The sequence below is a fragment of the Myxine glutinosa genome, chromosome 1, assembly GCF_964187855.1.
Source record: "Myxine glutinosa chromosome 1, kmMyxGlut1.1, whole genome shotgun sequence".
In the NCBI taxonomy this organism is placed as follows: domain Eukaryota; kingdom Metazoa; phylum Chordata; class Myxini; order Myxiniformes; family Myxinidae; genus Myxine; species Myxine glutinosa.
Genome location: NC_136261.1, coordinates 396,587,282 through 396,731,460, shown reverse-complemented (window position 1 = coordinate 396,731,460; position 144,179 = coordinate 396,587,282). Strand labels below are relative to the sequence as shown.

Here is a 144,179-nt window from a genome sequence, read left to right as displayed (position 1 = left end):
GCTGTTCAAAAATTACGTAACAATATTTTTTTACAACTCATTTGCCTAACGTAGTGCTGGATTATGCAACGTAACGCTTGATTACGTAAAGTAATGTAACAATTGATTACGTAACATAATGCTTCATTAGCGTTATGTAACGTTCTGACGTGATAATTGGGAAATGCACATTTAAAGCACTCTTAAAAGATGAACAGCACGATTGGGAAACACACTTTTAATGTGCTATCAAAAGATGAAAAGCAGATTAGGAAACACACATTTAATGCACTCTTAAAAGATGAACAGCAGATATGGAAACACATTTAATGCACTCTTAAAAGATGAACAGCAGATTGGGAAACATACATATATTGCACGATTAAATGATGAGCAGCGGATTGGGAAACACACATTTAAAGCACTCTTAAAAGATGAGCAACAGATTGGGAAACACACATTTAAAGCACTCTTAAAAGATGAACAGCAGATTGGGAAACACACATTTGAAGCACTCTTAAAAGATGAACAGCAGATTGGGAAACACACATTTAACGCACTCTGAAAAGATGACCAGCAGATTGAGAAACACACATATAATGCACGATTAAAAGATGAACAGTGGATTGGGAAACACAGTTAAAGCACTCTTAAAAGATGAGCAACAGATTGGGAAACACACATTTAAAGCACTCTTAACAGATTAATAGCAGATTGGGAAACACACATTTAAAGCACTCTTAAAAGATGAACAGCAGATTGGGAAACACACATTTAATGCGCTATCAAAAGATGAACAGCAGATTGGGAAACACATTTAATGCGCTATCAAAAGATGAACAGCAGATTAGGAAGCACATTTTATGCACTCTTAAAAGATGAACAGCAGATTGGGAAACACATTTAATGCACTCTTAAAAGATGAACAGCTGATTGGGAAACACACTTTTAATGTGCTATCAAAAGATGAACAGCAGATTGGGAAACACTTTTAATGCACTCTTCAAAGATGACAGCAGATTAGGAAACACATATTTAATGCACTCTTAAATGATGACAGCAGATTGGTAAACCCATTTAATGCACTCTTAAAAGATGAACAGCAGGTTGGGAAACACACATTTAATGCGTTATTAAAAAAATAATTTGATACCTCTCACAATGTCAGCCTCCATCATGGTTGCATCAGAATGAGCTCATTCGTCACACGGTCATGGTTTGTTTAATCACAACAGGGAGCTGTTCAAAAATTACATAACAATATTTTTTTACAACTCATTTGCATAACGTAGTGCTGGATTATGCAACGTAACGTTTGATTACGTAAAGTAATGTAACACTTGATTACATAACATAATGCTTCATTAGCGTTATGTAACGTTCTGACGTGATAATTGGGAAATGCACATTTAAAGCACTCTTAAAAGATGAACAGCACGATTGGGAAACACATTTAATGCGTTATTAAAAAACTAACTCGCCACCTCTCACCACGTGTGTATCCTGTAAACACACACACAATTGACTCATACATGAAGAGAAAGTTGAATAGTTTGCACCACTCTATAGCTGCCCCTGGACTTCATCCAATCACAGCATATAACTTATCATGGAAAATCCAATGTGGGGGTCGGGGGGCTACTTCACACGTGTGCACACATGGCTACTTCACACGTGTGCACACCCACTAAACGCCTCTCCTCCCGGGTCCGCCTTTGTCTCGTCAATGACTAGAAGGATGTAGCGTGGCAGGCTGCCCATGTCTGTATTCCGATCCGGGTGTTTGTTTTTAAGCGGGACCTGAACACTTATGTGCAGTGTCCTCGGCCTTCGTCCAAGGCAAACAAAACAGTCCAGCATGTTCTTTCGGGCCGATGAAAAGACAGAACATATTTGTGTTCTATGGGCTCAGTCCTCAAATGGAGGGGGGGGGCTGGAGGATAGCCAATATCACCAAGACTATCATGTGGCAAGCACGACCCAGGGGAGTCCAATGTAAATGATATAGGATGGATCGTGCTCATATATGGGGAATGGCCCTGTCCTGCCTCCAGAGGTATAGGTCGTACTAAACACCGCGTGGAGACGCCGGATACACATTTTTAGCAATTGAACACTTATTTTGCAGTAGGAACTGCTGTTAAGCTCAATTTTGCAGTTTAAATTTTGAAATTCAGTCCAGGTTAAGAGTTTGTAGAACGTATCGCATTTTAGTTGCTCACGGTGTGTGGAAATTAAATAAAGACTTGAACACCACCATGTTGGGGATCTCTATGTATGGGGACCCACACCCTCTTAACTCCCGCCCCCCTCTCCATCTCCTCCCTCTACTCTCATACATCTCTGCGGACGTTCATTTTACACAATGAAAGTACCTATCCTGGGTTCATATTGGTACCTTGGTTCGTTTTACACGTTGGGTCTCCCCAGCTACATTTGGAATTTCCTGACAGCACGTGCGATAACCAATCTCCATAGCAGTACAGGCAATCCTGGCTCAAAGCTGGTCGCCATGATTGTAATCTCCCTGCTTACTTTTTTCTCAGATTTTCAGGCATGGAAGTATCTATGGCATCGTTGGCAGCCTGTATGGTTTCGGCTACTTCACACATATCACAATTTGGCTACTTCACACGATGTAGCTTGGTGTTGGCTTAGCGGTTAGGGTGACAGCTTGGGATCCTGGGATCCTGGGATCCTGGGTTTGAATCCCGGTCGATTGCTGAATTAACGCCAGGGGGGTTGATTCAGCCTGTCATCCTTCCGAGGTCGTAGAAATTGAGTACCAGTTCACTGGTAATTCCCTGTGTGTCACAAAAGGTGACCAACAGGGTTGGTGGCAGGAAGGGAATCTGGCCATAAAACATTGCTTCAAAAAGGGGACCATGGTGCCTGAAAAAGGCCAACCCCCGCTCTGCAGGGAAAAATGGCCTCCAAAGGTGGCTTCATTTCACATGTATCACAATGCTGAGGATTCACCAGGCCAGGAATTTTTGGAGGATTCATAGATTTTATGACATCTTGTTTGGCTATGGTGCAGAAGTGACATTGTGTGAACATTTGATGTTTCGATGAGAATGATTTTTGGTGAAACTTGGTAGGGGAAGGCGGGGCAAGTTGAGCATAGGGGTAAGTTGAGCCACCACCTCCCAGCCAGTTATGAATGAGTCAGACTTGGTGGTGGCGCCATCTTTAGATGCCCCATTGCATAACTCCAAATTCTGCCATATTGTTTTCTAAATTGAAACAGAAACCAGTGTTGCAGAGGGAAAAATCCAATTTTCAGCCATAAAAGTAAAAAGGTGTAAAACAGGTAAGTTCACGTTTCTTCCATATGCAGCATAGATATAATATGGATATCAGATGACAATTGTTAGTCCAGGTATGTGTCTCCATTCTTGTCATAGACTTTAATACGATGGATGCATAGAATATGTGTGTATGTGGAGACATCTCAGAAAGTTCAGACTGGGGTAAGTTGAGCCAGACCCTACGGGGGCAAATCGAGCCATGGCTCAACTTGTCCTGTAGGGTCTGGCTCAACTTGCCAACTCATGTTGGTGGAGATAATAATAATTAGCATTTATAATGCGCTTTTCCCCAAAGGCTCAAAGTGCTTACAGAATACCATATTATTACCCCGGTCATTGGATACATTGCGAGCCTGCACCACACTGGGTGTACCATCTCCACTCTCCGGGGAGCATTCCTTGCCGTGCTGCCATTTCAAGCACTCCGAGCAAAGCTCGAGCAAATGTGCTGGCAAATCAAGTTTTGTGCATTACATTGCTCGGGTTGATGTACTGAATGGAGAGGAATTTCAGTTTGAAGGTGTCTTCCTGCAGAAGGTTGCTGGAAAAGTTTGGATCTGACAACCCAGTGTTTGTTCCAAACCCAAAGGATGAAGCAGGATTTGAACTGGAAGACATCGTGCGTAAGCTGCCACAGCCTAAGTGCGTTGGCAGTTCTGCCCGTTGTTCTGGACAGCTTGTGTTCAATTGTGACTTGTCAGTTTGGCAGCTTAATTGACTTGATTTCTGACATGTTATAGTTTTAGTTCCAGATCCAAATGATGAAGCTGGCATTGATGAGCAAGATATTGTGCCTTAATTGCCACAGTCTGGCTGTCGGCCTTTCTGGGTGTATTTGGGACACTTTTGTTTTATTGTGACTTAAAACTGTGGCAGCTGTTTTCAACTCAATCCAGCTGCCACGTTGAATTATAACCATGAACACAAGGCACATGTAAATATTTCGTTGTGTTGTAACAAGTACATTAAATATTTTTCAGGCAGACAAATTTTTGTACTTCAGTTATCTTTATTTGGGGCAATGATCAACTATATGGGATACTTTTTGTTTAATTGTGACTTGAAACTGTGACAGCTGGATTGAGTTGACTTTTCTTACCACAGTTGACAATCTTGTTTTTCTATGAGAGTGACTCAATTTGTTCGTAACTGATTACTATAACCATGAACACAAGGTAATCATTTCGTTCAGTGTTGTAGAACTTTACAACATTAAATATTTTTCTGGCAAAACAATGGTTTTCTACTTTAGTTATCTTTATTTTGGGCAATGATCAAGTTACCCCTATGTGGTACAACTTACCCCAGAGGTTGGATCAACTTACCCCTCAGGCGGGCAAGTTGAGCTATTTGGCCTCCGTTTTTTCAAAGGTCACAGTTACTTTCAGTGTGGGGATAGAAAGTAAGAACTAGCTACAAAATGTTTCCCAAGGATTAAATTAGAAGGCAAGATACTCATTTGTGCAAGATCATCAGTAAGTTCAGTCCTAACATTCCAAGAACAAAAACTGGCTCAACTTGCCCCGCCTTCCCCTACACTTTTATTGCTAACCACCATTTACTCAGATTTTGACAAGCGATTTCATGTTGCGGTTTTGCACACAGCAAGTGTATTGTTTTATCTCAACAGATTAACATCAACAGTGGTGCCATCTTCATTTACATTTTCCAAGAAATAGAATTTCAGCTAAAATGGTTTGAAAGTAAAACCATGAAAGGTGATTCGCATGAATATTACAGTATGTGCATAAATAAACCACAGTATGTGCAGAACAAAAGATGTATGTTGATGTAAAAAGGCGACCTCATTCAACTTTTCCCACCAATCCAGATCCACCTATGTCTCTCCACCCCAACACCACGCATTGGAAAACGCCTTCCTTTCACACTAACAAATGTCTTTGCCTCTGACATCATCATTTGGTCTGGTAGGACAATACAATGCACCAGCAAAGGTCGAAAACGGGAGCGGAAAGACAAGCTTGAATCTTCCGGACTTTTAGTTGGACTTCCGCTTCCGGTCCCTTGAGCAAGGAAGCGACTTCTGCTTCTGCACGGCATCAAAGTTTAAGTATTTTCCCATTCATGTCTTTGTCAAATTTCCGCTTGCTATTTTATTGTGTATGTGTTACCGTGTGTTTCGAGTTAGTCTTGGTTTGCAATTCGTGCAAAGTGTGTATAATTAAATCGTTTTCTATTTGCACGGCGTGTTTTGCCTGGTACCAAAAAAAAAAAAAAAATTTTTTTTCCTTCTCTCCTCGTCTGCGCCCGCCCCCTTATCTCCTTTTCTTCCACCTCTTCCTTCCATACCTCTCCCACCCCCCCTTCCCGTGCCTCCTCCCCCCAAGCCCTCTCCCTCCCACAGATCTCCCGATGTCCCCGCTCTCAAATGTTGTACTTGTGTGCCTCCGTCTCTCTCCCCATCTTGTCTCCCGCTCCCTTTATTATATGTTTTATGTGTTAATTTGTCTTTTTGTGATTAATGTTAGCTCTTACATGAGCCTCGATCTTGTATCCCCCCCCCCCCCCCAAAAAAAAGCCTTATGCGCATGTCCAAGCTTTCCGTGATACAGTCAAAAGAATAAGACTCTCGTAATACCCCTCTTGATTGTGGATTCTCAATTTGGCAATAGGGTTGAAAACTTCATTGAGGTGATATGTTAGAAAAGGCAAGTGGGAATGAACAAGTCCCAAAAAACTCAGAAAACCGGTGGTCGAAAGAGCAAGTCCGAATTTATTAAAACAAGACTGAAACATAAATAATCATAAACATATAAACTAAACAGAAAGCAACTGAAAACTATGAATAAACATCAAAAATCAACATTCAATTTGATGAAAAAAAATAATCAGGTGGGAATTATTCATAAGCACAAATAAACACAAACCCAATAACCCTCAGTTCAATGTTCAGATTTTCTCAGTACAAAATGTGTAAGAAATGTTTACATAATTTTACAATGTCATATGTTGTACCGTCAAACAAAATGATTGACCTTTGATGGGATTGATGATATGGCTCAAAGCAACAGGCCCGAATACCTGATGTGTGGCAGCGTTCCCCATATTCATTTCTTTCAATCAATCAATCAATTCGGTTTTATTAGAATAAAAGAAAAAAAAATGTACATGACTGTAGTCCAAGGACTAATAATGTCAAATTTACAATATAAATAATTTCACATAGTAACAAATACATTATACAGACAGAAAAATAAAACTATTATCTATTTGCATTGGTGAATCAATCAAAACAGAAGAAATTCATTTAAAAGGTTGAAATGCTTCGGTCAATATATGAATGTCAATAATTACATTCAAAATATCTAGATATTTGTATTAAATAACCTACACTGACTGAAAAATAGTATAATATATAACATTACAATAAATATTCAATCAATTAATCAAAGTATTTTCACATTATGGGTCTTATTTCAATTATGCAGGAAAAATGTATTTACTTTGTGTCAATTAGCGCATGTTGTTAATAAAAATTAAAATCTTTCGAGATTATTACAGAAATTCGGAAAATGAACACAACAAAACAAAATAAATTAATTTAAAAAGTTAAAATACATTAATCATGCTCCTGAAATTATGCATTTTATATTTCAATAATACAGGATAAATATATTTACTTTGTATTAAATTACACATGCTGGTAATAAAAGTTGAAATCTTTTGAGATTATTACAGAAATTCGGAAAATGAACACAACAAAACAAAATAAATTAATTTAAAAAGTTAAAATACATTAATCATGCTCCTGAAATTATGCATTTTATATTTCAATAATACAGGAAAAATATATTTACTTTGTATTAAATTACACATGCTGGTAATAAAAGTTGAAATCTTTTGAGATTATTACAGAAATTCGGAAAATCAACACAACAAAACAAAATAAATAAATTTAAAAAGTTAAAATACATTGATCATGCTCCCCAAATTATGCATTTTATTTCAATAATACAGGATAAATATATTTACTTTGTATTAAATTACACAAGCTGGTAATAAAAGTTGAAATCTTTCTAAATTATTGGAAAAAAAATGCAGCAAATCCCCCAAAAAAAAAAATCATCAAAAAAATTAAAATACTGATGAATTTGTGTAGAGTGACATATAGAGCCAGGTAGATCTGAATAGGTATCATGTTTTGACTGTCGCGATAGGGAATCTACATGTAATAAGTTCTGTGTTTAGCCCGGTTTGTCGGTATAAGCTGCATTGGTGTCCCCGCCATGAGGGGGCGGGGCATGCTAATTAGTACAGGGATTATGGATAAGATTCCTTCGTTAGTCGTTCCCTCTGTCGCCAAACCTGTGTCCTTTATGGCAACACACTCATTTAAACACTTAGATAGGTCCTTAGTGCACACATTAAATAGTTCCCTCCCCTTACACTGACTGACTGGAAAGACAAGCAGGCAGCGGCCGCGTACAACACCGGCGTGGGTGTCAGACATTGTGTGAGACAGGTTATCGCCACGCCCAGGAGGACTGTTGATTGGTCAATAGGAGGGACAGAGGACTGCCCCATGACTGGGGAGAAAAAGAAGGACGTGTGGTTGGCCACGAGGATGGCATGACATGGAGGGCGGGAAGCACTCGGCCAATGGGAGGACACCAGCATGGTGAGAATGTTCTGGAAGACTAAGATATGAGGCTCTGTTTGGGGCAGAGAAAGAATTGATGTCACACGCGAGGTGACAAAAGGACTCACTGGATGACATTTTCTCTCTCTCCCTTCGTGCTTCTCACCTCTTCGTGCTGTACCCCTTCGTGTTGGAGATCGCCATTCGCCCTCTTTTTGCCTCTATGCTGGACCCGTCGTGCTTCGCTCTCTTTTTGCCTGGGTTTATTCACGCTCCTCCCTGCGTTCTTGACTGGTGGTCGTTGGTTCGTCATCTTCGTGGTGCTTGCAGCGGTGCTCGGTGCTTTCGGTGTTTGGAGCTTGGAGCGGTGCTCGGCCCTTCGCGGTGCTTTTGGTGCTGGGAGCGAGGCTCGGTGCTGTGAGCAGGCGGGACCTCGTGTGCGGTCGACGAGGAGCTTGGAGCAGGGCGAGTCGCTCGGGGCCTGGAGGAGCGCGCGAGCAAGGCGGACTGTGGGGGCCGCGTTGGACGACGGACACCCACGGCGGACAGATAAGCTCGCACCACATTTCACAAGTACACGACGGACAGTTATTTTATTAATTAATTCCTGTGTCTCGTATTTGAGGTCTGTGTGCGGGATCCCGATCTTGGATCATTATTTATCTTCCGTCGCGTTCCATTGTATCGGGGTCGTAATAAATCATCATTTTTGTACATTTTACGTTCCGTGTTTGTTGAGTTACTTTCCCCTGCAGGATCGGAGCTGCCATCGGTTCGCTATAGGTAAGCGCTTCCGCTTCTTCTTCTTCTTCTTCATTCTTCCTCCCGTGCTCTTGTAGCCGAATCCGTATTTGATCGTCGCCTCCATTAAAGCCCGTTTGGTCATCCGTGAGCCCTGGTGTTAACCGAAGGGATCGCGCGACAATACATTAATCATGTTTCAACTGGACGTTTAACAGTTTCACTAGAGCAGGGACACTAGATTGTTCATATCGCTGAGTTCTTGATTGAGGAATGTGTATGTGGTGAGAATTTCTGAGTCTAGTTTGAGAGAGGCTTTGCCATTCAGTTGGAAGCAGATCACGATGTCGCAAGAAAGCCAGGATCGTTTTCACGAAGTTGGTGAGGATCTCATTTCTTCGCGTAGCCAGGGAAGGTATGCCGAAGCTGCTTCGGAGTTCCTCGTAATGATGTTGATCAGGGTACACGACCATCCTAAGAGTTCTTCGCTGCACTCTCTCTGTGCTATCAGACTGCTGTGCTGTCAGGCCATGACTCCAAACCGGTGCACAGAATTGCATCTCCAAACCGATGCACAGAGTGTTAATTTTCTTGGTTTCACTTGCTGGTAATATTTCATTTCATTCATTCATATTCATTCGTTCATTGTCACCGCAAGGCTAACCCCCACTCTCGCAGGGAAAATGGCCTTAAAATGCCTGTTGTTGTTTGTGTATATCATGTTTGACACATTTATTGCAATTCTACAAAGTAGTTTCTGATTGGGTAGATGAGGGAAGTGCAGTGGATGTCATCTGTCTTGACTTTCAGAAGGCTATATAGGATTTTGTTAACTACGGTGAGGTACCACATATGAGGTAGTTAGTTAAGGTGAGGACATGTGGAGTGTCCGGAGAGTAGCTAACTGGATTAGTGATAGGAAAGAAAGAGTGGCTGTGAGTGAGAGGATGTAATACTGCAATATGGTTGCTCAGGCAGCCTGTATGGTTTTGGCTACTTCACACGTATCACATTGGTGAGAGTTTGCAAGGCCAGGAGTATTCAGATGATTCATTGATTTTATGCCTCCCTTTCACACCACCAAATGTCTTTGCCCCTTACACCATCATATGGCCTGGTAGGCCAACAAAACGCACCAGTAAATGTCAATCGGTAGCAGAAAGAGACAAGTGCAATGCACCAGCTTTCCATGATACAATCAAAAGAATAAGACTGCAGCAATACCCCTCTTGATTGTGGATTCTCAATTTGGCAATGGGTTGAAAACTTCATTGAGGCGATATGCTATAAAACACAATTGGGAATGAACAAGTCCAAAAAAAAACCTAGGAAAACTGGTGAACCAAAAGATCAAGTCTGGATTTATTAAACAAGGCCAAAACATCAAAATCCTAAACATATAAACTAAACATATAGCAAACTGAAAACCATAAATAAATAAATAAAAATCAGCTTTCAATTCGAGGAAAAAATAATCACGTGGGAATTATTCAATTCAAGCACTTTCATCCACAGTTTGATGGAATACTGCTCTCTCCACTGGGTTGGTGCTCCTGCCTTACTCCTCGCTCAGCTTCATGCTGTAGAAACCAAGGCGTTACGGATCATTGGAATCTCCCACGATGAAGCTGATTGTCTCACCGCGAGCAGGTTGGTTCATAAGCAGGATCTTCTACTGACTACTCTCCGGCCTTGCACCCCGTGCTCTGTCCCCCAAATATTCCTGCATGACTCAAGGTCTGCCAGTAACCCTCTCCAGCATGGGGGAAGGCTCCGTTGGGCGCAGCATGGATGAGGAGACAGCTTGGTCCATGAGTCGTGGCTCCTTGCTGTGGTGAATATCGATGCTCCAGTACCGGGGAGGGCTCCGTTGGGCGCAGCACGGATGAGGAGACAGCTTGGTCCATGAGTGGTGGCTCCTTGCTGTGATGAATATGGATACTCCATTACCAGGGAAAGCTCCATTGGGCGCAACACGGACTCACTCTTTCATTCTTCTTTTTTCCCGCCTCTGGAACAAACTCCCGCACTCTCTTCACTACTCCCACTCCTCGCTCCAGGTCTTCAACAGCTGTTCACCACCATCTTATTTCTTCCCCTATCCAAAACCATGAGCTTTTCTACCCCCGTTAATCCACCCCCTTCAAATTCCCTGTTTTCTTCCCCGGGGGGAAGAGGTTGACCCCAAAATAGGTATTTGGTCTCTTTTCCAAAACTTATTTTGGGGGTTGTCTTATGTTGTTGAGTCGGCCGGTACTCAGCTCTGGTCCAGCATACGTTGAGGGGCTTATTGGTGGGTTTGACCCCCCAAAATAAGGAAGTGTCTGCTCTCTTCTCCAAAACTACACACAATTTCAATGAAAGTTGACCACAACCTTCACCACCCATTATATACCAAAGTTTGTTCACAGTATTAAAAAAAAAAACAGGGTCTGAGGGGGTCTGTGGGGGGTTTGAATGACTGTTGCTCCTGCTCCAGGTGAGCTTTAGGACCTCCCGGACAGGCTGAAACATCCTATTCCTTTGGTCTGCCTGCTATGAATGCATCAATCTTTGAGGCTGATAAGCCTGATGACTGAATAATGGCATTTCTGCACATAGAGCACATGTCAACTGAATGAATTATTTGATGGACACGTGAAGTTGATGATTGAACAAACACCTGTTGCAGCCAGAAAACTTGTGAAGACAGAATAAGGGTAATTCTTCCCCACATGTATTATTTGATGTTCATATAAAGTTGAAGAATGAATGAAGGCCTTGCGACACAAAGAACAACTGAAGGGCCTCTCTCGTAGTTTGTAACATATCTCCTCTCCAGTTGGTCAGGTTCAGTCTCTCGTTGGTTGTTATCTCCACATGCAGGTTTTATGAGGTGGGAGGAAGTTCTCCCAGAATTTTTGTTGAAGGATCATTCTGCCTGAACCAGGTTGTGAAACTTCATTCTCATAGCTTCGTTCCAAGGGCTGCGGTGTGTATTTTAAAATGTTTAGACAAATTTACTGAAAGCACAAACGCCTTGCTGCACACAGAACACTTGTAGGGCTTCAATCCGGCATGCATTTTGTTATGTTGAGCCAAATGTACTGAATGAGCAAATACCTTGCCACACACCGAACACTGGTAGGGCTTCTCCCCGTTGTGTATTTTATTATGTTTTGACAAATTTACTGCATGAGCAAATGCCTTGCTGCACACAGAACACTTATACAGCTTCTTTCTATTGTGCGCTTTCATATGGTGAGACAAACTTGTTGAACGAGACAATACCCTACTGCACACAGAACACTTGTAAGGTTCTTTTCCCAAGTTCCTTGTGTGACATCTTGCATGCCGTTTCAAAGTTGATGGAGATGAGAGTACTTTCGCACAAACTCCGCAAGTGTACGGGTTTTCTCCACTATGAATACGGTTGTGAGTTTTCAATGCCGTTGAAGTAGTGTATGCCTTTCCACAAGATTTGCAAGTGTATGGACGCTCTCCAGTGTGACTCTGTTTGTGAACTTTCAACTTTGACAAGGCATTGAATCCCTTCCCACATACACTGCAGGTCTGTGACTTTTTTCTTGTCTTGTCGATACCTGGTCCATTCCTAATGTGGATACGAGCATGCCTTTTTAAACCTGAAGAAAAGGGGAACATTTCCCCACAAACCTGGCAACTGTGTGGGAACTCTCCTTTGTGGGTACATGCATGCATTTGCAAGCTGTTTGAAAAAGCGTACGCCCTTTCACAAAATTTGCAAGTGTTCGACATTGGGCACTCTCCAGAGTGAATCCGCATGTGAATCTTCAACTGCCAAAAGTTGCTCAATCTCTTTCCACACAAAGTGCAGGTAATAGTGCAGGTACATGGCTCCTCAGGGTGGATATAAAGAAAATGTCTTTTCAAACGTGACGAGGAGCAGTACATTTTTCCACAAACCTTGCAAGAGTACGGGCGCTCCCCCGTGTGAATCCGTATGTGAATATTCAAATCCCCTGACTTCCTCATTCCCTTACTACACACACTGCAGGTATATGGTCTCTCTTTTGTGTGTGTCACCAGAATTTTTTTGTGGTTCACTGAAGTGCTCTTACAACTGGTACGAGAAGAATAATCGGTGCATTTTTTCGTTTTGTCATTGGAAACTGGTCGGTGTCTCTTCCTGTGCCTCATCAATACAGCCTTTGTTTTGAAGGAGCGAGAGAAAGAGGTGCAGGAAAGCTTTGTGATGATCTTCTGTTTACCTGAGCAGAACATTCGCAAAAAAAGAAAGAAAGTCGATTCTCAGAAACTAGGCTTTTGAGAAGAATCTCAATGTACAGCTTTGTTTTTGTGTACCAAGTGAAATGATCTGCTATATTTGTTTGATATAAATTATCATTAAATAATCTGTCACCTTTATGTGTGAATATTCTCAACACGGGGCGTCATGTGTCTTGCAACCATCCAAGCGGTGTTCAAGAGACGTCTCGATGTATTAAGTAGGGAAACTGGAGCTTCAGGTTGTTTATATGTCTTCACATGGGAGGTGGAGTGGTGTTATCTAGAAAGGGGTTAGGTTAGTTTTCCCCCAGTTGGTGATTGCCTCCTGTGGCTTTTCCCTACATTCTTACAATTACAACAAGGCCGGCCATAAAACCATAAAACCCACGCCCGTCACAACAACAACAATAACAACAACCGTCCATTAACCAACCATGACCAATACCATGCTGGCAGTAGCTGAAAGTTCTCGATCGACAATTAAACCCCGCCCACCAAACAAGTAAGGAAAAAGGCTACGCACCGAAGTTCGTCATTGGTCAAGCAAGACCGTGGGGCGATTCGACGGAGCTCAGCAATTGGACAGAGTGACGTGAGAGCGAGAGGGTTCGGAAAAAAAGAAAAAGAATCGCTCTCTCTCGGTCTGGCTTTTGTCTTGGGCGGTCACTTTGTCTCGGGTGCACTCGTGAAGAGAACTTGTCGGAGCTCTGTGAACCTTTGCAACGTCGGTCGAGGGGTGTTGTTGGATGGTGGTGCTTTTCGGAGGAGCTGGAGCCATGTCGCGCTGGGCGATGGAAGCGAGGAAGGGCCGTTTGTCTTTTTGCTTCGCGCCTGGGCGTTTTCGACACGGGGTTTCGGCGCCATTGTCGGAGCGCTTCCCGCGCGAGTGGCTATACCGGCGGCAACGACCAACAAGCCCCTCAACGTATGTTGGACCAGAGCTGAGTAACGGCCGACTCAACAAAATAATTTATTTTCTTCTATCATTCGCCTGTTGTGTATTTGTGTCTGAGCTGCTCGGCCTCACCGGACATCTCGCCCGCCCCTGCCTCTTCACGCTGCAGTGGCAAGTCGCGCTGGTACGCCCGTCGCTTGCACAGAGAACCCAACTCTTCATGCTCGCTCAACTGTCTCTCCATCAAAGTCCGAAGGCAAGAGAATATAGAGGAACTCTAGGGAAGTTGATGACAAGCAGAAGGTCCATCGCAAGAGGGATCCAGAACGAGAAGGGAAAAACGCCGGCCAGCCAGTTCTTTTATTGGCCGTCTCGTGACTTCAGCTGTCCTCTCCACCAATGGCCGCGTCACTTCTGTCTCATGCCATCGGTCGGTGGCCAATCAGTTCGTCGCTTCTTCCTACCAATCAGTGGGTCGCTCTTTGCTCTGCCTCAACCAATCACGAGTCCCTCTGGGCATGTCTATTGCCTGCTTGCTCGATGTTTTATCGCCATGTTTGCGCAATGCGTGGGCGCTTCCTGCTTGTTCTTCCGGTAAGTTTTATTGTGGGGGGTGGGGGGGGGAATTTATTTAGTATGTGTGTGTGTTTCTAATGGGCCTGTCTAGTGTCTATTGCGCCTTTAATATTTAAATATTGCGCCTTTAAATAAATATTTAAAGCGCCTTTTGGCTTCTGGAAAAGCGCTATACAAAATAAATGAATTATTATTATTATTATTATTATTATTATTGGTGTAGTGCCATACGGGACAAAGGATAGATCACAGAGGTTTGACCAACAAGGTAGTGGTTAACATAATCCTGATAACTATTTAACATGCCCCATTCCTCGTAATGGGGACGAAGATACACCTTAATCCGACATTCGGGCTAAACAGGTCCCTGCTTATGTACATCGAGATGTTTCTTCTTCTTCACAACAGTCGGAGCATGATACCTACACAGATCTACCTGATCTATATATCACTCTACCCCAAAATTCATAATAATATGCTTGTGATACATGCTTGTGAATATATACTTGTGATACATGCTTGTGTGAATATATACTTGTGATACGTGCTTGTGTGAATAAATACTTGTGATACGTGCTTGTGTGAATATATACTTGTGATACGTGCTTGTGAATATCTGCTTTTGATACCTGCTTGTGTGAATATATACTTGTAATACGTGCTTGTAAATACAATAAATACATGCCTTGTCCTTATTGCTCTTGTTGATACGTGCTTGTTTGAGGTAAACTGTGTTTCAAACCTGTCTGGTTGTCTTTTCCATCACTGGTTCGTCATAGTGCGGACATAATAAATCGACGGAATGTTATACCCCAGTGATTCGCTCCACTTGTGATGCAATAGGCAACGTCCGCCTAACGGTTTCACTTGGCCGTATGGAATAAGTGGACCACGAGGTGGGCGTTTAAAGCATGGTTCCCCAGTTGAGATAGCTAGCTCACCATGTACAAGTATATATTCACGCACCATGTAAGGTCAGGTGATGCTGGGTATGAGAAATCTGCCAGAACTTGTTATGCCAACCAACATCTGTGATTGCTTAGCAACCCGTTGGGTCATTGAGTTATCTGTGGTTTGCGACTTCAAGGCCGGAGGTTGAGCGGCCGGAGGTTGACCGGAGGTCAAAGATACCCTTGTAGGAGCTGTGCTCCAGCGTAAATCGGAAGAATGGACGTGACAAAAAGCTGGAATTCGTCCGAGTTTCTTTATTGTGTCAAATCAACTCGGGTACTCTGAAAAGCCCGTTTATCGGGCAGCAATATATATACACATTATCCCAGAGCGTTTGCCCAGGAAAGGCGAGAGGGGGCGTGCCCGGGCGTCCTGGACGAGGCCTGGCAAGTCGAGAGCGGGCATGCCCGGGCGTGTCTGGGAATGCCTGGGCGTGTCTGGGCATGCCCGGGCGTCCCGGACGAGGCCTGGCAAGTCGAGAGCGGGCATGACCGGGCGTCCTGGACGAGCCCGGCATGGTGATCGCTCCGCGTCCTCAGTAGGTGCAAGGCGATTGTGTATACCCAGCGGTAGCCGCTACACACGTCCCCCCAGAATCGACTTGCACCGGCAGGGTCAATTTCAGGGGGGTCCTGATGACCCGGCCGAAGCGACCCCTGGCGGGTCGTGGGGGGGGGGGGGTCCGGTGTGGTGGTGGGCGGTCGAGTGGGGGGCACCGTGGATGGGGGGGGGGCTTCGCCACGGCGGAAGGGCCAACCGTGGCAGTTGGTCGATGTCCACATGCGCCGGCTTGAGGCGGTCCACCGCAATCCGGTCCGACCTGCCGCCGATGTCGATGACGAACGACTTGTCATCCCGTTGCAGGACCCGGAAGGGCCCGTCGTACGGCGGCCGGAGTGGCCCCCGATGTGCGTCATGATGCACAAAAACGTACTCCGCTGTGCGAAGCGCTAGGGGGACGTAGGACTGGGGGTCACCGTGGTGGGACATTGGCATGGGGGCAAACCTTCGGGCGGTCTCCTGGAGGTCCGAGCGCTGGTGAGCTGCGGACCAGGGACTGGTAGCGTCGGGCACGAATTCGCCCTGGATGCGTAGCACCTGGCCATAGACAAGCTCGGTGGTGGATGCCCGGAGGTCCTCCTTGGGGCCGTGCGGAGGCCCAAAAGGACCCACGGCAGCCGGTCGGCCCAACCGCCATCCTGAAGGCCGGCCATGAGCGCGGCCTTCATAGAGCGGTGGAATCGCTCGCACAACCCGTTGGCTTGGGGGTGGTAGGCCGTAGTATGGTGGAGCTTGACCCCCAGGTTGCGGGCGACCGCGCCCCACAGCTTGGAGGTGAACTGCGGTCCGCGGTCCGACGAGATGTCCGCTGGTGCGCCGAAGCGGGCGACCCAGGTGGCGATGAAAGCCTGCGCCACGTCTGCGGTGGTGGTGGAGACGAGGGGAACGGCCTCCGGCCACCTGGTGGTCCTGTCCACCATGGTGAGCAGGTGTGTGAAACCCCGTGATGGGGGGAGGGGGCCCACCAGGTCCACGTTGATGTGGTCGAAACGTCGTTCGGGCACGGTGAAAGGTGCCAGTGGGGCCTGGGTGTGTCGGTGGACCTTGGCCTGTTGGCAGGCTGTGCAGTTGGTGGTCCAATCGTGGACGTCCCGTCGAAGGCCGTGCCAGACGAATCGCGCCGACACCAGCTTCTGGGAAGCTTTCCGGCCCGGGTGGGAAAGGCCGTGGAGGGAGGCGAAGATGCGGCGTTGCCAGGTAACGGGCACGATGGGGCGAGGCTGGCTTTGGGAGACGTCGCAGGGCAGGACAGTGTCCGCGAAGGGGATGTCGGCCAGGCGGAGGCCCGTGTCCGCCGCCCGGAGGGCTGGCACCGTGGTGTCGGTGGTTTGGTCCGCCGCCATAAGCGCGAAGTCCACGCCGAGGTGGACCGCGTTCGCGCTGGCCCGAGAAAGACAGTCGGCCACGGCATTGTCTTTGCCGGCGACGTGCCGGATGTCCGTGGTAAACTCTGACACGGCGGAGAGGTGGCGCTGTTGGCGGGCCGACCACGGCTCCGTGACCTTGGCCATTGCGTAAACCAATGGCTGGTGGTCGACGAACGCCGTGAAGGGTCGGCCCTCCAGGAGGTGGAGGAAATGGCGAACGGCCAGGTGTAGACCGAGGAGCTCACGGTCAAACATGCTATATTTGAGCTCGTTCGGCCGGAGTTGCCGGCTGAAAAAAGCGAGTGGCTGCCAAACCCCGTTCACCCATTGCTCATGTACGGCACCCACCGCGTAGTCAGAGGCATCCGTGGTGAGGGTGATGGGAGCGTTGAGCACCGGGTGAGCGAGCAGTGTTGCGTCAGCGAGGGCCCGCTTTGAGCTTTTAAAGGCCGCGTCCATTGCTGCGGACCAGATGACGTCGTGCTTGGCTGGCTTGCCCCGGAGGGCTTCGTAGAGGGGCCGCATGAGTTGAGCAGCGCGGGGCACGAAGCGGTGATAGAAATTCACAATTCCCAGGAATTCCTGCACGGCCTTTATGGAGCGGGGACGCGGAAACGTGGTGATGGCCTCGACCTTGGTTGGCAGCGGCACGGCCCCGTTCTTGGTGATGTGGTGGCCCAAAAAATCAACGGCCGTCGTGCCGAAGTGGCATTTGCCCGGGTTGACGATGAGGCCGTGCTCGCTGAGGCGCCCGAACAGTGTTCGGAGGTGGAGGAGGTGCTCGGCCCGGGACGTGCTGGCGACGAGGATGTCGTCCAGGTAAACGAAGAGGAACGGCAGGTCGCGCAGCACGCCGTCCATCAAGCGTTGGAACGCCTGAGCCGCGTTCTTGAGGCCAAACGGCATTCGCAGGAATTCGAATAAGCCGAACGGCGTGATGACGGCCGTTTTTGGGACGTCGGCCGCCCTGACAGGTACCTGGTGGTATCCCCGTATTAAATCGATCTTTGAAAAAATGACCCGTCCTGCCAAACGGGCGGAGACGTCTTGTATGTGCGGGATCGGATACCTGTCGGGGGTGGTAGCGTCGTTAAGGCGGTGGTAGTCGCCACATGGGTGCCAGCCACCCCCTGGTTTTGGGACGATGTGTAGTGGCGAAGCCCACGCGCTATCGGAGCGCCGCATGATGCCGAGGTGTTCCAAAGCGTCGAACTCGGCTTTGGCCATGGCGAGCTTGGCTGGGTCGAGGCGGCGGGCTCTGGCGTAGACCGGCGGGCCCGTGGTTGGTATGTGGTGCTCGATCCCATGTCGTACTGCGACGGCCGAAAACGTCGGCCGCGTGAGGGCCGGGAACTCCGTGAGCAGGCGAGCAAACTCGTTCGCCGCCGGGAGGGCGCATGCCAGCTCAGTCGGAGCGGAGCTGCTCAATGTGCATGCCAGGGAGCTGAAGGTCTCAGCGTTGATGAGGCGATGCCGTTGGACGTCCACCAGCAGTCCGTGTGCGCAGAGGAAGTCGGCGCCTAGCAGAGTCATGGGCACGCTTGCGGTTACAAAAGTCCAATTAAAGCGTTGGCGGCCGAAGCAGAGGGTGACGTTGCACGGGCCGAAGGTGCGGATGGCCGATCCGTTGGCCGCAACCAAGGAGGGGCCGCAAACCGCGGACTGCCTGTCCTGATCGGAGGCGGGTATGATGCTCAGTTGGGCGCCGGTGTCACACAGGAAGCGCTGTCCAGACACTTTGTCCCTGAAGAAAAGTAAGTTGCCTGTGTGGCCGGCGCTCATGGCTGGTAATGAATGCCGGCCCGGCCGTTTCCCGACTTGCCGAAAATGCACGGGGGTCGGCATGTCCGAGCCTTGTGTCCGAACCTGGCGCTGATAATAACACCACACCTGGTCAGGTGGAGGCCCCGGTCGTCGTGCTGGAGGTGGTCGGCGCGGCGTAGCAGCCGCCAATTGTGTCGGCAGTTCGGTCGTCGACCGTGCCGGGTGCTCGGGCGCCATGGGCGTTGCTTCGGACGGCGGTGGGCTCCAGGTCGCTGCTCCAATGCGTTGGCCTGCCGTGGAGATCTTGTCGGCTTCCCTGGCGAGGGCGCGGGGATCCGTGATCATCGTGCTTGCCAGGGCGAGGCGTACCTGGCTGGGCAGCTGACGGAGGAAAAGCTCCCGGAACAGGAATGCCGGAGAGTGCTCGCCGAGCAGCGAAAGCATGTCGTCCATTCGCTCGGACGGGCGCATGTCGCCGAGCTCGGGCAGGTCGAGCAGGCGCCGTGCGCGTTCCGCTGATGAGAGGGTGAAAGCGTCGAGGAGGAGCTTTTTAATCGCGTCGTATTTGTCAGCGGCTGGCGGGCTCGCGAGGAGGCTCAGGGCGTGGGCCGCGGTGGCGGAGCCGAGTGCTGCTACCACATGGTGGAAGCGGGTGTCGTCGGCCGTGATGCCTCGCAGGGCGAACAGGGAGTCCGCCTGGGCGAACCAAACCGACACGTGAGCCTCCCAGAAGGTAGGCAGTTTGAGGGTAACTGCCGTGTCCATGTCGGGTCACCAATGTACGAGCTGTGCTCCAATGTAAATCGGAAGAATGGACGTGACAAAAAGCTGGAATTCGTCCGAGTTTCTTTATTGTGTCAAATCAACTCGGGTACTCTGAAAGCCCGTTTATCGGGCAGCAATATATATACACATTATCCCGGAGCGTTTGCCCGGGAAAGGCGAGAGGGGGCGTGCCCGGGCATCCTGGATGAGGCCTGGCAAGTCGAGAGCAGGCATGCCCGGGCGTGTCTGGGCATGCACAGACGTCCCGGACGAGGCCTGGCAAGTCGAGAGCGGGCATGCCTGGGCGTCCTGGATGAGCCCGGCATGGTGATCGCTCCGCGTCCTCGGTAGGTGCAAGGCGATTGTGTATACCCAGCGGTAGCCGCTACACCCTCTTGTGCACCCGGCCCACTCACTCCGAAACAATGTCGTTTTTTGGTCCCAACTTTGAAATTTGAATATACTGGTACACCGAAAACAAAATTGGTATGGGAAAAAAAATAATCGGTATATCCACAAAAATATCGGTATATCACCAGCAAATCAAACAAATGTGTTTTCAATCCTTAAATACATGATTTATAAAGCTCTGATGTCCTCACTTGCCGACACCTGGAAAAGTGGAAGACGCGCCAATAAGGTCCAGTAGGTTAACTTTTAACCCTCAGTAGGTTTAACCCTCGTAGGAGTGATCATGTTTACCTCTGCCACCAAAAGTGGATGAAGGTTATGTTTTCACCCCTGTCTGTCTGCTTGTCCGTTTGTCTGTCTGTCCGTTTGTCTGTCTGTCCGTTTCTGAACAAAATATCTCAAAAATTTGCGGACAGATTCGGACGAAATTTGGCAGAGATGTAGCGTATGTGACAAGGACGAAATGATTCGATTTTGGTGAGGATCCTCATTCGGATCCGGCTACGAGAATTTTTTAAAGTGATTCTTCACCATTGGTAGATGGTACCAAAAACGATACACAGCAGGACATCTCAAAAAGTAATGGACGGATTTGGACGAAACTTGGTGGACCGGTTGGGTGTCTGACAAAGACGATTTGATCAGATTTTGGTGAAGATCTGGATATGGATTCGGATGTGAGAATTATTTTTTTTTAATGTGATTCTTCACCATTGGGAGATAGGGCCAAAACGATACACAGCAGGATATCGAAAATAGTTATGGATGGATTTTGAAGAAACTTGTTGGACAGGTTGTGTGTGTGACAAGGAAGAATCGATTCTATTTCGGTGAAGATCCGGATCCGGATCCAGCTAGTAGAATTTTAAAAGTGATTCTTCACCATTGACTGATATGGCTAACCAGGCGGAGGTTTGCTCTTTACTGAGTACCGTTCCAGTTTCCTTTGTCCTCGCAGCTGTTTTTAAAACAATTGGTTATTTTATATGAATAGGGTGTGCTTTAGAAAGCCTGTGGCGATACCCAGCATTGATATCGGCCCAACACTATGCGTGTATGCATTGTCTGATCTCGCTTTAAAACAAAATCGTTTTCATGACAAGGTGAAGTTCTAAATAAAATAACCGTTCTCATCATGGGAGGAAAAACGCCCCATAAGGGAATACTTTAAAAAGAATGTGGTTGGTGGTAATGGCCGCCCAACCTCCACTTCTTCGTCGGTCAATTATTAATATCTATGGTGTGCATGTCATCATCGGGTGTGCCAATATCGGGCACTGAGCGAGCTAGCCGAGCACTCGCCTGCTACCGACAATTAATGGTCATCGAATTTTGTCTTTACAAAAACTATCCTGCAAGAATAAACGAAGCAATAGACAAAACGGAACCCATTTTTACTCTTCATCAACCAATTTCTAAAAAAATTATGTCTCGCAGAAATATCCTACGAGTGAACATTATCGTACAAATATCCGACGAGTGGACATTATCGCACAAATATCCTACGAGTGGACATTATCGTAAAAAATATCCTATGAGTGGACATTATCGTAAAAAATATCATATGAGTGGACATTATCGTACAAATATCCGACAAGTGGACATTATCGTACAAATATCCTACGAGTGGACATTATCGCACAAATATCCTACGAGTGGACATTATCGTAAAAAATATCCTATGAGTGGACATTATCGTACAAAATATCCTACGAGTGGACATTAGAATAATAATAATAATAATAATAATATACACAAAGAATTAAGTTAAGCACCCCCCCCCCGTTTTTTTACAACCTCGCACATTACAAGTTTGTTGTCGTCAAAACAGTGTAATATACCCATGATATTGCTATATTTTCTGGAGAAGTGATATTATGGTCACATAAAAACATAATGTTATGAATTTGGTAATGCAACATCTAGAGCTAGGTAGATCTGAATAGGTAGGTATTCGGCTGTCGTGACAGGGACTCTACATGTAATAAGTTATTGATGTCTAGGCGTTTGTCGGGGTAAGATGTATGGTTGTGGACCTACCTGGAGGTTCGAGTGTTAAATAGTGAGGGATTAAAGGTAACGCCCCTGTGAGTCTCACCTAGTAGTCAAACCTTTGTCCATTATGGCACTGCAAACCACATAAACATTAGTTAGGTCCTTAGCGCAACATTAAATAATCCCCTTTCCCTGACAAGGACTTCGTATTAAATTGGCAGGAAACCAGGTCAAAAACACCGCCATAATTGGCCGCCACCGTGTACACCTCAAAAAGGCCTACAAACCTGGCCGGCACGTGTTACACCAGGACCGCGGGGTCACGGACGGGAGATGTCAGGAGTCGCATGCCGCAGAGGGCGTGACCTGGGCGAGTTGGGAGGCTATGATTGGCTGAGGAGCGCGCCAATGTGACGTCATCGGCCACCAATATAGGCGACGGTCGGACGCCATTTCGGCAGTTCGAGTGGAGTCCAGAGTTGAGAGAGTTGAGTCGCAGAGTTCGTTGTTACAGTTCCGTACCAGAGTTCGTGGCAGTTGGCACAGGACACGGTTCGTTGCACAGTTCGTCGGAGTTGGCACAGGACACGGTTCGTTGAACATTCGTGACCACAGCTCGTTGCAGTTGGCAGTTGGCACTTGGTTTTGGTTGCTTCGTGCAGCCCTGCGGTGGACCGTTGGAGCAAAGGAGCTCGTGGTGTGTGTGGGCCGTTGGACCGACGAGGCCTGGTGGCGCTTGGAGGCGGACGCAGAGGGCCGTGGAACTTGGAGCGAGGTGTGCGATCGGGCCGAAAGGAGCGGTGTTGGACGGCAGCCACAAAGACGACGAAAGACCAGATAAGCCCGAATCCGCGTACATTTTGAACGACGTGACGTGTTCTTTTCGTAATTAATCTCCCTCGTTTTGTGTTTGATATCAGTCGTGTGGGGACGTCCCGATTTAGTTATTAGTATTACCGGCGCGTGTTTTTTTCACTGTTATTACTTTTCAATAATAAATCCTTATATTATTTTCTGTACATATTTGAACGCAGTTTCCTGGGTGTTTCATTTTAATAGATAAGGCTGTGGAGCTCGTTGCGTCTGGCCTCCCGCGCGTTTAACTTTGTGTTGAGCTTGAATCCGCCATTGAGTTTTCGCCTCGGGAGTGTAAAGTCTCGCAATCGGTCATCCGTAACTGTGGTGTTAATCACGGTTACGCGACAAGTGGTGTCAGGAGTGGGATTTGAACCCGTCGGACAAATTTTTTTGTCCGCGGCGAGACATCGACACGGTCGGACAAATTTTTTTGTCCGCGGGGCGACATCGACACGGTCGGGCGTACATTGCGCCCGACGTTCGAACGCAAAATTGTTATAGGCGAGGCGGAGAAATTTAGTAATCAATTGGGCAAACGGAGCGCGATATCGCGTCTTCGTCAAATTTAAATTGTGTTTCAGGAATTATTAAAATAAATACGCGCGCGGGGTATGACCTTCCGGAAAGCGGATGTCGGAGGTCGACGAAATGGAGGTGCATAGTGAGGCCTCCGTCAGCGTCGGGAGTGAGCCGGAAATGGGGGATAAGGAGGATAGCGTTGGAACTTTCCCCGCCGCTGGGACGGCCCCGATAGATCTCCAGACCATAGTAAATTTAATAAAAGACATGAGGGCTCAGGGTGAGCGATTGGAGGAACAAATGGGAGAAATGAAAAGTGGGATGGAAAATAAAATGGAGTCCCAGGGGAAGGAATGTAGGGAAGGAATGAAGGGAATGAGTGATCGATTGGAGGAACAAATGGGAGAAATGAAAAGTGGGTTGGAAAATAAAATTGAAGGGATGGAAAATAAAATGGAGTCCCAGGGGAAGGAATGGAGGAATGAAATAAAGGAAAGGAATGAACAATTGGAAGGAAAAATTGGGGAAATGGCACAGCAGCTGGGGGAACGAATTGATGGCATAGAAGGGAGAGTGCAAAACCAAATTACGGACAGACTGGGGAAATTTGAGGGTAAAGTAGAAACTCAAATGGGGGCACAGGAGAAGCCAAAGGTGGCAAAAATTGAATCGGAACGGGGGGAAGCTAGATTGGGAACAGGAGAGAGTACGGCCCATGCAGATGTGCATGTTGCTCACGAGCAGGGAATTGCACCGGGAATGGCAAAATTGGGAATTGCACAGGGAATGGCAATTGAAGTAAATGGGGAGACTGCAGGTGCAGAGGTGGACGGGGAATGTCCACAGGTGGATGGGGAATGTGTACAGGTAGATGGGGAAGGCCTGCAGGTAAACGTGGAGTGTCCACAGGTGAGCGGGGAAGGAAATTTGGAATGTGAGAGTTGTAATGGGGAATGTTTCCCACATTCTGGCCTGGTTGTTTATCGGGACCGTGTGGATGTCACAACACCCCGACCGGGGGATGAATTTGGAATTGTGCAGCACCAGGGCGGTGGTGCGGAGCAAGAGGGGGTAGAGTTTTTGGGGGTCCGTGCAATGGAGCCGGACCAGGTATTTATTGGGGATATCGATCAAAGCCTGGCGGGGCCAGGAATGATTTGTGGAAATGATGATGATGAGGATGATTTGATCCAGCGGCTGGAGACCTGTGACAGTCCCATGGAGGTAGAGCTTGTTCAGGCCCAAAGGAGTCTGGGGGAAGAGGTGAGTTGGTCCGAGGAGGTGGTTGGAATGACCGAGGGGACGCTCACTGTACACTGCTATTTGGAAACAGAGGCTCCAAAATTGGACAACCAGTTGGGGGAGTGTGTTGGCTCCGGGCTGGATTTGGATCTTGGAGGATCGGGAGATAGAGCTTCTGGAGATTTGGTCCCTGTAGGGAATTTGGATCAACTGCAGGGAGGGGCAGAACAACCGGTGGTAGAGGTTGTTCCCTGCAGCTGCGGTTTGGCGGTGGGAATGAAAATTTGTAAAATAAAATTTAAAATAAAATTACAATGGGAACTTGATTTGGAGCAGCCATGGTTGGGATTGGTCCCCGGGCTGCGGGATTTGGACATGGAGAGGTCATGGGTGATGGCCTCGGGCAAAAGTTGCCCCTTTCAAAATTTGGGTATGCCGGCCAGCTGGGGGGCTGTGATGGCGAGATTTGGACGTGGGGTCCAGCCTTGGGTGTCGAGGTACGACCTGGGTCCCACGGGGGGTCTGGTGGAGTGTGGCGTCCCTTGTCCGTCGGGGCGCCGTCCGAGCTGGTGGCTCGGGCCGGCAGGGTCACCGGACCCTGGTGGGGGTTAAGACCTCCAGAGGGGTCCGAGGTGGTTTCTCAAGTCTGGGTTGGCATTTATTGAGGACCACTAGGGGGAGGTGTTGTGGGTCGCGCTTTGGTGGTGGCACTGCGGATGGCCAGCTTGGGCCTGATGTAGTGACCACCCGGGCATGCGACCTGACCCCCTCTCCCTGAGACTTTGGGACAACCAGCATGTGGTGACCTGGCATGGTGGTTGGTCTATGGACGCGGGTCAAACCGAATGGACAGGGATGGAGATAGCCTGCCGGACAACCATTGGGGCATCTGTGGAACGTGATGGTGTGAGCGACCTTCCACAGATGCTCCGTTGTGATTTATGGACTCTCGGGTTGGGAAGAGAGCCATGGGGATGTGAATCGGGAGATGTGTAACGACGAGCCGAGCATATGGGCCATGCTCGGCTGGCATGTGTATGGCAAAGCATCCTTCTTTGGTGAGGTGAGTGAAATGTGACAAATGGTTGGCATGGGTAATCTGTGGGTTAGATGCAAATTTAAGGGTGGATTGTGAAATGCCATGGTGGACACTGTATAGTGACGCCATTATTGATCCAGGTGTGTAGACCAAAGTGTTGGAGGCTGTGATTAAATTAATAGGGTAGCAAGACACAGCTTTCAACTGGTTGCGGGGGCAACTGTGCTGATATTTGGGACGCGGGATGATGGGGATGTAGTTGTGTAGCCTGAGGGTCAACGTGGTGCCGTGCGTGTCCGAGGTGTGTGGACCATGTCTTCTGGGTGGGTCTCCTGGTGGAGCATGGCTGTTGACTGGACCTTGGTGTGGTCAAGTGTGGGTGAGCACTGGGGGGCTGCAGTTCTGTAGTCGGACTGGGGGATGATGGGGAGGTGCAGGGGACGTGGCTGTAGGGATGCCACGCACTGCGACCGTGCCCCCCAGGGCCGAGGTTGTGTGTGCGGTAGTGTGTGTTGTGGCAGCAAGTGCTCACCACATTGGCCAGCTGGGGCTGCTGCAGCTGTGTTCCTCGCAGGGGGGCCGAAGGATGGATGGTGGGTCGCACCCTTATGGACACTCATGGGCCATGTTGGCGTTTTGACTGCTCACCTTGTCCCGGTGACCCTTGCACGGTAGAGGTGCAGAGCTGTCGTGGCCACAGGTAGTTGTGTAGTGATGATCACCGTTGGATGCGGATCCACATACCTGCCAGTGTAGTGGGGACAAAAGAGAAATTTGGAAGTATTTGGTAGGCCCAATGTGAAATTTTGGGATTGTGAAGGGTGGATGACACTCTTGAACCTGACCAACCTGCAACTACCTGCACTTGAGGTGAGTGTTTTGAGGAGTACTGTCCCAGGCTTCAGGATTTGCTTTGGGAAATTGGGGACATGTAATTTGGAGTTGGGAGGCGGGTGAGAGTGATGACATGGCCGGTGAGGGGATGGAATGGGAGCCACAGTGTCTTGTGGGTGGCGTATGTTTTTGTATTGTGGTTATGTGTTTTGATGTGGTCGTGAGAGTGGAACCTGGAGAGTGTGTGATGATTATTGGAGATAATGAGGGATGATAATTGTGCTTTTGGAAATGTACTTTTGGGAAGATGTGATGGTTTAAATGTGAACTGGGGGGATTTCACATGTAGCAGGCCATGGCAAGCCTTGTAACACCTTTTACACCATCTATGGAATTGTACTGAATTGTGCTGAGTTGTGTGGAGAATTGAATGGCAGTGGGGGAGGAAGTGTGTTTTGGGGTCTTGTGGGTGGGGAAGGTGTGTGTGTCCGCAGGTACAGAGCAAGCTCTGAGGAGCGATGCCTGCGGGCCCCCCTCTGCGGCAATTACCCCTGGCAGCCGGTGGTAACTGGAAATTGGAGCTCGTCGGTGGAGGGTCTGGTTGGGCGCCGCGGGGTGAGGAAGTCCCCCGGTGACCCGTGTTGCTGCGTGAAAGCAGGAGGCAAAGGAGCCTGGTGTGTGTGGAGACCCTCACCGGCGAGGTAACGGCGGAAAGGGGCTGTTGGGCTGTCACGGGGCCAAGAGGTAAAGGGGGGGGGGCAATGAATTTGTAAGTCGGTTGACTTGTTTTTGGGACTGCGGGCACCACAGCCTGATGCGCCCCCACCATCTTTTTGTGCGGTACCTCCCCGCTGCCTAGTTGAGGAATGCACACACACGTGAATGACATCAATGCCATGGTCCTGCAGGGGGTGTATTGGGAATAAGTGCTTTGTTGATTTTTGCAATGCCTTGATGACCTATGGAATGAGAATGAGTGGTTAAGGGGTCTGTGTAGCATGAATGTGGGCGAAATCCACCGAGCCGTGTCACTCACCTGTAACATCTGGACAGGGCCCGAGGAAATTTAGGGGGATGCATTGGGGATGGCCCCGCAGGTAAGGTTGAGTCTTGTGGCATCCACCGGGGGACGCGGTCTGTAGACCGGGGTATGTACAAAGGTTAGAGTTTTGAGTTTTGGAAAGATGGTTAAGTTTTGTGGTTAAGTTAGTGTTGTGTGTTGTTGTTTCCTCCCTCCACAGGAACAACGAAGAAGATGTACATACTTGCATGATGGTTAAGGGGTTCAGCATGTTAAGGAAGTGTAGGTAGGTAGTCCGACTCACTTCCCACAGCCCTTCCTGATTTATTTCATAGGTTAATTAAGTGTGTGACAGTAAGTGTTAAGGCTGGAATGGTAGCGCCTGCGGTGAACCTTGCAGGAGCTACGGTTCCAGGGGGGGGGCTGTGTTATGAATTTGGTAATGCAACATCTAGAGCTAGGTAGATCTGAATAGGTAGGTATTCGGCTGTCGTGACAGGGACTCTACATGTAATAAGTTATTGATGTCTAGGCGTTTGTCGGGGTAAGATGTATGGTTGTGGACCTACCTGGAGGTTCGAGTGTTAAATAGTGAGGGATTAAAGGTAACGCCCCTGTGAGTCTCACCTAGTAGTCAAACCTTTGTCCATTATGGCACTGCAAACCACATAAACATTAGTTAGGTCCTTAGCGCAACATTAAATAATCCCCTTTCCCTGACAAGGACTTCGTATTAAATTGGCAGGAAACCAGGTCAAAAACACCGCCATAATTGGCCGCCACCGTGTACACCTCAAAAAGGCCTACAAACCTGGCCGGCACGTGTTACACCAGGACCGCGGGGTCACGGACGGGAGATGTCAGGAGTCGCATGCCGCAGAGGGCGTGACCTGGGCGAGTTGGGAGGCTATGATTGGCTGAGGAGCGCGCCAATGTGACGTCATCGGCCACCAATATAGGCGACGGTCGGACGCCATTTCGGCAGTTCGAGTGGAGTCCAGAGTTGAGAGAGTTGAGTCGCAGAGTTCGTTGTTACAGTTCCGTACCAGAGTTCGTGGCAGTTGGCACAGGACACGGTTCGTTGCACAGTTCGTCGGAGTTGGCACAGGACACGGTTCGTTGAACATTCGTGACCACAGCTCGTTGCAGTTGGCAGTTGGCACTTGGTTTTGGTTGCTTCGTGCAGCCCTGCGGTGGACCGTTGGAGCAAAGGAGCTCGTGGTGTGTGTGGGCCGTTGGACCGACGAGGCCTGGTGGCGCTTGGAGGCGGACGCAGAGGGCCGTGGAACTTGGAGCGAGGTGTGCGATCGGGCCGAAAGGAGCGGTGTTGGACGGCAGCCACAAAGACGACGAAAGACCAGATAAGCCCGAATCCGCGTACATTTTGAACGACGTGACGTGTTCTTTTCGTAATTAATCTCCCTCGTTTTGTGTTTGATATCAGTCGTGTGGGGACGTCCCGATTTAGTTATTAGTATTACCGGCGCGTGTTTTTTTCACTGTTATTACTTTTCAATAATAAATCCTTATATTATTTTCTGTACATATTTGAACGCAGTTTCCTGGGTGTTTCATTTTAATAGATAAGGCTGTGGAGCTCGTTGCGTCTGGCCTCCCGCGCGTTTAACTTTGTGTTGAGCTTGAATCCGCCATTGAGTTTTCGCCTCGGGAGTGTAAAGTCTCGCAATCGGTCATCCGTAACTGTGGTGTTAATCACGGTTACGCGACAATAACAATCATGCCGTTTTCAATATTTTATTCTGAATAATTTAAGGTGAAATTTTTTGGGAATTTTAGGCATATTTGCACCTCAATTTAAGTATGGAGCTATAGGTCCATCACGGACAGTGTGGATGACGTTTATGTTTTCTAACGTACAGTCATTGTTCTGAGAAGACCTCTAGCGATCTTTGCGTCAATAACGTGTGTAGGACCCACGTGATCGGATCACTGACTCAACCCTACGTCTCATAGACCCTGTGTATCTGCATTTCATCAATGGATAATTGCTAATGTCATACCAATCATTATTTGATCTCACATACCTTAGAATATATGCCAATGTATACATATACACAAAGAATATATATTAGGGGGTGCTTACCTTAATTCGTTGTGTAGGGGTGCTTAACTTAATTCTTTGTGTATACATAAATTTTGTATAGCGCTTTTCAAGAAGCCCAAAGACGCTTTGACAGAGTACAAAAAACAAGTGCAAAAAGACAAAAATCAATCGGTAAATAATCAAAGCAAAAGGAAGGAGAAGGAGAAGAGATAGTCAGGGGTTAAATGCTGTGGGTTAAATGCTGAATGCAGTGTTGAACAGGTGGGTCTTGAGTGATGTTTTGAATGTGGTGAGTGAGGAGGAGTCTCTGATGGTGTGAGGTAGTGAGTTCCAGAGGGTGGGAGCAGCGATGGAGAAGGCCCTGTCCCCCCAGGATCTGAATTTGGTCCAGATGGGGGGTGGGGGTGTCAGGAGGTTGGTACCAGCAGAGCGGAGGTTGTGGGTGGGAGTGTGTCTGGAGAGGAGGTCAGCCAAGTAGGATGGGGCCAGGTTATGGAGGGCTTTGAAGGTCAAGAGGAGGATTTTGTACTGGATTCTCTGGGGGATGGGGAGCCAGTGAAGCTTGTAAAGGACGGGGGTGATGTGGTCACGGGTCCGGGAATGGGTGAGTAGACGGGCAGCGGAGTTCTGAATGTATTGGAGTTTATTGGTGATTATTGACGGTGAACCATAGAGGAGGCTGTTGCAGTAGTCCAGACGGGAGGTGATGAAGGCGTGGATGAGGGTTTCTGCAGCCGTGGAGGAGAGGGATGGACGGAGACGGGCGATGTTTTTCAGGTGAAAGAAGGCTGTCTTTGTGATGTGTTTAGTGTATTTGTCGAAGGAGAGGGTTTGGTCAAGGATGATGCCAATATTCCGGATGTGAGGGGAGGTGGATACTGGGAAACCGTCGATGTTGAGGGCAAAGTTATGGGTGGAGTTGGTGAGCGTTTTTGGGCCAATGATGATTATTTCAGATTTATCATAGTTAAGTTTGAGGAAGTTGATTTGAAGCCAGGATTTTATTTCAGTGATGCAGTTTGTCAGGATAGAGTGGGTGGCGGTGGAGATGGACTTGGTGGAGATGAAAAGCTGGATGTCATCGGCGAAGCAGTGGAATTGGAGACCGTGACGGCGGATTAAGTGACCAAGGGGGGACAGGTACAGGATGAAGAGGAGGGGGCCAAGAACTGAACCTTGGGGGACACCTTGGGGGAGGGGAGCAGTGGGGGATTTGCAGTTATTGATGGAGATGAACTGGCATCTGTCAGAGAGGTATGATTTGATCCAAGAGAGGGCAGTGCCGGTAATGTTATCGGTGGTTTCAAGTCGGGTGAGGAGGATGGTGTCAAAGGCGGCGCTGAGGTCGAGGAGGATGAGAATGTTGAGGTTGCCAGCGTCAGAGGAGAGGAGAAGGTCGTTGGTGATTTTGAGGAGAGCGTTTCAGTACTGTGGTTGGAGTGGAAACCGGAATGGAATGTTTCATACAGGTTATTGGGAGAGAGGTGATGTTCGAGTTGAGTGGCTACAGCGCGTTCCAAAACTTTTGACAGAAAGGGTAGGTTGGAGATGGGTCTGAAGTTATTTAGGGTGTCAGGGTTGAGTCCAGGTTTTTTCAGAATGGGGGTAACAGCAGCAATTTTGAGGGATGGTGGGACGATGCCTGTAGACAGGGAGGAGTTTATTGTTGGAGTGATAAGTGGAGAGAGAGCAGGAAGGGAGGCCTTGACAAAGCTGGAGGGGATGGGGTCAAGAGTGCAGGTGGCAGTTTTCATTCCTATGAGGAGTTCAGAGAGGTCAGTAGGGGAGACTGGGGAGAATTGAGACAGGGGTTGGCAGGATAAGGGGGGGCAGGTGGTTTGAGGGGGAGTGGGTGCGGTGGTGGTTAAGCTGTTGTAGATGTTGTCAATTTTGCATTGGAAGAATGAAAGGGAGGAGATGCAGTTGTCTACTGTGAATGACTGGGTGGTGGTGTTCAGGGGGCTGAGGAGTTTGTTTATTGTAGAGAAGAGTGCTTTTGCATTTCCGGAGCCAGAGTGGATAATTTGAGAGTAGTAGGCAGAGCGGGTGCGGGTGAGGGCATCTTTGTAGTGTTTTAGGTGGTCCTTGTAGGCTTGGGAGTGAATTGTGAGACCTGTTTTATTGTGGAGTCTTTCAAGTTGGCGAGCACGAGTTTTCATCAGGCGGAGTTCAGGGGTAAACCAGGGAGCAGAATGGGTGAAAGAAACTGTTTTGGTTTTTATAGGCGCAAGCTGGTCAAGGCAGGAGGAGAGAGTGTGGTTGTCGTAGTCAGTGAGGTCAGAAGGGGTGTGGAGGTCAACGAAGGGAGAAGTGGACATTTTTTCAGAGAGGGTGGATGAGAATGAGGTAGGTGAAAGAGCGTTTAGCTTACGGAAGTTGATAGTGCGATAATGCCTTGGTGCTGGGGTGGGGATGTTGATGGTCATAGTGATGGCTAAGTGGTCAGAGAGGGTGAGGTCGGAGCCAGAGAGATGGTGCAAAATTAATCCAGTAGAGCAGACAAGGTCCAGAATGTGACCATGGTTATGGGTAGGAAAGTTGACATGTTGAGTGAGGTTAAAGCAGGTGAGTAAATCAGTGAAGTCAGTGGTTATTGTGGAGTCAGTGGAGTCCATGTGGATATTGAAATCACCGAGGAGGAGGATTGACGGGGAGAGGGAACAGACCTGGGTCAGAAAGTAGGAGAAGTCAGACAGGAATGATGGGTGTGGTTTGGGAGGGCGGTAGACGACAGCCATGACTGACTGTGTGTGACCAGAGAGTTTAAAAGCCAGGTGTTCAAATGATGGAGCAGATGAGATGGCGATGAGGCTGGTCTTGATGTCTTGTCGGTGTATTACGGCAATTCCACCACCTCGGCCCTCCGAGCGTGGTTTATTGATGTAAGAATATCCATTGGGGTGTAGTGAGGTTGAGTGAGAAGTAGTCCAGTAGTCCATTATCGCACAAATATCCTATGAGTGGACATTATCGTAAAAAATATCCTATGAGTGGACATTATCGTAAAAAATATCCTATGAGTGGACATTATCATACAAATATCCTACGAGTGGACATTATCGTACAAATATTCGATGAGTGGACATTATCGAATAAATATCCTATGAGTGGTGTTACGGATTCGGCCCTTCCGTGGTTGTGGCTTTCATCCACTTGTAACATGGCTGGTTAATTATTATTATTATTATCAGGGTTGAAAGGAAACGGCAATTTATTGTTGTTTAAAGGAAATGGTTATTGTGATTAAAAGGTTAAAAGCGCTCATGGTAAAAATGTAACAGGAAATCGGATCGTGCACCGAAAGACATGGAGCGAAGAAGAAGAGGTCATGAGGAAAAGGTCGGGGAAAAGCGTGTTGAAGCTCCGTACCTAGCGTGGTCGAGCACATCGCGAGTGAACTTTGAGTCCTTGAAAGGAATATTGTGCAATAGGTGTTATCGCCGGAATAATGAAAAGCCTGCGAAGTCAGGTACAGGTGTGAGGTTCTGGAGAATCCTTCCCTAGAGGCTCCAGCTCGAGTGAGAGCCGTCCGCCATTCTGCCCCGCATGCTGCGTCCACCAAAGAAGGTTTTGGTACGGGGCAACTTTTCTCATCTTCTGGCCGTCTGCCGGGGATGCGTGTGCGGAAGCGGCGTTTGAAGGTTACACGGCGGTTTGCTGATTGAACGGTGAACGTGTACGTCGGCGCGCGTCTTTGGGGATTTTCCATTCTACCTCGAGTTTGCTGGGTGTTGGACCACTTGACTTCTGTGCCGCTTTGACCGCCTCCGCCTCGATTGAGCTTGATCGAGTGGACATTGGGTGTGGTTGAGGGGTAACCTGCCGACAAGACATTGTTCCAACGATCGCTGGAGTGAATCAACTTCGCCTTGGAGAGTTATAGAGACATTGAGGATTGCTCGGTTCCATTCCCTGGGAGTGCCGTGAGTTTGAGATAAGTACTAGATAAGATGGTACCATCTTAAGATTTTGATTGTCTGGATTTGCTGTCGTTATTTGTGATGTTATTCCTGTGTGATGTTTAATATATTATTGGTTTGTTTATAACCAATGGTGTGGTGTCCTTATTGATTTTGACACGGAATAATATATATTTTTCTGCCGTGGCTCCTCCCGGGGTTCGGAGGCATACCGAGACCAGGAGGTCGGGGAGGAGCACGTAACAGAAATTGGGGGCTCGTCCAATTGACTCGTGGGCTTGTAATTGGGTCTGCGTCCGGGATCTAAAATTCCCTAAATTTAGTCTGGGAAAGAATTCCCTAACATTCCCAGAATTCCCAAATTTGGAACTTTTTCCAACATTCCCCAATTTTCCCGGAAAAAAAAATTACATTTCTTGTGTGAAGGTTAACATGTGTTAACAATAGTCACCACGGAGTTTGACGCAGAGAAGTTTGCAGTGACCCCCAGTGAGGCACAGTTCAGAGCATTATTAAAATCGGACATCTTGGTATTGGCCAGACATTTTAGCTTGGAGGTTCGAACAAATATGAGGAAAGCAGAGATGCAGAGATTGGTGATAGAATCTCTGGTGGAACAAGGAACATGGGAAGAGGGAGCCTTGGATCGGTTACCCAAGGAACAAGAAATGTGGAGCTCCGGAAACTGGAGATGCAATTGCAGAGCCAGGAAAGGTTGGAAGAGAAAAAAGCACAAGAAAGAGCAGAGGAAAGGAAAGCAGAAAAGGAAAAAGCAGCACAGGAACTCGAACTAGAGGAAAGAAGAGCAGCACAGGAACGACAACTCCAGGAAAGGTTAGAAGAGAGAAAAGCAGAGGAAAGGAGAGCTGCAAGGGAACTCGAAGCAGAGGGGAGAAGAGCCGAAAGGGAGTTAAAGGACCATGAAATGGCGCTTCAGCAGGAAATTAGACTCAAGGAGCTGGATGTAATGAAAGAACGGGGAGAGGTACCATCCATGCTGACGGGTTCGACACCTAGTCAGAACACCTGGGATGTTGGCAGACATGTGAGGCTGGTTCCACCCTTCAATGAAAAGGAGGTAGCCAAATTCTTTTCACACTTTGAGAAAGTGGCTCAACTGCTAAAATGGCCTGAGGAGGCCTGGACCATATTAGTGCAAAGTGTTCTGGTGGGTAAAGCTCAAGATATTTATTCGCCTTTACTGATTGACCAATGTGCAGATTATGAGATAGTGAAGAAAAACATTCTCAAAGCCTATGAATTGGTCCCGGAAGCTTCCCGGCAAAAATTCCGGAATGCCAGGAAGAGGGAGAGTGAGACCCATGTGGAGTTTGCCAGAATGAAAGAAACTATGTTTGACAGGTGGTGTGATTCCAAAGGGGTTGGGGAAGACTTCGAACTATTGCGACAATTGATCCTGGTGGAGGAATTCCAACAGTGTGTCCACGAGGACATTAAAGTTCATCTGGAGGAAAGGAAAGTACCAAAGCTGTATGAGGCAGCAGCCATGGCTGATGACTATGCCTTAACCCACAGGATGGGGTTCCACAAACCTAACCTCTCGCCTAGACATAGCCAAGGGAGCTATGGTACATCAGGGGCAGAGAACGAAACTTCATGGGGGCGACCTCGAGATGACTATGAGGACCACTCAGATACCACGACTTCTAGAAATCTGAAGACACCAGTTCCAAGGCAGACTTCTCCTCCAGGGGGCTCGAGACAAACCACGAGGTTCTGTTCCAGGCCTACTTGCGTTTTTTGCCATAAATATGGACACTTGATGTCCCACTGTTATGCTCTGGGAAAGGAAAATCAGGAGTGGAGTTCGACTCGTACAACTCCGAATGCGATGGCAAATGTGAGAAATCGCCCTCAAAAGGGTTACCAACCATTTATTTCAGAGGGGTTGGTGTCACTGGGTGGAGACGTGACTAACCGGAGACCTGTTAGGGTGTTGAGGGACACAGGAGCACATCAATCTTTAATGCTTGAAGGCATCTTGCCATTGTCAGAGGAGACGGCAACTGGTGATAGTGTTCGTTTACAGGGGATTGGTGGCTGTGTTAGAGCTCCACTTCATGCCATCCATTTGGAGTCCGATTTGGTGTCAGGACCGGTCACCGTAGGTTTACAAGCCACTCTTCCTGTAGAGGGAGTATCTGTTGTTATCGGGAATGATTTGGCCGGTGGTCAAGTTTATGGTAACCCGATGGTTGTTAAAAAGCCCAGTAGGGAAAATAAAACCACACCAGTTAGGGATGGCGACAAATGTAGCAAGTTCTTTGTAGGTGGACTGAACTTCAAAACAAAGGAAGAAGTTCTGTCCTCTGTCTTCAGAAAATATGGACCGCTTTTGGAAGTGCGGTTGGTAAAAGACAGGGAAATTGCAAAAGTCAAGAGGGTTTGGCTTTGTCACGTTTGAAAGCACAAAGGACGCCAAAGAGGCAGAGAAGAATTGGAATGGTAAAGATTTGGAGGGTCGGACTATAGGTGTAGAGAGGGCAGGCCGTAGGTGGTGAGGGGGCTACCGAGGAGGACAACGGAGTAGTAGTTTTGGTGGTGGCCGCAATCGATATTATTATGGAGGCTCCCCGAGTTACGGCAGCTCCCGAAGGAAGGATTATCAGGGTAGGGGCTGAGAAGGAGACCGCTATTCCTGGGACTACAGTGACAAGCGGTCCAACCGTGATGATTACGAAAGTTAGAAAGAGTTGAAGCACTGAATGCTGCGGAGCAGCCGAGCAAACTTTCCTACACGGATTAAACGTGAACTCCATGTTCCTAAAGGCGTCCATGTCGTGAATACTTCCAGGCCTCACCACCCAACCACCATGGAACCTGGCTTTCAGCTCGGCCTCCCGGGAAAAGTGCTGTAGATTTGCTTGACTTTGGGTTTTTGATTACTACCCATTAACCTTCACTCAAAAGAAACGAAAAGTAAAATCAGAGGGTGATGAGATGGAGTTTGGCTTTGCAGGAGTCCAACTGGGAAATTTAACATGTAAAGGGCAGGGGCAATGTCGTGGCTGACGCTTTGTCCTGAGTCAATTAACTTTGGAAATCTCTGTGGGTTGTTCGAAGTTTGTTGCTTTATTTTTGGGAAATATTGATTATTGTGGTTCATGGGAATTGATGATTTGGGTTGTGAGTTTACTTCGTTTGTTCACAGAGTTTGCCTACAAAGAAGTTTTCGATGTGTTCAAACTTTCTTTCTTGAGGGGGGGAAGTGTTATGGATTCGGCCCTGCCGTGGTTGCGGCTTTCATCCACTTGTAACATGGCTGCTTAATTATTATTATTCTTATCAGGGTTGAAAGGAAAGGGCGATTATTGTTGTTTAAACGAAATGGTTATTGTGATTAAAAGGTTAAAAGCGCTCATGGTAAAAATGTCATAGAAAATCGGATCGTGCACTGGAAGACATGGAACGAAGAAGAAGCGGTCGTGAGGAAAGGTTCAGGGAAAAGCGTGTCGAAGCTCCATACCTAGCGTGGTCAAGCGTACATCGCAAGTGAACTTTGAGTCCTTGAAAGGAATATCGTGCGATAGGTGTTATCGCCGGAATATTGAAAAGCCTGCGAAGTCAGGTACAGGCGTGAGGTTCCGGAGAATCCTTGCCTAGAGGCTCCGGCTCGAGTGAGAGCCGTCTGCCATTCTGCCCCGCATGCTGCGTCCACCGAAGAAGGTTTTGGTATGCGGCAACTTTTCTCATCCTCCGGCCGTCTGCTGGGGATGCGTGTGTGCGAAAGCGGCGTTTGAAGGTTACACGGCGGTTCGCTGATTGAACGGCGAATGTGTACGTCGGCACGCGTCTTTGGGGATTTTCCATTCTACCGCGAGTTTGCTGGGTGTTGGGCCACGTGACTTCTGTGCCGCTTCGACCACCTACGCCTCGATTGAGCTTGATTGGACATTGTTCCAACGATCGCTGGAGCGAATCAACTTCGCCTTGGAGAGTTATAGAGACATTGAGGAGTGCTCGGTTCCATTTCCTGGGAGTGCCGTGTTTTTTTTTTTGTTTTTTTTTTGTATACAGAGTGGAGCCTCGTGAAAGAGCTAACATTTATCAAACAAACAAATCAAACAAACAAGCAAACAAAGTATATAAAAAGGGGAGCGGTCGACAAGATGGGGAGAGAAGGGGAGGAAGCACACAAACACAACATTTGAGAGCAGGGACATCGGGAGATGTTTTTGGAGGGAGGGGGCCTGGGGGGAGGCAGGATAGGTATAAAACGCAAGGACACCAAGGACTTCCAGGAAAGAAGTCAAAAGTCACCTCAAAAAAGTGGATTTGGGGTGAAATTAGCGGGGGTAGAAAAGATCAAGGTTTTGGATTGGGGAAGATAAGAGATGGTGGTGAACAGCCGTTTTAAAGACCTGGAGGGAGGAGTGGGATTGAAGAGAGTGAGGGAGTTTGTTCCAGAGGCGGGAGAAAAGAGGAATGAAGGAGTAAAGGTGAGCAGGGAGTCTTGATTTTGGCAGTTTAACCATAAGAGGGTTGCAGGCAGATCTTGTGCGACCTGCAGGAATATTTGGGGGACAGAGCCCAGAGAGAGCTGGGGGAGCAAGGCCGGAGAGGAGGCGGTAGAAGACAGAAAGACCACCAACCTGCCTGCGGTGAGTAAGTGAAAGGCCCTCGGAGATAGCGTCATCGCGGGAGATTCCAATGATTCTGAATGCTTTGGTTTCAACAGCGTGAAGACGAGCTAGGTGTGAGGCAGGAGCACCAGCCCATGAGTTTGAGATAAGTACTAGATAAGATGGTACCATCTTAAGATTTTGATTGTCTGGATTTGCTATCGTTATTGGTGATGTTATTCCTGTGTGATGTTTAATATATTATTGGTTTGTTTATAACCATTGGTGTGGTGTCCTTATTGATTTCGACACGGAATAATATATATTTTTCTGCCGGGGCTCCTCCCGGGGTTCGGAGGCATACCGAGACCAGGAGCTCGGGGAGGAGCACGTAACGGTGGACATTATCGTACAAATATCCTATGAGTGGACATTATCGCACAAATATCCGACAAGTGGACATTATCGCACACATATCCTACAAGTGGACATTATCGCACAAATATCGTACGGGTGGACATTATCGTAAAAAAATATCCTACGAGTGGACATTTTTGTACAAATATCCTACGAGTGGACATTATCGTACAAATATCCGAAGGACGGAAGCCTCTCCTCTGTGAAAGACACATGAAAGCCCGCTTGGAGTTTGCAAAAAAGCACCTAAAGGACTCTCAGACTGCGAGAAACAAGATTCTGTGGTCTGATGAAACCAAGATTGAACTGTTTGGCTTCTGTCTGGGCACTCTGCCATAAAGCCCAGATCAGTGGAGTGTTGCAGTGATAGTTGTCCTTCTGGAAGTTTCTCCCATCTCCACACACGATCTCTGGAGCTCAGCCAGAGTGACCATCGGGTTCTTGGTCACCTCTCTTACCAAGGCCCTTTTCCCCCGATTGCTCAGTTTGCCTGGGCGGCCATCTCGAGGAAGAGTCCTGGTTGTTCCAAACTTCTTCCATTAAAGAATTATCGAGGCCACTGTGCTCTTGGGAACCTTCAATGCAGCAGATTTTTTTTTTGTCGGCTTCCCCAGATCTGTGCCTCGACACAATCCTGTCTCTGAGCTCTGCAGGCAGTTCCTTCGACCTCATCGCTTGGTTTTTGCTCTGATATCCATTGTCATCTGTGAGACCTTATATACACAGGTGTTTGCCTTTCCAAATCATGTCCAATCAATTGAATTTACCACAGGTGACCTCAAATCAAGGTGTAGAAACATCTCAAAGATGATCAAGAGAAATGGGAGGGAACCTGAGCTAAATTTCCAGTGTCATAGCAAAGGGTCTGAATACTCATGTCAATGTGATATTTCGGTTTTTTCTTTTTAATAAATTTGCAAAACTGTCTAAAATCTTGTTTTCTCGTTGTCATTATGGGGTATTGAGTGTCGATTGATGAGGGAAAAAATGAATTTAGACGATTTCAGCATAAGGCTGCAACATAACAAAATGTGAAAAAAGTGAAGGGGTCTGAATACTTTCTGAATGCACTGTATATTGCATACAAACATATATATTACAAACAAACATACATATTACATACAAACATACATATTACAAACATATTTATTACAAATATATATATTACAAATGTATATATTACATACAAACATACAGTCACGTGAAAAAGTAAGTCCACCCCATATAAAGTTTTGAATTTTTCAACATATTTCAACATACAGCTATTTGATCTTCATTTCAACAATATTGACAGATAAAGGTGATATAATAAAACAAATATCATGAAACATTTACATTTTGTAGTCCATTGTATAATTTAAATAAACATAAATGCAAATTTTGCATGTGGAAAAAATAAGAACACCCTTGGCTCTAATATGTGGTATTGGCCCCTTTGGCAGAAACAACCTCAAGTAGGCGTTTCATATAAATGTCCACTAGTCTCTGACATCGACTGGGAGAAATTTTTGCCCACTCGTCCATGCAGAATTCTTTCAGCTGTGCGATGTTTGAGGGGTTTCTTGCATGCACAGCTCGTTTCAAATCCCACCACAACATCTCGATGGGATTTAGATCCGGGCTTTGACTTGGTCATTCCAGAACCCTCCATTTCTTTCTTTTCAGCCATTCCTTGGTGGATTTACTGGTATGTTTAGGGTCATTGACATGTTGCAAGGTCCACCTTCGGTTGAGCTTCAACTTTCCGACAGATGGCCTCACATTATCCTCAAGCACACTCTGGTACAATGAAGAATTCATAGTGGATTCTATGATGGTGAGCTGCCCAGGCCCTGATGCAGCAAAGCTGCCCCAAACCATAATATTTCCACCACCATGCTTTACAGTTGGTATCAGGTTCTTGTGGTCAAATGCTGTCTTTGGTTTTTGCCAAACATGTCTTCTGGTACTGTGGCCAAATAGCTCTACCTTTGACTCATCTGTCCAGAGCACATTGTTCCAGAGGTGCTGGGCTTTGCCGAGGTGTTCATTGGCAAACTTTAGTCTTGCCCTGATGTTCTTTCTGGACAGCAAAGGTTTCCTCCTGGCACACCTCCCATGCAGACCAAATTTGTGCAGCCTCTTTCTAATGGTAGACTCGTGCACTTTGACATCAACAGTGGCAATAGCTACCTGTGGGTCCCGTGATGACATTCTAGGGTTCTAAGAGACTTCTTTCAGCATCTTGCGGTCTGCTCTCGGGCTGAAATTGCTGGGGTGACCTGGCCTGAACAAGTTGGCAGTTGTTTGGAATCTTCTCCACTTGTAGATGATCTTCCAGACAGTCGAATGATTGATTTCAAATTGTTTGGAGATCTTTTGAAATCCTTTCCCAGACTCGTAGGCATCTCTAAACTTCTTTCTGAAGGCCTCAGAGAGCTCTTTTGATCTCGGCATGGTGACGCCGCACACTTCAACAACAAAGAGCAAACCAAACTAAATGGCTGAGGTTAAAATAAGACAGGTTCCTCCAAGATCCTCTCCAACGATGTTATAATCATTTGCACCTGAGCTGGTGCACCTGATTCTAATTTTAGGTATTTGAAGTAGTGACAAATGTAGGGGTGTACTTACTTTTTCCACATGCGAAATTTGCATTTATGTTTATTTAAATTATACAATGGACTACAAAATGTAAATGTTTCATGATATTTGTTATATTATATCACCTTTACCCATCAATATTGTTGAAATGAAGATCAAATAGCTGTATGAAATATGTTGAAAAAGTCAAAACTTTACATGGGGTGTACTTACTTTTTCACGTGACTGTATATATTACATACAGACATATATATTACATACAAACATACATATTACAAACATATATATTACAAACATAAACATTACATACAAACATATATTACATACAAACATATACATTACATACAAACATATATATTACATACATACAAATTGCATACAAACATATTGTTGCGGTTCTGAAAATGTACATATTGATTAATAAAGGTTAAAGGTTTTGCCCCCATAGTTAGTCCAACTGCAACACGTAGGTCACCTTAGAACGTTAGTTATTTCATAGTATATGGGAGATAAGGCCATTTCCAATTGTGATGCCTGCGTTGTGTAAAAGAATTTTTTTTTTTTTTTTTTTTGTATACGGAATCGAGGCTCATGAAAGAGCTAACATTTATTTCACAAACAAACAAACAAATCAAACCAGACAAACAAAATATACAAAAAGAGGGAGCGGAAGACAAGATGGGGAGAGAAGGGGAAGCACACAACCACAACATTTGAGAGCAGGGAGAAGGGTGGGAGGGAGAGGGCTTGGGGGCAGGAGGCGTGGGAGGGGGAGGGGGGGAGGGGAGAGGTATAAAACACAAGGGGGCCGAAATTAGCGGGGGTAGAAAAGATCAAGGTTTTGGATGGGGGAGGATAAGAGATGGTGGTGAACAGCTGTTTTAAAGACCTGGAGGGTGGAGTGGGATTGAAGAGAGTGAGGGAGTTTGTTCCAGAGGCGGGAGAAAAGAGTAATGAAGGAGTGAAGGTGAGCAGAAAGTCTTGATTTTGGCAGTTTAACCATAAGAGCGTTTGCAGGCAGATCTTGTGCGACCTGTAGGAATATTTGGGGGACAGAGCCCAGAGAGGGCTGGGGGGGGCAAGGCCAGAGAGGAGACGGTAGAAGACGGAAAGACCACCAACCTGCCTGCGGTGAGTGAGTGAAAGGCCCTTGGAGTTAGCTTCATCGCGGGAGATTCCAATGATTCTGAACGCTTTGGTTTCAACAGCGTGAAGACGGGCTAGGTGTGAGGCAGGAGCACCAGACCAGAGGGGAGAGCAGTATTCCATAGAGCTGCGGATGAAAGCCTTGTATGTGGTGAGGAGCTCAGATGTGCCAAGGAAGGACTTCGCACGACGGAGGATGCCCAGTTGGCGACTGGCTTTGGAGGCCAGATTTGAAATGTGGTTTTCCCAGGAAAGATCATGGCAAATAGTGAGACCCAAAAGCTTGAGTGACAGAACGTCTTGGAGAGGATTATTCAGAAAGTGGATGGGAGGGTTTTCCAGTCGGTCTTTTCGGAGAGACATCGTAAGAGTGTGAGTTTTATCAGGATTGAAAGACATGTTCCATTTGTTTGCCCAGTCTGTGATTTTGTCCAGGTCTGCAGAGAGTGAGGAGGCTGCAGACTGCCGATCTGAGGGATGAGGAATGGAGCGACAGAGAGTAGAGTCGTCAGCAAAGAGATAGAGAGGATTTTCAAGAGAGTCAGAGAGATCATTGATGAAGACCAGAAAAAGCACAGGGCCCAGAACACTACCTTGGGGAACTCCAGCCTGAACAGGAAGAGGAGATCAGAGAAACCCATTCAGGGCCACACGTTGACTACGACCAGAGAGGAAGTCCGCCAGCCATGCATGGAGATTTCCATGGATACGAAAGGAGGAGAGTTTGGTGAGCAGAGCAGGGTGCCAGACCGTATCGAAGGCACGTGAAATGTCAAGGGAGACAGCTCTAATTTCCTGTTTGGCGTTGAGGACCCCCGTTCATTTTGCGGCCCACCCTCCAAATCATCCTCATTGCACACCATCCAGTCTGCGCCCTATTGCCCCTCGCATTAGGAGGCTCAAGCCATCTGAATGCCACGAGGTAAGGCCTGGAAAAGGGGCGGAGCGCGAGGTCGGGGGTGTGGCCACGTCAAGCAGACATCAAGGGCGGAGCTATGAAGACCCCAACAACCAACCAGGGCTCAGTGGGCATGGCCTAAGGGGCGTGGTAAGTGCACGTCTGGCACATTTGAGAGGGTTCGCTGGGCGGCGCTATATAACCGCGAGGACAAAGCCCTTCCACAGGACTTACAGAGGACTCGCGTGATAAGGACTGTGAAGGACTATTGGGAGAGGCGCTTTTGCTGTAAAGGACTGGCTGGCGTTACAAATTGTACAAGGACTTATTGGGAGCGCATTGCGTTGCGAGGAGGACTCACACGATTGGCACATGACAGAGGCACTGTTATCCTGATTGATTGCCAGGACTCGTCGAGGATTTGGCTGTGGGCTTGCGGGGAGCACACAAAAAGCGCCGGTATTTCTATTACGTACACGGCCGTGAGCCGAAGTAACCGCTTGCCCAGCCTACCCCCCCATATAATTGTCCGATTCGTGCCACCGACACGGGGCGATCTTGCCTGCCGTCTACCATCACCATTTGCTTCGTGGTACGAGTCAGGGACCAGAGCGAGCTGTGGACGCGATCCTTTGGACCATCGCCTGACCATCTACCAACCCCGTGTGAGTCTGAGTCTGAGTGCGAGCAGGCCCGTGTCCAGGGATAAGTTAAGACCGTATAAGGCTGCCTTGTGTATCTGCTTCTTCTTCTTCACTATACATTGCTTCTTCCTCTTCATTGTACAAAGTGTAATAAATTCCTTGTTATTCCTGTTTCCTCTTAATTCGACCATTTTAGTGATTTCTCCTTTGGGTAAACGTGGCACAATTACAAACCGCTCCAATCGGGTTAGTTCCTGCTAACAGCCCGAATCGTGGCTCGCTATCGCTCGGCATGTCCACTAAAACCGTGGTTCGGGTGGGGTTATTTCATTGCTTTATGGCCGGCGTTAGTAATTAGGTAATAATAATTCGGCTTACGGCTAACAGGAATTCAGGAACTAACCCGATTGGAGCGGTTCCTGATCGTGCCACGCTTACCCAATGGAGAAATCACTAAGACGGTTGAATGAAGAGGAAACAGGAAGAACAAGTAATTTATTACACACACTTTGTACAAAGAAGAGGAAGAAGAAGCAGAAATATACAGTGCAGAGGAAGAAGCAGATACATAGGGCAGCCTTATAAAGTCTTATACTTATCCCCTGGACACGGGCCCGTTCACACTCAGACTCACTCACACGGGGTTTGTAGATGGTCAGGTGATGGTCCCAAGGATCTCGTTCACAGCTCGCTCCGGTCCCCGACTCGTACCACGAAGCAAATGGTGATGGTAGACGGCAGGCAAGATCGCCCCGTGTCGATGGCACGGATCGGACAATTATACTGGTGTGGATCGGTAAGCTGGCGATCATACTGGCATACGTAATAGTTGTACCGGCGCCTTATATGCGCTCCCGGTATAGTTCGGTACAATGGGCCACTTCCCCAAGTCCTCTGCAATGCGCCGCTCCGGCAATGCTTACACAATGATGTCACCAAAGCGCCTTTCCCAATCAACCTTGCACAACAATGCAATGCGCTCCAACCAAGTCCAAGTCCTTTGCCACTGCCGTATGCACACGGGTCCTCTTCGCGCAGTCCTCTCATATATCGAGTGCCATTCAGTCCTTGGACAGTCCTTCAGAGGGCTTTGCACTCGCGGTTATATAGCGCCGCTTTGCGAACCCTCTCAAACCTCTAGCCACACCCTTACTACGCCCTATCAGGCTATCTCACCTGAGCCCTGGTTGGTTGTTGGGGTCTTACCGGCTCCACCCTTAATGTCTGCTTGAGGTGGCGACACTCCCGACCTCGCGCTCCGCCACCTTTTCGGGCCTTACCTCGTGGCATTTGGGCTGGTTCGAGTGAAAGCCCAAGGGCAGCGAATGCTACTCGCAAGCAAGGTGCAACAAACTGCGAGCATCCTAATGCGAGGGCCAATGGGGTGCAGACTGGATGCTGTGCAATGGAGTCGATTGGAGGGAGGGCTGCAGAATGAACGGGGCCTACTCTTATTTGTTTCACACAACGCAGATGATAACTATTGGAAATGGCCTTATCTCACATATACGAAGAAATAACGAATGTTCTAAGGTGACCTACGTGTTGCATGTGGCCTAACTATGGGGTGCAACCATTAACCTTTAATGATGTTGCCTGTGTGGGTTCTCAAAACCACAACACTGCACCCCTCCTTTGCCAGGCTCGTCCCCGAGCCGAACCATATACCAGTGAGGACGGCCGGCTTCAAGCAAGGAACAGGATTACTTTTTAACAATTAGTGTGACACTTAGGTGTGTTTACCCTCTACATTTAACCTAACACCCTGGGTGCGACAGTTTTAAACACTAGATATGTCCCACCTACTGCGTTGTGTATGAACTAACTGTCTCACACCCACAATTAACCGAATTACGGAATTATTTTCAAACTACACATAAAGCCGGTGGGGAGCATGCTGTTTACAAGACTACTAATTATTTACAAAACTACAACCTAGGACCTGTCTTTTGTGGGAAAGAGAAAAGGAATTTTTAGAAGAGGAAACACAAATGCCATGCATTGCACCAACACACCATACACCCGTATGCACACAAATAAAAAAAAATGCACAAAACGCACCAAAATGCACAAAAACATTTCAACATTAATCAATGATGCCTTGTGCTTGACTTGACTGCTGGGCTGCGACATCTTCCTGCTTCATGTTCTTCGGTGTGCCATTATAAAACTTACAGTCTTCTTGTCCTGACACACCGGAGGAATTTAATAAAAAGGCACAAACCTTGTCCGCTTTTCATTTTGGCCAGCAGGGCCAGCGTAGGTGGTCCGACTGCATGGCATTGATGCCACTTAAACACACAGTGGTCCGCAGGGCAAGATAACGTTTGCCGCAATTGCCTGCCCAATCAAAGGTGCCAGGCCACAGAACGTGTGGTCCATATGGTGTATCAGTGCAGGCAACAGGCAGCAGGGTGCAGCGCAAAGGTGCGGCCGCACCGCTCAGGGCACCTGCACACTCCCCTCAACAAAAGGTAATGGGTCCATGGGTGGGGAGGAAAGACAAGCAGAGGTTAGCGAGGGAAAGGGCGCAAGGGTACACATCAATACAAGGTAATGCGACATGAGGGGCGCGGGCGAGCGAGCGGAGAAAGCTCATCCCTAGCTGTACGTGACCCCCCATGTCAATCTACTCTACCCTTGCCCCTCCCCGTATTTACAAATTCAATCTCTACCATCTAGTCCTTTCTATCCCCCTAAACCAAATTCGTCCCCAATCCCTCCCAAGAAGGAAGGGATGGAATCACACACAATGTCTCACCCACGTCATGATGCGTCTTTCCATCCAAACATTTGCAAAAACCTGGTGTGGAGTCCTGTCTCCTCGGTGAGTGGATGTGGATGGTGCGAATAGATTTTCCTCCTAACTATACTCTAATGACATTAACTCTTAAACTACCCGGGGTGTTGCCCTGCCAATTGGCAACTTTAAACTATGCGGTTCTAAAAACCTGTTTCCATTGACCATCCTATGGTGCCTCCCAAATTTGGGGTCTCACTCCCCCATTTTTTTCTATCTGTGCCCTCGCACAATTTCGGGGCTGGGTCGTGTGGCTCTACCAGCAGGTCTACCTACCTGTGCACCTCCGCCACTGACGTCGCCACCCGAGCTTGCCTAGCTCCTCAACTACCCTAACCTGGGGAAGGCCCTCCTGGCTCTCTCACCCCACTAATGCCCTCTCTGGCATTGGGCTACCCGGGTCCTCTCCTCGGATCCTCGGGCCCCACTGAACACTACACAACTGGCTCCCAGAGCCTACCTGCGGCCTCACCTGGCCGACAGACTACCAGTGGCAGAGTGCCCCAATAACCATACTCACTAACAGGCTCACACGCCCAGCCATCTCCACAGACTTATGCACCCCTCAAAGCAACAACTTGCTACTGCCTGCACCGCAGATGTCAATATCCATACAATTTACCTACTCCCTCTACCTAACTTTAAACTACCCTCCCAGGGTACTTGTGAAGGGGTCCATCTTCCCCCCATTCACTCCTTCGCACCATGCACTCCACACCACTCATTCCACACTCCATTTACTCCACACCATTTATTCACTTGCACCCCATGCAAGTCAATCACTCAATACACTTACGTTTGTCCACAATACTCCATTTATACACTTTTTCACACACACACACACACACACACACACACACACACACACACACACACACACATACACACACATACACACACACACACTTCTCGACCAATGCCTCATTTGCTCACTCTCACCACAAAGATCCCCGTTCTCAATTCCTCATTTGCGCCTAAAGCGCGTCCTCATACTCACACACACAGCATCATCTAGCTAACTACCTCCCTCTAATACTCGTGCTTTCCCTGTCTTCCCTTTACACTAAGCACATCCCTCGTCATTATCATCCATCTAATCCGACTACGGCCCCACTACTCGTACAATGTCTCCACTTAATTCTCAAGTCTCCTAAAGTCATTTTTTCTAAATCCCTAACAATTATCCTAGGCCGCCCTGGCTAGTTCATACTGCCAAACCCCATAAACTACTGCTCCTTTGCCCCAGGAGGAATGGTGACGCTACCATTCCTGCACGCAGAGTACCATTTCCCAACACTACTCTCATCCGTCCACTATACTGGAGCCTCTCGGTGCGGTAATGCATCTTCACAGCTCGGCTACGAAAAGCTGAGCAATGCATGCGGATGGTCAGTCTCCTGTTGGTTGGGTCCGTCCGGCATTTTCGATTCTGGGGAGGAGGCATACTCGGACCGAGGTTCCAGGCGCCATCCCGGTGCGGAGCTTTGCTGTCTCCGGCCCGATGACCCAACCTCCCCCGGCCGGAGCACCACGCCCGCCAGGGGGCGAAGGTCCGACTTGGCCTTCCTCCCCCGGAATCGTGCCGATCTCCTTGCCCGCGAAGACACGGCACCGACCATACAGGGCGGGGCCTGGGACGAATCGTGCATGGCGCTCCTTGCGAGAGTGCCGCATCAACAATCCCCACCGGCTCCCGCAGCACACAAAGAACACCATGCCCTGAGAGCTCGCGTCGGCTGTCCGTCGGCCTAAACGCTGCCCCGGTCTGTGTCAATGATCGAGTCGCATTCTCACACCACGTGACCCTTCCCATACGCACACATCCCATACACTCCCTGAATTCTGCTACCGCACACTCTCGTGCACACTCTTCCCTCGCACACTCAGGTACACACCACTCAGGCGCACTGACGCCGCTCACGCACTCCCTTACTACACATCCTCGTGGACACCCTGGCGCACTCATTCCACTCGCGCACTCCGTTACATCCTCTGTAACACCCACGGGGGTGCACTTCTGCACACACCCACTCAGCACACACCTACCCACGGGTGTGCAATCTCCTGTCGCACACCCAATCATGTGCTCTGGTGTGCACTCCCGCACACTCTCTCCGGCCAACTCACACTCTGTCGCACTCCGTTCCACACTCCGTTTCACACTCCTCCCACTCACATTCCGTCATACACCTGCGCTTCAGCGCCGTTTGCACACATGCACCATTTACTTTCACACAGCGCACCACAGACCTTCCACGAGCGCCCGGGTGACGTCGCGATCCCAAGCGTGCGAAAAATCCTTTCGCGCCAAACCATTTTGCGCCATATACAGCCATACCCACCTTTGGGATCCTTTTCCGCAGCAGCGTCTGCAAATTCTCATTGGGGTTAGAAAGCACATCACAATGCGAATGCAGACTTTGTACATATTCCATTTCTTCCTCCCGCGATTGCTTTTCTAAGTCTGCCGTCTCTTCAGCCCCAATTTCGATTATAATTTATTTTTCCTTATTCAGCTCGACGACCGCTGGCGCACATAAAATAAAATTTTCTAATTCAGCGGCCGTCGGCTTTTCTATTCCCCGTGTCGCGATTTCTACCCTGGTCCACTTAACTGTGCCTCGCTCAGGCTCGCTTTTCCCGCATTCCTCAAATCGTGTCACCTCGTCACGTACCCCCGCTCGACCTGCAGTCTATGTTCTCCCCAATTTTTTTTTTATTTGCCCACCCATTCTGTTTTCAAACCCCGTTAACCCATCCTTCATTCCTTTAATTTGATTTTCTCGGGTGGCCATCATGTTTTCCAACCCCGTTAACCCCTCGTTCACTTCTCCCATCTGGCCACCCACATCCTTCAATTGGCCCCCCAATTTGCTTTCTAATCCCCCCAACTTGCTTTCTAATTGCTCCCCCATACTGTTTTCCAAATTATTTAACCCGTCTTTCATCTGGCCACCCATCTCCTTTAATTGGCCCCCCATTTCTTTTTGCTCCCGGGTGGATTTATCACTTTGGGTGTCCAACTTACCATTTACTTTATTTATTTCATTCTGTTGGGCGCCCATCATTTTTTTCATTTCTGCCATAAATTGCGCCATGAAGGCTTGCATGTCTACCACCCCCACCTGCGCAGCGGGCGCAGCCCCCGTCACAATGTGTGAGGCACCGCCATTTTCTTCATTTGCCACCCCTACTGCTGCACCCTCTTCAATGTCCTCTTCCATGTCTCCCAATTGTCCCAATTCTTCCCGGGGGTCCTGGGTTATTTCTAACTCCTCCTCATCTACCCCCACCGGCATCAGACCGCCTTGGTTATCCATGGCACGATTCAAATTTAGTTGTTAGTACAATTTCGGCCGCTCGTAATTTTGAGTGTGTTAGGCGCACTTCGGGTCAAATCCCACTCCTGACACCAATTGTTGCGGGTCTCCAAAGTCGGCCTTCCCCTTACCAATGGGGGATTAATCCCCTTGTCCTTTTACTAGCCGACATGATCCGGGGCTATCACGTTCCTTCCGGTCAGTGTTAAATAGGGTTGTAAGCCGAATTCTTATTACCGAAGTACTAACACCGGCCGTGAAGCAAGGAAATAACCCCACCCGAACCATGGTTCCAGTGGACATGCCGATCGAAAGCAAGCCACGATTCGGGCCGTTAACGGGAACTAACCCGATTGGAGCGCTTCCTGATCGTGCCACGCTTACCCAATGGAGAAATCATTAAGACGGTCAAATTAAGAGGAAACAGGAAGAACAAGTAATTTATTACACACACTTTGTACAAAGAAGAGGAAGAAGAAGCAGAAATGTACAGTGAAGAGGAAGAAGCAGATACACAGGGCAGCTTTATACAGTCTTATACTTATCCCCTGGACACGGGCCCATTCACACTCAGACTCACTCACACGTGGTTTGTAGATTGTCAGGCGATGGTCCCAAGGACCTCGTTCACAGCTCGCTCCGGTCCCCGACTCATACCACGAAGCAAATGGTGATGGTAGACGGCAGGCAAGATCGCCCCGTGTCGGTGGCGTGAATCGGACAATTAATACTGGGGGGGGGTCGGTAAGCTGGCAATTATACTGGCGTACGTAATAGTTGTACCGGCGCCTCATACATGCTCCCGGTATAGTTCGGTACAATGTGCCACTTCCACAAGTCCTCTGCAATGTGCCGCTCCAGCAATGCTTTCACAATGATGTCACCAAAGCGCCTTTCCCAATCGACCTTGCACAACAATGCAATGCGCTCCAACCAAGTCCAAGTCCTTTGCCACTGCTGTATGCACACGAGTCCTCTTCGTGCAGTCCTCTCATATATCGAGTGCCGTTCAGTCCTTGGACAGTCCTTCAGAGGGCTTTGCGCTCGCGGTTTTATAGTGCCGCTTTGCGAACCCTCTCGAACCTCCAGCCACACCCTTACCACGCCCTATCAGGCCATCTCCCCCGAGCCCTGGTTGGTTGTTGGGGTCTTACCGGCTCCGCCCTTAATGTCTGCTTGACGTGGCCACACCCCCGACCTCACGCTCCGCCCCCTTTTCGGGCCTTACCTCGTGGCATTTGTTCTGGTTCGAGCGAAAGCCCAAAGGCAGCGAACGCTACTGGCAAGCAAGGTGCAACAAACTGCGAGCATCCTAATGCGAGGGGCAATGGGGTGCAGACCTTGATGGTGTGCAATGGAGTCGATTGGAGGGAGGGCTGCAGAATGAACGGGGCCTACTCTTATTTGTTTTACACAACGCAGATAATAACTATTGGAAATGGCCTTATCTCACATATACTAAGAAATAACTAACGTTCTAAGGTGACCTACGTGTTGCATGTGGCCTAACTATAGGGTGCAACCTTTAACCTTTAATGATGTTACCTGTGGGTTCTGAAAACCGCAACTATATAAAAAACATATATATGACAAACATATATATTACAAACATATATTACAAACATATATATGACAAACATATATATGACAAACATATATATTACAAACATATACATGACAAACATATACATGACAAACATATATATGACAAACATATATTACATACAAACAAATATTACAAACACATATATTACATACAAACAAATATTAGAAACACATATATTACAAACATATATTACATACAAACAAATATTACAAACATATTTATGACAAACATATATTACATACAAACAAATATTACAAACACATATATTACAAACATATTACATACAAACATATATTAGAAACACATATATTACAAACATATATTACATACAAACAAATATTACAAACATATATATGACAAACATACATACATACATATTACATACAAACATACATACATACGAGAGAATTGCCTTATTTAATATAGTGGGATTTCGTCCTGGTCATGTGTCCCAGCTCCTCCACGAACCTCGACTCCGTTTATAAATAAATAAAAGCAGCTCTCCTTTCGTTCATGAAGCAAGATTACACACACCGTCATACCAATCCACCTGAGATCCCCAGGTATCACAACTGACGCCACTGCTCCAGGTGTTGCCACTGCTGCTGACGTCATGAAGAACAGCACCTTCCTCGGGTTAGTGAGGCATAATAATAATAAGAAGTTTGAGTTCTCGGACTCACCATCCTTGGGGTGTTCATATTCTTTCTCTTTCATTCTCTTTCTTTCATTCTTTTTCATTCTCTTTCTTTTTCTCTTTCTCTTTCTTTCTCTTTCTCCCAACAACATTCTCTTTCATATTTTTCAATTCCCGGGAGCTCGTCTTGAACCTTGATCTGCAGGATCTCCATCATGGCGTGCGGTCTCCTCAGCATCCTTTCTATGTTCCGATCCTTGCCCCGCATGGACCGACTCCATGTAACGACAGACCTCGACGTACATGGTGAAGGTGAACTTTCGTGCGGACAAAGAACAGAGTCGATCCCTCACCGGAGCGGGCTCGGCTCGGGCACAGAGAGCTCCGAAGATCTCGATCCCCATCTCCGTAACCACAGCTCGGAGAGACTCCTGCGATAGACCCTGGGTCTTCAACCAGGCGGGAACTGGACCGAGGACGCCATGAGCTCTTACCACCTCCATTGTGCGTGAAGAAGACGTGACGAGAGATTAAAAAAAAAATAATCACACGCATTTTCTCCCTTCCTTTTGTTTGAGTAGTTTCTCAACGTCTGAAGATGTTAGATTTGCACGTGGAGGACGATAAACGACCGGTTGAGGAGGAATCGGCAAAGGAGGAAGTGACGTCACGCCTGACTGCAACGCGCACTCTCATCTCGAGATTCCTGCGCCTTTTTCTCAGCTCGTTATTCATGGTGGAATACAAAACGTCAAGTATTCATCCTACCTGAGGTATGCTTTCCACTGTGTGCCGTTATAGACAGAGTTGTGTTACCTGGCTTTGCCAGGTAATTAACAGATCATATGGTGGACAAGGGTGCATCACCATGTCCATGCACGAACCCAACCAGAGCGAACACAAATACACAATTAATGTCCGCCATGTGGACGAGAGAAACGAAATGGTTAGTGTAAGTTACACGTTTCAATAACCCGTTTTGTGACGTGCAAGCCACAACTGCACAAAGGTCACAGCAGCCATGATGACGACAATCCGGAGACTTACCCACTCAAACATGGTGAACTCTGGTATCCGCCCCAATGGTCTCCCGACTCCGTTACCACCCTTTCCCTAAAGTCAAATTGAGATCAATTGAATTTACACATTGATAAAGCACAGATATGGTGCTCGAACATGGCCTCCTTGGTGCTCCAACATGGCCTCTTTGGTGGACCAACATGGCCTCCTTTCTTGAATATCGTTGTTTGATGGACTCGTATTACATGACAAGAATCAAGTTTATCATGATGTGCCCTCAATTCCCATTACTCACCATCCTCCAGCTCCCTTCCCTCAGGACAAATCGAGTCCTCATGGTTGATCTTGATCTGCAGGACTACAGGAGGTCCTCCAGTCTCTTACATGGCCGGGCGTGGTGATTCGTTCCGATTCTCGTCCTGCACGACCTTGAAATGCCTTCGGCTTATGTGGTGTTGCTAAACTTTCGTGAGACCAATGGACATATTTAAACCCTCACCAGAGCAAGCTCGGCTCGGGCACACAGGGCTCCATTGATGTTCATCTCCAGAAATTCTTCACCCATGGCTCGGGGCGATCGTGGATCTGCAGCGAAGCCGGGACATGATCGAGGCCACCTCGTGTCCATTGTCCCTCAAGAACCCAAAGCAGAAAGATTCAAAATGAATTAATCATGTTGTTGTTGGTTGCTGCTGAGGTTGCTGGGTTTTTTTGTCCTATGGTCGAAGTGAATGATGTTCAATCGATCAAAACAACATTTATTTCCTTCAAGAGAAAAGCAACAGGTCTGCCGTGAAGGTTCTGGCAGACAACCTATGGTCCGCCTCTGGAACAAGACGACCATCACTGCAACACTCCACCGATCTGGGCTTTATGGCAGCGTGGCCAGACGGAAGCCAAACAGTTCAATATTGGTTTCATCAGACCACAGAATCTTGTTTCTCACAATCTGAGAGTCCTTTAGGTGCTTTTTTGCAAACTCCAAGCAGGCTTTCATGTGTCTTTCACTGAGGAGAGGCTTCCGTCTGGCCACTCGGCCATAAAGCCCAGATCGGTGGAGTGTTGCAGTGATGGTTGTCCTTCTGGAAGTTTCTCCCATCTCCACACAGGATCTCTGGAGCTCAGCTAGAGTGACCATCGGGTCACTGGAGAACGAGTCATCATAAATACCCAAGGGTTCTTGGTCATCTCTCTTACCAAGGCCCTTCTCCCCTGATTGCTGTTTGGCCGGGCAGCCAGCTTGAGGAAGAGTCCTGGTTGTTCCAACCTTCTTCCATTGAAGAATTATGGAGGCCACTGTGCTCTTGAGAACCTTCACTGCAGCAGAAATTTTTTTGTAGGCTTCCCCAAATCTGTGTCTCGACACAATCCTGTCTCTGAGCTCTGCAGGCAGTTCCTTCGACCTCATTGCTTGGTTTTTGCTCTGACATGCATTGTCAGCTGTGAGACCTTATATAGACAGGGGTGTGCCTTTCCAAATCATGTCTGGTACATTTTCAGCTTTCTTAAATTTCCAAGACCTCTTGACCTCATTTTTCAGCTCCTAGTATTTGGTCATTTTCTTGGTTTCTGAAGCATTTTGTCCAAAGTCATTGGGAACTGAAACCTCAATCAACAGTGTCATCTTTTCATTTTGTGTTTGAGCACTATGTCTCATAACTTCGTTCCAAGGGCTGTTCGTTCCAAAGGCATATAAATATTATGCCAGTAACCAACCTTCCAGCCTCCTTAAGAATTTCACAAACAGTACATTTGTCTTGTGAGATCAGTCAAAGATTTTACCATTAGTGTGAATGAATGAATGAATGATCGTTTTAAGGCCATTTTCCCCGCTAGAGCAGGGGTTAGCCTTGCGGGCCCCATGACAATCATGGTTCCCTGTTTGAGGCAATGTTTTTATGGCCGGATGCCCTTCCTGGCGCCAACCCTTAGTCACCTCTTACAATGCGCAGGGATATGGTGTACCTATTCTAAACTGGGGTACACACCGGGATCATTCATCCCAGCAAGCTGGTACTCAATTTGCCGACCTCGGAAGGATGACAGGCTGAGTCAACCCCCCTGGTGTTAATTTAGCAATTGACCGGGATTCGAACCCAGGATGCTGGGATCCCGAGCCGGCACCCTAACCGCTAAGCCAACACCAGGCAATTAGTGTGGCATTAGTGTGGCCGGGTGAAAACATTGAAACATTTTATCTACCTAATGATGTCTCATCATATGACACCAGACTTGTTTTGCTTCTTTCGGAGAAAGATTCGCATCCCAAGACACACCAGCGAATCCAACATTTTGCCAAATTCGTCCAGTGTTTGGCCGAACCAACCCCGGCGAGATTTTAAAAAAGATTGGGTAAACCAGACACGGTGGTGGTATAATGGTTAGAGTGTCCGCTCCAAATCTTGGAGGTCGGCGGTTCAACCCCTGGTTGAATAATACCAGAGACTTGAAAAATGAGACATGCTGATTCCTTGCTTGACGTTCAGCATTTAAGATGGAGCATGGATGACCCCCATCGGTTGGGATCCATGGGAAGGAGGAAATTCCTCTGAAGCAAAAATCCTGCTAAGTGAGGTGAGAAAAGCAGCACCATTGTTATGACTTCGCTGGTATCCAAAGTACCCTGGGAAGGGATGGCATTGCCTTAGACCTGGTATGAAAACAAGACCAATAGTCCAACAATATGTAGCTGGGCTTGTTTGATACTGTCCTGTGGACGACTCTATTAAGACAGAGGGTCCACGGATGGCAATCGGGCTTTATGAGGCGTTATTCAATTCAATGGTGGATCATATGCCAGCAGGGGGGTTTGGGGGAGAATGCCGCTTACCTTCACGTTCCGCGCAGTCTTCACCTGCAAATTAATAAATCAAACCAAAAACGGATGTAAAATGTACAAAAAGAAATATTTATTAACGGAACCCGAGAACAATGGATGCGACGATAAATAACTAAAACCTAGGTTGGTCCGCCTGCAATGTCTACACTTGATGGGATCATCTTGTCATGCGTGAGTACAAAATGTTCATTTTCAAGGATCGGGTTTCGTGTGTGTTTCCATTATTGTTCTGCAACTGGAATGTTGAAATGTTTAGAGATGTGCCAGTGCATTACTCTACAGATGCTGTCATGTTTTGCTGTGTACAAGTGTTCTGATGTGAGTTTTTTACATCCCAAAATGAGGTGACTGGTACTCTCTATTTCTCCCTCACAAACACCTGTGTTTGTCGATTGGCTCAATCCCACCATTATCTAAAAGCCATTAGTGTATTGTCCCTGGTCTTGGGTATTTATGATGACTCGTTCTCCATCCCAATTAATTTGACCTCTTACCCATTCCAATGATCCTTCCTTGTCAATCCATGCTCTGTCAAGCCCGTTTTTTAATCTTCCTGCTCTTTTGTCATTCTTCCATTTGTAAGAGTATATCCGCTGATATTTCTTTTTCTAGTTTTTCTTCTTTGTGATTATTGGGGCTGTATTTGTTTCTGTTTTGTTTTCCTGTGTAGTATCCTGCACTTGCACCTGTTTTTGGAAGTTTGTTGCTAAATGGATTAAGGATACTTTTTCCGATTTGTTATTTTCCTGCTCGTGCACAAATCTCATCCAAATTTGTGGTGTGCATTCCAATCTCTCATTGGTTGTTATCTCCATATACTGGTTTTCGGAGGTGGGAGGAAGTTCTCGCAGAACTCAAAATCTCCACCTTTTTAGATAAAGGATCACTATTCATGAACCAGTTTGTGAAACTTCATTATCATAGCTTTCTTTCCAAGGGCTCTTTTTAGAATCCTCATTGAACCTCTGACAGCCTCCACTTGTAGCTCGTTTGTAGTGATATTTGTATTGTTCTATTGTGTTGTTTATTGATTTGTAGTGATAGTGTATTTTGTTTTGTAATGACATTTTTTAGTGGTGATGGTGCATTCTTGATTTGTTGTGTATTGTAGTGATACATATTTGTTTGTTTGTCTTCGATCTCTCCATTGTGCTCTTTCAAATGGTGAGACAAACTTGTTGAACAAGACAATACCCTATGGCACACACAACACTTGTAAGGTTCTTCTTCAAAGTTCCTTGTGTGACATCTTGCATGCCTTTTCAAACTTGATGAATATGAGAATACCCTTCCACAAACTCCGCAAGTGTACGGGATCTCTCCAGTATGAATACGGTTGTGAGTTTTCAATTTTGTTGAAGTACTGTATGCCTTTCCACAAGATTTGCAAATGTAGGGACACTCTCCAGTGTGACTCCGTTTGTGATTTTTAGATGCCGATAAAGTAGTGTATGCCTTGCCACAAAATTTGCAAGTGTATGGACACTCTCCAGTGTGACTCCGCATGTGAACCTTCAACTTTGACAAGGCATTGAATCCCTTACCGCATACGCTGCAGGTCTGTGACTTTTTTGATGTGTTGAAGATTTCTGGTTCGTTCTCAGTGTGGATACGAGCATGCCTTTTTAAACCTAAAGAAAAGGAAAACTTTTTTCCACAAACCTTGCAACTGTATGGGAGCTCTCCTTTGTGGTTACATGGATGCATTTGCAAGTTCCTTGAATTAGCGTAGGTCTTTCCACAAAATTTGCAAGTGTATATACATTCTCCAGGATGACTCCGCATGTGAACCTTCAACTTTGATAAGGCATCAAACTCCTCACCACACATGCTGCAGGCCCGTGACATTTTTCTTGGCTTGTATCCAGTGTGAATATGAGCATGCTTTTTTAAACCTGGAGAAAAGGGGAATTTTTTTCCACAAACTTCACAACTATATGGGAGCTCTCCTTTGTGGGTACATGCATGCCTTTGCAAGGCCGTTGAATTAGAGTACGTCTTTCCACAAAATTTGCAAGCGTACGAGATTGGGCACTCTCCTGAGTGAATCCGCATGTGAATCTTCAACTGACCAAAGTTGCTCAATCTCTTTCCACACAACGTGCAGGTCATAGTGCAGGTATATGGCTCCTCAGGGTGGATATAAAGAAAATGTCTTTTCAAACGTGACGAGGAGCAGTACGTCGTTCCACAAACCTTGCAAGAGTACGGGCGCTCCCCTGTGTGAATCCGCATGTGAATATTCAAATTTTGTGAGTAATTCATTCCCTTACCACACACATTACAGGTATATAGTCTCTCTTTTGTGCGTGTCACCAGAATTTTTTTGCGTTTCACTGTCGTGTTCTTATAACTGGTACGAGAAGAATAATCGGTGCATTTTTTTGTTTTGTCAATGGAAACTGGTCGGTGTCTCTTCCTGTGTCTCATCAATGCAGCCTTTGTTTTGAAGGCACAAGAACACAAGGTGCAGGAAAACTTCCTGATGATCTTCTGTTTACCTGAGAAGAACATTCGCAAAAAAAAAAAAAAAAGTCAATTCTCAGATACTAGGCTTTTGAAACGAATCTCAATGTACAGCTTTGTTTTTGTCTACCAAGTGAAATTATCTGCTATTCTACATGTTTGACATAAATTATCCGAAAATTATCTGTCACCTTTACGTGCAATTACTGTCAATACAGGGCCTCATGTGTCGCGCTACATCCATGCGGTGTTCAAAAGTCGCAGGTTACCATTTACTTTTGTTAAGTGGATTTTTTTTTCTTCATTTCTTATCACAATGCCAAACATTACAGCAGAATCTATATATATATATATATATAACACAGTTTGTGTGTGTGTGTGTAATGTTACTGATAGATTCCGAAACGGAGAGGCTCACGTGCTTGATATTTGGCATAGACATGGCCATTGAGCCTGGGACGAACATGGCCGAGACAATATTTGATGAGATTCATATTTTTTATTCATATTTACCTCAGTGCATTTCAGCGAAGTACCCGCTAATCTCAGCCAGTGCGAGCAGCTCGCTGATTTACTCAGAGCAATCACGTGATGTTCCATCCCGTCACACGTCACACGTTTGCACGTAATTCAGGGCGAAAAGCCATTGTGTTTTTGACCTTCATGCGACCGTGTTTTGTGTCGATTTTGTGCGATATAAATTAAATTTTAATTCATATTTCGTGTTTACGAATTCGAATACGAAGGATTTCCCCTTTCCCCTTTCGATTTTGAATACGAATCGAATACGAGCTTGAGTCGAGAGGGCGAATGTACGGGTTGGGAATGTACGGGACTCCCCTCCCCCACCCGGCAATGCCGGTTACTTCTGCTCGGATCACGTGATGTTCCAACTTTGCCGCCATAATCTCACAGTTATGCGTTCGCACAAAATTCAGTTTTTTCACATTTCAGCGAGGAACATTGCCATTCACACCACATAGGTTTTTTTTCACTTTCATCTGATATTTGTGATTTATTTCAAACAAACTGTATTTCCCATCTACATGGCCATGTATTCCTATTAACGTTATGTAAAGTACATAAATTGTGTGGATTAGGGATCCATTTAGGGATCCATTTAGGGATCCATTAGGGATCCATCCATCCATTTGTGGATGTGATCAATATTGCCAGTAACCATCTATATCCCTCCCCTCCTCCCCCTCCCTCTCGCTCCCCCTCCCCCTCCCCCTACCCTTCACCCTCCATTCCCCTTCCACCCTACCCTCTCCCCTTTCCCCTCCCCCCTCCCCCTCCCCTCCCTCTCCCCCTCCCCTCCCTCTCCCCTCCCCCTCCCCCTCCCTTTCCCCCATGCTCCTCCCTTCCCCCCCTACCCCTTCCTTTCTGCCCTACCCCTTCCCCACCACCCTCCCCCTCCCCACTCCTCCCCCACCCTCCCACTCCTCTCCCCCACCTCTCCCCCTCCCATCCCTCTCCCCCCTCCCATCCCTCTCCCCCTCCCCCATCCTCCCCTTTCCCCCTCCCCCCACCCCCTGCCCCCTCCCCCCCTCTTCTCCCCTCGCCCCCTCCCTCTCCCCCTCCATTCCCCTCCCCTCCCCTTCCTCCTCCCCTCCTCTCCCCCGCCCGGCAATGCCGGGTACTTCTGCTAGTACGCAATAATAGTGTTGCGGTTTTGAGAACCCCTCACTTGTAAATACTTGTAAATAATAACTCTTGTAAATATCCCATCATTTAATAAGGTCGCACCCATAGTTAGTCCATAAGCAACACGAAGGCCACCATATGACTTTCAGTTATTTCCTTAGTATGTGTCCAGTTAAGGCTGTGTTCCCAATAGTTGCATCTGCGTTGCATTACTTAAATAAGATAGGCCCCATTCCGTCCATTTTGCGGGGCTCTCTCTCCAAATTAGGTTACGCGCCTCTGCTTGCCCAGCAGCGTTCGCTGCCTCGCTCCCAAACGCCATTACGTACGCGGTCAAGCTTGGAGAAGAAGGGGGCGGAGCGCCAAGAACGAGGCGTGGCCTTGTCAACGAGCCGTCAAGCGCGGAGACGGCGGATGATAAAAACTGCAGACTGCGTGAGCGAGGACATTCTAATAAGATCTGCGCAGGGGACCGCTGCTATTGAGAGAACTGCGCGGGGACGTCTGATTATAACGTTATCTTGACAACAATTATAACGTTTTATACCTCTCCCACCGCCCCCTTCCCATGCCCCCCCCCCCAAAGCCCTCGCCCTCTCTCAGATCTCTCGATGTCTCCATGTCTCTCGGTCCCTGCTCTCAAATGTTGTGTTTGTGTCCTTCCCCCTCTCTCCCCATCATGTCTACCGCTCCCGATGTTATATGTTTTATGTGTCGGTTTGTCTTTCTGTGTGATTAATGTTCGCTCTTTCACGAGCCTCGATCTTGTATACAAAAAAAAAAAAAAAAAAAAAACTGCGCAGGGGACCGTTGCTATTGAGAGAACTGCGCGGAGGTCGGGCGAGCGAGCACATTGCATTCATCGATATGGACTGCGCGGGGAGAGCGATATGGACTGCTCTAACCTCAATTTACAGCACTCGCTTAATTCTCCTTTCTATAACTATAACCCCCAACATTAACACCCTTATCTTTCTCAAAAAAGATAAAAACTTATTCAACCCTCTAATTCGCCTTACTTTAGGAAGTATTATTTTTGGCTTTATCAGCTCCACATTCTTCTTGCCAGAAAAACAACCTAACTTTTCAATCCCCTTTAATAGCAAAATTTTACCAACAATTATACTAATCCTTGTTTCTTCATTAACACTTTATTTCATGAACAATCATAAATTTTCACACATACCTCCCTTATTTTTCCCCTCTATATCAGGCTATTTCCCTACCATCTTTCACCGCCTATTCTCATACTATTTCCTTCTTTTCCCTAAAAAGGTTTCTTCATCCCTCTTGGATATTCTATGATACGAAACCTTAGGCCCAAAATCTATTTCACATAACCTTTCCTCCTCATCATCCCTTTTCAATAAACTGTCCCAAGGAACAATTAATAATTATATCACAATCTTTGTTATTACTATTCTCTCTTCCCTCTTAACCTCCACCCTATACTTCTAATGATCCGATAAGCTCCGTGCTCCGCACTCTTAGTAATCTCTAAAATCACTAATAAAGCTAAAAACAACCCAAGGCCTCCAAAAACAATCAGCAACCAACTTTCCCCATACAAAACGCCTGCCCCAAGAAAACCATTATCCACACCCCCCTCCCCCAACATATTCAAAACTCCATTATCTGCTTTCAAATAACCACTATACCCCAAAAATACAACAACCAAAATGCCTAAAGCTATCTTTATAAGTACCTCCTTCACAATAACAGTAGGGTACAAATCTAAGACTAATGCAGTACAATAACTAAAAACAACTATCATACCCCCCAGATAAATTAATAAAAGTGAAAGCGACAAAAATGAATTTCCTTTCGCCAAAATAATTAAACAACCAACCAAAGAAACAATAATTAACCCAAGCGCCCCAAAATAGGGGGAAATATCCACAACTAAAATAACTATTCCAATAAGAAATAATATTTCTAAAATTATTATAATTTTCATTATTCTTACTCAACAACTTGAGACCAACGATATGAAAAACCGCTATTGTACTTTCAACTACAAGAACATGACCAAAATTTTCTGAAAATCAGATCCTTTAATTAAGATCGTCAACTCTGCTTTAGTTGACCTGCCTTCCCCCTCTAACATCTCCTATTTATGAAACTTTGGCTCCATTTTAGGACTTTGCCTATTTTTTCAAATCGTTACTGGACTTATTCTTACTATACACTTTTCGCCCTCCATCCACATAGCCTTCTCCTCAGTCGTCCACATTGTCCGTGACGTAAATCACGGGTGATTTATCCGAAACTTTCACATCACTGGAGCATCATTATTCTTTTCTTGTATATTTATTCATATTGGGCGAGGAATCTACTTCGGCTCTTACAAAAATATCAAAACCTGATACTCAGGAGTTATCTTATTCATCTGTGCCATAGTAACCGCATTCTTTGGTTACGTTCTTCCCTGAGGTCAAATATCGTTCTGAGCTGCCACAGTAATCACCAATCTTCTTTCTGCAGTCCCTATAATGGGAACCCGCATAGTAGAGACAGTTTGAGGAGGCTTCTCTGTGGGAGACCCGACACTTAAACGATTTCTAGTCCTCCATTTTCTTGTCCCCTTTCTAATAATTGCAGTATCACTAACTCATTTACTTTTCTTGCACGAAACAGGTTCAAGCAACCCCATAGGAATAAACCCTAATCTTAATAAAGTACCCTTCCATCCATACTTCTCTTTTAAAGATATCCTAGGATTTCTAATTATCCTCTCCTTAATCTTCTTAGGCTCCACCCTATTCCCCTATCTTACCACAGATCCGGATAACTTCACCCAAGCCAACTCATTAGTTACTCCCCCCCATATCAAACCAGAATGATACTTCCTATTTGCTTATGCCATCCTTCAAGCAATTCCTAACAAACTAATAGGAGTTTTTGCTCTTATCATATCACTGTCTGTTCTTCTTTTTATACCATTTTTGATCAAATCCAACTTACGATCATTAACATTCCAGCCTTTCATGCAATTCACTTTCTGACTAATAATTTCTAATTTTATCCTACTTTCCTGACTAGGGGCCATACCCCTAGAGCCCCCCTACACTACCATATCTCAAGTAACTTCATTCCTTTACTTTTTCATTTTCCTTTTCCTGTTCCCCTTAGTCAGCTACAAAGAAAACAAGTACCTAAACTCACGTTATCCCCCTTTCTAACCTTTCATTTAGAACATTAACCTTTTATAGTTTCAAACAAAACGTTGATTTTGTAAATCAACAATGAGATAACATCTCTAAAAGGAAACTCAGAGAAAAGGAATACTTCCTTACCTTTAATTCCCAAAATTAAAATTCTTATAAACTATTCTCTGCCTCACTACCTATATTGCCCCACCCACCTTTTTGAGGGTGGGTGGGGTTTTTACCCATAACCATAATATCCCATCATAACCTTTTATCACCCCCATATTATACACCTTGACCTATCCTGATCACTAAATGGCTAAACGGACTCCCATTTAGACCCCTCCTATACTACCCCGCCCCTTCCACAGGGTCGGGCCCTACCCTAATCTGTAAAAATCTCACCATTACCTCTTACCATTTTACATTTTATGTTCTCAATTTTATTCTAGCCTACTTAAATGACCTAAACGGGTTCACCCGTTTAGATTCTACCTATATTGCCCCACCCACCTTTTTGAGGGTGGGTGGGGTTTTTACCCATAACCGTAATATCCCATCATAACCTTTTATCGCCCCCATATTATACACCTTGACCTATCCTGATCGCTAAATGGCTAAATGGACTCCCGTTTAGACCCCTCCTATACTACCCCGCCCCTTCCACAGGGTCAGGCCCTACCCTAATCTGTAAAAATCTCACCATTACCTCTTACCATTTTACATTTTATGTTCCCAATTTTATCTAGCCTGCTTAAATGACCTAAACGGGCTCACCCGTTTAGATTCTGCCTATACTACCCCCCCCCCCACCTTTCTGAGGGTGGGTGGGGCATTACCCATTACCACAAAATCCCGCAATTACCTTTTATCACCCCCATATCATGCACTGCAACACTATCCAGATTGCTAAATGGCTAAACGGGGCCCCCCGTTTAGACTCCCCTTATACTACCCCCCCCCCCTTTCTGAGGGTGGGCGGGGCATTACCCATAACTATAATATCCCATCATAACCTTTTATCGCCTCCATATTTATGAGCTTCCACCTGTCTCTGTCTACTAAATGGCTAAACGGGGTCCCCGTTTAGACTCCGCCTATACTACCCCGCCCCTTCCATAGGGTCGGGCCCTACACTAATCTGTAAAAATCTCACCATTACCTCTTACCATTTTACATTTTATGTTCCCAATTTTATCTAGCCTGCTTAAATGACCTAAACGGGCTCACCCGTTTAGATTCTGCCTATACTACCCCCCCCCCCCCCTTCTGAGGGTGGGCGGGGCATTACCCATTACCACAAAATCCCGCAATTACCTTTTATCACCCCAATATCATGCACTTCAACACTATCCTGATCGCTAAATGGCTAAACGGGGCCCCCCGTTTAGACTCCCCTTATACTACCCCCCCCCCCCCACCTTTCTGAGGGTGGGCGGTGCATTACCCATAACTATAATATCCCATCATAACCTTTTATCGCCTCCATATTTATGAGCTTCCACCTGTCTCTGTCTACTAAATGGCTAAACTGGGCCCCCATTTAGACTCCGCCTATACTACCCCGCCCCTTCCATAGGGTCGGGCCCTACCCTAATCTGTAAAAATCTCACCATTACCTCTTACCATTTTACATTTTATGCTCCCAATTTTATCTAGCCTGCTTAAATGACCTAAACGGGCTCACCCGTTTAGATTCTGCCTATACTACCCCTTCCCCCCCTTTTCTGAGGGGGGGGGCGGGCATTACCCATTACCATAAAATCCTATAATTACCTTTTATCACCCCCATATCATGTACTTCAACACCATCCTGATCGCTAAATGGCTAAACGGGGCCCCCCGCTTAGACCCTCCTAATACTACCCCACCCACCCTTCTGAGGGTGGGTGGGGCATTACCCATAACTGTAATATCCCATCATAGCCCCCTATTACCCCCATATTTATGCGCTTCAACCTGTCTCTGTCTACTAAATGGCTAAACGGGCTCCCGTTTAGACCTCGCCCCTTCTACTCCCCCTTCTCCCCAAGACCAAATGGGATATCACCCATAACCCCAAGCCCTAACATCCCCATAACAACACTGCCTAAATTCTTTTTAGCCCCTGTAGATTAACCTACGATTTGAGCCTCACACACCATCAGCACTTGGATATATTAAGGATTTTAAAAACTCTAAAATCTTTCAAACCCTCCCCCTTTAACCCCCTTCCCCTCTGGGGTCAAGGATTTACTTAAATTAACGAAAACATAGAAGAACTCTGTGAACACACTGTTGCTCTTTTTTTCTTGTTTGGGGGGTCTGGTGGGGGACCCCCCCCAAATATAATAACATTCATTTATACTTTCCCTTTCACTAACTCAGCCCTAGTGCCCATCCCCTTGTTCTTGGTAACATTCATGCCCCGCTTTCCCATATTATGCGTGCTTCATCTCTTCTTCTTTCAAGTCTTATTCCACGGTAACATTGTGTCAATTAACCTTACATATCAGTGGTATTCACCCTCGTACGCTCTGCGTTTAGATCCTATTACTCCTTTCTTCCCCTTAGGTACATTACTTTTAGGGCTATACTCCAGCTACGCGCTCCTTTCGACTCACCTCATCTATATAATTATTCCTCACCCCCTATTATTCATTCGATTTCTTTCTTTTTCTAGGACATATATACACAAAGAATTAAGTTAAGCACCCCCCCCGTTTTTTTACAACCTCGCACATTACAAGTTTGTTGTCGTCAAAACAGTGTAATATACCCATGATATTGCTATATTTTCTGGAGAAGTGATATTATGGTCACATAAAAACATAACAATCATGCCGTTTTCATTATTTTATTCTGAATAATTTAAGGTGAAATTTTTTGGGAATTTTAGGCATATTTTCACCTCAATTTAAGTATGGAGCTATAGGTCCATCACGGACAGTGTGGATGACGTTTATGTTTTCTAACGTACAGTCATTGTTCTGAGAAGACCTCTAGCGATCTTTGCATCAATAACGTGTGTAGGACCCACGTGATCGGATCACTACTCAACCCAACTCAACCCTACGAGTGCACTCATCTGCATTTCATCAATGGATAATTGCTAATGTCATACCAATCATTATTTGATCTCACATACCTTAGAATATATGCCAATGTATACATATACACAAAGAATATATATTAGGGGGTGCTTACCTTAATTCGTTGTGTAGGGGTGCTTAACTTAATTCTTTGTGTATATATTAACACTACTACCATTCACATACTAATATGTTGTTTTAAAACAAACTTTATGTTTTAAAACATTTGGTAAAAAATTACTCTGCCATGCTTCCTAACCGCACCCCAAAATACTTTATTTTTATATATTCTTTTTTATTTTTATATATTCTTTTTTATTTTAATATATTCTTTTTTTTATTATATATTCTTTTTTATTTTTCTATATTCTTTTTTATTTTTATACTTTATACATTTTTCAGCCCCTGTAAATTAACCCCCCCTTTTTTCTCAACTGATTATTAATTAATACTTTTTTTTAAAGAATAAAGATCCAAAAAGACCATTCGGCCCCCCCCCTATAACCCCTTCTGGAGTTCAGGTATCCTATTTTTCAAAATTCTATCCACTTATAATTTTAGGTTATTGGTTTCTGTTTTTAGGGTTTAGGTCATAGCTCCGTACGCTGCTCCATGCGTCGCAGCCCCAATTGCTAGAAATTATAACCATACTCTAACTTGTTATACATTACCACCGCAGTCCGCGGTGCGGGCCCCGAGAATATACTAGTTTTCACACTTCGAACATTTCAAGAGACTACACCTTAATTCGCTTTGCATCTTCGCTGATATATTTCTTATCCACCTATGATTCCACCTTTACCTTTCTTTATTCGATTCTTCTTTTTCTTTCAAGGACTAATGTTATAATACTGCTATCAACATATAACAATGTCTATTTTTAAATAGACAGTCAAACTTCAGCTATCATCTATCTTAACATACAGAGGATCTTAAGTAGAAATAATATTTCTACCCGATCTTTCATGCAAAACAAGCTTTTAATAGTATTCCCGGTTTAAAAATCAACCTTACAAACATGTAGCAATCTCTTCTTAAAATTTAACCCCCTTACTCTTCCGAGTCCCCCAAAATTTCCGATTTAACCTTTTACTTTCTCAAAATCAAAAACATCCTTTTTTCAAAAAATTTATTCCCTTTTAACTTACATTTCAGTCACCAAAAACTAATCTAAAGTGCTAACCTCAAAATATTTAACCGCACTCTTACCAACTAGCACGAACACTTTTACAATTTATTCTCAATTTATTTTTATATATTCTTATAATTTATTTTTATATATATTTTATGTATCCTTTTCTATGTATTCTACTTTCTACATTCACCTACATACTCCATGAATTCGCCAGTATTCCCCAAAACATCAAAGAATAATATGCGCCATACATATACTTACCCCTCACTCCTTTATATTGTTGCGGATATGGGATTTGGCCTCCATCCATATCCGCTTGTAAATATTCCCCTATTTCCCCAATACTTCCCAACTATCCCCAATCCCCCATTCCCTAGTCCCATTTTCTGTAAACAACACTCTGTAGAACCGACCTTCCCCTTTTTCCCCCATTAAATGTCGTGCCCAGGTTCACCGCATCTCACGTAGACAACTATAGGACATCTTGCTAGTTATTCTTAGTCTATGTCAGTTAAGGACTCGTTTCCATTAATTCTGACTCTTCGTTGCACCAGAATGTGATTGTATGGCACCATTAGTAAGTTTAGGACCTCCCAATACCTCCCCGCATCTCTTCCTCATGGAACAACAACACCAACAACAACAACAGCGGCGGCGGCACGGCGGCGGCGCGAGGAGTGCGCGTCCTCACTCCGGCTTGGTTAGCCGCCATTGAACATGTGCTCCGACGGGGTTACAACGCAGGGGCTCGCTGTCAGCTCCTCGTCAAGGGCGGAGCCGGTAACCCCCCCGCACCCAATGGAGGCGGCGGACCGATTCCATCTGGGGCGGAGCTAACGAGCCGAGGGCGTGTCACTCCCCGCTGGACATGCGCAGGAAGAGGGAGGTGACGTCAGATGCGCCTCAGCTACGGAGAAGAAAGGACGCCACCTCCTAGCGCTGAGAAATACCTCCCGGCATCTCGGGACCGGACCGGGTCGATTCTGCCCCTGAGCCAAGGTGCACCTTGAGCTATCGACTGCCTGCCCTTCCTTGCCATCAATCCCTGTGTGAGTCAGTCTTGTCCCGTTTGTCTGTGGTCTGTTGGGAATAAGATAAGACTGTGTCTAAGTGCCCATCTTGCTGTGCTTTACCTCTTGCCGTGTAATCTAACCGTTCTGCATAACCAATATTATATCCTCCTCCGGAGGTCTTGAGAACTGTACCCCTTGTGTCGTTGCCTTAATCCCAGCCGTTGTGTCCTTTCCTTCATTGATTTAGCATAGCGCGATTTGGCCAACGTTCGAGTGGAATCGGGTAACTTGTGCGAACACGGTGGCCATTCCGATCGGTCAAGCAACATCTAAGTCGTGTCCGTAACAATATATATATTTATTATTTTTAATAATATTTTAAATATAAAATATATATTAAATAAAAATATACTGATAGTGTATGTAGCTTAGCTTAAAGCATGATATTGAAGATATTAAGACAGATATTCATCTCAGACACATAAAGGGTTAGTCTTACCCTTAAAATTAGATTCTTCGAAATTTATACATGCAAATTTCCTCATTACAGTGAGTTCCTTGATATTTTAAAATTATAGAGACTAAATAAGATTTATTATCCTAAATTAAAATTCTTTCACACCCCCAAGGGTATTCAGCAGTAATTAATATTGAGCAATAGACAAAAGTCTGACTCAATTAAAGAATTCTTAAGTGTCCAAAATCGTGCCAGCAGACGCGGCTATACGGTTGCTTAAATCTAATATTTGACGGTGTAAAGTAAATTTCATTACTATTTTTATCTAAAACTAAACCAATTTATTATAGTTAAATACATAAATTTTAAAAAACAAACTAAAGTAGTTTTAATAACTAAGTTTATAACTTTACGAAAGTTGGGGCTCAAACTAGGATCAGATACCCTACTATGCCTAACCGTAAACAAAGAATTTCTTCCGCCTGAATACTACGAGCCCAAGCTTAAAATTCAAAAGACTTGACGGTGTTCTACCCACCAAGAGGAGTTCGTTTTTCAAACGATAATCCGCGATTCACCTCACCATTTTTATCAGTTTATATACTGCCGTCGCAAGCCAGCCCTTCTGAGGGATCAGGCAAAATGGTTTAAATCAAAACGTCAGGTTAGGTGTAACCAATAAAATGGCTAAAACGAACTACATTAATAATTTCTATTATTTCTATTAAAAAATGAAAAATTAGTCAAAATTGAATTTAGGAGTAAACAAAAACCAGACAGTTTTTTTGAACAGTGCTATAGAACATGCACACACTGCCCGTCACTCCCTGTTACTTAGGGATAAGTCATAACATGGTAAGTGTACCAGAAGGTGCACTTGGACCCCAAGATGTAGCTTAACTAAAGCATCTCTTTTACACCGAGAATATACTTGCGCAAAACAAGCCATTTTGAGCCTTAATCTTAGCTTTATTCCCCCCATTTACCTAATTATTTGAACCTTTTTAAGCTTAGTATTTTTAGAAAAACAAGCCTAAAGCTATAGACAAAGTACCTTGAGGGAAAGTTGAAAAAATATGAAAATTAAAGCATAAAATAGTAGAGATCAATCCTCTTACCTCTTGCATCATAGTTTAACTACCCAAAACAGACGATTGGAACTTTCTGATCCCCAAAATTAAATGAGCTACTCAAGAATAATACAAGAATCAACTTATTTCTGTAGCAATAGAATAAGAAAATTCTCGAGTAGGGGTGAAATGCCTATCGAATTTAATAATATCTGGTTACTTGAAAGAAGAATCTAATTCTGCTTTTATATCATTATCACTTATTGAATAATAATTAATTTTGTATAAAGAGTCAGTCATAAAAGGAACAGCCTTTATGACTCAAGGAAACAACCTTAGGAGAAGGAAAAATTTACCACCTTGTAGAGTAAAAATTGGCCTAAAAGCAGCCACTATAGAAAGTGTTACAGCCCAGACTCACTCACTGTAAAAATTATAACTTTTTAATAACCCCTCTCAATTATATCAAGTAATATTATACCTCTATAATAGATAAAATGTTAAAATTAGTAGTAAGGAGATTGTTTTCCTCTTTTTAATATTAGTGTAAACCGAAACGAACCCTCGTCGGTACCCAACGACTCTTAATTTAACAGAATAAAAGGCTTAAAGTACTTACTCAAGAAATACACCTTTCAAAACATCGTTAACCCAACACAGGAATATTTTTAAGAAAGATAAAAAGAATTAGAAGGAACTCGGCAAACTATGGCTTCGCCTGTTTACCAAAAACATCGCTTATTGTTATAAAAATATAATAAGTCCTACCTGCCCAGTGATGTTTTCAACGGCCATCTTTGATGATAACGTAGCATAATCAATTGTCTATTAATTATAGACTAGAATGAATGGATTAACGAAAGCCGAACTGTCTCCTATTTCCTATCAATGAAATTAACCTCTCTGTCCAAAGGCAGAGATAAACCTATAAGACGAAAAGACCCTAAAAGCTTCAAATATTAGATTACCTAGCTTAAACAACAACTAAAGAAAAGTTTTAATTCCTAAAATTTGGTTGGGGCAACCATTGATATTAAAGAATCATCAATAATTTAACTAATAACTTGCATAATATCAGAGTTACATCTCAATTAAGTAAGAAACTTATAAAAATGACCCAGAAAACTGATCAATGAACAAGTTACTTTAGGGATAACAGCGCTATTTCTTTTTAAAGTCCCCATCGTTTCCGTTTCCGGTCTTGCTGGCGAGGGTTCGTTTATTCTCAGCTCTCCATGCTATCCATCGAAATCGAAGTTAAGTAATTGTTCCCATTTGTATTTTCGTTATAACTATTTATTTTATGGTGTATATATTGTCTCCCGACGAAGATTTTCGGTGCAAATCTTTCATACCTGTATTGAAAATCGTGTTAATTCGGGTCGTGTTTTGAGGCCTTGTAGTTGTACAGTGAACACTGTACAACCTTGAGGCTTTGTTTTTCTCTCAGCGGTCCGTGTTTTTGTGATCCAATAACTTTCTTTCTCTGTTTTCCCAATCTTTTCACCCCATAGCCCTCTTCCTTGTGTAAATCACAACTCAAAAAAATCCAAAAAAAAAACATTTCCTTCTCTGTTCTCATTCGTTTATTCATTCTTATTCGTTTGTTCGTTCGTTCTTCGACCACGTGTTTCTCCCCCATTTCCCCAGATAGATTGTCAAATTTCAACTCGTTATTTTATTGTCCATGCATTGTTGTTTTGATTATAGTTACTTTTGGTTTGAATTTCCTGTAACTTGTAATTATTTAATCGTGTTCTGCTCCTCGTGTGCGGCCTTGTAGTTGTACCCCCATCGGTGTTTGTTATCTTAATCGTGTTTTGCTTGGCTCTTAGTTTTTTTCCCTTCTACCCCGAACATAATACTCTGTCTAACGTTCTAAATCCCCACCTCCCCCCCCCCCCCCCACCCCCAAAAACCAAACAAACAAAAAAAAAAACCAAAAACATTTATTTTCCTTTCTCCACGTGTACTGTTGACTCATCCTGTATTTTCTGTCCAGGTGTGCTGTTCGCCCCGCCCCCATTAACTCCTTGCCATCCACCGTTTGCCCTTCACGTGACTCGTGGTGGTCCCTCTCGGCTCTCCCCCCGTTGGTATTTTTGTGCACATAAGATTGTTCACGGTTCTGTTTAAATATTATTTAAATATGTATAACCTTTCCCCTTCAGTGTTTTACTCAGTGGTATTTTACAACACGCTGTTTTTCTTCCTATTTAAAAGGCTTTTCTCAATTTCCTCTCCAACTCATTCCACCTCAAAAAAAAGAAATTCAATATCTTATACGTCTCCCTCACAACATGGTCTAAATTCACATTCATTCCATCCCTCCTCCATCATTCTGAACCGGATTGCTAACTTGAAAATCACAACAAACCCAATTTGTTTTCAATGTTCGTCTTTCATTAATCATCCACTTTCTAAACTCCCCTCTTGCCCCTCCCATCCAAATCCCTCCCCTTGCACCTACACTCCTAAACTCCCCCCTTGCCCCGCCACTCTTAAACTCCCCCCCTGCCCCTCCACTCCTGAACTCCCCCCTTGCCCTTCCACTCCTGAACTCCCCCCTTGCCCTTCCCCTCCCAAACTCCCCCCTCACTCCTCCCCTTCAAAACTCCCCCCAACCCCTCCCATTCAAATCTCCCCCCATACCATTCCTCTCCAATTCTCCTTCCTCCCCAATCCTCCTCAAAGCTGCCTCCTCCCCACTTCGTCTCCCTTCTATCTCATACCTCCACCCCCCCCAACCTTCTTCTTTCCTCTGCCCCCCCCCTCAAACAACCCCTCACTGTGCCTCATGTCTTCACTTTCAAACCTTTCATCCTCATCCTTCCCTTTCTTGGAACTCTTCTGCAATCGCTGACACACTAACAACTGCTCTCCCTACCTCCCCCTCTCATCCTTCATCTTACCCTACTCCTCCCCTCCCCTGTCCTGTACCCGATGCTCCCCCTCTCTCTTCATTAACGGTATGGACCTCAAACATCCGGGGCCTTCGCTCAAACCTGACTGATCTCTCCATACAGGTTGCTTCTGACAATCCAGACTTGATCTGCTTAACAGAGACTTTCCTCCTTCAAGATGTCTCTGATTCCTTAATATCTCTTCCTGGTTACTCCCTCCTCCGGTATGATAGACCTGAGCCTCGGCCTGGTGGTGGGGTGGCTATCTTTATCAAAAACTCTCTTCCTCACTCTCCTTGCACTGCCCTCTCTCCTCCTCACCCCCAGGAGTACCTCTGGCTACGGCTTCCTCTCCGCTCCCACCTTTTGTTCATATGTGTTCTGTACCGTCCCCCAAACAGTGATGACTCCATCTACATTTCACTGTCTGACAACATGGACCAACTTCTATCCACTCATCCCAACTCTCTCTTCCTCATATGTGGTGACTTCAATTGTCGTCATGCCACCTGGTTGGGTGTGGGTTCCTCTCTCACCAGTCATGGCACCTCAGCAAAGGACTTCTGTGACTCACTGGGATTGACACAATCTGTCAATTTCCCGACCCGGATCTCAGCCAATGGAGTATCTTCTCTTCTAGACTTGGTTATGACTAACTTCCCTGCTAATGTCTGCTGCTCTTCTTCTGCTCCAATCGGTTCTTCTGATCATGTGCTTGTCAAAGTGGACATCTCTGGCCATTCTCAGAGAGCCTCCTCAGCGTCGACGAGTCTGGCATTTCACTCAGGCCGACTGGGACGGTCTTCAAGCAGCCATCAATCGTCTGGATTGGTCTCCCATCTCCACTGCCTCTGACATCAATTCTTCCTGGGAATTCTTCCAAAGCAAACTGATCTCTCTCATGCACAGATTTATCCCATCTCGCCTTCAGTTGTCTTACCCTTCCTCCCGTCCATGGTACACTGAATCTTGTGGTGAGGCAGTTGCCCTGAAACAACTTGCCTTTGCCTCTTGGAAGGCTAATCCAACTGAAGGAAATCTCAGTTCCTTCCACCAAGCTCGGAACAAGAGTGTGTCTACCCTCAGGAGTGCCAGGAAGCACTATCTCTCCTCACTCAAGAATGAACTCTCAAACCTGTCTCCTTCCTCCAAATCCTGGTGGCGTCTGGTCAAATCCGTTTCTGGTGTTTGTTCCCCCTCCACCCCCTCCCTTACCTCAAATGGCCACACAGTTGACATCGCACGTGACAAAGCCGAATGCCTCAACTCTGTGTTTGCCTCAAAATCCTTAGTCCCAAACCCATCTCTCTCTGTTCCCACCTTTCCCAGTCGAACCAAACTGCTGCTGGACTCTGTGACCTTCTCTCCTGACAAGGTGGAGGAGTTTTTGTCAAACCTCGACTCTGATTCTGCAACTGGACCAGATGGCATCAGCCCACGGGTCCTAAAATCCTGCTCTGCCGCTCTATCTCACCCTCTCTCTGTTCTTTTCACCCTATCTTTTGCTCAAGGTCATCTGCCAGCATCCTGGAAATCAGCAAACATTAGCGCTTTACACAAAAAAGGTGCAAAAACAGATCTTTGCAACTACAGACCAATCAGTCTCCTCCCAATTATCAGCAAAGTCATGGAATCCATCATTGCTTCGGATATGAAATCTTTCCTCTTCTCCAATGGCTTGATCTCTGATCATCAATTTGGTTTCAGACCAGGTCACTCTACTCTGGACATGCTGCTTCTGCTGTCTCAACAATGGATGGAGGTCCTCAATGCCAAACAGGAAATCAGAGCTGTCTCCCTTGACATATCACGTGCCTTCGATACGGTCTGGCACCCAGCTCTGCTCACCAAACTCTCCTCCTATGGTATCCATGGAAATCTCCATGCATGGCTTGCGGACTTCCTCTCTGGTCGTAGTCAACGTGTGGCCCTGAATGGATTTCTCTCATCTCCCCTTCCCGTTCAGGCTGGAGTTCCCCAAGGCAGTGTGCTGGGCCCTGTGCTTTTTCTGGTCTTTATCAATGATCTCTCCGACTCTCTGGAAAATCCTCTGTATCTCTTTGCTGATGACTCCACTCTCTGCCGCTCCATTCCTCTTCCCTCAGATCGGCAGTCTGCAGCCTCCTCACTCTCTGAAGACCTGGACAAAATCACAGACTGGTCAAACATGGGGAACATGTCTTTCAATCCTGACAAATCTCACACTCTTACTATGTCTCTCCGAAAAGATCGACTGGACAACCCTCCCATCTACTTTCTCAACAATCCTCTCCAAGAAGTTCTGTCGCTCAAGCTTTTGGGTCTCACCATCTGCCATGATCTTTCTTGGGAAAACCACATTTCCAAGCTGGCCTCCAAAGCCAGTCGCCGACTGGGCATCCTCCGTCGTGCGAAGTCCTTCCTAGGCACACCTGAGCTCCTCACCACATACAAGGCTTTCATCCGCAGCTCAATGGAATACTGTTCTCCCCTATGGGCTGGTGCTCCTGCCTCACACCTGGCTCGGCTTCACGCTGTTGAATCCAAAGCTTTCAGAATCATTGGAATCTCCCGCGATGAAGCTATCTCTGAGGGCCGTTCACTCACTCACCGCAGGCAGGTAGGTGGTCTTTCTGTCTTCTACCGACTCCTCTCCGGCCTTGCTCCCCCAGCTCTCTCTGTGCTCTGTCCCCCAAATATTCCTACAGGTCGCACAAGATCTGCCAGCCACCCTCTGATGGTTAAACTGCCGAAATCTCGGCTCTCTGCTCACCTTCACTCTTTCATTCCTCTTTTCTCCTGCCTCTGGAACAAACTCCCACACTCACTTCAATCACACTCCACCCTCCAGGTCTTCAAAACAGCTGTTCACCACCATCTCTTATCTTCCCCCATCCAAAACCTTGATCTTTTCTACCCCCACTAATTCACCCCAGATCCACCTTGTTTGAAATTCCAACTTCTTTCCTGGAAGTCTTGGCAGTGTCCATATGTTTTATACCTCTCCCACCCCCCCCCCTTCCCATGCCTCCCCCCCAAAGCCCTCTCCCTCCCACAGTTCTCTCGATGTCTCCATGTCTCTCGGACCCTGCTCTCAAATGTTGTGTTTGTGTCCTTCCCCCTCTCTCCCCATCTTGTCTACCGCTCCCGATGTTATTTGTTTTGTGTGTCTGTTTATCTTTCTGTGTGATTAATGTTCGCTCTTTCACGAGCCTCGATCTTGTATACAAAAAAAAAAACAACAAAAAAAAAAATCGACAAAGAAGCTTACGACCTCGATGTTGGATTAAGATATCCAAGTGGTGCAAAAGCTGCTAACGGTTCGTTTGTTCAACGAGTAATATCTTACATGATCTGAGTTCAGACCGGAGTAATCCAGGTCAGCTTCTATCTATAACTAATTTTATTTAGTACGAAAGGAAAAATAAAATATAGCCAATAAAAAATTAACGCTATTTAAATTAATTTAAAACATTTACGTTTTCAAGAGAAAATAACTTATTAAAATAGCATAGCTGGTCTAATGCCATAGATTTAAATTCTATTATCATGAGTTCAAATCTCATTTTTAATATCATGATTTCTCAAATCATTAGCTCTTTACTCACTTTTGTAATAATTTTAATCGCTGTGGCTTTTTAAACTTTAATTGAGCGAAAAGTCCTGGGATATATGCAGCTCCGTAAAGGCCCTAATATCGTGGGCCCTTTCGGACTTCTTCAGCCATTCGCTGACGGAATCAAACTCTTTATTAAAGAGCCTTTACAACCATCTTACGCTCCAATTTTCTTATTCATTTTGGCTCCCGCCTTAGCAATTTCACTCGCTTTAATTTTATGAATTTCCTTGCCTCTACCTTTAGCCCTCTCAGATATAAACCTTGGATTGATATTTATCTTAGCCATTTCAAGTCTCTCAGTTTACTCTCTCTTAACCTCAGGCTGGGCATCAAACTCCAAATATGCCTTAATAGGCGCCCTACGAGCAGTCGCTCAGACAATCTCCTATGAAGTAACCCTGGGTTTAATAAATTGTCGCACTCACCATTTTATCGGGGGGTTTTGACCTTAAACTTTTTATCGATTTACAAAATAAAATCTGATTACTTTTCCCAATATGACCGATTTTCCTAATATGGTTTATCTCAACATTAGCGGAGACCAACCGTTCACCCTTTGACTTAACAGAGGGGGAATCAGAATTAGTTTCCGGATTTAATGTAGAATTTTCGGGGGGCCTATTTGCCTTATTCTTTTTAGCAGAATACACTAACATTTTATTTATAAATTCATTAACTGTAGTCCTATTTATAGGGTCCTCCAATTTATCTTCATTATATTTTTCCACCTCTATAACAATAAAAACTATATTCCTGATCTTTTTATTTCTATGAGTTCGTGCATCATACCCCCGATTCCGTTATGACCAACTCATACACTTAATATGGAAAAACTTTTTGCCTATTACGCTCTCTTTATTAATTTTTCAATTCTCTATATCTCTCTTTTTCGGGGTCTCCCCCTCTGCAATTTAGGAAATATGCCTGATTTAAGGATTACTTTGATAGAGTAAAACAAAGTGCACACTCCCACTTATTTCCTTTTAAAAGAGAAAGAATTGAACTTTCACGGAGGGGATCAAAGCCCCTAATGCAACCTTTACAATATCTTTTACCCAAGTAATGTAAGCTAAACTAAGCTCTTGGGTTCATACCCCAAAAATGTAAGTAATACCTTTCCTTTACTACTTGAATCCTATGATAACACCAATCCTAATCTTAGGAATTTTTCTGGGCACCATGACCACAATATTCAGCTCTAGTTGATTTTTTGCATGATTAGGATTAGAAATCAATATAATAGCTATTATCCCTATAATGCTCTACCCCCTATCCCAACGAGCTTTAGAATCTTCCATAAAATATTTTATTTCCCAAGCCATAGCCTCATCAACAATTATTCTAGCTTCTTCATGAAACGACTTTTCCTCTGGACAATGGGCTATTTCATTCATGTCAGATAATTTAGCGATTACATTAATTATCCTGGCCCTTCTCCTAAAACTTGGTCTAGCCCCCTTACACTTTTGGCTCCCAGAAGTATTGCAAGGAGTTAATCTTCATATAGGACTGATTATTTCGACATGACAAAAACTAGCGCCTTTAACTCTCCTTATTCAAGTTTCCTCTAATCTTAATAATATATATATTTTAATTTCTATCTCTGTAATATTAGTTTTAGTGGGGGGGGGTTTGGGGGACTAAATGAAACACAACTGCGAAAACTTTTAGCTTATTCCTCTATCTCCCACATAGGTTGAATTGTGGGTGTAATAGCTGTCTCAACTTCCTTAAGTTGAGTAACAACTGTAGTCTATTTAATTATCAACTTTTCTATTTTTACCATTTTGATTGAATTAAACTCCACTAAAATCTCTGATCTTATACTCTCCTGATCAAAAACTAGCTGGTCTCATACAAAATGTATCCGTATCCTCCTTTCATTAGGGGGCCTGCCCCCTTTCACTGGGTTTTTTCTAAAACTCTCTATCTCCAATGCTTTAATTTCTAATTCCTTGATCCTAATGACTATCCTGCTAATAGCAGGGTCATTAATCAGCCTATTTTTCTACTTACGACTCTCATTCGTGACAGCCCTTCTACTAGCACCAACAAATCTCCAAATTAAAGGAACATGAAAATCACCCCACTACTCTAACCTTCTTTTTAACCTTATATTTCTATTCTCGATTCTCCTTTTACCTCTCTCGCCATTTATAATTTCATTATTTCAAATCTCATGATAAGGATTTAAGTTAACTAAACTAAAGATCTTCAAAATCTTCAATGGAGTGTCACTCTAATCTTTGAAAACTTGTAACTACTTACATCTTTTGATTGCAAATCAAACACTTTAGATAAGCTAAAGTCTTATCTGAATAAATAAGGTATTGTGGCGGACACAAAAGCCCACTGGCAGGGTGACATCATTCCGCGCACCAAGTGGGCGGTGGCCACGCCCGAGGGGTAGGCGTGGCCTCATGATATACACCGGGCGCGCAGCCCGGAGCGCGCCAGTGTTACAGTGAGCTCCTGAAATAAAGACGCTTATAAGTTACCGCTTGTCCGCTTCCTCCTTGCTCGCAAGCAGCGCGCGTAACGCCGTGCTTTAGTATCTTATATCTTTTAATTAACAGTTAAACGCTTCCATAAAGCTTTTATCCAAAGTCTTAACAAATATTCTGTATCTTTAGGGCTGCAACCTAATATGAACAATTTCACCATAAGACTAATCTAACAAGAAGAGACATTCTCTACAAATAAATTTACAGTTTACCGCTATAACTTTAGCTTTCCTGTTTATTACTATGTATCTTTCCCGATGATTTTTCTCCACCAATCATAAAGACATTGGTACCCTTTACCTTATTTTCGGGGCCTGAGCCGGAATAATTGGCACAGCCCTTAGTGTGATCATCCGAACAGAGTTGAGCCAGCCAGGATCCTTAATCAATAATGACCAACTCTATAACACAATTATCACAGCCCACGCATTTGTAATAATCTTTTTTATAGTAATACCTGTCATAATCGGGGGTTTTGGAAACTGACTAGTCCCAATAATAATTGGTGCTCCTGATATAACATTTCCCCGAATAAACAATATAAGCTTCTGGCTTCTGCCCCCATCACTTATACTATTACTCTCTTCCTCACTAGTAAGCTCTGGGGCGGGAACTGGATGAACAGTTTATCCCCCTCTCTCGAATCACATTTCTCACATAGGCCCTTCAGTAGACCTGGCTATTTTCTCCCTTCATCTAGCAGGAGTCTCCTCAATCTTAGGGGCAATCAACTTTATCACAACAATTATTAACATAAAAACACGGTCTATAGAAATATACCATATCCCATTATTTGTATGATCAATTCTAATCACCGCAATCCTACTTCTTTTATCCTTGCCTGTTCTAGCCGCAGCTATCACTATACTCCTCACAGACCGTAACCTCAACACCACCTTCTTTGATCCCTCTGGCGGAGGGGACCCCATCCTCTATCAACATTTATTTTGATTCTTCGGCCATCCTGAAGTCTATATCCTAATTTTACCAGGATTTGGTATCAACTCTCACATAGTAACCTTTTACTCCGGGAAAAAAGAACCTTTCGGATATATGGGCATAGCATGAGCTATAATAGCCATTGGGTTTCTAGGGTTCATCGTATGAGCACACCACATATTTACGGTAGGGATAGACGTAGATACTCGAGCTTATTTCACCTCAGCCACAATAATTATTGCTATTCCCACAGGTGTAAAAGTCTTTAGCTGACTAGCTACCATTCATGGAGGAGATATTAAATGAGAACCTCCAATATTATGAGCCTTAGGCTTTATCTTTCTCTTTACTGTAGGGGGATTGACAGGAATTGTTCTCTCTAACTCATCTCTTGACGTAGTCCTTCATGACACATACTATGTGGTTGCTCACTTCCATTATGTCCTTTCTATGGGAGCAGTTTTCGCTATTATAGCGGGACTGATACACTGATTTCCTTTCTTCTCCGGGTATTCAATCAACAAAACCTGAGCTAAAATTCACTTCTGAATTATGTTTACAGGAGTAAATTTAACTTTCTTTCCACAACACTTCTTAGGATTAGCAGGAATACCCCGTCGATACTCTGACTACCCAGATGCCTACTCAACATGAAATGTTTTATCTTCTATTGGCTCCATAATCTCATTTGTGGGAACAATCATCCTAATATTTATTATCTGGGAAGCTTTTTCTTCAAAACGGGAACCAAACCCCTTAAGCCTACCTCTGTATAACCCTGAATGAATCTACGGGACCCCTCCAACTTTCCACACATTTGAAAACCCGTCATACCTCAAAATTATTAAAAAAGAAAGGAATTGAACCTTCATCTACTAGTTTCAAGCTAGCCACATAACCACTCTGTCACTTTTTTACTTAATAGTTGATGAAAAAATCATATTGTTTTGTCAAAACAATTTTACAAAAATTATTGTGCTATTAATAATGGCTAATCATCTCCAATTTAATTTCCAAGATGCAACATCTCCACTTATGCAAGAACTAGTAAAATTCCATGATCACTCATTAACTATTCTATTTTTTATTAGTGCCCTAATCTTATATATCCTGATGATAACTTCATTATCTAAGCTCACTAACAAAAACATTTTAGACTCTCAAGAAATTGAAATGGTATGAACTGTTATTCCTGCATTTATTCTTATTATATTAGCTCTCCCCTCTATCCAAATCCTCTACCTTATAGATGAAATTGCTTCTCCAGATATTACAATTAAAACTGTTGGACATCAATGATATTGAACTTATGAATTTTCTGACCTCTCCAAAGAATCAGAAATCGAATCCTACATATTACCAACGACTGATCTACAAAACAGAGACTTTCGACTCTTAGAGGTAGATAATCGAATTTCTGTCCCCATAGACTCCAAAATTCGAATACTTATCACATCAGAAGATGTTCTCCATGCATGAACTTTACCTCCATGGGTATTAAAGTAGATGCTGTCCCAGGTCGACTAAATCAAGTAACTTTCTCTTCTTCATTACCGGGACTATTTTTTGGACAATGTTCAGAAATTTGCGGGGCAAATCATAGCTTTATGCCCATCGCTATAGAAGTGATTCCCCTAAAAACCTTTGAATCATGAATCATCAAATTATCATTAAGAAGCTAAGACAAAGCGTTAGTCTTTTAAACTAATATCGGTGATATTAACCCTTAATGATATGCCTCAACTTAATCCCTCACCTTGACTATTAATAGCCCTCTCTCTATGGGTATGCTTTCCCCTTATAATACTATCCCTGTCCCTTTTTTTGCCCCTAACGCTTACAACCAGCTTACCCTCCACACTTAAATCTTCTCCTAATCCATGAATCTTACCATGATAATATCTCTAGTTAATACCTTCGAAAGTCCATATTTTCTCGGCTTTCCTTTAATAATTTTTATCGCAATCCTAATTAGTTTAACTATATTTATTTCCGATAACAACTTACTGATTAAAAACCAATCCTCAATACTAGCTTCAACATTTTTAAAAACCAAAACTAAAGAAATTTTTGGCCCTATCAAAAAGTCTGGTCATTCTTGAGCACTTCTACTTATAACCACATTAATATTTATCTTCTTAAATAACATTACCGGACTTCTCCCCTATACATTCACTGTAACCTCCCAATTATCCTTAAACATAGCCATGGCTATCCCTCTATGACTAGGAACAATTATTATAGGAGCTACCTCTCAACCTTCCCACTCCCTGGCCCACTTACTCCCAGAAGGAACTCCAATAACCCTGGCCCCCTTCCTAATTGTTATTGAATCAATTAGTATTATTATTCGCCCCCTAGCCTTAGGAGTCCGACTAACAGCCAATATCACAGCGGGCCATTTACTTATTCACTTAGTTTCTCTAGCCCTTATTAATCTTACCAAATCCTTACCTTTACTTTTTCTGACCTTTTCAGTATTCATTTTACTCTTAATTCTAGAACTAGCAGTATCCTTTATTCAAGCCTATGTATTTGTGATACTCGTCAGTCTTTACCTAGAAGAAAACTTAATTTAACTATGACCAAACAAATACACGCCTTCCATATAGTTAACCCTAGCCCATGGCCTCTCACTGGGGCAGCTTCTGCTTTCATGTTAACTTCAGGGTTAGCGATATGATTTCACAACCACTCCAACACTTTAATCTTCCTTAGTATAATTCTGCTCTAACCTCCTATCACGAGAGAACTCCTATCACGGACTGCGCCACGAGCCATTGTTACCGGACTGATCCGGGAGCGCTCCATTTGATACGGACATTGAGTGATTGGGGGAGAGAGAGAGAGCATTTGGCACACTATACGTACACTGCAGTCCAGCCCTCGCAAATGTAAGGTCCGGTCGTACACCAACGACACACGAAGCTGCCTGCCGTTCTTCGCCCGCGGACCCAGAGCCTGGACTAGAGTGGACCGGAGCCGGATCCCATCGCCTGGACCATCTGCTTGGACCTTCCTCCCCTACCACTACCATCCCGTGTGAGTCTGTCTGTTTGTCTGGGGTTGTAAGTAAGACTGTTGAGGTGAAGTTGCCCTGTGTCCTTTTGCTCTTCTTCTTCTTGTATATTCCTTTCGTTATCTCTTTGGGTTTTTGTACATAATTAATAAACCCACTCTTTGTTCTTCTTATTTTCTGGGTTTCCTCTTATTCGATCGTTTGCGTCCTTTTCCAATTGAGTACCTGTGACACGATTTCGGAACCGCTCAGGATCGGGTTAGTCTTTTGTTAATGGCTCGGGCTTCGGATTGCTAAACCGCTTGGCAATTTCCATCTTGTCCGCGGTCTGAGCGGGAGTTATCTCCCTGCTTTGCGGTCGGATTGGCACTCAGGTATTTGGGACTCCATTGACCAATCACCCTGGCCAATCTCGACCGGAAAGGATTGTTATAATTTCCAGGATCGGGGGACGGCCAGCTTAAAAGACAAGGGGAATAACCCCCCCCCCCCCTTGGTAAGGGGAGCGCCAACTCCGAATCCGCAACAATATATATATATATATATATATATATATATATATATATATATATATATATATATATATATAGTTGTGGATATGAGAATTGTGTTTTTTTATTGTGGTAAAATATCACCCTCCTTCCTCCATTTGTTGTGTATAAAGGTCAAAGGTCGTTCCCGTAGTTATTCCATTTACAATCACGTAGCAAATCATAGATCTCCCTGTTCAGTAGTTATCTCCTTATTATGTGTATTAGATTACGGCTGTGTCTTCCATTAATTGACACTCCATTGCACCGAATTCAAACAAGGTAGATTCCCTTCACATTCCCCTTTCGTCAATTGCCAACTGCATTGGGCGGTTTGCTGCATTCTGCTGCTGCTGTGGGGTTGTGGTTTTTCACTGCAAGACTCCATTAGCCACGAGGTCATCTCGGAGCAGAAGGTGGGAGGAGTCGGCCCAGCGCCGGGAACAAGGCGTGGCCTTGCCAACGCCTCCTCTAGGGGCGGGATCGGTGAGCCCTCGCGACCAATCAGGGCCGAGGTGAGCTCACCGATGGGCGTGTCCTGGAGGCCGGCGGCTTGATCACCCGAGGCGTTATAAAAGCGCGCGCGGAAGCCTTTGGAGGGGTCCTGAGAGTTGCGAGAGAGAGACGGCAAAGATATACGGCAGAGAGACAGCAAGCCTTTGAGAGAGAGAGAGAACCCGTCACGCAAGGCCCCCACGTCAGATGCGGCACACCACAGCAGCTTGAACCGACGGAGCTTTGAAACCACCGCAGTGTTTGACCACGGCAGTTTTGAGCGGTGACGGCAGTTGCAGCCTCGAAGCAACCTCGCCGTACGAGAGACGGTTGAGGAGAGCCGGCGGCTGCCCAACTCGAGCCGCGATCATCCCAACCACCCGGATCCTTCCCGCCATTCGTTCCTGCCATCATCCCCCGTGTAAGTCTGATTGTTCGTCCGTCTTCTGTGTTGTCCTGGGGTTGTAAGTAAGACTGCCATAGTTAAGTTAATTTGCACTGTGTTCTTCTGGTCCGTCCCTCTTTCTGCATTATTTTATTATCCTTCCTTCTTCCTTTGTTTCTTTGATTGTGTAAATAGTAGTAAATAAATCATATTCGTATTTCCTACCTTTGTTCTGCTTCTTCTTCACATCCATGTCATCTTAGTGATTTCCTTCATTGAATACCTGTGGCACGATTTGGCCAATGTTCAAGGATCGGGTCTAGTTTCTGTTAATAGTTCGTGCCGCGGTTGCTAAAAAACCGCTCGGCAATTAACATCTGTCCGCGGTACGAACGGGGCTGTGCACCTGCCTTTCCGGGGGTAGCTGGGCAGTGTCAGGGACCACGTCGGTCAGTTATAGAAGAGGGGATTAATCCCCCCTCTAAAGGGAACAGAGGCCGACGTTGGGTTCCGTAACAATTGGTGTCAGGAGTGTCGGATTCGGACCTGAAGCGCTTAGCGCGCTCAAATTACGAGTGGCCCAAAATTTTATTTTATAAAATCATAAATTTAAAATCATGCCATGGATGGTCAAGGCGATCGGGTGCCAGTGGGAGAGTTAGAGGGGGTAGAAGCGACCCAGGACCCCAGGGAAATGTATATGGAGGAGAGGGAGGAAAAGAACAATGAAGATGTGGTTGCGGGGGTATCAGGTGCGCAAGATGGCACCCTCGCGCACGTGGTTGTAGAGGCACAAAATGGCGGCGCCACGGAGGGCGAGCCCGCGGTGGCGGCGGGGGATGCTGTGCAAATCAGGTTTGGCCTCAGATTATTCCTGACCCAACTGAATGCAAAAATGGATAGAATGGGGCAGCAATTGGGAGGCCAAATTGAAGCAATAACGAACGAAATGAGGGCCGATAATGAGGGACTGGCGAGGGACAAGGCCAGGTATGAGGCAAAGCGGGTGGAAAGGGACATTGACCGCAGGTTGGGCGAGCAGGTCCCAGGGGTGCGGGTCGAGGAGCACTGGTTGAGCGAAGCGGAAAAAGCGCGGGCAAAATGACGGGTATAGAGATCGCGACCCGGGGTATGGGGCAGCCGGCGACCACTGAGGTAGAAGAGGGAATTTTAATAAAGCCAGCGGTCATCATGGTGAATAAAGAAAAAGCAGTAGTGTGTATAATTGAAATTCGAGACGACGGAGGTAGCCCAGCAGTTGGAGGAAGGAATTGAAACTGTACAAAGTCCGTGCTCACATCGTGATGCCGTACTTGCTAATCCTTATAAAGATTTGCAGGTGTTGGTGCAGGGAGGAAGAAGAACCCCGAAGGTGAGACGGGCTGTATGTGGTGCCGGGAGATTTTGTAAGAGGGGGTTTGGCGCCAAGAGAATTGTCGCGCGATTGGGATCGATATGGCACCCGGGCATTGGTGAAGGGTCCCGTGTGAGTGGAAATGGCGCGCATGTGAGGAAAAAGTGTGCGTCAAAGAGTGAGCATGTTATAAAGTGTGGGAGTGATACCGAGTGCGAGCGAGAATGCACTTCGGAGTGTACGGAGTGTGACACGGAGAGCGAGTTGGTGGGGGAGCGGGTGCGAGGATGCACGTATGGGTTGAACGGCAAGATTGTGCGAGAATGCACACCTGGAATGGTCGAACGTGTGCGAGGGAGCACACCTGAGTTGGTTGTGGCGCGTGTGCGGGAGGGCACATCGGAGCGCATTAGTGGGTGGATGCAAGCGTGCACGCCCATGGTGAGTGTTACGGCGGACGTAACGGAGGTGAGGTGTGGACCGTAGTGTGCGAACGGCGAGTGTGCACAAGAGGTGTGGTGTGTAACAGGGAGTGCGGTGGTGGAATGGACTGAGTGTGGGGGATGCACTGGAGGCGCCGAGACGCCGGGTTTTGTGAGTGTCAAAAGGGTCACGTGTGTGTGTGTGAGCATGCGAGTAAGGCATCGACGTTGAACGGGGTAGCGTTTAGGGTGACGGATAGCCGACGCGGGCGCTCGGTGCGCAGCGCGCTTTGTTGGATGCGAAGCTTCGCGCGGATCGATGCTGCTTCGCCCCGCTTCGGAGCGTCGCGCACGATTCGGGCCGGGCCCTGCACTGAATGGTTGGAGCCGCGTCAGAGTGGCGATCGGCGCGATTCCGGAGGAGGGGAGCCGGGTCGGACCTTCGCCCCCTGGCGGGGACGGGGTTCCGACCGGGCGAGCCTCGGTCATCGGGCCGGAGACCGCAAGGGTCCGCGCCGCGATGATGCATGGAATCTCGGCCCGAGCATGCCTCCTCCCCAGAATCGTGAATGCCGGACGGATCGAGATCTCGCGAGATCTTGGAGACGGCGGCAGGGATTTTCGAAGCTCCACACGGTCTCCACGTTTTTCGAAGTTAAGTCTGTTCACAATTGTATTTTGTCGAAACTGTATTTATCTTTCGGTGTGTGAAGTTATTGTGTGCAACTTTGGTTGTTTCTCGGTGTTTATCTTTCATAAATTGATCGTCTGTTTGCCGTGTCGCGAGCAAGGCCTTGTACAGTGTGCACTGTACAACCTTGAGGCTTTGTTTTTCTCTCAGTGGTCCATCGTTTGTGATCCAATAACTTTCGTTCTCTGTATTCCCAGTCTTTTCACCCATAGCCTACTTCCTTGTGTAAATCTCAACTCAAAAAAAAAAAAAAAAAAAAAAAAAAAAAAAAACATTTCCTTCTCTGTTCTCATTCGTTTATTCATTCTTATTCGTTCGTTCGTTCTTCGACCACGTGTTTCTCCCCCATTTCCCCAGATAGTTTTCACTCATTAACCTTCAATGTTTACACTTTCCCCTGAAGTTATGTATTCCGTCATATTTTATAACACCTTTTTCTTCTTCTTCTTTAAAAGGCTGCTTTCGACTTGCTCACCAAATCAATTCATCCCAAAAAAAATATCCATCTCCTATAGTGCCTTTTTTCTACATTCCCTAAACTCTCCTGCACTCCATCCTCCATCCAGCGTCCTTAAACGTATTTTTAACTCGAAGGTCACAAGAAACTCATTTTGCAATAAATGTTCGTTTCCCATAAATCGTACACTTTCAAAAATCCAATCTCACCCCTCCCCTCCAAATCTTCCCCATAACCCCTCCCTTCCAAATCTTCCCCATCACCCCTCCCCTCCAAATCTTCCCCATCACACATCCCTTTCAAATCTCCCCCCTTGCCCCCTCCCTCCTAAACTACCCCCTCACCCCTCCCCACCAAGACGCCCCCTCGCCCCTCCCCTCCTAGACTCCTGCCTCACCCCTCCCCTCCAAATCTCCCCCATATCCCATCCCTTTCAAATCCCTCCCCTTGTCCCTTCCCTCCCAAACTCCCCCCTCACCCCTCCCCTTCAAATCTCCCCACCCTCATTGCTTCTCAATTTCCCCCCTCTCACTCCCCCTCCTCAAAGCGTCCTCCCCGCTTCTTCCCCCTTCAAACTCTCACCTCCATCTCCCCCAACCTTCTGCCTCGCTCTTCCCCCTCCTCAAATAACACCTCATTGTGGCTCACCCAATCACCATCAAACCTTTTGTCCGCCCCATCCTTCCCTTTCTCCGAGCTATTCTGAAATCTCTGACACACCTTCAACAGCTCTCCCTACCTCTTCCACCTCTTCCACATCTTACCCTACCCCTCCTCCCCCCTGTTCTGTATCTGATGCTCCCCCTTCCTCTTCATTAACGGTATGGACCTCAAACATCCGGGGCCTTCGTTCAAACTTAACTGATCTCTCCATACAGGTTGCTTCTGTCAAACCAGACGTGATCTGCTTAACAGAAACTTTCCTCCTTTATGATGTCTCTGATTCCATAGTATCTCTCCCGGGCTACTCCCTCCTCCGGTATGATAGACCTGAGCCTCGTCCTGGAGGCGGGGTTGCTATCTTTATCAAAAACTCTCTTCCTCACTCGCCCTGCACTGCACTCTCTCCACCTCACCCCCAGGAATACCTCTGGCTACGGCTTCCCCTTCGCTCCCACCTCTTGTTCATATGTGTGTTGTACCGTCCACCAAACAGTGATGACTCCATCTACATCTCGCTGTCTGATGATATGGACCAACTTCTATCTACTCATCCCAACTCTCTCTTCCTCATATGTGGTGATTTCAACTGTCATCATGCCAGTTGGCTGGGTGTGGGTACCTCTCTCACCAGCCATGGCTCCTCAGCAAAGGATTTCTGCGACTCACTGGGACTGACACAATCTGTCAATTTCCCGACCCGGATCTCAGTCAACGGAACATCTTCTCTTCTGGACTTGGTTATGACTAACTTCCCTGAAAATGTCTGCTGCTCTTCTTCTGCTCCGATCGGATCATCTGATCATGTCCTTGTTAAAGTGGACATCTCTCTGACCATCCTCAGGGAGCCTGCTCAGCGTCGACGAGTCTGGCATTTCACTCAGGCCAACTGGCACGGTCTTCAAGCAGCCATCAATCATCTGGACTGGTCTCCCATCTCTACCACCTCTGACATCAACTCATCCTGGGAATTCTTCCAAAGTAAATTGCTCTCTCTCATGCACAGATTTATCCCATCTCGTCTTCAGTTGTCATACCCTTCCTCCCGTCCATGGTACACGGAATCTTGTGGTGAGGCTGTTGCCCAGAAACAACTTGCCTTCGTCTCCTGGAAAGCAAATCCAACGGAAGGAAATCTCATTTCCTTTCACAAAGCCCGAAACAAATGTGTGTCCACCCTCAGGAGAGCCAGGAAACAATATCTCTCCGTTCTCAAGACCGAACTCTCTTATCTGTCTCCCTCTTCCAAATCCTGGTGGCGTCTGGTCAAATCCGTTTCTGGTGTTTGTTCCCCCTCCATCCCCTCCATTACCTCAAACGGCTACACAGCTGACTCCGCACGTGAAAAAGCTGAATGCCTCAACTCTGTGTTTGCCTCTAAATCTTGTGTCCCAAACCCATCCCTCTCTGTACCCACCATACCCAGTCGTACCCTGCTGCTCCTGGACTCCGTGTCCTTTCCTCCTGACAAGGTGGAAAAGTTTCTGTCAACCCTCGACTCTGATTCTGCAACTGGACCCGACGGCATCAGCCCACGGGTCCTAAAATCCTGCTCTGCTGCTCTATCTCACCCTCTATCTGTTCTCTTCACCCTCTCTTTTGCTCAAGGTCAACTGCCATCTGCTTGGAAATCAGCCAACATCACCGCTTTGCACAAAAAAGGTGCAAAAACAGATCCTAGCAACTACAGACCAATCAGCCTTCTCCCAATTATCAGCAAAGTCATGGAATCCATCATTGCTTCTGATATGAAATCTTTCCTCTTCTCCAATGGCTTGATCTCTGATCATCAATTTGGTTTCAGACCAGGTCACTCTACTCTGGACATGCTGCTTCTGCTGTCTCAACAATGGATGGAGGTCCTCAATGCCAAACAGGAAATTAGAGCTGTCTCCCTCGACATATCACGTGCCTTCGACACGGTCTGGCACCCCGCTCTGCTCACCAAACTCTCCTCCTTTGGTATCCATGGAAATCTCCACGCATGGCTGGCGGACTTCCTCTCTAGTCGTCGTCAACGTGTGGCCCTGAATGGGTTTCTCTCATCTCCTCTTCCTGTTCAGGCTGGAGTTCCCCAAGGCAGTGTTCTGGGCCCCATGCTTTTTCTGGTCTTCATCAATGATCTCTCTGACTCTCTCGAAAATCCTCTCTATCTCTTTGCTGATGACTCCACTCTCTGCCGCTCCATTCCTCTTCCCTCAGATCGGCAGTCTGCTGCCTCCTCACTCTCTGAAGACCTGGACAAAATCACAGACTGGTCAAACAAGTGGAACATGTCTTTCAATCCTGACAAATCTCACACTCTTACTATGTCTCTCCGAAAAGATCGACTGGCCAACCCTCCCATCTACTTTCTCAACAATCCTCTCCAAGAAGTTCTGTCGCTCAAGATTTTGGGTCTCACTATCTGCCATGATCTTTCTTGGGAAAACCACATTTCCAAGCTGGCCTCCAAAGCCAGTCGCCGACTGGGCATCCTCCGTCGTGCGAAGTCCTTCCTCGGCACACCTGAGCTCCTCACCACATACAAGGCTTTCATCCGCAGCTCAATGGAATACTGTTCTCCCCTATGGGCCGGTGCTCCTGCCTCACACCTAGCTCGGCTTCACGCTGTTGAAACCAAAGCTTTCAGAATTATTGGAATCTCCCGCGATGAAGCTATCTCTGAGGGCCTTTCACTCACTCACCGCAGGCAGGTAGGTGGTCTTTCTGTCTTCTACCGACTCCTCTCAGGCCTTGCACCCCCAGCTCTCTCTGTGCTCTGTCCCCCAAATATTCCTACAGGTCGCACAAGATCTGCCAGCAACCCTCTGATGGTTAAACTGCCGAAATCTCGGCTCTCCGCTCACCTTCACTCTTTCATTCCTCTTTTCTCCCGCCTCTGGAACAAACTCCCTCACTCCCTTCAATCCCACTCCTCCCTCCAGGTCTTTAAAACAGCTGTTCACCACCATCTCTTATCTTCCCCCATCCAAAACCTTGATCTTTTCTACCCCCGCTAATTCACCCCAGATCCACCTTGTTTGAAATTCCAACTTCTTTCCTGGAAGTCCTGGCAGTGTCCATATGTTTTATACCTCTCCCACTGCCCCCTTCCCACGCCCCCCCCCCCAAGCCCTCGCCCTCTCTCAGATCTCTCGATGTCTCCATGTCTCTCGGTCCCTGCTCTCAAATGTTGTGTTTGTGTCCTTCCCCCTCTCTCCCCATCTTGTCTACCGCTCCCTATGTTATATGTTTTATGTGTCGGTTTGTCTTTCTGTGTGATTAATGTTCGCTCTTTCACGAGCCTCGATCTTGTATACAAAAAAAAAAAAAAAAAAAAAAAAAAAATCCAACTGCAGGCAACAAATCACCCAAATTCATTGCTCGGCTTTGCGAAGCCGAGTTTTAATGATGTAATGACGCACCGAGGCTCAGATATAGCGGACTGTAATGATAGTGTTTTGGATCCGAAATTGAAAATAGTGAATTTGAAAAGCAAAATTTGATGAATGGCAGATTGATGATTTGTAGAATGATTGGCAGTGATTGGAAATTTTTTGATTGATTGACATTTGATGACAAAATTGATAATGATAGTAGAAGATACCCGATGTGGTGGGATGGCAACCTTGCCATCCCTCAGAAATGGGGCAAAGGAGCAATAGTTTTATGGGGTTTGGCAGTAAAAACTAGCCAGGGAGGGTTTGGATAATGTATAGGGATCTAGAGAAGAAGGACCATAGCTAACGGTAAGGTTAGGTAGCAACATTGGACAGGTAGTGGGGACATAGAGAGGGTAGTTGGATGATAATGACGACGGAGCGCAATTATGTAAGGGGCGACGGGGAAGCGTGTGTTTTAGCAGGGAAACCAGGTAGAACAGATGATGCCGTGTGTTTGAGAATCGGAAGTGTATTGTGAAAAGTGAGTGAGGAATAATTGTGATTGCACAGGTGTGCAACTGAACAGATGTGTGGAGCAGTATATGAGTGAGTGATGGTGATGTGTATTGTGTTGACCAAATGGTCCAGGGAGGAAGGAGAGTGTAGGAAGCACCAGTAGGAGTGATTGCACAGGTGTGCAACTACAGGTGAATGGAGAATGGTTGTATGGAATACATGGAGTATGGAATACATGGAGTATGGAATGGATGGTCGTGGAGTGAGTGTGTTGGAAACTGTGCAGTGGAGTGGATGGTGCGAAGGTGTGAATGGGGGAAAAGTGGACCCCTATCACGAGTACCTGGGGAGGGTAGTTTAAGAGTTAGGGGTAGAGGGCACAGGTAAATTGTGGTTGGATATTGGCATCTGTGGTGCGTGGTGGAAGAATGATGGTTGGATGGGTGCATTAGTGTCGTGGAAATGGCTGGGCATGTAGCCTGTTAGTGTGTGTAGTTGGTTGAGCACTCCACCACTGTTAGGGTGTCGGCCAGGTGAGGCCGCAGGTGGGCTCTGGGAGCCGGTAGAGTTGTGGATGGGGCCCGAGGATCCGGAGGACGGACCCGGGTAGGCCAGTGCCAGAGAGGGCACCGAGTTGGGAGAGCGCCAGAGGGCCTTCCCCAGTTAGATAGGTTAGGTTATGGAGCAGGTAAGCTCGGAGGCAACTACAGTGGTGGAGGTGTGCAGGTGGGTAGACCTGCTGGGAGAGCCACACAACGCAGTCTTGAAATTGTGCAAAGGCACAGGGAGTCGAATCGGGGGAGTGAGACCCCAAATTGATGAAGCACCACAGTTTGTTCAATGGGAATTAGGTTCTTAAAACCGCATAGAGTAAGTTGGCCAATGGTTTGGCAGGGAAAGACCCTGGTTAGTGTAAAGTGTATTAAAGTCATTTAGAGGATAGTTAGGATTGAAGTCTCCTCGTACCATCCGCATCCACTCACCTGAGGTGACAAAACTCTACACCATGCCCTGTTTTTATTATTTTGGTTGCAAATGTTTGGATTGTGAGATGCATCATGACGTGGGCATGACATTGTGCTTTGTGTTCCATCTCTCCCTCCTTATGAGGATTGATGATGAGTTGGTGATGGCAAATTTTGAATTAGAGGTATTGTGGGGACGAATTTGGTATTAGGGGAAATATGGGGAAGACGTGGCGGTAGCGACGAATTTGTAAATGTGTTAGATTTTTTTGTACATATGGGGTAAGGGGCAAGGGTAGAGTAGGTAACGTACGGTAGGGAAGAGCTTTCTCACTTCGCTCTCCGTACGCACCTCATCTTGCATTGCCTTGTTGATGTGTATCCTTGTGACCTTACCCCTCGCTGACCTGTCTTCTTTCCCCCCCTTGTCTCCCACCCGAGGACTGTGCGCCACTGGGCGCCGAGGGGAGCGTGCGGGAGTCCGCCATTGTGTGCCCAAAACTCCCGCAACCAGCTGTCTGCATCGATGCACCACCTTATGGACCACATGTCTGTGGCTGAGCACCACGTATGGACCCCATGGGTTGGGGCGTGGCCCCTCTGCTGGAACCGGCCATGATGGCCCGAGATCTTGCTGGCGGACCTTGGTCACAGGGCACCTATGCCATACAGGTGAACCACACATAGTCGGCCCTGTGGGCCATAAATAAAAAGAACAGTGGACACGTTTTGTGCAAGTTTTATTTCCACCAAATAGGCCGCCAGCAAAGATGAAGTTTGACAACATCCGGAAGAACCATGGCCAGCAGAGGGAGCCGAAGAGGAAGACCAGCACCAGGGGTTGTTGGGTTTGTTTTTTTAATTATTGAACTGTGGTGACTGTGCACCGATTGGTGCTTTGGTGCGTTTTTGGTGCTTCATGGTGCGTCGATGCAGCACAGGCTGTCTCCCCCCCAAAAGAACAATCACAGTTCCTGGGTTGCATTTTGTAAATACAAGTAGAGTAACTGGAAATAATGCTCCCCCATCGTTCATGTTGTAGAGTTTGGAAACAATTCCGCAATTCGGTTAGCTGTGGGCGTGAGTCTGTTAGGCAGGGTGCAATGGAGCAGCGTGACATATTTATTTATGTTTTAAAACTGTCACACTCAGGGTCAGGTTAAATGTAGAGGGAACTACACCTACGTGCCACACTAAAGGTAAAAGTAATAGGCCCGGCGGTGCCTAAGAGGAGGAGGGTGCAGTGTTGTGGATATGAGAATTGTGTTTTGTTATTGTGGTAAAATATCACCCTCCTTCCTCCATTTGTTGTGTATAAAGGTCAAAGGTCGTTCCCGTAGTTATTCCATATACAATCACGTAGCAAATCATAGATCTCCCTGTTCAGTAGTTATCTCCTTATTATGTGTATTAGATTAAGGCTGTGTCTTCCATTAATTGACACTCCATTGCACCGAATTCACACAAGGTAGATTCCCTTCACATTCCCCTTTCGTCAATTGCCAACTGCATTGGGCGGTATGTTGCATTCTGCTGCTGCTGTGGGGTTGTGGTTTTTTGCTGCAAGACTCCATTAGCCACAAGGTCATCTCGGAGCAGAAGGTGGGAGGAGTTGGCCCAGCGCCGGGAACAAGGCGTGGCCTTGCCAACGCCTCCTCTAGGGGCGGGATCGGTGAGCCCTCGCGACCAATCAGGGCCGAGGCGAGCTCACCGATGGGCGTGTCCTCAAGGCCGGCGGCTTCATCGCCCGAGGCGTTATAAAAGCGCGCGCGGAAGCCTTTGGAGGGGTCCTGAGAGTTGCGAGAGAGAGACGGCAAAGATATACGGCAGAGAGACAGCAAGCCTTTGAGAGAGAGAGAGAACCCGTCACACAAGGCCCCCACGTCAGATGCGGCACACCACAGCAGCTTGAACCGACGGAGCTTTGAAACCACCGCAGTGTTTGACCACGGCAGCTTTGAGCGGTGATGGCAGTTGCAGCCTCGAAGCAACGTCGCCGTACGAGAGACGGTTGAGGAGAGCCGGCGGCTGCCCAACTCAAGCCGCGATCATCCCAACCACCCGGATGCTTTCCACCATTCGTTCCTGCCATCATCCCCCGTGTAAGTCTGATTGTTCGTCCGTCTTCTGTGTTGTCCTGGGGTTGTAAGTAAGACTGCCATAGTTAAGTTAATTTGCACTGTGTCCTTCTGGTCCGTCCCTCTTTCTGCATTATTTTATTATCCTTCCTTCTTCCTTGGTTTCTTTGATTGTGTTAATAGTGGTAAATAAATCATATTCATATTTCCTACCTTTGTTCTGCTTCTTCTTCACATCCGTGTCATCTTAGTGATTTACTTCATTGAATACCTGTGGCACGATTTGGCCAACGTTCAAGGATCGGGTCTAGTTTCTGTTAATAGTTCGTGCCACTGTTGCTAAAAAACCGCTCGGCAATTTACATCTGTCCGCGGTATGAATGGGGCTGTGCACCTGCCTTTCCGGCGGTAGCTGGGCAGTGTCAGGGACCACGTCGGTCAGTTATAGAAGAGGGGATTAATCCCCCCTCTAAGGGGAACAGAGGCCAACGTTGGGTTCCGTAACAATATATTGTTGCGGATATGGGATTTGCATCTATCCATATCCACTTGTAAATATTCCCCTATTTCCTCAATATTTCCCAACTATCCCCAATCCCCCATTCCCTAGTCCCATTTTCTGTAAACAACACTCTGTAGACCCGACCTCCCCCTATTTCCCCCATTAAATGTCGTGCCCAGGTTCACCGCATCTCATGTAAGACAACTATAGGACATCTTGCTAGTTATTCTTAGTCTATGTCAGTTAAGGACTCGTTTCCATTAATTCTGACCCTTCGTTGCACCAGAATGTGATTGTATGGCACTGTTAGGAAGTTTAGGACCTCCCAATACCTCCCCGCAGCTCTTCCTCACAGTTCAACAACAACAACAACAACAACAACGAGCGCAGGAAGTGCGCGTCCTCACTCCGGCTTGGTTGGTAGGGGGTGTTGGGAGGGCACCAGGCCTTCCCAACGAGCCGCCATCAAACATGTGCTCGACGGGGTACCAAATAGGGGCTCCCTGTCAGCTCCTGGTCAAGGGCGGTGCCCGGTAACCCCCGCACCCAATGGAAGCGGCGGACCGGCCCCAGTGGGGCGGAACCAACCAGCCGAGGGCGTGTCACTCCCCGCTGAGCATGCGCAGTGAGGGGGAGGTGACGTCAGATGCGCGCTGAGCTTGGAGAAAGAAAGATGTCCCCTCCCAGCGCTGTGACACCTCCCTGCATCTTCTGAACCGTGCTTTATCCTGTCCCCGAGCCAAGGTGCACCTTGTGCTATCGACCTACCTGTCCCTTCCTGCCATCAATCCCTGTGTAAGTCTGCCTTGTTCCGTTTGTCTGTGGTCTGTCTGGGATAAGATAAGACGGTAATTAAGTGCCCATCTCTTCTGTGTCTTTACCTCACTGCCTTGTAATCTACCCCTTTTCTCCACCACTGTAATTATACCCTCCTCCGGAGGTCTTGAGAACTGTACCCCTTGCGTCGTTTCCTCTTTCCCAGTCGTCGTGTCCTTTCTATCATTGATTTGGCATAGCGCAATTTGGCCAACGTCTGGGTGAATCGGGTGAGTTGGGGAAGAATCGGGGGAACTCTTCGGTCGCGGTAATACCAACCGCTCGGTAAATAACATCTTTAACCGCGTCCGCAACAATTGGTGTCTGGGAGTGAGATACGGACCCGAAGCGTGCTTAACGCGCTCAAAATTACAAGTCACCAAAATTTGATTTTGTTTTACAAAAAAACCCGAATTTTGAAAGTCGCGCTATGGGAGATCAAGACGGCTGGGTTCCGGTAGAGGAGAGTGAGGCAGGGTCGATCCAGGACCAAATTGAGGGACATGAGGAGAGCGAAGCAGTGAGGGCGGCAGGTTCGCAAAATGGCGTCCTCGCGCATGAGGTTACGGGCGCGCAAAATGGCGCCTCGCAGATGGCTACGGGGACCGCGCCCGCGACCGTAGCAGCGCCGCTGGTGGATTTGAACCTTTTTTTATACAAATGAAGGCCCTTATGGACAAGAATGGCGAAGAAATGGAAAGCAGAATGATGGGAGTAATGAGGGACGGAGCGAGGGCTGATAGTGAGCGATTGGGGAGTGAAATGGGGGGCAAAATGGGAGAAATGGGGGAACGGCTAGAAGCTAAGTTAGAGGGGTTGGACAATGGGATAGAAGGGGTGAAACATGGGTTAAAGGGGGTAGAAAACAGAATGGCCACTCAAGAGAATCAAATAGAAGGGGTGAAACATGGGTTAACGGGGGTAGAAAACAGAATGGCCGCTCAAGAGAATCAAATGGAAGGGATGAAAACGGGGTTAGAGGGGTTAGAAAACAGTATGGAAGGCAAATTGAGGGACATGAGGGACCAAGCGGAAAGGGAAGTTCAACAAATGGGGCAGCAGATAGAGGGGGTCAGAATGGGGGTAGAAACTAAATTGGATGCTCACAGGGAGGAAATGGAGCAGATGAGGGTGGCATCTGGGCAGGAGATGCAAGTGATGGGAGGGGAGATCAGAAGAGGTGTGAGTGAGGAGGTCAGAGGAGTGCGCGAGGCGGTGAGGCACTGTGAGGAGTGCATGGAGAAGGAGGTGAGAAAGGGGACTGTAAAATTGCAAGGTGGTATAGAGGAGTTGACGCTGGGAGTAGAGCAGCTGACAGTGGGACAAAAGGAGTTGAGGGACCAGGTAAAGCAGAACACAGCGGTAATAGAGGGTTTAAAATCAACACAGAAGGAGATGAAAAAGGACGTAGGGGTAATTAAAAAAGAGTGTCAGACGGTACATGAGGATCTGACGAGGAAAATGAACGAGGTGATAGAGGTGATGGAGGTTAAAGAGCGGCAGGTGCGGGAGCACATAGAAAAAAATAAGGTGGAGTTAGAGGAAGAACTTAAGGGGGCGCACGAGGAGATGAAGGAGGTGAAGCAGAAATTAGAAGAAGTGGAAGAAGGGGTGAGCGAAATTAAGAAGCGACGGAGAGAGGATAAGAAAGAGATAAAAGAGGAAGTAAAAGAATTGGTCCAAAGTCTGTGTTCGGATCGTGATGATGTGCTCATTAACCGGATGAGGGATTCGCAGGTGATGGAGGAGAAGCGAAGAGAAAGAGGACCCGGTGTAAGTGGTGACCAATATGGTCGTGCGTGTGATGCGCCAGGTGATTCAATAAGCTTTGGGGTCGAGATGGACCCGGATGTTCGTGAGAGGCCAAGAGTGAGGTGTATGGCTGGTCCGGAGTGTATGGAACGAGGCTGCGAGCGAGAGGGTCCGGTGATGGGAGAGGTGCGAGGTGCGAGTGAGCAAGGTTGTGGTGGTATGGAATGGGTAGCGGGTTGCGGAAGCGTGACCCATGCATCGACACCAACAGGGGTAGTTTTTAGAGGGACAGGGGAGGCACGGGAGCCCCTTGGGGGTAATGTACTGTGGGGGCCCGGCCGGTTCGGCCCCGCGCTGACCCCGCAAGGGGCGATGCACGGGGTCCGGCAGGCGGGCAACGACTCTCACATACGAGGTGGTCCCACAAGGTCCCACTCGCGCCGTATGACGGTGGGTAAGGGTGGCATCGCTGCCACCCTTCCCATGATGGGGGCAAATGCGCTATAGATTATGGGGTGTATGGCAGTGAAAACTAGCCCGGGTGGGTTAGGTTATATTGATAGGGACTAGAGGTGACTATGGGTGACAAGATTTAAGTAAGAGACTTGGTACCTGTAGTGGGGATGTAGTAGCTTAGTGTTTGATAATGACGTGGGAGCGCTGAGTGTAAGGGAAGACGGAGGAGCGCGAGTTTTAGAAGGGAGTAGACAGAGCAGATGATGCAGTGTGAATGGAAGTGCTGGTGAGCAGCTTCAAATGAGGCATCGGTGAGGCAATGCTCCGAGGTGTGTGTGAGTGTACAAGTGATTAATGAGAGAGCATTGCGGATGAGTGTCATGGTGAGTAGTGAGTGTTGTGGATCAGCGCGAATGCGCTTGGGGGAGAGAAGGTTGCAGGTGGCACCAAGTATGAGAGCACAGGTGGGCAAGTACAGGTGTGTGGAATATATGGAGCAGAGAATGAGTGGTGTGGAGAGAGTTGGAGTAAGTGGTACGGAGTGGTGTGCGTGGTGCGAAGGTGTGGATGGGGGAAGAGTGGACCCCCATCACGGATACCCGGGGCAGGTAGTGTAAGTGTTAGGTAGAGGGTATAGGTAAATTGTGGTTGGATATTGGCATCTGTGGTGCGTGTGGAAGAATGATGATTGGATGGGTGCATTAGTGTTGTGGAAATGGCTGGGCGTGTAGCCTGTTAGTGTGTGTAGTTGGTTTGGGCACTCCACCACTGTGAGGATGTCGGCCAGGTGAGGCCGCAGGTGGGCTCTGTGAGCCGGTAGTAGTTGTTGTGGATGGGGCCCGAGGATCCGGAGGACTGACCCGGGTAGCCCAGTGCCAGAGGGCACCGAGGGGTGACAGAGCCAGGAGGGGCCTTCCCCAGTTAGTTAGGTTAGGGTGAGGAGCTAGGTAAGCTCGGGTGGCAACTGCAGTGGTGGAGGTGTGCAGGTGGGTAGACCTGCTGGGAGAGCTACACGTCGCAGCCCAGAAATTGTGCAAGGGCACCGGGAGATGAATCGGGGGAGTGAGACCCCAAATTGAGAAGCACCACAGTTTGTTCAATGGGAATTGGTTTTTAGAACCCATAGTGTAAGTTGGCCAATGGATTTGCAGGGAAAGACCCCGGGTAATGTAAAGTTGTTAAAGTCATTTAGGAAATAGTTAGGATTGATGAACCTGTCGCACCATACGCAGCCACTTACCTGAGGTGATGCTGATGACTCCACACCTGTGTTTTCTTTGTTTTGTGTTGCAGGAAAGGAGAATTGCTGTTTGGATTTGTGAGACGCATCACGACGTGGATGAGACATTGGGGCGATTCCATCTCTCCCTCCTTAGGTTGGTTTTGGTGATGGCAGATTTTGATGTTGAGTTGGAGATGGCAGATTTTGATGAGAGTTGGAAATGGCAAATTTGATTGGTTAGGAGGGAGAGAAGACGAATTTGGTTTATGGGAGGAACGGGGAAGACAGTAGGGACGTTGTTGATGTGTAAAGTAGATGTTTATGGGTAGTGTTGTGTTTTGTGGATACAGTAAGGGGTAAGGGAGGGGCAATGTAGGTTACCTGGTGGGGGGGGGGGCGTGTACGGTAGGAATGTACCTGTCTCACCTGGTTCCCATGTGCCCCCAGTGTGCATTACCTTGTATTGCGTGCACTTTTGCGCCCTTACCACCTTACTCACTTGTCTTCTTTTGTCTCCCACCTCCGAGGATCTGGCTTTGGGGCAGAGAGAGAGGGGAGAGAGGTGCTGGCTCCGCAGTTGTGGGCCTGTACTTCCGCTGCTTGCTGCCTGGATCGATATACCATATGGACCGCAATTTTTGTGGCCGCCCACAATGGACCGCAGTTCTTTTGCGGTCAAGCACCACCCGTGGATGGACCTCTGGGTCAACGTGGCACCTATGCCATACAGGTGAACCACTTTTAGTTGGCCCCCCTGACGGCCACAATTCAGAAATGGACGCAGTTGGCGCCTTTCTTTATTTCTAAAGAAGCCAGAAGGCCAAGTGCACTTCATGAAGGCAAGACCAGCGGCAGAACATCGGCCGGCTGCGACACCACCGGTGACCATGGACACTTGATTGTGCATTTTTATGAACACTTTATTGGTGCACCGGATGGTGCTGACTGTGCATAATGGGGTGGTGCTTTTGGTGCTTGGAAGGGGTGCTCTGCACATTATTAAAGGCCGTAGGGCCACAGGGCACTAGTGGGTTGGTGTATCGATGCTGGCATGCGTGTTCTCCCTATGCATAACATCTGCATGTGTTCCTCAAAGAACAGGTCCTGGATCGTAGTGTAAATATCAGTGTTGTATAAATAATGCTCCCTACCGGCTGTATGTTTAGTTTGAGGATGCTTTCCGCGATTCGGTTATCCTGTGGGTGTGTTTCTGTTAGGAGAAGGGTGCAACGTCGCAGGGGGACATATTTACTCATTTGTGAACATCTGTAAAACTGTCGCACTCAGGGTTGAGTTAATAGTAGAGGGAACTACATCTGAGTGCCACACTAAAGTAGGTAAAAATTTATCGGGTCGGGTCGCCCCGAGGTAGAGAAGGGTGCAGTGTTGCGGATATGGGATTTGCATCCATCCATATCCGCTTGTAAATATTCCCCTATTTCCTCAATACTTCCCAACTATCCCCAATCCCCCATCCCCCATTACCTAGTCCCATTTTCTGTAAACAACACTCTGTAGACCCGACCTCCCCCTATTTCCCCCATTAAATGTCATGCCCAGGTTCACCGCATCTCATGTAAGACAACTATAGGACATCTTGCTAGTTATTCTTACTCTATGTCAGTTAAGGACTCGTTTCCATTAATTCTGACCCTTCGTTGCACCAGAATGTGATTGTATTGTAACCGTTAGGAAGTTTAGGACCTCCCAATACCTCCCCGCAGCTCTTCCTCACAGTTCAACAACAACAACAACAACAACAACAACGACGAGCGCAGGAAGTGCGCGTCCTCACTCCGGCTTGGTTGGTAGGGGGTGTTGGGAGGGCACCAGGCCTTCCCAATGAGCCGCCATCAAACATGTGCTCGACGGGGTTACCAAATAGGGGCTCCCTGTCAGCTCCTCGTCAAGGGCGGAGCCTGGTAACCCCCGCACCCAATGGAAGCGGCGGACCGGCCCCAGTGGGGCGGAACCAACCAGCCGAGGGCGGGTCACTCCCGCTGAGCATGCGCAGTGAGGGGGAGGTGATGTCAGATGCGCGCTGAGCTTGGAGAAAGAAAGACGTCCCCTCCGAGCACTGTGACACCTCCCCGCATCTTCTGGACCGTGCTTTATCCTGTCCCCGAGCCAAGGTGCACCTTGTGCTATCGACCTACCTGTCCCTTCCTGCCATCAATCCCTGTGTAAGTCTGCCTTGTTCCGTTTGTCTGTGGTCTGTCTGGGATAAGATAAGACGGTAATTAAGTGCCCATCTCTTCTGTGTCTTTACCTCACTGCCTCGTAATCTACCCCTTTTCTCCACCACTGTAATTATACCCTCCTCCAGAGGTCTTGAGAACTGTACCCCTTGCGTCGCTTCCTCTTTCCCAGTCGTCGTGTCCTTTCTATCATTGATTTGGCATAGCGCGATTTGGCCAATGTCTGGGTGAATCAGGTGAGTTGGGGAAGAATTGGGGGAACTGTTCGGTCGCGGTAATACCAACCGCTCGGTAAATAACATCTTTAACCGTGTCCGCAACAATATATATATATACAGACTTGGCATTTAATATGGAATATTTTTTTTGTGGGGGTGAACAGCCTTTTCAAGATGTCTTGCAACCAAAAGTTCATTGGAATTATGTTGAAATTATTCTAGATTTTGTTAATGTGACCTTTAAAAGAAACAAAAACCACATTTGACATTTCAAAACAAATAAATTGATCCTTGAAAGTGATGCAAACTGATATCGAACTCAATTCATGGACAGTACTGTGTTAAACTTCTGTACGTTTTCCAGAAGTATCTCTTTATTTTGCACATTAGCCAAAAATGTTTTTAACAAAAACAAAAGTTAAATTACGACTGGGATTACGGACAGTAAAATTACAGTTCAGTACTTCGTGTAACCCGCACGAGCATTCAGGAGAGCACGTACACGTTGAGGCAATTGAGGCATGCTGTTCACAAGATTTGCCAAGGTTTGGACAGGAATCGCTTGCCATGCAGTGACAATAGCCTGCTACAATTCATGCACAGAGGTCGGCTGCTGGTCCAAGTGGTCGATTTGATGCGTTAATTCTGCCCACAAGTTCTCTATCGGATTCATATCTGGGGACATGGCAGGCCACTCCATATGCTCTACACCATGGTCAGCAAGAAAGTGTTGGATCATGCGAGCACGATGAGGCCGTGCATTGTCATCTTGGAAGACAAAGTTTCCTCGAAAGGCTGCATGAGTAAATGGAAGCAATGTTTCTTCCAGAATGGCCCTGTACTTGAACTGGTTCAGGTTTCCATTCAGAACCACCAGGTCAGTTTTGCCCCCTGCATGAAAAGCAGCCCAAACAGTCACCCCACCACCTCCAGCTTGGACTCTTGGCACTATACAATCTTTGTTGTAGGCTTCATGCACTTGTCTGCGCACTCGGAGGCGGCCTTCTTGACGATAGATCAGAAATCTAGACTCGTCACTGAAGATCACGTGATTCCAGTGTCCTGGCTGCCATTGACGGTGCTCTCTGGCCCACTGCAATCGGCGCTGGCGGTGTTGTCTGGTCAGGTGTGGCTTTCTCAGGGGACGCCTGGCACGATAGCCTGCTAAAACCAGTCGTTGGTTGTCAAGCCTTCTGGATACAGGCACATTTGTCAGTTGCTGCCACTCAGCCCTAAGCCGATTAGCTGACTTGGTACGGCCATTGTGGACTAACCGGTGCAGCTGGCGATCATCCCTCCTTGTGGTTCTGCGGGGACGTCCTGGCCTCGGTATTGAAGTAGGGACACCCCTCTGAGCATTTCGTTTCAGGATCTTTGACACCTGACCTTGAGTGATGTCATACTGCCGAGCAATAGCACGCTGTTTCATGCCGTAATTTCGTAAAGCCACCACTCCATGACAAACAGCATTGTCGAGTTGACGGACCATCTCCAGAGGAAGCGGCAATAACCTTTGGAGACGTGCAGCAGTTGTTTTCCACTAATACAGAACGCAACAACCCTTGCATACCCGACTGTGAAGCCAATCATCAAATGCACCTGTCCATACATTTTGACATGCCACCTGTGATATAATCCTGTTGTTGACTTCTTGCTGCGACAGACAATCAGTTGCATGGTTCTTTTAACAAATAAATCACCAAAGTGTAAAAGAAACTCACCAGATTGATATACTGAGTTAAGAAAGTAAACCCAAGTCAAGAAAAAAAATATATTCCATATTAAATGCCAAGTCTGTATATATATATACAGTCACGTGAAAAAGTAAGGACACCCCATGTAAAGTTTTGACTTTTTCAACATATTTCAACATACAGCTATTTGATCTTCATTTCAACAATATTGATGGATAAAGGTGATATAATATAACAAATATCATGAAACATTTACATTTTGTCGTCCCTGGTGTTGGGCTAGCGGCTAGGGTGCCGGCTTAGGATCCAAGGATCCTGGGTTCGAATCCCGGTCGATTGCTGAATTAACGCCAGGGGGGTTGACTCAGCCTTTCATCCTTCCGAGGTCGGCAAATTGAGTACCAGTTCACTGGCAATTCCCTGTTTGTCGTTAAAGGCGGCAAAAAGAGTTGGCGTCAGGAAGGGCATCCGGCCGTAAAACATTGCTTCAAAAAGGGGACCGAAAAACAACAACAACCACGGTTCCCGAAAAAGGCCAACCCCCATAGCGGGGAAAAATGGCCTCAAAGGTGGGGTTTTTTTGTTTTTTTTTCTTCTTCTTACATTTTGTCGTCCATTGTATAATTTAAATAAACATAAATGCAAATTTCGCATGTGGAAAAGGTAAGTATACCCTTGGCTCTAATAGGTGGTATTGCCCCCTTTGGCAGAAACAACCTCAAGTAGGCGTCTCTGACATCGACTGGGAGAAATTTTTGCCCACTCCTCCATGCAGAATTCTTTCAGCTGTGCGATGTTTGAGGGGTTTCTTCCATGCAAGCTCATTTCAAATCCCCCCACAACATCTCGATGGGATTTAGATCCGGGCTTTGACTTGGCCATTCCAGAACCCTCCATTTCTTTCTTTTCACCCATTCCTTGGTGGATTTACTGGTATGTTTAGGGTCATTGTCATGTTGCAAGGTCCACCTTCGGTTGAGCTTCAACTTTCCGACAGATGGCCTTTCATTATCCTCAAGCACCCTCTGGTACAATGAAGAATTCATAGTGGATTCTATGATGGTGAGCTGCCCAGGCCCTGATGCAGCAAAGCTGCCCCAAACCATAATATTTCCACCACCATGCTTTGCAGTTGGTATCAGGTTATTGTGGTCAAATTCTGTCTTTGGTTTTTGCCAAATATGTCTTCTGGTACTGTGCTCAAATAGCTCTACCTTTGACTCATCTGTCCAGAGCACATTGTTCCAGAAGTGCTGGTCTTTGCCTAGGTGTTCATTGGCAAACTTTAGTCTTGCCCTGATGTTCTTTCTGGACAGCAAAGGTTTCCTCCTGGCACACCTCCCATGTAGATCAAATTTGTGCAGCCTCTTTCTAATGGTAGACTCGTGCACTTTGACATCAACAGCGGCAAGAGCTACCTGTAGGTCACGTGATGACATTCTGGGGTTCTTCGAGACTTCTTTCAGCATCTTGCGGTCTGCTCTCAGGCTGAACTTGCTGGGGCGGCCTGGCCTGAACAAGTTGGCAGTTGTTTGGAATCTTCTCCACTTGCAGATGATCTTCCGGACAGTCGAATCATTGAATTCAAATTGTTTGGAGATCTTTTTAAATCCCTTCCCAGACTCGAAGGCATCTATAACCTTCTTTCTGAAGGCCTCAGAGAGCTATTTTGATCTAGACATGGTGACGCCGCACACTTCAACGACAAAGAGCAAACCAAACTAAATGTCTGAGGTTTAAATAAGACAGGTTCGTCCAAGATCCTCTCTAACGATGTTCTAATCATTTGCACCTGAGCTGGTGCACCTGATTCTAATTTAAGGTATTTGAAGTAGCGATAAATGTCGGGGTGTACTTACTTTTTCCACATGCGAAATTTGCATTTATGTTTATTTAAATTATACAATGGATGACAAAATGTAAATGTTTCATGATATTTGTTATATAATATCACTTTTATCGATCAATATTGTTGAAATGAAGATCAAATGGCTGTATGTTGAAATATGTTGAAAAGGTCAAAACTTTACATGGGGTGTACTTACTTTCTCACGTGACTGTGTGTGTGTGTGTGTATGTGTGTATATATATATATATATATATATATATATATATATATATATATATATATATATATAAACACAGTTTGTGTGTGCGTGTGTGTGTGTGTGTAATGTTACCAATAGACTCCTAAATGGAGAGGCTCACGTGCTTGATATTTGGCATAGACATGGCCATTGAGCCTGGGAAGAACATGCCCGACATAAAAAAATTGATTTCATAATATTTTTTTACCATATTTTTACCTCAGCGCATTTCAGCGACGAATATTATACACAGAATCTGAGCCGGTGGCAGAGCAGCGTGCTGATTCGCTCAGAGCGATCACGTGATGTTCCAACCTTGCCGCCATAAAGTCACAGTTACGCGTTCGCACGTAATTCAGAGCGAAAAGGGATTGCGTTTTTTCACATTTCAGCGAGGAACATTGCCATTCACACCACATAGGTTTTTTTTTCTTTCATCTTTGGTTCCATATATTTTGCCATAACGTAGCGCATTATGGCTCGCTCGAGCTCGAGTTAGCCAATCACCTGGGAGCATGAGGCCACGTTGGCCACACCCACGACACGACACAGAGTTGCAATCTTGACGAAGACTGACTGTGATAAAGGCAATGGCACCGAAGAAAAGAAATTTGTCGCGTTCAACCTCCCGAGCAAGGAAAATCGCTGATCGGAGACTCCATGAAACCGATGAAGATACTTTTCACCATCGACAAGCCAATCAAGAATGTGTCTCTAGATTCAGACAGCAAGAGACATAAGATGACAGAACGGCACGTCTAAATGCCAATCAACAACGTCTGGCGAGGGCCAGACAGCGAGAGACAGAAGATGACACAAACTGTATTTCAAACTGTATTTCAAACAAACTGTATTTCCCATCTACACGGCCATGTATTCCTATTAACGTTATGTAAAGTACATAAATTGTGTGGATTATATCATTTGTGGATGTGATCAATTGCCAGTAACCATCTATATCCCTCCCCTCCCCTTCCCTCCTCCCACACCCTTTCCCCCCTACCCCTCCCTTTCCCCCCTACCCCTTCCTTTCCCCCCTACCCCTTCCCCTTCCCCCTCCCCCTCCCTCTCCCTCTCCCCCCCTACCCCTTCCCCTTCCCCCCTACCCCTTCCCCTTCCCCCTCCACCTCCCCCTCCCCCTCCTCCCCCCTCCCCCTTCTCCTCCCCCCTCCCCTTCCCCCCCTCTTCTCCCATCCCCCCCCTTCCCCCCCTCTTCTCCCATCCCCCCCTCTTCTCCCCTCCCTCCCATTCCGTTCCCCTACCCTTCCCTCCTCTTCCCTCCTCCCACTCCCTTTCCCCCCTACCCCTCCCTCCTCCCCCTCCCCCTCCCCCCCTCCCTCCTCCCCCCTCCCCCTCCCTCCCCCCCTCCTCCCCCTCCCTCCCCCCTTGATTTTGGATACAAGATGATAGTTTATTTCGATTTGTTTGATTAATATATACGTCAGTTGGTACTTTAATCATTTTTATATATTATGAAAAGAATTTTTTTTTTTATTACTTCTGTGATATCAGTCATGACACCATTATCCGTATTAATCGGCAGTTCTGTTTCTTCCAAGAGCAAACAATATGCATCAAGTTCTTCGCTCTCTCCTCTTTCAATGGATAGGGAAGTATCCACTATATTAGACTTTATAGTTTCCTTTTGAGCGCTCAGGTCAATCGCGTTGATCGTATATAAATTTATAAATGCGGCCATATCCAAAATGGCATCCTGATTACCGTTGCTTTCACACACCTTTTGGTAAGACTTGTAAGCTTCGGCATAATCATTATTTTCCCAATTAATTTCCAATCTATCTCGCGGATAAAATGTTCCATCTAGACAAACCCGAAGTTGTTTTACCTTAGTATTATCACACAGCGCATTATTCTTATTAGTGCCTTCATCTGGTTTCTTAAAAATGAGCCAAAGGTATCGAGGTTTTCCTTCGAGAACACCCAATTTCCACGTGCAAGTGGTTTTGTCCAGTTTATTGTGTCGACATCTTCTTTTAAAGGTATGATACATTTATCAGGGTCTTTGAGTTAAGTCTTCTATTCAACATCTTTTCCGTTTTAAGACTAGGAGTATATTCGCCGATATACCAACACAGATCATGAATAACAAATTTATTGTTATCACCGAGAGCATTCTCAACCCCAAAAAGCAATCTATTTTCATTATCATTCCTGTGTAGTTGAAATCTAATTTTAAGGCCGAATAGAACTTTATCATAATCGCAAAATCCAAATATACCCTTAAGGGGTACGGCTTCGGTAAAACTATGTTCTGTTTTGTTGCCCTCGTTATACATTGCCTTCCTTAGCTTATGGCCATCATCATCGTCTTTTCCTGTTGTCATATCAGGAATAAAACCTTCGGCAGACCCTTTACCCCATTTATCACTAAAGGAATATAGCGTAAATTTCATCATTTCAGATGTCGCAGAGACATAATCAACCGCTTCCACTTCTTGCATTCCAATAAACAAACGAATACTATTAAACATTTTCCAGAAGAAATCATTTATGAGTGTAACGTTTGTGTCAGCTGCCGCCTTACAACAACGACAACAACAACAACAACAACCATGCATTTTAAGGCCATTTTCCCTGCTAGAGCGGGGGTTAGCCTTGCGGTGCCCATGACAATCTCTCCATTTTGCGCTATTTTCTGCATCTCTCCTTGTTAACTCCCTTGCCCGCATTTCTTCTTCCACCATGTTTAGCCAAGTCTTTCTCGGTCTTCCCCATCCTCCACTTCCTTCTACATTCATTTCCATCACTCTTCTCAACCAGTCACTTTCATCCTTCCTCAACACATGACCAAACCATCCCAACCTGTTCCTCTTCACAGCATCAATCACAGGCTCTATTCCCATCATCTTTCGCAATTCATCATTTGTCTTCCTCTCTCTCAACGATACTCCGCACATCCACCTCACCATTCGCATTTCCAACCTTTCCAGCCTTCGTTGCTGCTCTACGTTCATTACCCATGTCTCGCTCCCATAAATCATAACACTTCTCACACATGCAGCATGCACCTTTCCCTTCAGCTTCAACGAGACTCCCCTCCTCATCAGCACGCCACTCAGTTCCCAAAAACTTCTTCCATGCACATCTCACTCGTGCAACCGTTGCCGAGTCTCATCCACCTTCTCCATTCAGCATGTCTCCGAGGTAGCAAAATGTTTTCACACCTTCCAGCTTTACGCCGTCTCCAAGATCCAACTCAACATTTCCTCCATCTGCAGCTCTCTCTGTGCACACCTTACATTTGAATGTAGCTGCCACACTGGTTAATTAATGACCCTCTCAGACCACTACATTTTTGATGAACCCACTCAGCGCACATTGAACATTGAATGGAATTCACTCCAACACCCTTCCTGCACACAACACATGGCCACTTCCCAGTTCTTTCCACCTCACCACATGCTTTAACACTTGCCATCACCTTCGTCTTTCCGATATTCACCTTCAGACCTTTTGTCTCCATACATTCCTTCCACTTGTTCATCTTTTCCTTCAGTCCATCCATACTTTCCGCAATCAATACCAGATCATCTGCATACAACCACTCCCACGGTAAACCCTCCTTTACGTTCTGAGCCAGCACCTCCATCACAGCTACAAATGTTAGTGGACTTAGTACCGGCCACTGATGCACTCCCACCTTCACCTCAAACTCACCACTGTTCCCGGCCTTCGTCCTTACAGCTGTGCGTGCTCTTTTGTACATTGCCATCACTACTCTGATCAACCATTCCTCCACTCCTAACTTCCTCAATGCCCATGTCAATACTTTGCATGGAACCCTATCGAATGCTTACTCCAGATCAACAAACACAAGAAACAACTTCTTCCACTTCTCCATGTACTTCTCCTGCAACTGCCTCACAATAAAGAGCGCATCTGTCGTTCCTCTTCCTGGCATAAATCCAAACTGCATTTCGTCGATCTTCACCTTCTTCCTTATCCTCCTCTCCAACACCCTTTCCAATACCTTCATTCCACGCTCCAATAACTTTATCACTCGGTACGAGCCACACTCCAGGTCCAGAGGGTCACCTTTCCCCTTGTATAGAGGGACGAGGGTACTCAGGTCCCAATCCACTGGAATGTGGCCTTCTTTCACCACCACATTACAGATCTCTGTCATTCTCTTCACACCCCAACTTCCTGCTGCCTTCAACATATCTCCCACAACTCCCGTCAGCCCTCCCGCTTTTCTAATCTTCATTGCTTTTATCGCTTCCTCAACTTCCTTCTCAGTTATCTTCTCTGCCGGTCCTAAAACTGGGTTACTCTCTATGTTGCCATCCCATTCATTCTCTGTATTCAACACCATTTGCACATATCTTTTCCATCTTCCTTTAATTCCATCTGGGTCCACAACGATTTGTCCCACATCACCCTTCAAGCAACTCACCCCCATTACATCACACCTCTCTTTCGCTATCTGCTTTGCAATCCTGAATACCGCACTCTGACCCTCTTCTGAATCCAAGCGTTCTCCGAACATTTTCCTGCATGCCTCCTGCGCCTTTGCTACCTCTTTCTTTGCAGCCTTCTTGGCTGCCTTTTAACTTTCATGCTGTGCTTTTTCTGCTCCCGTACCCTTCGCCTTCTGCCACTCCTTGAACTTCTTCCTCTTCTCGTCAATCCTCTTTCCAACTTCATCATCCCACCACCATGTTTCCGAGTGCCTCGGTGGTCCTTTTGTCCATCCACATACCTCACCAACGGCTCCCAACAGACTATCTTTCATTGACATCCAACCACTTTCAAGCTCAACCACATCATCCTCTACCCTACCTACCATCCTAAGCCTTAGTGAATTTAAATTTCCACAACAAGAAACTATCGGCTCGGTTCAAATAAGTTTGTTGATTATTTATCTCAAAACTTTTTGTTCCACTCGTATTCCAATCTGTTCCTGTTACGGCATTTACCTTATAATAATCTTCTTTTTTAGTTGAGTTTGAGATGATAATAGTATCATCCAAATCATACATATTGTCAATCGCCGTCATTCTTTATAATTATATATAACAATAAAAAATATCATAAATAAATTTATGATATTTACATGTAATACTAATAAAATATTTAAAACTTTTGAAAACCCGACCCAAGCATTTCAATTAGTCTTCATCGTTCTTATGGAGTTAGTTCAGTTTTACCTTTTTTTATTTCTTTGATCGCTTGTAATTTATGAGAGCCTGGTGTTGGTTTAGTGGTTAGGGTGCCAGCTTGGGATCCTAGGATCCTGGGTTTGAATCCCGGTCGATCGCTGAATTAACACCAGTGGGGTTCACTCAGCCCGTCATCCTTCCGAGGTTGGCAAATTGAGTACCAGTTCACTGGTAATTCCCTGTGTGTCGCAAGAGGTGACTAACAGGGTTGGTGGCAGGAAGGGCATCCGGCCATAAAACATTGCTTCAAAAAGGGGACCATGGTGCCCGAAAAAGGCCAACCCCTGCTCTGCGGGGAGAAATGGCCTCTAAAGGTGTGTGTGTGTGTGTGTGTGTGTGTGTGTGTGTGTGTGTGTGTGTGTGCGTGTGTGTGTGTGTGCTTATAATTTATGAGACTCCTTTTGAGCGTCTTTTATACTCTTTACAGCACCCGCTACATTTCCCACAGCAGAGGCGGTTGAACCAATTAGGTCTTTATGTTTTCAGAATAGTTGAACCGATACCCATTAGAGTATCAATTAACCCATCTCCTTTATTTCTAAATTGATCTCCTGCACCACGTTCTCTCGTAGGCTTAGAGTATCCTCTCCCAAGAAACATACCTTCACCCTTACAGTACGGTGAAAGATACATACCTTGACCCTTATAGTAGGGTGAAAGGTACATACCTTCCCCAATTCCATTCCCAGCTGTTTTACTATCACCTTTCGAAATGACTTTATATTTGCTTAACTCATGTTTTCGTGCAACAACGTGTTTTTATTCTAAGTAGAATAAAAACTTTAAACATTTTAGTTTTAATTTTTTCAATTTATCCGCTTTGATTTTTCGTTCTTGTCGTGAATAATTAGTGTGTGGTGGCCAAAACAATTTTTCAAAAGATAATTTATCCTCCATTGAAAATTTTGATGGAATTAAAAATTCCCCGCTCGACGTTAACGTAACCTCTCCTATTTCTCGAGTAAATACAAGTCCTATTTCTCCAAACGCTAACTCTTGGTAAGTTTTCTTTTTATCTTGATCACTCGTGTTAAAACTACATTATAGAAAAAACAGTTGGATGTTCATTTATTAATTAGTTTATATTTATTATATAATTTTTTCAATTATTTGTTGAAGAACTTCACGTAGCTGATCTACAATTGTTTGTTGAACAACTTCACGTAGGTGAATTATGATGGATATAATTTCACCATTGAAAGAAACCGTACGGTGATCCTGATCGGTTATCTTAAAATTTACTTTAGAAATGGTTTTTCCTGACACGGGTAAATAGGAGAGATTCTTTGGTTCCATATTGAATTTATAACCTTTTGGGGTTGAATAAGCGCTGAATGAAAATATTGTATTTGTTTTTACTCCATCATCATAAGCACCATCAACCAAATCACAGTTAATCAACACCAAATTTATACCTGAGGATATGTCAACGACGTTATCACTGACAAACGTATTATTATTCTCAAGCTTTTTTGCGGAGAAACCTAACATCTCTCGGAATGAATTAGTAATTGTGAAATCTATTTTATAATTATTTTTAAGTTTAATAGTTGATTTTGATGTGCGTTTTTGAGTATCTATTTCGATATTTTTTGGTTCATCACCTTTTTCTTTCATAACACATGAAATTTCTGAACATAGTATAGGAATCTCGTAAGCTCCGGGGGGTACTTCTATAGTTTTATATCCAGTTCCCGCATCATAACTAAACTTGTTATTCTTTTCTGTGATATTAAACAAGGTATTATAGGTTTCCATAGACAATAACGCCGCTTCATATTCTTTTGTGGGATCAAGTTGTATTGGGTGCGGGAATGAAGCCGTGTGATCACTCATAAAATCAAATCCAAGAGTTGTGATGATTCTCATTTTATTGTATGTGAGATAAAAGATCTTTGTATTGATATTTATTAATTATTTTCATAGTCATCAACTGATCTAGAATGGCTGATATTTCATTAAAACAATTGTTGTTTCCCACCTCCTTACCACAAAGCAACAGTAATAGTCTATTAACTAATTGTGATGAGTCACTCGGAAGAAAACTAACACCAGAGCCTGAACTCGTTCCAAGTTTATCTGAAGCATCAATAATGTCTTCTTCCTTCTTATTCTTACTATATTTAACCTTAAGATGCTCCTTATAATAAAGCGCGTTTAACAACTCAATATACTCTCCATCTTCCTCTCTTTCCATATCAAGTGGTGCATCAAAATATTTTGTACCACTGAATCCGTCCGGTCTTTGTAAAAAGAAACATTAATCTGGGATTTAATTTAACATTTGGGTGAACAGATCTCAAAAACTTCATTTCATCATTAATTAACACTACCTTTTCATTAACAAGAAGAAACACTCTTGGTGTTTCTGTTGGAATGAGACCCGCTATGGTTTTTGTATCCCCCTTATATTCCTTGTTTTGAAGCACATTCTCAACAAAATCAGGGAGGGTAGATATCTCCTCAACTTGTTGAAATAATCCTTCATCACCATATTTTGGATATTCTAATTCTCTTCTATCTCTTCTATCTCTTATATCTCTAAGATCTTGCTCTGTTATTTGGTTAAGGTCTTCTAACATTTGACGTTTTTTGGGAGTAAATTCCACCCTCGGATTTTGAAATGAGACCGCTTTTTGTTCAGAAGATTTTAAAAGAAGTTTAAAAAAACTTCTCTTGTTTCCTTTCAAATATTTCTTCACCCATTAGTTTCTGTCTCCGTTTCTTCTTTATCTCTTCCTGTTGTTTAACAACTTTTGAAAGTAATTGATTATATTCCTTAAATTTTCTTGCTCGTTCTTCAGCATTCATTTCATTTATGCAAAGAAATTATTAGTTATTATGTTGTTGTGGTTTTGGAATAAAGGTCAATTCCCCCTCATAGGTAGACGCGCCACAACATGAAGCCTCGCAATAGTTCAGTTATTTCTTCGTGAATGTAAGCGTAGTCCTTTCCTGTGTTTAGTTTTGCGTTGGGTAGGCCAGTGAGCTTAGGTGTTCTTTTGGCGCTTTGCTTTGATGCTTTTGGTTTGGCGCTGAAATGCCACGTTGCAGGCCTGAACAAATCTACCAAGGCCGAAGGAAGGTGCGGCAGGAGGAGTGGTCGGTAAGCACAGGCCGCCAATCAGGGCTCGAGGGGAGTGGCTAACCACGACGACCAGAGGCAGGGTTTTGTAACATTTGAGTCGGGCCGGGGCGGAGCCATATAACCCTGCTCCGAGCCCCCCACCTGAGTTCTGAGGTCAGACGGCAATTGGGAAGGGGTTGAGTTGGCAGTTGAGTTGAGTAAAAGAACATCTCGGTCAGAATCGTGTGCAAGTTACAGTTCCCCGTGAGAGTGAGTTGAGTTGGAATTTCCAATCTCCAATCGTCGTGATGATCCCCGTTACAATGTCCATAAGCCTGGTGCTGGCTTAGCGTTTAGGGTGCCGGCTTGGGATCCAAGGATTATGGGTTTGAACCCCGGTCTATCGCTTCAATAGGGGGGTTGACTCAGCCTGTCATCCTTCCGAGGTCGGCAAATTGAGTACCAGTTCACTGGTAATTCCCTGTGTGTCGCAAAAGGTGACCAACAGGGTTGGCGGCAGGAAGGGCATCCGGTAAAACATTGCTTCAAAAAGGGGACCACGGTGCCTGAAAAAGGCCAACCCCCGCTCTGCGGGGAAAAATGGCCTCAAAAGGTGGTTTTATACAAGCCGACATACATGTTACATACAAACAAACATATTACATACAAACATACATATTACAAACAAACATACATACATATTACACACCAACATCTTATAATAGAGCAAACGTATATGGTTATCCCGTTATGTTTGTTTATATGCGACCAAAACGTCTTCTTCTTCTTCAAATAAAATTAACACCCTCTTAATTAACCCTCTTAATTACGTTTAGACTGCTGAGACACTGGTGAGCTGAGACTTTCTGGTTAAACTGCCAAAATCAAGACTCTCTGCTCACCTTCACTCTTTCATTCCTCTTTTCTCCCACATCTGGAACAAACTCCCTCACTCTCTTCAATCCCACTCCTCCCTCCAGGTCTTTAAAACAGCTGTTCACCACCATCTCTTATCTTCCCCCATCCAAAACCTTGATCTTTTCTACACCTGCTAATTCACCCCAGATACACTTTTTTGAAATGCCAACTTCTTTCCTGGATGTCCTAGCAGTGTCCATTTGTTTTATACCTCTCCCACCCCCCCCCCCCCCCCACCCCTTCCCATGCCTCCTCCCCCCCAAGCCCTCTCCTTCCCACAGATCTCCGACGTTCCTGTTCTCTGTTGTTGTACTTGTGTGCTTCCCTCTCTCTCCCCATCTTGTCTCCCACTCCCTTTATTGTATGTTTGGTGTGTCCGGTTATTTCTTTTGTGATTGATGTTAGCTCTTACACGAGCCTCGATCTTGTATACAAAAAAACCCCCAAAAACCAAAAAAAACCCTGAGGGATCTGCAGCCTTTGATGACCCTTCAATTCCCCCAAGACCCTTAAGACCACCAAGATCCCTGAAGACCCAGAATACCCTTGAAGGCCCTGAGACTCAAAAAGACCCAAATGGCCCCATAGACCCAGAAGACCAAAAGACGCCAAAGACCCAAAAGACCCAAAAGACCCAGAAGAAGATTAAACACACCATCACAACATCGTCCACCTGAGATCTCCAGGTATCATCATTTGCTACTGACGTCATGAAGAACAGCACCTCCGTCTGGTTAGTGCAGAATGAGAAGAAGAAGAGGAAGAGAGGAAAAAGATCAGAAAATAATCTCCCGCGATGAAGCTTACTCCGAGGGCCTTTCACTCACTCACCGCAGGCAGGTTGGCGGTCTTTGTCTTCTACCGACTACTCTCCAGCCTTGCTCCCCCAGCTCTGTCTGTGCTCTGTCCCCCAAATATTACTGCAGGTCGCACAAGATCTGCCAGCAACCATCTTATAGTTAAACTGCCAAAATCTAGGCTCTCTGCTCACCTTCACTCTTTCATTCCCCTTTTCTCCCGCCTCTGGAACAAACTCCCTCACTCTCTTCAATCCCACTCCTCCCTCCAGGTCTTTAAAACAGCTGTTCACCACAATCTCTTATCTCCCTCCATCCAAAACCTTGATCTTTTCTACCCCCGTTAATTCACCCCAGAGCCACTTTTTTGAAATACCGACTTCTTTCCTGGAAGTCCTAGCAGTGTCTACCGGTATGTGTTTTTTTTTAACCTCTCCCACCCCACCCCCCTCCCCTTACCATGCCTCCTCTCCCAAGCCCTCTCCCTCCCACAGATCTCCCGATGTCCCTGCTCTCCATCTTGTCTCCCATTCCCTTTATCATATGTTTTATGTGTCAGTTTGTCTTTTTGTGATCAATGTTAGCTCTTACACGAGCCTCGATCATGTATCCAAAAAAAAAAGAACCCAAAGACTCCGAAGACCCAAAAGACCCAGAAGACTCAAAAGACCCTGAATACCCAAAACATTCTGAAGACCCTAAATACCCCGAAGACCCTAAATACCCCGAAGACCCTAAATACCCCGAAGACCCTAAATACCCCGAAGACCAGAAATACACCGAAGACCCAAAACACCCTGAAGACCCAAAACACCCTGAAGACCCAAAACACCCTGAAGACCCAAAACACCCTGAAGACCCAAAACACCCTGAAGACCCAAAACACCCTGAAGACCCAAAACACCCTGAAGACCCAAAACACCCTGAAGACCCAAAACACCCTGAAGACCCAAAACACCCTGAAGACCCAAAACACCCTGAAGACCCCAAAGACCCTTAAATACCCAGAAGAACCAAAATACCCTTAAAGACCCAGAAGAAACAAAAGACCCTTAAGACCCAAAAGCCCCTGAAGACACCGAAGACACAAAATACCCCAAAGACCCCGAAGACCCCTTAAAGGCCCAAATGATCCAAAACACCATGAAGACCCAAAAGACACCAAAATGATCAAAGATGCCTATCCCTCCGAAACGACGTTTGGTGAGGTGCGCGGACCGCACCGAATCACGCTAGTACACATTACATACAAACATACATATTGCATACATACAATATCATATACATGCATACATAATTACATAAATACATATTACATACAAACCTACATATTTTATAGTATACATACATATTACATAAAAACCTACCAACATATTGCAAACATACATATTACATACAAACATACATATTACATACAAACAGATTACATAATACTATATACATACATCTTACTATAATTCACCAAATGTCCGTCTGTCCATCCGTCCATCCGTTCCCAGGTACCGCAAAAACGGCTGAACCGATCGCAACGATATTTTTGTTGGGTAATCCTGGGACCCCTGGAGTAAAATAGGCAATATTGTTTTTCAAATTTTTCCAATTTTTCTAATTTTCCAAACACGATGGAATAATATTTACTGATATGAACAGTGATGGCTTTTATTGAACAGGCTTTTATTTATTTTATTTTATTTATTTTATATATTTTTTTATTGTATTATATTATTTATTTTATATATTTTTTATTTTCTATATTATTTTATTATATATTATTATTATTATTTTATATATATTTATAAATTTTTTTATTTTTATATTTATTTTTATATTTATTATTATTTTATTATATATTATTTTATTTTATATATTATTTTTTATATATTTTATGTTTTTATTTTATATATTATATATTTTATATAATATAATATATATTTATATATATATATAATAATATATATATATATATATATATATATAATATATATAATAATATATATATATATAATATATATAATAATATATATATATATAATATATATAAAATATATATAATTATATATTATCATATATATAATATATAATATAATAATAAATATAATATTTATATAATATATATATTTATAATATAAAATATTTATATATTTTATATATTTATATATTTTATATATATATTATATATTATTTTATGTTTATGTTTATATATTTTTTATATTATAATATATATTATATATATTATTATGAATTGTATGCAAAAATCCCACCAATCAGTGTAACCATACGTCAACGCAGATTAAGATTCGCTGGGCACTGCTGGAGAAACAAAGATGAGCTCGCAAGCGATGTTTTACTTTGGTTACCAACTCACGGCAAACAGGCACCAGGGAGACCTGCGAAAACATATATCGATCAGCTTACAAATGATACTGGGTGTCTGGTTAACGAACTACTTAATGCCATGAGTGACAGAGATGAATGGAAGAAACGTGTCATGGAATGCCGAGCAAGCTCGACGCAGTAAGTAAGTAATATATTTTATATATTTATTTTATATTATATATTTTATATTTTTATATTTATTTTATTTTATTTATTTTAGTGAACAGGCTTTTATTGAAATTCTACAAATACTGTTTAGATTTTGATGAGAATTATGAACCTGCCACGAATCTGGAAGTGGACAGATGACGGCAATGCGCGGGTTTGATAATATCCCAATACAACCGTAATTTAAAACAGTATTTTGTTAAAGTATCAATTGATGATTGGAATCGAGTGAATACTGATTCTGAATAAATAAATGATTTTGAATTCGTAATTGTATTCACCCAACTGTACGGAACTTCACATCAGGATTTAAATATTTGTTTATGTCACGAATGTTGTTAAAAGTTATTTTTTATATCAATGTTATTTCATTTGTGATTTGAGTTATGCTGTTTGGAATGAAAAAAAAGAGAGATCGAGTTCAAATGAATGACGAAATGCCGTGACGGTTTCTACTTTCTAAACGTGAAATTCGCGGATCGCCATGTGCAGATTCGCCATTGCCTGGGTATAGTACAAACGTACCCGTTTGTTTGCGAACGGGTACGTTTTTCATGGAAGTCCTTCACGAACTTGCTGTCCATGGCTGACGTGCGACTGAAGGTTCTACAGGAATGTGGATTTTATTGGTTTCATGCTTTAGCATTCGCCGTTTCTGCATTGCCTGTTTGCTTCTGGCCTCTCACCTTACGCACGGGGACCTCACTAGTATTATATAATACATACAAACATACATACATACATACATATTACATACATACATACATACATACATACGAGAGAATTGCCTTATTTAATATAGTGGGATTTCGTCCTGGTCATGTGTCCCAGCTCCTCCACGAGCCTCGACTCCGTTTATAAATAAATAAAAGCAGCTCTCCTTCAGTTCATTAAGGAAGATTACACACACCGTCACACCATAGTCCACCTGAGATCCCCAGGTATCATCATTTGCTACTGACGTCATGAAGAACAGCACCTCCCTCTGGTTAGTGTAGTAGAGGAAGAAAAAGAAGAAGTTTTAGTTCTGCAACTCACCATCCTCGGGTTCTCTTTCATCTTCTCCAATTCCCGGGAGCTCGTCTTGAACCTTGATCTGCATGACTTCATCATGGCGTGCGGTCTCCTCGGCGACCTTTCCATGTTCTGATCTTCGCTCCGTACGGACCGACTCCATGTACCGACAGAGCTCCGCGTACATGGTGAAGGTGAACTTTCGTGCGGCCAAAGAACACAGTCGATCCCTCACTGGAGCGGGCTCGGCTCGGGCACAGAGAGCTCCGAAGACCTCGATCCCCATCTCCGTAACCACAGCTCGGAGAGACTCCTCCGATAGACCCTGGATCTTCAACCAGGTGGGAACTGGACCGAGGACGCCCCGATCTCCCATTCTCCGTCATGTAACTGTGCAGAGATTAAAAAGAAAAGGTATCACTCGTTTTCAAAGTTCTCTTTTTTTTTCGAGGAGGTATTTTCTCTTTTCTTATCTCCAAACGTCGGGAGACATTTCCACGTGGAGGACAAGACCAACCACGAGGAGCAATGAGCAAAACCACAAAGGAGGAAGTGACGTCAGCGCCTGATCGCACAGCACGCTCTGCTCTCTCAGATTCCCTCTTTGTTTTCTCACCCGACGACTCTCAGGCGTCTTTGTTGTGAGAGGGGAGACCGGAAACTCGGACTGAAGAGGAGAAATTAAGAGGTGGCGAAAATAACATTTATACTTTTAAAACCGATTCTGGGGTGATTAAAAACGGGGGCAAAAAAAGGTCTTCGATAATCTTCAAAGCTTCAAAAAGATCTTCAAAAAAAGAAGACTCTTCTTCGATATAATCGATGTTTATCCAACTCGAGATAGTTCACCGATAAACGGATTTGAAGCAACTTGACATCGAGACATAAGTGTAAAAGTTGCTCTGCAGCCTTTGGGATACCATCTATTTATTACGTACGCCATTTTGTTTTCGGCATGACAGATTTCTACCGATGTTCTTTTGTTATTAGTTCGTGGGATTTATCATGATCAGAATTTTGGACTTCGTTTGGAGACATTATTTAATTTATGGCATTTTTTGTATACATTATCGAGGCTCATGGAAGGGAGCGAAGCGTTAGGTCTATGCTAAGTTAAACTAAGAAAGAGCAATCAGAGATTGCAGAACCTCGACAGGACGTGATTGTGTGGTGTTTTATTACCTCCGCCACCAAAGGTGGATGGAGGTTATGTTTTCACCCCTGTCTGTTTGTCTGTGAACAGAATATCTCAAATAGTTGTGGACGGATTCGGATGAAATTTGGCAGAGATGTAGCGTGTGTGACGAGGACGAAATGATTAGATTTTGATGAAGATTCGGATCCGGCTACTAGAATTTTTAAAGTGATTCTTCACCATTGGGAGAAATGGCCAAAAACGATACATAGCAGGATATCTCAAAAAGTTGTGGACGGATTTGGACGAAACTTGGTGGACCAGTTGTGTGTGTGACAAGGACTAATCGATTGGATTTTGGTGAAGATCTGAATATGGATTCGGATATGATAATTATTTAATTGTTAAAGTGATTCTTCACCATTGGGAGATAGGGCCAAAAAGGATATATAGCAGGATATCTCAAAAAGTTATGGATGAATTTGGACGAAACTTGTTGGACCGGTTGTGTGTGTGACAATGAAGAATAAATTCAATTTTGGTGAAGATCCAGATCCGGATCCAGCTAGTATAATTTTTAAAGTGATTCTTCACCATTGAGTGATATGGCCAACCAGGCAGAGGTCCATTTTTTCCATGGAGTGGTTTCGGAGATGTGGAGGTGCATAGTTTTTCCGTTTTCCAAGATGGCGTCCGTTCCACGTGACCGATGACGTCTTATCATTAAACAATTATACAGAAGGAGGTGCCCCTATGGTGGAACTTTCGTGTCAATCGAACGAACGGTTAAAGAGAAAAGGATACTCAGGTTCTGTGTGGACAAACAGATGGACAAACAAACGTACCAAATGCAAAAGCCTCTCCCTCTGGCGAGGAAACTCGAGTTCATAGAGCACGATACCCTACGCAGTGTTCAAGTTCATACTACAATTTTCATAAAATAATTATTTTAAAGACAGTTAATAAATCTGGAAGTTTAGCGCTACTGATGCAGTCTTGTACACCACCCTTACACACTATAATAAGACTACGTTGAATCGCAGTTTAGGAGATGGAGACTTTATTGATCACCACGGAATGCCGTGGAAATTATCTGTACATAGCCATGTCGTCCGCCTGGCAAGTTTGGTTGAGATTGGATAAGTAATGACGTATTTGTATGGCGTAGACACCAAGTGGCGTATTTTAGGATAATGGTTTAAAGAGGTTTAAAGGCGTATAAAGAAATTAATTCCGGGTTTTACCACCATTTTACCCAGCGTCTGTTACATTACTGTATCCAACACAGCTACATTAGTTATTTGTGCCTGTTATTTGTGTCCTTTGTAATATCCTTAAAAAAGTGAGTTTCCTGTTTGGAATGATTTTCAATATTGTTTGACTGCTGCCAGACAGGCAGACAGAGTAACAATATTATCTCGCTCCTCTGTGCATGTGCGGTGAGGACAAATGCAAAGCCAAAGTACGGTAAAAATGGCAAACCTGTCTTCCTTTTCATGTTCAAAATATAACATTCGTTCTATTCCTCCATCATAAACTGATGATCATAAATTGATAAGACAGACAGATAGAAAGAAGACGGACAGACATGCGCCATTTGCTTAGTTCCACCTTTTGCTTCGCGCACATGGGGTATAAGCGGCTGGGCCAATCTCCACCAAATTTTGCAAAAGTACAATATAAATGCTCCGCCACCACGCCCCGCAAGATACTGCATGGGATAAAACTACGTATGAATTCTGACACATATTGCACATTGAAAATGTTGGAAATCTTATGAATAATTTAGTTTATGTGCTTTTCTGTTACTCTTTCATGGCTGAAACCACCTATCGGTAAAGCTCACCCAGCCAGGCAGTGCCGGGAGCTCTGCCCTCACCCCTCTAACCCCCACTCCCAGCAGCGCCTCATCGTATGATATAAAAGGCATGCGGGAATGAATAAGGTAAAAAAAACTAGGAAAACCGGGAGTCCAATAGATAAACTCTGGATTTATTAAAACTATAAAAAAACATCAAAATCATAAACAGAAAGAAACTGAAAAATCTATATCTATCTATATAATTATAAAATTGAAATCTTGCGTGTTTGTGTGTAACATTCGATCGGTCCGGGGGCGTGGCTTACCCCTTTGAGAGAGTAGTAATATCCACCATTTTATTAACTCGCATAGCTTTGAGGCCTGTTTTGTAGACCCGTGGTGTCTTGCTCTCTCTCCCAGCTTTATTTCAAATCAAATTCGATATATCATTTCATTTTTCACAGTCGCTAACATAGTTTTAGACTCGGTTGAAAAAAAACGGGAAGAAAATCACGCCACGTTGATATACGAAAATACACCGCCTAAAATAACAGGCATACAGTATATATCTTCGTTATTTCATTCAACATTATTACCCGGAAGTAAAATATGTTTCAGGAAATTACCGAGAGATATTTCTTCGATTTTTAAAATTATTTATATGCGCATACACTTTAAATAGGTTTATTTGAAATCTTTAATTTTCACAATCTAATTTATTTGTCATTTGATGATCGGCAAAAATATGTTTCAGGAAATTACCGAGAGATATTTCTTCGATTTTTTTTATTATTACCGCTTCCATCTGATTTCATTTTTATCGATGGTTTTAGACTCGGTAAAAGAAATAATTGAGAACATTCACGCACACATGGGAAATTGCAGAGATATATTTTAAAAATCGCGCCACGTTGATATACGAAAATACACCGCCTAAAATAACAGGCATACAGTATATATCTTCGTTATTTCATTCAACATTATTACCCGGAAGTAAAATATGTTTCAGGAAATTACCGAGAGATATTTCTTCGATTTTTTAAATTATTTATATGCGCATACACTTTAAATAGGTTTATTTGAAATCTTTAATTTTCACAATGTAATTTATTTGTCATTTGATGATCGGCAAAAATATGTTTCAGGAAATTACCGAAAGATATTTCTTCGATTTTTTTTATTATTACCGCTTCCATCTGATTTCATTTTTATCGATGGTTTTAGACTCGGTAAAAGAAATAATTGAGAACATTCACGCACACACGGGAAATTGCAGAGATATATTTTAAAAATCGCGCCACGTTGATATACGAAAATACACCGCCTAAAATAACAGGCATACAGTATATATCTTCGTTATTTCATTCAACATTATTACCCGGAAGTAAAATATGTTTCAGGAAATTACCGACAGATATTTCTTCGATTTTTATTATTATTTATATGTGCATACACTTTAAATAGGTTTATTTGAAATCTTTAAATTTCACAATGTAATTTATTTGTCATTTGATGATCGGCAAAACGATAGCACAAACACAATACTATTTGCAGGAAGAATGTCGTATCAACCCTCCGACGGCGCTACGGACGCGGACAACGAATCACACCTCACGTCTATGGACGCGAATAGCAACATTCCTTCAAGTTCTCGTGCGGAAGCAGTATCTCCGAGGGGTGCTGAAACAGACGATGGGAGATCACGACATCTTCAGCAGCAACGAGAAAGCCAAAGGAAGAGACGACATGCTGAAACGCCTGAGCAAAGGTCACAGCGCCTTCAGCTGCAAAGACAAAGGGCAAGGATGAGAAGGAGTGCTGAGACGGAGGAGGTGAGAGCGCAGCATCTTCAGGAGGAACGAGAGAGAGTCAGCTTGCGAAGGGATGCGGAATCTGCAGAGGAGACGTCACAGCACCATCAAGAGCAGCAAGAAAGAGATCGTATGAGGAGAGATGTGGAATCTGCAGAGGAGACGGCACAGCATCTTCAGGAGCAGCGAGAAAGAGATAGGATAAGGGAAGTTCTTGAGACAAGGCAGAGAAACGCGCAGAATGCAAGAAATTTCACTTCTGCTGACGTCGGTGCGATGGACAAGATTTGTCCACATTGTAGAGCGCTTCTTTTCCAAGGTGAAACAGCTCATTTTTGCTGCACAAATGGAAAGGTGTCCTTGGGAAATCTGGGACCTTTACCCCATCAATTACACAATCTGTTTGCCGGCGATGGACCCACAGCGAACGAATTCCGCAGGAACATCAGACAATACAACTGTCTATTTCAAATGACATCATTTGGAGGAAGCCAAGTTTCTCCTCGGCACGGTGCATGGAGCCCATCGGTCATAATTCAGGGTCAAATACATCATCGTATTGGTTCCTTCTTGCCAAATGCGGATGAACAACCGAAATTCCTCCAAATTTATTTCTTAGATCCACATGACAGCGTACAGTTGAGGATGCGGATACTCACCAATGCTGGTATTCACCGTGATATAGTTGGAGCATTAGAGACCGTGCTGAGACAAGTGAATCCTTACGTTCACTCGTTCCGCATGGCATGCGAGGAAATAGGCAATTTGCCAGAGGCGTTCGTTCTTATTGATCCCAACAGGAGACCAGCTGGTGAACATGAGAGGAGGTTCAATGGTCAAATCGCTGATGAAGTGGGTGTCGTTGTGAAGAATACTGTCGATCCTCAAGCTACAGCGCGTCACATTGTATTGAAAGCAAGACGAGGAGCGCTGCAAAGTATTTCTGAGTTGCACCGTTCTTACGACGCACTCCAGTATGTTCTCTTCTTCCCATTCGGAGATGACGGATGGCAGCCCGAAATGAACATGACCAATGGCAGGAGATTGACTGCCATGAAATACTACTCCTACCGAATAATGAACCACGAGGATGAGTTCAACTACCTCCTCAGAGGGGGGCGTCTGTTCCAGCAGTATCTTGTTGATATGGCAGCCAAAATGGAAGGCACAAGATTGGCGTTTATAAGACTGAACCAGGCATCGCTGAGGTCTGCTACATACAGTGGCTTCACTGATGCTCTCAATGACAATGACGATTTGTCCAACATCGGACGCCGCGTACTACTGTCATCGACATTTGTAGGGGGGCCGAGGTATATGATGGAGCGATGTCAAGATGCCATGATGTACGTAAGAAAATATGGTAACGCGACCTACTTCATCACTATGACGTGTAATCCAAAGTGGCCTGAAATCTCCAATAACCTGTTTCCTCACCAAAGTGAGAACGACAGACCGGATCTCATTGCGAGAGTGTTCGAGTTGAAGAAAACAGTGTTCATTAAATACCTCACTGGATCAGAAGGCTTCTTCGGGAACTGTATCGCTCACGTTGTGTGTGTGGAGTACCAAAAGCGAGGTCTCCCTCACATACACTGTTTGCTGTGGCTCGATGAAGCTTCAAAGCCGAGACCACAAGACTATGATCGATTTGTACAAGCTGAAATACCAGATCCCGATGAAGATCCAGAGGGACACAGACTGGTGTTGAAGCACATGATCCATGGTCCATATTGTTCCACAGCAACTGGATGCTGGAAGAATGGAGCATGCAGACACAGATACCCGTGGTCATATGTCCGTACACACGGTGCGGAGACGATTCGTACCCCATATATAGAAGAAGATCCCCAGAAATGGGAGGATTTGAAGGGCACCAAGAAGGGAGGCAACGACGACCTGTTACAAATCAGTGGGTTGTTCCCCATAATCTCTATCTCCTGAAAACGTTTGATTGCCACATCAACGTTGAAATATGCTGCTCTATAAAGTCTATCAAGTATGTTATTAAGTATGCCATGAAAGGTAGTGATCAAGCTACGTATGCACTGCGCACAAACGACGAGATAACGGAGTACTTGACGGGTAGATACATTGGACCTTCAGAGGCTGTTGCCTCCATTCTTGGATTCTCAGTCCATGACAGGAAGCTGGCCGTTATCCGTTTAGGAGTACATCTGCCAAATGAACAACAGGTATTTTTTGCTGGGAACGTTCGTGAACAAAGAAATAATCCCAATATGGCCAAAACCACGTTGACAGAGTTTATGGATCTTTGCAGACGTGACCATTTCGCTAAGACACTGTTGTACGTGGATGTTCCGAGATTCTATACATGGACCAAGAAGAGATGGCAACGAAGAAAACAGGGCAGACCAGTGGAGGGCAACCATGGAATGTTTGAGGATGACATATTGGGACGAGTTTACACTGTTTCGCCGCGTACTGGTGACCTGTACTATTTCCGACTACTCCTCCACCACGTGAGAGGGCCGACTTCGTTTGAAGTCCTGAGAATGTGTGATAATGTCATTCTACCCACATTCAAAGACGCTTGCAGAGAAATGGGTTTGCTGCAAGGAGACGCTGTCTGGCGCGAGACTCTGGAGGATGCTGAGAGGACACGCCTTCCCAGACCCATGAGGGATTTGTTCGTTGTGCTCCTCACACAAAGTGAAGTCGACAATCCATTGGATCTATGGGAACGTTTCAAGGACGCTATGGCTGAAGATTATCTTCTAGCTCATCGACGATCTGCAAATGATCCCAATATTGCCATCAACGAGCGCCATCATGACTTGGCTCTATCGTATTTGCAGCAGAAACTGCAATTGTTGAACAGAACTGTTGCACATTTTCACTTGCCGACTCCAACGACTGTTCTTCGTCATGAAGGGATTGCCAACATTCACCTACTGAGAGAACTCCAATACGACACGGAGGAACAACAGCGAATCGTAGACGAAAGGCAGCTTCTGCTCAATGATGAGCAGAGAGTTGTCTATGACTTTGCGTGCGGTTGCATCCGCACGAATCAGTCATCAATGATTTTCATTGACGCGCCTGGAGGCACAGGGAAGACGTTTCTTATTAACCTGATTCTCTCTAAAGTGAGAGCGAATGGAGAAGTTGCCCTTGCGGTGGCCTCATCTGGCATAGCTGCTACCCTCATGCCTGGTGGAAGAACAGCGCACTCAAGGTTCCAAATCCCTCTGACACCGAGGGAAGATGGCGTATGCAACATCGATAAAAATTCCACTATCGCAGACCTCTTTCGAAGTACAAAACTCATCGTGTGGGATGAGTGTCCTATGATCAGGAGAGAGAGTTTCGAGGCTGTGGATCGCACGTTGCGTGATGTATGTGACAAAGACGAGCCTTTTGGAGGGATCTTGACGATATGCTGTGGTGATTTCCGTCAACTTCTGCCCGTGGTGAAAAGAGGGTGTGATGCTGACGTTGAGAATGCGTGCATAAAGAAGTCCTACTTATGGCAGAGCTTTGGAATGTTTCACTTGAGAACTAATATGCGACTGACCGACGGAAGTGGGCAGTTTTCAAGATTTTTGCTCGACATCGGCGAGGATAGAATCGAGCAAAATGCGGATGATGAGATAGATTTGCCAGAGGATATACTGCTGACAGCGAGTGGGCTCGATGAGTGCATCGATACCATATATCCATCATTCGCCAATCCGATGGAGGTTTTTTCAGCAAGGTATATATTAGTGCCCCTCAACGATATGATGCGAAACATCAATTCAAGATGCATCACAAGGTTCCCTGGTGCTAGCAAGGAGTATGCTGCGTTCAACAGTGTGACTGAGGGTACTGATGCGACGCACTTCCCAACGGAATTCCTAGATTCCGTTGAAGTCTCGGGATTGCCGCCGCACAACCTCGAGCTCAAAAAAGGATCCCCTATCATTTTGATGCGGAACTTGGACCCTCCGAAACTTTGCAACGGGACGCGCATGATTGTTGAGGACATGCTTCGAAATATGATAGTTGCGAGGATCATAAGTTCAACGTTTGAAGGCGAAACTGTAATGCTCCCTCGGATCCGACTAAATCTGTCGGAAGCTGAGGATATCCTTTTGCAGCGCTGCCAGTTCCCCATACAATCCTGCTTCGCAATGACGATCCATAAGGCGCAAGGGCAAACTATGGAGAATGTGCTGGTCTACCTGGAGAAACCGGTCTTCCAGCATGGTCAGCTGTATGTGGCGCTCAGTCGAGGGAAGAGGAAAGAGAACGTGCGAGTTTATGTAAATGGAGGATCGTCGACAAAGAACATCGTCATCAGAAGTGTCCTCTGACAACAAAATCGTGGTAGTCCACGGGTCGCGTGTTTTTTCTAAAAAAAAAAAAAAAAAAAACGTGATCGGAGATAAGGGCCGAAATCACGTGTCACAGGTAAGTGATTTAGAACGCTGGAGAGGTGAGCCTTATGGCTTGCTGGCCCAAATAATCTCCCTGATGATGTCCAGCGTTCGCTTTAGTTTTATTCTCATATCTATTCAAACTGACTGACCCACGGGTCATGGGTCGTCTAGTATAGAAGAAAAATAGGGGCAATACCCCTGGTTGCTCACCTGGTATAATAAAGCAGTATACTACACTGAATAAAGGTATTTTAAACCATATCATGGTATTTTTAACCAATTTCAATAGTTGCTAGAGCATGTACAATCATACTGACGTAATCATAAGACTTTAAAGACTTTAAACAAAGAAACAAACAAAAAAACTTTTGGGGGGCAAGCTCCCCCCCATAGACTACCTGAGACCCCAATTTTTTTTTAATGCCGTGAACAAACTTTGGTACATCCCGGGTGGTGAAGGTTCTGGTAATGTTTCACCGAATTTGTGTGTGTAGTTTCAGAGAAGAAAGCAAATATCCATTTTCAAATGGTCAAAGGTCAAACCTGGACCACGTTTAGTCCCCGATTTTTTTTTTATGCCGTGAAAAAACTTTAGTCACAACATAACAAGTATAATTTGTGCCAAATTTTGTCACAATCCCATCAGCGGTTTCGGAGAAGAAGTTGCAGGTGTTTATGGACAGACTGACGGACGACGCGCCATCGCATCCGTTCCAGGTGAGCTGAAAATCACCTTTCAATTTGCCAAAAATAAAATAAAAATCAAGTAGGAATTATTGAAATTGGAAGACAAACCTTATACCGCTCAGTTCAATGTTCATATTTGCACCAGCACATGAAATGTTTTGATAATTTTACAATGTCATGTGTTACAGGCAAACAAAATTATTGACCTTTGAGGAGATCGATATGGCTGAAACCAATTATCCCTGATGTCACACTTGCAGCCTCCTCCGTATTCACTTCGTACAATAATGTGCTGGAGTCTGAGCGTGACTCAATATTCAAATTTTTTTCAATGTCACAATCACAAGTTCCTTTCTTTGGTGATATTGGGATGCTAGAAAAGGCTGAGACGATCTTAACTCTTAGATGCAGGCGTCAAAAATCCTACATAAACGCAGCCATTGGGCCTCGGAGGCCCAACAGATGTATTCGTGGTGTTTTTTTTTTAAATTTTTATAGATTTTTTTTCTTTCATATCCTTTTTCAATCCAAGATGATGCTCATGGATGTGTATTTGCTCAGAAAATGTGAATCATTGATCCTATTAGTTGGAATAATCTCATACAAGTAATGAATCTTTTTTTTTTCCCCCCAATTTTTTTTTTTGTTCTTGGTTTCTTAACTTTTTTTTCTCTAAAAGGTTGAGGCTCATTCAGGAGTATTTGCTCAAAAAATATGATTCACTAATCCTTTTATTTAGAACTAGACGACCCATGACCCGTGGGTCAGTCAGTTTGAATAGATATGAGAATAGAACTAAAGCGAACGCTGGACATCATCAGGGAGATTATTTGGGCCAGCAAGCCATAAGGCTCACCTCTCCAGCGTTCTAAATCACTTACCTGTGACACGTGATTTCGGCCCTTATCTCCGATCACGTTTTTTTTTTTTTTTTTTTTAGAAAAAACACGCGACCCGTGGACTACCACGATTTTGTTGTCAGAGGACACTTCTGATGACGATGTTCTTTGTCGACGATCCTCCATTTACATAAACTCGCACGTTCTCTTTCCTCTTCCCTCGACTGAGCGCCACATACAGCTGACCATGCTGGAAGACCGGTTTCTCCAGGTAGACCAGCACATTCTCCATAGTTTGCCCTTGCGCCTTATGGATCGTCATTGCGAAGCAGGATTGTATGGGGAACTGGCAGCGCTGCAAAAGGATATCCTCAGCTTCCGACAGATTTAGTCGGATCCGAGGGAGCATTACAGTTTCGCCTTCAAACGTTGAACTTATGATCCTCGCAACTATCATATTTCGAAGCATGTCCTCAACAATCATGCGCGTCCCGTTGCAAAGTTTCGGAGGGTCCAAGTTCCGCATCAAAATGATAGGGGATCCTTTTTTGAGCTCGAGGTTGTGCGGCGGCAATCCCGAGACTTCAACGGAATCTAGGAATTCCGTTGGGAAGTGCGTCGCATCAGTACCCTCAGTCACACTGTTGAACGCAGCATACTCCTTGCTAGCACCAGGGAACCTTGTGATGCCTCTTGAATTGATGTTTCGCATCATATCGTTGAGGGGCACTAATATATACCTTGCTGAAAAAACCTCCATCGGATTGGCGAATGATGGATATATGGTATCGATGCACTCATCGAGCCCACTCGCTGTCAGCAGTATATCCTCTGGCAAATCTATCTCATCATCCGCATTTTGCTCGATTCTATCCTCGCCGATGTCGAGCAAAAATCTTGAAAACTGCCCACTTCCGTCGGTCAGTCGCATATTAGTTCTCAAGTGAAACATTCCAAAGCTCTGCCATAAGTAGGACTTCTTTATGCACGCATTCTCAACGTCAGCATCACACCCTCTTTTCACCACGGGCAGAAGTTGACGGAAATCACCACAGCATATCGTCAAGATCCCTCCAAAAGGCTCGTCTTTGTCACATACATCACGCAACGTGCGATCCACAGCCTCGAAACTCTCTCTCCTGATCATAGGACACTCATCCCACACGATGAGTTTTGTACTTCGAAAGAGGTCTGCGATAGTGGAATTTTTATCGATGTTGCATACGCCATCTTCCCTCGGTGTCAGAGGGATTTGGAACCTTGAGTGCGCTGTTCTTCCACCAGGCATGAGGGTAGCAGCTATGCCAGATGAGGCCACCGCAAGGGCAACTTCTCCATTCGCTCTCACTTTAGAGAGAATCAGGTTAATAAGAAACGTCTTCCCTGTGCCTCCAGGCGCGTCAATGAAAATCATTGATGACTGATTCGTGCGGATGCAACCGCACGCAAAGTCATAGACAACTCTCTGCTCATCATTGAGCAGAAGCTGCCTTTCGTCTACGATTCGCTGTTGTTCCTCCGTGTCGTATTGGAGTTCTCTCAGTAGGTGAATGTTGGCAATCCCTTCATGACGAAGAACAGTCGTTGGAGTCGGCAAGTGAAAATGTGCAACAGTTCTGTTCAACAATTGCAGTTTCTGCTGCAAATACGATAGAGCCAAGTCATGATGGCGCTCGTTGATGGCAATATTGGGATCATTTGCAGATCGTCGATGAGCTAGAAGATAATCTTCAGCCATAGCGTCCTTGAAACGTTCCCATAGATCCAATGGATTGTCGACTTCACTTTGTGTGAGGAGCACAACGAACAAATCCCTCATGGGTCTGGGAAGGCGTGTCCTCTCAGCATCCTCCAGAGTCTCGCGCCAGACAGCGTCTCCTTGCAGCAAACCCATTTCTCTGCAAGCGTCTTTGAATGTGGGTAGAATGACATTATCACACATTCTCAGGACTTCAAACGAAGTCGGCCCTCTCACGTGGTGGAGGAGTAGTCGGAAATAGTACAGGTCACCAGTACGCGGCGAAACAGTGTAAACTCGTCCCAATATGTCATCCTCAAACATTCCATGGTTGCCCTCCACTGGTCTGCCCTGTTTTCTTCGTTGCCATCTCTTCTTGGTCCATGTATAGAATCTCGGAACATCCACGTACAACAGTGTCTTAGCGAAATGGTCACGTCTGCAAAGATCCATAAACTCTGTCAACGTGGTTTTGGCCATATTGGGATTATTTCTTTGTTCACGAACGTTCCCAGCAAAAAATACCTGTTGTTCATTTGGCAGATGTACTCCTAAACGGATAACGGCCAGCTTCCTGTCATGGACTGAGAATCCAAGAATGGAGGCAACAGCCTCTGAAGGTCCAATGTATCTACCCGTCAAGTACTCCGTTATCTCGTCGTTTGTGCGCAGTGCATACGTAGCTTGATCACTACCTTTCATGGCATACTTAATAACATACTTGATAGACTTTATAGAGCAGCATATTTCAACGTTGATGTGGCAATCAAACGTTTTCAGGAGATAGAGATTATGGGGAACAACCCACTGATTTGTAACAGGTCGTCGTTGCCTCCCTTCTTGGTGCCCTTCAAATCCTCCCATTTCTGGGGATCTTCTTCTATATATGGGGTACGAATCGTCTCCGCACCGTGTGTACGGACATATGACCGCGGGTATCTGTGTCTGCATGCTCCATTCTTCCAGCATCCAGTTGCTGTGGAACAATATGGACCATGGATCATGTGCTTCAACACCAGTCTGTGTCCCTCTGGATCTTCATCGGGATCTGGTATTTCAGCTTGTACAAATCGATCATAGTCTTGTGGTCTCGGCTTTGAAGCTTTATCGAGCCACAGCAAACAGTGTATGTGAGGGAGACCTCGCTTTTGGTACTCCACACACACAACGTGAGCGATACAGTTCCCGAAGAAGCCTTCTGATCCAGTGAGGTATTTAATGAACACTGTTTTCTTCAACTCGAACACTCTCGCAATGAGATCCGGTCTGTCGTTCTCACTTTGGTGAGGAAACAGGTTATTGGAGATTTCAGGCCACTTTGGATTACACGTCATAGTGATGAAGTAGGTCGCGTTACCATATTTTCTTACGTACATCATGGCATCTTGACATCGCTCCATCATATACCTCGGCCCCCCTACAAATGTCGATGACAGTAGTACGCGGCGTCCGATGTTGGACAAATCGTCATTGTCATTGAGAGCATCAGTGAAGCCACTGTATGTAGCAGACCTCAGCGATGCCTGGTTCAGTCTTATAAACGCCAATCTTGTGCCTTCCATTTTGGCTGCCATATCAACAAGATACTGCTGGAACAGACGCCCCCCTCTGAGGAGGTAGTTGAACTCATCCTCGTGGTTCATTATTCGGTAGGAGTAGTATTTCATGGCAGTCAATCTCCTGCCATTGGTCATGTTCATTTCGGGCTGCCATCCGTCATCTCCGAATGGGAAGAAGAGAACATACTGGAGTGCGTCGTAAGAACGGTGCAACTCAGAAATACTTTGCAGCGCTCCTCGTCTTGCTTTCAATACAATGTGATGCGCTGTAGCTTGAGGATCGACAGTATTCTTCACAACGACACCCACTTCATCAGCGATTTGACCATTGAACCTCCTCTCATGTTCACCAGCTGGTCTCCTGTTGGGATCAATAAGAACGAACGCCTCTGGCAAATTGCCTATTTCCTCGCATGCCATGCGGAACGAGTGAACGTAAGGATTCACTTGTCTCAGCACGGTCTCTAATGCTCCAACTATATCACGGTGAATACCAGCATTGGTGAGTATCCGCATCCTCAACTGTACGCTGTCATGTGGATCTAAGAAATAAATTTGGAGGAATTTCGGTTGTTCATCCGCATTTGGCAAGAAGGAACCAATACGATGATGTATTTGACCCTGAATTATGACCGATGGGCTCCATGCACCGTGCCGAGGAGAAACTTGGCTTCCTCCAAATGATGTCATTTGAAATAGACAGTTGTATTGTCTGATGTTCCTGCGGAATTCGTTCGCTGTGGGTCCATCGCCGGCAAACAGATTGTGTAATTGATGGGGTAAAGGTCCCAGATTTCCCAAGGACACCTTTCCATTTGTGCAGCAAAAATGAGCTGTTTCACCTTGGAAAAGAAGCGCTCTACAATGTGGACAAATCTTGTCCATCGCACCGACGTCAGCAGAAGTGAAATTTCTTGCATTCTGCGCGTTTCTCTGCCTTGTCTCAAGAACTTCCCTTATCCTATCTCTTTCTCGCTGCTCCTGAAGATGCTGTGCCGTCTCCTCTGCAGATTCCACATCTCTCCTCATACGATCTCTTTCTTGCTGCTCTTGATGGTGCTGTGACGTCTCCTCTGCAGATTCCGCATCCCTTCGCAAGCTGACTCTCTCTCGTTCCTCCTGAAGATGCTGCGCTCTCACCTCCTCCGTCTCAGCACTCCTTCTCATCCTTGCCCTTTGTCTTTGCAGCTGAAGGCGCTGTGACCTTTGCTCAGGCGTTTCAGCATGTCGTCTCTTCCTTTGGCTTTCTCGTTGCTGCTGAAGATGTCGTGATCTCCCATCGTCTGTTTCAGCACCCCTCGGAGATACTGCTTCCGCACGAGAACTTGAAGGAATGTTGCTATTCGCGTCCATAGACGTGAGGTGTGATTCGTTGTCCGCGTCCGTAGCGCCGTCGGAGGGTTGATACGACATTCTTCCTGCAAATAGTATTGTGTTTGTGCTATCGTTTTGCCGATCATCAAATGACAAATAAATTACATTGTGAAATTTAAAGATTTCAAATAAACCTATTTAAAGTGTATGCACATATAAATAATAATAAAAATCGAAGAAATATCTGTCGGTAATTTCCTGAAACATATTTTACTTCCGGGTAATAATGTTGAATGAAATAACGAAGATATATACTGTATGCCTGTTATTTTAGGCGGTGTATTTTCGTATATCAACGTGGCGCGATTTTTAAAATATATCTCTGCAATTTCCCGTGTGTGCGTGAATGTTCTCAATTATTTCTTTTACCGAGTCTAAAACCATCGATAAAAATGAAATCAGATGGAAGCGGTAATAATAAAAAAAATCGAAGAAATATCTTTCGGTAATTTCCTGAAACATATTTTTGCCGATCATCAAATGACAAATAAATTACATTGTGAAAATTAAAGATTTCAAATAAACCTATTTAAAGTGTATGCGCATATAAATAATTTAAAAAATCGAAGAAATATCTCTCGGTAATTTCCTGAAACATATTTTACTTCCGGGTAATAATGTTGAATGAAATAACGAAGATATATACTGTATGCCTGTTATTTTAGGCGGTGTATTTTCGTATATCAACGTGGCGCGATTTTTAAAATATATCTCTGCAATTTCCCATGTGTGCGTGAATGTTCTCAATTATTTCTTTTACCGAGTCTAAAACCATCGATAAAAATGAAATCAGATGGAAGCGGTAATAATAAAAAAAATCGAAGAAATATCTCTCGGTAATTTCCTGAAACATATTTTTGCCGATCATCAAATGACAAATAAATTAGATTGTGAAAATTAAAGATTTCAAATAAACCTATTTAAAGTGTATGCGCATATAAATAATTTAAAAAATCGAAGAAATATCTCTCGGTAATTTCCTGAAACATATTTTACTTCCGGGTAATAATGTTGAATGAAATAACGAAGATATATACTGTATGCCTGTTATTTTAGGCGGTGTATTTTCGTATATCAACGTGGCGTGATTTTCTTCCCGTTTTTTTTCAACCGAGTCTAAAACTATGTTAGCGACTGTGAAAAATGAAATGATATATCGAATTTGATTTGAAATAAAGCTGGGAGAGAGAGCAAGACACCACGGGTCTACAAAACAGGCCTCAAAGCTATGCGAGTTAATAAAATGGTGGATATTACTACTCTCTCAAAGGGGTAAGCCACGCCCCCGGACCGATCGAATGTTACACACAAACACGCAAGATTTCAATTTTATAATTATATCGATGTATATGTCCACAACTGTCAAAAATCCTACACCTATGCAGCCATTGGGCCTCGGAGACCCACAAATTTATTCGTGTAATGTTTTTAAATTTTCATATTTTTGTCACTGAATTATTTGTAACCAAGTTATAGGAGCATATAATGAGGCTCATATCAAGAAAATAATGATACAACATAGTAGTACAACAACATTTATGCGGGGCCTCGAAGGTCCCAGGCCTGCATTCGTGTCAGATTTTGAGGTTATAAGTGAAGAATGAATATTTTCCCAAGAGCCTGAATGAAATTTTTTTATGTCACTGAATTTTGTCTAACAACATGAAAGTCGGTGAAAATGAGGCTCATTCCAAAAAAAACAAAAAATTGTACAGCATAGTTTTTGCAACAAAAAAAAACCTTGTGGGCCTCCGAGGCCCAATCACTGCATCCAAGGGTTAATTAAAATTCAAGATATTTACAGTCTCCAACCTGAAGAGGAGAAATCAACCACACAATGTTGGCTTTAAGATGACTGTTCACCTCCTCGGGTCATCCCGCATCCATATCTTTCATATACGCGTCTTTCCCGTGCACTTTCCGACCCAGTTTTCCCTTTCTATTCTTGAGCTTGTTCTCAGTTTCTTAATGCCCTTGTCTCCCTCCTGCTATCTTCACCCATTTATTTTCTCGAAGCATCCCAATGTTGTTATCTTCTACCCTGCTATTGGTGTGTTTCCATGATTTTTTGTTCCTTTTCTGTTCCATGTTCTTGCTCTTCCACATATATACTGTCCAATTTGGCAAGTTTTTAGGGAAGTGGTGGGTGGTTCGTGTAGCAACCACTCGGGTGCTGGTTGCATCATTTCTGTGGGCGCGTCTGCCCCTGATGCAATGCCTCTCTATAACCAGTTATCTGGTACTCATTTTGCCGACCTCAGAAGGATGACAGGTTGAGTCAACCCCACCTGGCGTTAATTCAACGGGATTCGAACCCAGGACCTAAGGATCCCAAGCCCGCCGCCCTAACCATTAGGCCAACACCAGGTATTTTAGGGAGGTGTGGTACTGTGAGTGCTTGACGGGCTTGATTACACCTTACTAATAATTTTTATTCGACATATGATAAGATTGATCAGGGTCCCTCGTCGTGAGTCACACTTGACCCAAACAAAGACAATGGAAATCTGACGTCCGTCTGTCCTTCCACCAAAAATGTGTTGGCGTTCATATCTCAAAGGTTATGCATTGAATATGCATATAATATCTCAAAGCCAAGATGAAACTTGGCTACATGCATCAAACTAGCTGAAACTTGGAATATGCATTGGCCAATAGGTCAAATTAATGGCTTTCAAAACAAATTCAAAATCTGCGCTCATTAAGGGGGTGTTTGGCGGGAGGGGGGGGGTGAGTTTGACCCGCCCCCCCCCCAAATCTATTTCCTCTCTTCCCTGAAACCACACACAATTTTGATGAAACTTGGCTACAAGCTTCATATCTCATGCCTAACGAAGGTGTTTTGACAGCATCAAAATATGCGTTCAATTAGCGGGTTAGGGGGGGTTGACCCCCAAAAATAGGTATTTGCTCTTCTCTGAAACTACACACATGATGTTGGTGAAACTTGGCCACAAGCTTAGTATCTGATTCCTAACGAATGTGTATTGACAGCATCAAAATCTGCACTCAATAAGGGGGCCAAGGGGGCGGGGGGGGGGGGGGGTATGACTCCCAAAAATAGGTATTTGCTCTCTTCTCCGAAACTACACACACAATTTTGATTAAACTTGGCTACAGGCTTCATATCTGATGCCTAACGAAGGTGTTTTGACAGCATCAAAATCTGCACTCAATAAGGGGGTCAAGGGGCGAATAGGTATTTGTTCTTTTCTCCGAAACTACACACTATTTTGATGAAACTTGCCCACAACCTTCATCACCCGTGATGTACCAATGTATGTTCACAGCTAAAAAAAATCAAGGTCTACGGTGGTCGAGGGGGGGTTTGACCCCACCCAAAAAATGTATTTGCTCTCTTCTACGAAACTAAACAGCCGATCTTGATGACACTTGGCTACAAGCTTCATATCTGATGCCTTTCGAATGTGTATTGATCACATCAAAATCTGAGCACAATAAGGGGGATTTTGGGGGGAGAGGGTGGTTGACCCGCCAAAATAGGTATTTGCTCTCTTTTCCGAAACTACACACAATTTCAATGAAACTTTATCACAATCTTCATCGCCCGTGATGTACCAAAGTTTGGTCACGAGATTTAAAATATCAAGGTCTGAGGGAGTCTGTGGGGGGTTTGAGTGACTGTTCCTCCTGATCCAGGTGAGCTTCGGGACCCGCAGTCCTATTTTTGCTTGGCTCATAGCAGCGATTCCCAAAAAGTTCGCCATCGAAAAATTTCGACTCTGGTAGTAATTATTGGAAAAAATGCCAGGGGCATATAAAGGTCCCTTTATATGGCTAGAACAGAAAGGATATTCTTGGGAAAATTATAGGGGCATAGAAAAGGCACCTTTATATGGCCTGTGCCATGTGGCAAACTCTAGAAAAGAAGGGACATTCCATAGCTTGTAGAAAATGCCAAACAATAAAGAAAGGACATTCAAAAAATATTGTGTGCATGCTGGACTACTCCTGTGTTAATAGGAGGAACCAAGTAATGCTCTAGAAAGGTTCATATAAAGTGGCGCCCTACATATGGCAAATACAATACATTTACTTATTCATGCAACTATATGAATGAAATTGGCATAAATATGGTAATGAAGGAACTGCGCTCCAACGCGAGTCGAAAGAATTGACGCGACCAAAGACGGAATTCGTCCGAGTTGCTTTATTGAAACAAAACAGCTCAGGTATTCTGACAAGCCCGTTTATCGGGCAGCAATATATATACACATTTATGTCGGGAAGTTTGCCCGGCAAAAGCTATACCGGGCATGCCCGGGTATCAAGGGCGAGCCTTGGAAAGGCGAGTCTGGACCTGCCCGGGCGTGTTTGGCTGCGGCCTGGCAAGTCGAGGCTGGGCGTGCCCGGGCGCTCTGGGCGAGCCCTGGAAAGGCGATAGCGGGCATGCCCGGACGCTCTGGGCGAGCCCTGGAAAGGCGATAGCGGGCATGCCCGGATGCTCTGGGCGAGCCCTGAAAAGGCGATAGCGGGCATGCCCGGACGCTCTGGGCGAGCCCTGAAAAGGCGATAGCGGGCATGCCCGGACGCTCTGGGCGAGCCCTGGAAAGGCGAGAGCGGGCATGCCCGGGAAAGACGAGACCGGGCGTGCCCGGGAGGTTCGGGCGTGCCCGGGAACAGTGAGTCCGGGCATGCCCGGGAGAGGCGCGTCTGGCCGTGTTCTGGCCGGTGCAAGGCGATTGTGTGCATCCAGCGGTAACCGCTACAGTAACATAATTAAAAAAGTACACCACAACATGTGCACCTTTAGTGGCATGTAGCACATCCACTTCAATCCATGTGTTTGTCAACATATTCCTCGTCACACTGCTGATGCAATCGGTTATCCTTGTACGAAGTGATTCAATGTCAGCAGCAGATGTTTGGGAAACAATTTATGACAAACCCCAACAAGAAGAAATGATTTCCCATTTCGGACCTCCAAGAATGAAGGCATCACACCTGGAGACCATGGCGACCAGGGGACTGTCCCACCATGTCCAATCCATCTACTGGGGAATTTCTCGGTTCTAAATGTTCAACTATCAACACTTTCTGTGTGTTAAGATGCATTCTCTTGTGTACAACTTTGTTTTTTTACATTATAATTTTCCTGTAGGTTTCGATTAATTGGAAGGAAGCTTTACTGAATTATTTTCCTCTCCAGGGAGCGTTTCAGTGTTTTGGGGTGGGCTGTGGGGGAGAGGGAGTGTGCAGACAGACAGCATTTTACTATTGCATGTATAGTCAATAGGCATGTCAAATTCCAAAATCGTCACATATATATATATATATATATATTGTTACGGACACGGTTTTTGGATGTTATTTTACCGAGCGGTGGTGTATTTAACCGCGTCCGAACAGTTACTCCCCGATTAGAACCCGATTCCAACCGAACGTTGACTAATCGCGCTACAGATATTCAATTGGGAAACCTCTAAAGCGACCGAAAGAGAAGAAGAGAGAAGAAAGACAGAGTTTGGAGGAAGAACAGATTTATTATACACACACAAGCAATATTTTAGAGCGACCAATATTATTTACAGCAATAGATGGAAAAGAGCAGTCACACAGTGCATTGTTAACTTATTCTATTTCATTTACTTAATCCCCAAGACAAACGAGTAGGACAGGACGTTCACACTCACACGGTGGATATTGCAGGCAGGTAATGGCTCGAGGTTGATTGCTTGAGAGGAAGGCAAGGTCGGAGGCAGCAGCTTTCAACCCCTCGCGGTTTTGGCGGGAAAACCTCCGTCGCGTATCCGCGGCCGTCACGCGCTGGCTCGGCACACCTGCTCCTCTTCCTGGGGTGGAGCCGTCTCCCTCCGTTCAGCGCGTCTCTCCAACGACAGGGGATATTGCAGGCAGGTAGGTAGGGCTTGCGGTGGATTGCGCTCCTCTTCCAGGTCATCCCCCAGCGTATCTCTCAAGGCCTCTCCGTAAAGCAGTTCCTTACATTCGCTTTTATCACCTCCGGCGGAATTAAGCCGCCGGCTCCGAGGGCACGCCTACCGGGTCACTCACCGCGGTGTTGATTGGCTGTTAGGGCCGGTTCACTCCTGCCCTCTTCTGACGAGGTGGAGACACGCCTTTCTTCTCCAACCTTACCTCGTGGCCAATGGTGGTTGAAGAGAAAAACCGACCAAAATGCGGAAGGCAACTGGAAGGGAGGTTTTGGGGAAATTGGAAGGGCCTACGCTTATTTTGTTTGATACAATGCAAAGTCAATCTAGTGGAAAACACATACTTAGCCTACATGGAATAAGGAAATACACTATTTAAAAGATATATCGTGACCTGCGTGTATGTTCTATGAAATTAATTAGGAGGACGGCTGCGACCATTATTTACATTACCAGGATGTTACCATACCAAAACCATACTCTTCACATCCGTTACCCTTCCTCCAAAATTGTTACACTCCTCAAAACCCGTTACACTTCTCAAAACCCGTTACACTTCTCAAAATCGTTACACTGCACCCTCCTTTCTTCAGGCACGTCCTCGGGCCTACTAGACTTAACTGAGTGTGACATGTAGGTGTAATTCCCTCTACAATTAACCTGACCCTGAGTGTGACAATTTTAAAACACAAATAAGTATGTCCCCCTATTGCATTGCATCCTGTCTAACAGACTCAAGCCCACAGCTAACCGAATTACGGAATTATTCTGAAACTATACATTTACGGTGGGGAGCATTATTTACAATGACGTGATTTCTTATTTACAACGCAACCCAGGACCTGTGTGTTTTTTTCTTTTCTTTTTAGGGAACAAGAGAAAGAAATTCCTGTTGGGAGGGAGGAGACAGCACGCATTGCATCGATGCACCAGTACCAGTACCACCAAAGCACCCAAAAGCACCCAAACACCACAAAGCACCCAAAAGCACCATCCGGTGCGGTCACCATGGCTCATAATAAACACAACAAAACAACTGGTGGTGGTCTTCTCCTTGTCTGCTGGGCCGATGTTCTTCCTGACGTCTTCTGGCTTCATGCGGCCTATTTGGACATAATAAAAAGCACAACTTGTGTTCGTTTTTTATTATTATTTAGGGCCTCAGGGGCCAACTAAGGGTGGTCCACCTGTTTGGCATAGGTGCCACCTTACCGAGGTCCGCAAGCAAGATTCCCTGGCCACTATGGCCGGTCTCCAACAGAGGTGCTCTGCCCCAGAACCTGGGGTCCATCAAGTGGTACTTGGCCGCCGAACAGCGGTCCATAAAGTGGTACATCAACGCAATGCGTGCTGGTTCTGGGAATCTCGGGCGCACAATGGCCACCTCACGCACGCTCCCCTCGGCACCCAATGGCGCACAGGTCATGTGGGAGACAAAAGAAAGACAATTGAGCGAGGGGTAAGGTCACAAGGGTACACGTCAAACAAGGCAATGCAAGGTGAAATGCGTACGGAGGGCGAAGTGAGAAAGCTCGTCCCTACCGTACGTCACCCCCCTGTCACCTACACTACCCTTGCTCTTACCCCATATTTACAAAATCTACCCATTTACAAATTCGTCACTACTGTCACGTCTTCCCCATATTTCCCTTATACCAAATTCGTCCCCACAATCCCTTTACTTCAAAATTTGCCATCACCAAATTCATCATCAATCCTCATAAGGAGGCAGAGATGGAACATCAAAGCACAATGTCACACCCACGTCATGATGCGTCTCACAATCCAAACATTTGCATCATAAAAAATAATCAAAACATGGCATGGTGTGGAGTACCTGTCACCTCAGGTGAGTGGATGCAGATGGTGCGAGGAGATCCTTCATCCTAACTATCCTCTAAATGATTTTAACACACTTTACACTACCCGGGGTCTTTCTCTGGCCAAACCATTGGCCCTCTTACACTAGGGGTTCTAATAACCAATTCCCATTGGCCAAACTGTGGTGCTTCTCAATTTGGGGTCTCACTCCCCCGATTCATCTCCCGGTGCTCTAGCACAATTTCTGGGCTGCGACGTGTACCTCTCCCAACAGGTCTACCCACCTGCACACCTCCACCACTGTAGTTGCCACCCGAGCTTACCTAGCTCCTCACCCTAACCTAACTAACTGGGGACAGCCCCTCTCCTGGCTCTGTCACCCCATGGTGCCCTCTGGCACTGGGCTACCCGGGTCCGTCCTCCGGATCCTCGGGCCCCATCCACAACAACTACTACCGGCTCCCAGAGCCCACCTGCGGCCTCACCTGGCCGACATCCTTACAGTGGTGGAGTGCCCAAACCAACTACACACACTAACAGGCTACACGCCCAGCCATTTCCACAACACTAATGCACCCATCCAAACATCATTCTTCCAACCGCACCACAGATGCCAATATCCAACCACAATTTACCTGTACCCTCTACCTAACTCTTACACTACCCGCCCCGGGTATCCGTGATGGGGGTCCACTCTTCCCCCATTCACACCTTCGCACCATCCACTCCACTCCACAATTTCCACCATTCTCACTCCACGACCATCCATTCCACTACTCCAGATATTCCACACTACCATTTATTCCACACAGCCACATACACCTGTTCTTCATTCACCTGTCGTTGCACACCTGTGCAATCATACCTGGTGCCACCTGCACCCTCCTTTCTTCCTGGACCATTTGGTCAACACAACACGCAATCACCACTACTCCCTCATACACTGCTCCACACACCTGTTCAGTTGCACACCTGTGCAATCACACCTGGTGCCACCTGCACCCTTCTCTCCCCAAGCGCATTCGCGCTGATCCACAACACTCACTACTCATACACTGCTCCACACACCTGTCCAGTTGCACACCTGTGCAATCACACCTGTTCAATTCTCACACACACAGCATCATCTCAGCTAACTACTCCCTTCTGAACTTGCGCTTCCCAGTCGTCCCTTTAAACTATTGCGCTCCCACGTCATTATCATCCATACTAATCTACCTGCGTCCCCACTACAGGTATCAGTCACTAACTAAACTTAACGTTACCTACTGTCATCTTCTAGGGCCCTATTGATATAACCTAACCCACCCGGGCTAGTTTTCACTGCCATACACCCCATAATCTAGTGCTCCTTTGCCCCCACTTGTGAGGGATGGTGGATTTGCCATCCCACCACATCGGGGGTCTCTCTATCAATTTTGCTCGTCCAAATTCCAACCAATTCAAAAATTTTCCATTTACTGCCAATTCTATTCACTTTTCTAAATTTCGTTTCAAATCACTACCATCATCATCCGTCTACTTATTACATCCTCTCGGTGCGCCAATTCACATCTACAGCCCGGCTTCGTACAGCCGAGCAATGAACGCGAATTCTTTTGTGCT

At 45.6% G+C, this 144,179-nt stretch overlaps 4 protein-coding genes across 4 annotated transcripts; 1 reads left to right on the top strand and 3 right to left on the bottom strand.

Moving 5' to 3' along the window:
* Positions 1-56,779: 56,779 nt before the first annotated feature.
* LOC144889578 (uncharacterized) lies at positions 56,780-119,639 on the bottom strand. Its single transcript, XM_078770324.1, has 2 exons — positions 119,537-119,639; positions 56,780-58,656 (listed from the first exon to the last, which is right to left on the bottom strand). Exons 1-2 carry the CDS (start codon positions 119,598-119,600, stop codon positions 57,110-57,112), a joined length of 1,611 nt encoding a protein of 536 aa, XP_078626450.1. The 5' UTR covers positions 119,601-119,639; the 3' UTR covers positions 56,780-57,109.
* A 5,766-nt stretch (positions 119,640-125,405) lies between these two features.
* LOC144893978 (uncharacterized) lies at positions 125,406-129,577 on the top strand. Its single transcript, XM_078785279.1, has 4 exons — positions 125,406-126,069; positions 126,522-126,777; positions 129,291-129,410; positions 129,520-129,577. The coding sequence occupies exons 1-4, from the start codon at positions 125,406-125,408 to the stop codon at positions 129,575-129,577; spliced, it is 1,098 nt and encodes a 365-aa protein (XP_078641405.1).
* Positions 129,578-130,256: 679 nt separating this feature from the next.
* LOC144893977 (ATP-dependent DNA helicase PIF1-like) lies at positions 130,257-130,885 on the bottom strand. Its single transcript, XM_078785264.1, has one exon. It carries the CDS (start codon positions 130,883-130,885, stop codon positions 130,310-130,312), a length of 576 nt encoding a protein of 191 aa, XP_078641390.1. The 3' UTR covers positions 130,257-130,309.
* A 1,256-nt stretch (positions 130,886-132,141) lies between these two features.
* On the bottom strand, positions 132,142-133,482 carry LOC144893974 (uncharacterized). Its single transcript, XM_078785254.1, has 2 exons — positions 132,903-133,482; positions 132,142-132,347 (listed from the first exon to the last, which is right to left on the bottom strand). The coding sequence occupies exons 1-2, from the start codon at positions 133,480-133,482 to the stop codon at positions 132,142-132,144; spliced, it is 786 nt and encodes a 261-aa protein (XP_078641380.1).
* Between the last annotated feature and the right edge of the window lie 10,697 nt (positions 133,483-144,179).

What these genes read in the sequence shown, in the direction of transcription:
- LOC144889578 (XM_078770324.1), bottom strand. Translation starts at nt 119,600, where the DNA reads ATGCAGATCAAGGTTCAAGACGAGCTCCCGGGAATTGGAGAAGATGAA. An exon ending in TGAAAGAGAACCCGAGGATG is followed by an intron (nt 58,657 to 119,536) that starts GTGAGTTGCAGA and finishes TGTTCTTCTCAG; the next exon opens with GTAAACAGAAGATCATCAGG.
- LOC144893978 (XM_078785279.1), top strand. Translation starts at nt 125,406, where the DNA reads ATGGCAGCCAAAATGGAAGGCACAAGATTGGCGTTTATAAGACTGAAC. An exon ending in TCGTTTGAAGTCCTGAGAAT is followed by an intron (nt 126,778 to 129,290) that starts GTGTGATAATGT and finishes CAATCCCATCAG; the next exon opens with CGGTTTCGGAGAAGAAGTTG. An exon ending in AAAAATAAAATAAAAATCAA is followed by an intron (nt 129,411 to 129,519) that starts GTAGGAATTATT and finishes CATGTGTTACAG; the next exon opens with GCAAACAAAATTATTGACCT.
- LOC144893977 (XM_078785264.1), bottom strand. Translation starts at nt 130,885, where the DNA reads ATGATGCGAAACATCAATTCAAGAGGCATCACAAGGTTCCCTGGTGCT.
- LOC144893974 (XM_078785254.1), bottom strand. Translation starts at nt 133,482, where the DNA reads ATGGCAGCCAAAATGGAAGGCACAAGATTGGCGTTTATAAGACTGAAC. An exon ending in GTTGAAGCACATGATCCATG is followed by an intron (nt 132,348 to 132,902) that starts GTCCATATTGTT and finishes GGATCTTTGCAG; the next exon opens with ACGTGACCATTTCGCTAAGA.